The sequence below is a fragment of the Penicillium daleae genome (assembly GCF_028827525.1).
Source record: "Penicillium daleae strain IBT 16125 chromosome Unknown utg000002l_segment0_segment0, whole genome shotgun sequence".
Taxonomy (NCBI): Eukaryota; Fungi; Ascomycota; class Eurotiomycetes; order Eurotiales; family Aspergillaceae; genus Penicillium; species Penicillium daleae.
This window is the reverse complement of record NW_026623150.1, coordinates 63,018-184,104: the sequence shown is the minus strand read 5'-3', so window position 1 is coordinate 184,104 and position 121,087 is coordinate 63,018. Positions and strand designations below refer to the sequence as shown.

The 121,087-nt window shown below is 46.2% G+C and overlaps 23 protein-coding genes across 23 annotated transcripts; 9 read left to right on the top strand and 14 right to left on the bottom strand.

Annotated features, from left to right (window-relative positions):
- Positions 1 to 598: 598 nt before the first annotated feature.
- On the top strand, positions 599 to 883 carry N7458_001086 (uncharacterized protein; the record flags this gene model as incomplete). The annotated part of the gene is made up of 2 exons (XM_056904469.1): positions 599 to 725; positions 768 to 883. 2 exons carry the CDS (start codon positions 599 to 601, stop codon positions 881 to 883), a joined length of 243 nt encoding a protein of 80 aa, XP_056768576.1.
- Positions 884 to 2,852: 1,969 nt separating this feature from the next.
- N7458_001085 (uncharacterized protein) lies at positions 2,853 to 4,646 on the bottom strand (the record flags this gene model as incomplete). The annotated part of the gene is made up of 6 exons (XM_056904468.1): positions 2,853 to 3,012; positions 3,065 to 3,093; positions 3,218 to 3,895; positions 3,950 to 4,245; positions 4,301 to 4,445; positions 4,497 to 4,646. The coding sequence occupies 6 exons, from the start codon at positions 4,644 to 4,646 to the stop codon at positions 2,853 to 2,855; spliced, it is 1,458 nt and encodes a 485-aa protein (XP_056768575.1).
- Positions 4,647 to 6,178: 1,532 nt separating this feature from the next.
- N7458_001084 (uncharacterized protein) lies at positions 6,179 to 7,629 on the top strand (the record flags this gene model as incomplete). The annotated part of the gene is made up of 4 exons (XM_056904467.1): positions 6,179 to 6,586; positions 6,641 to 6,748; positions 6,805 to 7,219; positions 7,283 to 7,629. The coding sequence occupies 4 exons, from the start codon at positions 6,179 to 6,181 to the stop codon at positions 7,627 to 7,629; spliced, it is 1,278 nt and encodes a 425-aa protein (XP_056768574.1).
- Positions 7,630 to 8,921: 1,292 nt separating this feature from the next.
- On the bottom strand, positions 8,922 to 13,281 carry N7458_001083 (uncharacterized protein; the record flags this gene model as incomplete). The annotated part of the gene is given in 11 exon segments (XM_056904466.1): positions 8,922 to 9,535; positions 9,617 to 10,433; positions 10,462 to 10,506; positions 10,523 to 10,813; positions 10,881 to 10,943; positions 10,999 to 11,242; positions 11,304 to 11,371; positions 12,056 to 12,184; positions 12,241 to 12,526; positions 12,577 to 12,873; positions 12,929 to 13,281. 11 exon segments carry the CDS (start codon positions 13,279 to 13,281, stop codon positions 8,922 to 8,924), a joined length of 3,207 nt encoding a protein of 1,068 aa, XP_056768573.1.
- A 491-nt stretch (positions 13,282 to 13,772) lies between these two features.
- N7458_001082 (uncharacterized protein) lies at positions 13,773 to 14,831 on the bottom strand (the record flags this gene model as incomplete). The annotated part of the gene is made up of 4 exons (XM_056904465.1): positions 13,773 to 14,041; positions 14,120 to 14,159; positions 14,225 to 14,335; positions 14,394 to 14,831. The coding sequence occupies 4 exons, from the start codon at positions 14,829 to 14,831 to the stop codon at positions 13,773 to 13,775; spliced, it is 858 nt and encodes a 285-aa protein (XP_056768572.1).
- A 1,037-nt stretch (positions 14,832 to 15,868) lies between these two features.
- Positions 15,869 to 17,528, top strand: N7458_001081 (uncharacterized protein; the record flags this gene model as incomplete). The annotated part of the gene is made up of 5 exons (XM_056904464.1): positions 15,869 to 16,050; positions 16,111 to 16,227; positions 16,290 to 16,848; positions 16,924 to 17,334; positions 17,388 to 17,528. 5 exons carry the CDS (start codon positions 15,869 to 15,871, stop codon positions 17,526 to 17,528), a joined length of 1,410 nt encoding a protein of 469 aa, XP_056768571.1.
- A 431-nt stretch (positions 17,529 to 17,959) lies between these two features.
- Positions 17,960 to 19,043, bottom strand: N7458_001080 (class II fructose-bisphosphate aldolase; the record flags this gene model as incomplete). The annotated part of the gene is made up of 4 exons (XM_056904463.1): positions 17,960 to 18,242; positions 18,318 to 18,441; positions 18,504 to 18,883; positions 18,958 to 19,043. The coding sequence occupies 4 exons, from the start codon at positions 19,041 to 19,043 to the stop codon at positions 17,960 to 17,962; spliced, it is 873 nt and encodes a 290-aa protein (XP_056768570.1).
- Positions 19,044 to 19,973: 930 nt separating this feature from the next.
- N7458_001079 (uncharacterized protein) lies at positions 19,974 to 20,408 on the bottom strand (the record flags this gene model as incomplete). The annotated part of the gene is made up of 1 exon (XM_056904462.1): positions 19,974 to 20,408. The coding sequence occupies one exon, from the start codon at positions 20,406 to 20,408 to the stop codon at positions 19,974 to 19,976; it is 435 nt and encodes a 144-aa protein (XP_056768569.1).
- A 498-nt stretch (positions 20,409 to 20,906) lies between these two features.
- Positions 20,907 to 23,591, top strand: N7458_001078 (uncharacterized protein; the record flags this gene model as incomplete). Its single annotated transcript, XM_056904461.1, has 4 exons — positions 20,907 to 21,008; positions 21,056 to 21,322; positions 21,584 to 23,369; positions 23,440 to 23,591. 4 exons carry the CDS (start codon positions 20,907 to 20,909, stop codon positions 23,589 to 23,591), a joined length of 2,307 nt encoding a protein of 768 aa, XP_056768568.1.
- A 393-nt stretch (positions 23,592 to 23,984) lies between these two features.
- abnA (putative extracellular endo-1,5-alpha-L-arabinase) lies at positions 23,985 to 25,159 on the bottom strand (the record flags this gene model as incomplete). Its single annotated transcript, XM_056904460.1, has 4 exons — positions 23,985 to 24,120; positions 24,178 to 24,263; positions 24,333 to 24,809; positions 24,893 to 25,159. The coding sequence occupies 4 exons, from the start codon at positions 25,157 to 25,159 to the stop codon at positions 23,985 to 23,987; spliced, it is 966 nt and encodes a 321-aa protein (XP_056768567.1).
- Positions 25,160 to 25,896: 737 nt separating this feature from the next.
- Positions 25,897 to 28,079, bottom strand: N7458_001076 (transcription factor domain-containing protein; the record flags this gene model as incomplete). The annotated part of the gene is made up of 2 exons (XM_056904459.1): positions 25,897 to 27,261; positions 27,342 to 28,079. Coding segments are annotated over 2 exons (2,103 nt in total), but the record flags the coding sequence as incomplete, so codon positions are not given.
- Positions 28,080 to 29,071: 992 nt separating this feature from the next.
- N7458_001075 (putative copper amine oxidase) lies at positions 29,072 to 31,242 on the bottom strand (the record flags this gene model as incomplete). The annotated part of the gene is made up of 3 exons (XM_056904458.1): positions 29,072 to 30,178; positions 30,250 to 30,826; positions 30,914 to 31,242. 3 exons carry the CDS (start codon positions 31,240 to 31,242, stop codon positions 29,072 to 29,074), a joined length of 2,013 nt encoding a protein of 670 aa, XP_056768565.1.
- Positions 31,243 to 32,245: 1,003 nt separating this feature from the next.
- Positions 32,246 to 34,109, top strand: N7458_001074 (uncharacterized protein; the record flags this gene model as incomplete). The annotated part of the gene is made up of 5 exons (XM_056904457.1): positions 32,246 to 32,469; positions 32,535 to 32,611; positions 32,734 to 33,012; positions 33,072 to 33,240; positions 33,302 to 34,109. 5 exons carry the CDS (start codon positions 32,246 to 32,248, stop codon positions 34,107 to 34,109), a joined length of 1,557 nt encoding a protein of 518 aa, XP_056768564.1.
- Positions 34,110 to 34,423: 314 nt separating this feature from the next.
- Positions 34,424 to 35,425, top strand: N7458_001073 (alpha/beta fold hydrolase; the record flags this gene model as incomplete). The annotated part of the gene is made up of 3 exons (XM_056904456.1): positions 34,424 to 34,786; positions 34,852 to 35,202; positions 35,252 to 35,425. 3 exons carry the CDS (start codon positions 34,424 to 34,426, stop codon positions 35,423 to 35,425), a joined length of 888 nt encoding a protein of 295 aa, XP_056768563.1.
- Positions 35,426 to 36,676: 1,251 nt separating this feature from the next.
- Positions 36,677 to 38,580, top strand: N7458_001072 (MFS transporter; the record flags this gene model as incomplete). The annotated part of the gene is made up of 5 exons (XM_056904455.1): positions 36,677 to 36,856; positions 36,949 to 37,378; positions 37,463 to 38,241; positions 38,311 to 38,409; positions 38,476 to 38,580. The coding sequence occupies 5 exons, from the start codon at positions 36,677 to 36,679 to the stop codon at positions 38,578 to 38,580; spliced, it is 1,593 nt and encodes a 530-aa protein (XP_056768562.1).
- A 1,286-nt stretch (positions 38,581 to 39,866) lies between these two features.
- On the bottom strand, positions 39,867 to 40,376 carry N7458_001071 (UbiA prenyltransferase family-domain-containing protein; the record flags this gene model as incomplete). Its single annotated transcript, XM_056904454.1, has 1 exon — positions 39,867 to 40,376. The coding sequence occupies one exon, from the start codon at positions 40,374 to 40,376 to the stop codon at positions 39,867 to 39,869; it is 510 nt and encodes a 169-aa protein (XP_056768561.1).
- Positions 40,377 to 51,363: 10,987 nt separating this feature from the next.
- On the top strand, positions 51,364 to 51,927 carry N7458_001070 (uncharacterized protein; the record flags this gene model as incomplete). Its single annotated transcript, XM_056904453.1, has 2 exons — positions 51,364 to 51,403; positions 51,470 to 51,927. 2 exons carry the CDS (start codon positions 51,364 to 51,366, stop codon positions 51,925 to 51,927), a joined length of 498 nt encoding a protein of 165 aa, XP_056768560.1.
- Positions 51,928 to 56,174: 4,247 nt separating this feature from the next.
- N7458_001069 (uncharacterized protein) lies at positions 56,175 to 57,754 on the bottom strand (the record flags this gene model as incomplete). The annotated part of the gene is made up of 2 exons (XM_056904452.1): positions 56,175 to 57,009; positions 57,066 to 57,754. 2 exons carry the CDS (start codon positions 57,752 to 57,754, stop codon positions 56,175 to 56,177), a joined length of 1,524 nt encoding a protein of 507 aa, XP_056768559.1.
- Positions 57,755 to 63,591: 5,837 nt separating this feature from the next.
- Positions 63,592 to 64,685, bottom strand: N7458_001068 (uncharacterized protein; the record flags this gene model as incomplete). Its single annotated transcript, XM_056904451.1, has 2 exons — positions 63,592 to 64,556; positions 64,613 to 64,685. The coding sequence occupies 2 exons, from the start codon at positions 64,683 to 64,685 to the stop codon at positions 63,592 to 63,594; spliced, it is 1,038 nt and encodes a 345-aa protein (XP_056768558.1).
- A 3,918-nt stretch (positions 64,686 to 68,603) lies between these two features.
- N7458_001067 (alpha/beta fold hydrolase) lies at positions 68,604 to 69,116 on the bottom strand (the record flags this gene model as incomplete). The annotated part of the gene is made up of 2 exons (XM_056904450.1): positions 68,604 to 68,959; positions 69,092 to 69,116. The coding sequence occupies 2 exons, from the start codon at positions 69,114 to 69,116 to the stop codon at positions 68,604 to 68,606; spliced, it is 381 nt and encodes a 126-aa protein (XP_056768557.1).
- A 3,027-nt stretch (positions 69,117 to 72,143) lies between these two features.
- N7458_001066 (alginate lyase family protein) lies at positions 72,144 to 72,620 on the bottom strand (the record flags this gene model as incomplete). The annotated part of the gene is made up of 1 exon (XM_056904449.1): positions 72,144 to 72,620. One exon carries the CDS (start codon positions 72,618 to 72,620, stop codon positions 72,144 to 72,146), a length of 477 nt encoding a protein of 158 aa, XP_056768556.1.
- Positions 72,621 to 72,956: 336 nt separating this feature from the next.
- Positions 72,957 to 73,391, bottom strand: N7458_001065 (uncharacterized protein; the record flags this gene model as incomplete). The annotated part of the gene is made up of 1 exon (XM_056904448.1): positions 72,957 to 73,391. One exon carries the CDS (start codon positions 73,389 to 73,391, stop codon positions 72,957 to 72,959), a length of 435 nt encoding a protein of 144 aa, XP_056768555.1.
- An 881-nt stretch (positions 73,392 to 74,272) lies between these two features.
- Positions 74,273 to 75,049, top strand: N7458_001064 (polysaccharide lyase family 7 protein; the record flags this gene model as incomplete). Its single annotated transcript, XM_056904447.1, has 1 exon — positions 74,273 to 75,049. One exon carries the CDS (start codon positions 74,273 to 74,275, stop codon positions 75,047 to 75,049), a length of 777 nt encoding a protein of 258 aa, XP_056768554.1.
- Positions 75,050 to 121,087: the final 46,038 nt, after the last annotated feature.

Sequence of the window (121,087 nt, the reverse complement as noted above, 5' to 3'; positions counted from 1 at the left end):
TTCATTACACCTTCCCTTCAAGGAACTTCCTTCAATCTCTGTCGAGACCATCCATCCTCGAACTCGACTTCAACGACACCCTTGACTTTGTGACTCAATAGCGAGTGAAGCTTAATCCATGCCGGTCGGTCTTGCGAAGCCCCACTCTTTGTCCTCGGGCTTCCTCACAATCTGCGTCCATTATCGTGACGAAGATCCCTCATTATCCTTACTGCTCCGTTCCTCTGTCAGCTTGATCGACCCTCTAACATCACATCTGGCTTCATTCATCTAACACCAAGCAACACCCTCAACCTCCATTTTCCTGATTGCCCGCCCGGAACACACTTTGGCTAAGATCCATCATCAACAGCTATCATATCCGTTTCAATCTTCGGAGCAAGACATTATCACTGTGGAGTTCGTCACCGCCACCCTTGAAGCTTTTGGGATAAGGCTCCTTGATCTCCTACACAATGCCGAAAACAATAATCGATTGACCGAGGCGAAGAACGCCCTGGATACTCAATTTGGGGCTCATTTAAATGCCGTTGTCCAAAACTCTGACGCTTTCGAACTGATGAGACTTTTTGACTCTGGGCTGCATGCACTGGAGATTATGAATGGTATTGACGTGACGAATGCCTCTAATGCTGAAGGCCAAGCCCCCGACGGCATCCCTGACACGTGCTACCTTTCTAAAGAAGAAGAAGGGCCGCTCAGAGACATCTTGTTTGACGACTATGGTAAGGTTATTTCAGTTGAAATCCCCATAATGATGTTCCCAGATAAGAATGGCCGCCCGATGCTACCTTACAAGCGATTTATGGAGCTATGCCCTGACCTTCCGGGGAGCATCGAACGAGACTCTCCAGATCAACGCCTCCACAGACCACGGCCTTGAAGAATGCCTGAGCCACGACCGAAGCATCAGCAGGGCTGATGAGTATGATCGAGCGGGAAGTACGCATCGACAACATCGGCGCCCAAAGACTCAAAGATATCCGCCGCATAGTACTTCGGTCATAATGTCAGTGGACCCTAGGACCCTGGATGCCGTGCGATCTACGACGACGATTGCCCTACTATCAAGACCCATATCTATTCCCGACCTAAGCCCGATTCTCGCAGGAGAGGGTTTCACCTGCCGTCTTCATGCATGTTAATTGGCTGCAAGAAACATAGAAAATTTGCGGCCACCGGAAGTAAGCGAGGCAAAACCCAGGGCCGCATTGCGAATCATAAAGTCCCTTGAAAGTGGCAGGTTTCGGCGCTGCAGACGTATGAGACAGAGTTTCAACCTTCATAACGAGAAGGGATCAGTTTGTCAAGAAGAGGTAGCGAAATGGGTAACGTTAGTTAGGCGGGCCTAGCGAATGACCAATTTGTCACGGAATCGATTCACCGCCCTCCTGGTCTTCCAACATTTAACCACCGTAGCTAGTCTGTTCGCCGTCACCGTGCACGTCTTCCAATTCATCAGTGGTATTCCATAGTTCTTGGAATAGCATGCACTCCATAGGTGTGTGGTTAGCTTCTCTTTATTCTTATCCGGGGCTTACCTCACGATTTTCATTCAGTCCTGATTCACCACACGGTTTGGAAAAGATCACGGTTTGGAAAGCGTGTATTTAACTCTGACCTCGAGTTTGCTGTTGACCTTACTGTTGCATTGTCGAGGTATCTCATTTGGGTATTGCAACCGGTAAATTTTCCTTCATCAATTCAATTTTGAGCGGGTTGGGAAAACCGAGGCCATGTGGAGAAAACCGTGGCCAACTGATCACCGTTTTTCATTTGCAGGTATTAGCGGGATGGAGGTTCTGGTGTGCAAATACTCGTGAAGTTTGGCCGTATTAAAAACCTGCATAAATTTTTATCAGAGAGAAAAAAGGGGATCTCTAGCCTGGGAAGGGCGCTATCTGGCGCAAAACAAACGTCTTAACGCCCCAACCTTATCAAAAAGAGAATGAAGCGTTTTCTACGTCATATTCTGCAGAATTTAAGGTACGTATGGGGATTTCGGAATAGCAACGTGAAGGCTGTAAACGCGTTTCAATCTGAAAACTTGCCATTGGAAATACAGAGTTTCGTACACAGTCTGCTCCATTCTCTACCTCTCCGAGACCTCTCAAGCCTACGTACCACTCATTTTGCCTAAGAAAACATCAAGAAACATCAAGATTAAGATAAATGAACCCTTCAAGGGTGTGAACTAAAGCCATAATGAAGCATAGGAAATTGAGGCCTTAGCCTGAGCTGTTTCAAATGATGTCGCGTTTTTGCTCCATTTAGGAAGCTGTGTAAGCGCGACCGGCAGCGTTGAGGCTTCGGCCATTTAACAGGAAGCCATCGGCGCACATAAAATAGGCATAACGACTCACAGCATCCTGAAAATTAAGCCAAGGAATGACCTTGGCCAAGAAGGCTGCCGAGACAGATGGATCGCCGCCGTTTATACCGCTGGTCAACAATTATGTTGTCCAATCATTCTTTGTTTACTTTTTTATGTCAACCTGCATTCTTGTACTTAAGATAGTCAGCTCGCTTGTTAGTTTACAGGAGAGTCAATCTCCTCATGGAATCGTGCTGTACAGTACACGCTCTGCTTCTCTAATTTTTGACATTTTAAGAATGAGAACGTGAAAATACCTACATACCCTGTCCCATGTTCTATTTAGGCTTTATCAGAGCCCACGTCGGCCCAGGCCTCACCCAGCCCGACCTTCGTGTGTTAAGCTTTAGGCCGATTTTTATAGCCCATAATGGGCCCTGGGCCTCTTGGAAGGACAAATCTGGAAATCTTTGGTATAATTTTTCGTTATTGAGAGGAACCCCTTGGCAAAAACAATAGATTGATTGAACGTCCTGTCTCAGAGACGAGATTTGATATTTGAAGCAGATTGAGACGGCAGGGCTCTCAATTTCTGTCCGTAGAATCTTAGCATAATGACTGGAATAAGTAGCGCGACCACAATCATTGCAAATGTTAACCAGGCATATTCGATTCCAATCTTCTCTGCCAACGGTATACTGCAATATAATAGTCAACATCAATTCGAACCCAGCTCGGAGGTATACTCACGCGTAGAAAGATATTAGACAAGAGAATATCTGTCTAAAAACGTTAAGAATCGTTGAGATTTCTGCAGTCTGAGGTTTGTAGCACTAGTAGAACGCACTGTCAGCAAATTTATTTTCTCGTCCTCAGGATGTACGCAGGATGCACGGAACTCACGTCCGTGGCATAAGTATAAATGGTCGTCGTGGCAATCTGAAGTCCCATATTGGCAATTCCCATCCCAAATGCGCTGCCAACCCAACTGGCAGTTTTACTGTGTGACAGGCATACCCCTTCGATGATCACGCCAACTGGAAGAAGTATGGCCCCGAATATAGCAGTTAGTCTGGCTTCTGGGAGCCGATCTCCATTATTTCTCTGCGCATGTCGATTGGATAGCCAATCCGTTACCCATCCAGCGTTGAGTTCACCAGTTACTCCTCCGATCAAAAGGGGTATGCTGAGCATCAACCCTGTTTGGGCAGTAGAGAACCCATATAGCTCGGTAAATAGCTTAGCGCCCGTGAGAGCGAAAAGAACAGTGCCGTACCCAAAGCAAGCCATGTAAAGGACAGCTGGAAGGAAGACTGATGCCATTTTCAGCATTTCGAACGGCCTGGTAAAATCTCGCACACGCGGTCGGCGGGCTGGAACTTTGCTCTTTTTGAACATTAGGTTTTGGAGGTATGATTGCTCCAGGTAGGTCGTCGAAGCGGAATGAGTTGCAGAATACCGTGTCTCCGGAAGACAGAAAATGGTCATGACAAATGTTCCGAGTTGTATGTACCCAGGGATAAAGAAGCAAGCACGCCAACCGATCGACTGTGCGATGAAACCACCCAACAGGGGAGCAATCTGGAGACGGTTGTTAGATGTATCTTTTGAAGTAACCTGTTTTGATATACCTACATGAGCTCCGCTAGTCAAGGCCAGGGTGTATATTCCCATATAAGTACCCCGTTGATGGACGAAGTACATGTCACAGATAGTAGCTGCGCCCATCGCCATAACAGAGCCTGCACCCAAGCCATTGAAACCCCGGGTGACCATAAGTCCAGTCCAAGTACTACAGTACCCGGCAACAACATTTGTAATTGCTGCGACGAGGTTTCCCAGCAAGTAGATTGGGCGTCGACCGTATTCGTTGCCGAAAGGAATGACGATCAAGGGGCCGATTCCGGCGAAAACAAGAAATATCGTCAGTTCTGTTGAGACGGTGTCAGTAAGTCACCCAAAAGAAATGGAATGTTGCTGATCCACCATAGCTAGCTTCCACGACAGATAAGCCGAAATGATTTCCCATCGGAACAAACGCGGGATTGGCAACGGCGGAGGATAGGGGTCCCAAAAGCGCGAGCCAACTGATTTGAAGGCAGACACTGAGTTTCAAGGTAGGGTTCCAGTTCTACTGAGCTTTAGTGTTTGAATTAGATGGAAAATATAGCGTCCTGAATACCAATGGGTCGTCTTTATGGTCTGTTGGCTGCGGAACCACTGGATATCCATGAGGATCATAGCGGACAGATTGTGGGTTGGCGGCATCAATTTCTAGGTGTATTTCGGGCGCCATGGTCTCCTCACAGCCCTTCAACTTCTCAGGGTCCATGCTGATATAAAACGCTGGTGCTTCGTTACAGACCTGTTGAGTGCCGCGGTTATGGCTATTTATTCAGGGTTGGCGAAACCATTCTGAGCTACCCCGGGTTCCTTTCTTCCTCCTTTTTAAAGCATGTGGGGAAGAATTCACATCCTCTTCTCTTCGTCTATTCGGTCGCACTGTGTCCTGCTCAACCGGGGAGTTAAGCCATGGAGGATTCGGGAATCCGGCCAATGAGACCCAGCAGCTCCCTTAACTCCGAAATGACTAAAATGGCTCGCCCCACTTCAACTGAAGATGCGGGGATGCGCTGTGGAGAACTTTAGCCTATTCCCGACGCACTCTGTGGGATTTTCGCGATACTGAGAAATTGAGAGAGCAGCCCCCCAAGAAACGCCGCAATCGGGTTCAAATCTCGTGTTTCAGTTGTCGGCCACTGAAGACGAAATGTGATGGGGTTCGGCCGGTCTGCGCGACGTGCGCCTATAATGGCCGAAAGTGCGATTTGGCTCAGTGCGGCGTCTCTTCCAGCAGGATGGCCATGGTCAATGAGGAGTTCGGGCTTCTAACCAATCTTGTCATGGCGCATATGAGAACTAAGATGCGAAATTTGCCAGTTACCTGCGTGGATTGGAAACACGCCTCGCTGCGCTTGAAAAGTTGACCACGACTGTTTAACGCCGTAATAGTCCTTGTGTCCCATGTGGCTGTCTTCGAAAACGGCGATGAGCAACCTTTGCTCGTCAAAAGTCGATAAAGCACTTCGGATGACACAATCCATGTCTAGTAATCACTCCGTTGCGCACTGGGCATATTCTTTCCTCCAGAAGATGCTTGTGTATATGCACCAGACTGTGAGGGCCCAGCAGTCAACATCTACTACTTCTGTACCAGATGACAGTGCTTCGGTGGCGGATGTAATGGCATTGCCAGCAACCATGAACACTGAGTTTGATGGTGCCCGGAAGTTACAGGCATTATTTGGATTTGCGCAAGGTATTACCGGCCATTTGGAATCTCAATTCCAATTTCTTGATTCTGGCTTACCCGAGTTATTATAGACATTCCAAGACGATTCATTATTGGATGTGCTGTAGGGAAGAATGTATATATAAACTTGTGGTCAACCAGTTGCACAAACTGAGTCCCATGATAACGGGACCTGTATAGGTATTTAATAGTTTACCCGATCCATGTTGTCGTTTAAACAGGCAGGTTTATATGAAATGCAAAGTCTCAGACACAGACAGCAGAACACGTCGTTTTATTTTGACTAATCCATTCAGAGCGATACTTGGTGTGGGGGCGTTCGGCAATCTTCCATTTAGCCTTTATTGCCGAGAGAACACGGGATATCCTTCAACCGCGACCGGGGAGTTTAGCATATGCGTCTCCACCCTTCAATCTAATTCCGCTTGGTTCACGACGCGGATTGAAACCAACTTTTTGGTTCGGTATATAATTTGCTTAGCTGCTGCTGAGATTTGAGATTTCACCCCTTCGATTCTGAGCCGCCTTCGTTCGTCACCCGCCTGCCAAAGATGTTTCGTATCGCCATAATAGGTGGAGGTATTGGTGGACTTTTTACCGCTCTATCCATCCACAGCCATTGTGAATCAAAAGATGTACAAATCGACATCTATGAACAAGCAACTGAATATAGAGAGATCGGGGCAGGGGTGGGGATCGGCCCAAACGCTGCCAAGCTTATTGAGAAGCTCGGACTGATGGATGAAGCGCTGAAGATTGCTGGTGATCGGAACGGCGTCTGGCTTACATTTCGCCGATATGATACTGGGTCAGAGGTGCTCACCGTCAAGGGCCCTACGCAGGGAAACAGAACCCAGTTGCCGATGCACCGGGCAGAATTCTTGGAGATACTTGTCCAGGCTATCCAGAACCAAGGGGCAGCGACCATGCACACAAATAAGCGATGTCAAAGGATTGAGGTACCTTTGTCTCTTGCCACATCTTTCCGGAATATTCAATTAATTTTGTTACAGGACCGAGAGGACATGATGTTGGTGACATTTGCAGATGGTACGACAGTTTCCCCTCATCTTGTCATTGGAGCCGACGGTATCCATTCGGCCGTTCGTTCGCATTATGTGGTATGTCTTAGGTACATATGTGAGCGGTAATATACCAGTGTTAATCCTGATTATAGCGAGACTCGCCACAATATGGCGGGATGGTCGTTTACCGTGGGCTCTGTGACATATCGAAGATCCGAGATCAATGGACAATTGATACATTTTCGGCAATGTTTATTGCGCCCGGAAAACACTTCCTTACATTTCCAATCAGCAGAAACAAGATATTGAACGTCGTTGGGTTTGTCTCAACGCCATGGGAGAAACTCGGGGATGTAAAGGAGAGTTGGACATTGGCAGGTGATAAGTCTGAAGTCGAGCAAGAATTCAAAGAGTTTGCCCCTGTTGTACAAGCAGTGATCGAGAATATGAACACTAATCCCCTGAAGTGGATTCTGTTTGATAGACAGCCGTCGCCAGAATGGATCTTCTCGAAAGGCAAGGTTGTCCTGCTAGGCGATGCAGCTCATGCAATGTGTCCTCATCAAGGTATTTCTTGGAGAGTCATGTGATCCAGTCGTATTTCCGATTTCGCTAAATGTTCACTTCTAGGAGCTGGAGCTGGTCAGGCTCTAGAGGACGGTTACATTATCGGTCGTGCCCTGCAAGAGTACTTTCATCTGCTCAATTTACCCGGTTCTCGGAGCCTCCAAGAGTGCCTGCAGTTATATCATTCTATTCGGTTTGCGCGCTCGGAGAAAGTGCAAGCCACATCTAGGCAAGCGGGAGATCTGTATGAAATGAAGATCCAGGAAGTGGCTGGGCTCAGCTATGACGACGGCCTTCCCATCGTGAAGGCCCAGATTGAAGATCGGATGCATTGGATTTGGAACGAAGATCTGGACGAAGTTTTTAACAAAGCTCGTTCAGAGTGGCTGGGAACTTCTGCGTCTAGTTAGACCATAGATTCAATATATTGTCTCAGGATTAGAGTAGCAGGTTCATGATGGACATATATATGAGACTCCATAGACGCCAATGAAATTCACATACCGTTTGGTCGAAGTCCACACAGGGCCAGGAGAGACTAAGATTGGAGAGGGATACCTACGACGAGTTAGAGGTAATTTGTCCTTAGGAAACACAATATACCTAGTACAGAGGTCTTCTCTTGTATGTCTTCAATGAGCACAGGAAGGCTGCCCAGATGTCGACTCTTACTCTTGAGGACCTTGGTCTTCGGCCCACCGAGCCGCAGGAGACCACTGAGAAGGATGGTCCACCCAATGCGCTTCTCCTATGATACATTAAGAAGGTCGGGTCTGTCATATCGTTGCCTGCCGCGATGACGTTTCAAATAATGAACTTTATCCCTCTGGATTTCCCCCAAGTTCCTTGCTTTGCCCCAGATCGATCGCCGGCATTTATTAGCTTTGTTTTCCCTCCGGGCTGGATCCCCTCTGCAAACTGGCTTCGAGATTCATGCCTTCCAAAGGGTCTTCTGCTGTCTCTCCCTGAGACCGCATCTTCAATAAGAATGGTTTCCCCCTAATATCGTCAATTCCGTACTTGCTCAGAAGGATTTCGGCTTCCAAGTCCTGCGTCGTCCATTGCCCAAGATTCTTCTCAGAAATAGTCATCCGGTCCGACCATTCTCCAGGCGCTTTCGAGAATCATCTACTGCTTTTTCATAGAGCAATCCGGCTGGCAAATGGTCCATCTTTTCTCTGATGCCGTGAATTGAATTCACAATGGGTCAAGTGGTCCTGAAAGGTGGTATGCCTTTTATTATTGATTTCTGACTCTTATCATGTCCAGTGCGTATTTTACAACAGCTCGAAGCAAGTGGTATACCCTCGTTATTACAGAGTTTCACTTCAATTATTGTCTGCTAGCATTGAAATTCCAAGCATCAACAGCTCCACTATAATAGCCCTCCTACTGGTCTATGATACAGGAAATAAAATGGGATGCTAAGGCACTCCTACCATCGTATTGGCAGTTATAAATTGAATGATAAGCCCTGAACCAATTGGGGAAGTTCGGCTGCACACATGATCTAGGGGGTGGAAACCTATCTGGCTCCCCCGTCGGGTATTTTGGATCTCTGCCAGGCTTGAATGAATAAATTGTCATCGTATCGTAAGGCGCAGTGCCGCGAATTCTCTTCAAGAATAGTAATTATGCGAGTTTCAGCTAGCAAGTACTCCACGTATATCAGTAACATAAACATGCATTCCAAGTATTCGCCTTAGTTAAAACGTTGCAACTGGGAAAGGAATCCCCCTAGCCCTGATCCTATGGCACCGCGATTGGTAAGCATAGTATTGGCCCGGCACAATTGAAGCCGATTCGATACGCGTTGCTGCATTGCCGCGGCCTGTGTGCCGCGGCATGCTGCCAAAGCACGTTCGAAATATTTCTGAGCCAGCTCATATTCCTGGGCAGCAAAATGAAGGTTTCCAAGCATCTCAAGGGAGGTCTGTGTTTCTGGATTATCGAGGCCCCTTCGCTGTTCGACCCATTTCAGGTACCGAACCATCCAGGGGATAGCTTCAGATGGTGGATTGGCCCCAGTGAAGTGCAAAGCTCCTTGAAGTGTATACATCACGCCGATACTTCCAACGATATCCATGGTCAGAGGGTGATCCGGGCCAAGCGCATCCTCCGAAATTGCCAGAGCGCGGCGGAGAGTTTCGGATGCATCCATAGTTCGATGCGCACGCGTCAACCCTCCACCATGCAATGACAGGGCGCGAATCGTGAGAGGATGTTTGTCACCGAGACCAGCTCGGAGCTCCTCGTACACCTGGGGCAAAATATCAAATGCTTGCTGGACTGCGGGGTCAAACACTTTGACCAGTGCTGCAGTTTCCTCCCCGTGATTATAGATTACGTAGTCAAGCGTATCCAGCAGAGCCCAGAAGACACGGACATGGTTCTAACCCAATAGGCGTTTCAGAGTATCCGTGAGCTTTTCGGCGGTCATGATCGCACTTTCTCGGCGATTGAGGGCGTTGTATGCCATACCGAGCCGGCGTCGAGTCTCCAACGTATCTAAATGTTCTTCACCAATATTGATTTGCTGGCGGGCCAACAAGTTAGCACAGATCGACTCCGACTCCTGGTATTTGCCCTTTTGACCGATAATCTCGGCCATGAGACTCTCTGATCGCATGGGAAGGGCGTGGCTGTTCCCAAACACACGGCGAGAGTTATCCGTAACCCATTGGCACCATTCACTGGCCTTCTCCAGGAAGCTCGACTCGAGCTCGATTTCGGCCAAATTATATCCCACCGCAAGAGTGCTGGCATGATCGGGACCCAGCGTCCGGAGATGCTCCTGGAAAATTTCATATTCGACATTCCGGGCCTCATCCCACTTCCCGCGATCTTTCAACTCGGCTGCTCGAATGGATCGTGGGTCGTTATCCAAAGGGGAAAACATTGCACCAACCACCCTCTGAGTGATTTGAGGCGGTTGTCCTGGAGGAGAGTATGGTGCACTGCTGTTGGAGTGCATACGAGGGGGCAGTGGGGGTGGATTGTATCCCGTCGTCGGCTGAGGGGATGGTTGTGGAATGAAGCCTTGTTCGGACAAAAGGGCCTGGTCGACCAGCTGCTTGATATTTCCCTTGATAAGACGGTACATCGGGCCTCGGACGCCGACTTTGCACATTTGCGAATGATCGGCATCGAGCTTCAGCTGTGTCTCACGAAGACCAGACAGACCAAGGACAGCCGATTCTTCGTCGACCACCAACTACTGAAATTAGTATTGATGGAATTACCGCGTCGTCTATGCGATCCTTCTTAACAATGGGGATCATACATGGCTGATAGAAGCTGGACCAGCGCCCCCAAAAAGACCTCCTTGCCTTCGATAAAGCTGACAACGCGGTAGTCTTCGAGCTGATGACGAAAGCGATCTGACATCTGTCGGGTGAAGAGCGAGTTGTGTTCCAAGCAGTCCAGTAGGTCGTTGCTGGCATGACCCTTGGAGACAAATCGAGCAACGCGCACGGCGATTTTACCCAGTTCGACAGCTTTTGCTCCTCGGTGAGGGGTTCCAAAGAAAACCAGACCGGAGGTCGATGTGCGGATAGAATTGTACTTGGGATCTTCCTTTGCATTGAGGAGAGCCTAGTTCAGCGAGGAGTGGGATCGAATCAGTTCAAACCACGAGATACATAGCCGCATGTAGACTGACCTGTTTGATAACCAAGCCTCCGAGACTGTGCCCGATGAAGATGATTTTTGGCGGCAGAGATTGCTGGGTCATTGAATTAGCAAGCTGCCTGATTTCACCTCCGGAGAGTGAAATTTACAAACTGCGGGCTGCGCTCCATGTCAAGCAAGTTCAAAAGGGTGTTCGCATGGTCTTTGATGCTTGCTGTGGACATGGTTTGCGGGTTTGTGATGTTCGAGTTGTACCCATACACAAAAACTCGCGAATACGGGATGTCCTCCGCTAAAAAGTCCCTTGGCCAGAATTTCCCATTGGAATGGGTCCATGTCTCGAATGGGTGGTCATTTCGACCTCGCGGATTCAGACCGTGAACGAACACAAAGCTATTAGTGCGCACGTCAACTGTCAAGAGGGTTCCTGGCATAGCGGGGAGTTCTTGCGTACTCTATCTTATGAGCTTCCCGAGGACTATAGACCTCCTGGAGGAATGGATACTCGTGCTCTGCCGAATCCTGCACGCAATGTGAGATTCCTGCAGCGCAGATTGAGTTAAAGGCCAAGGTCAACGTACCATACTCGACGAGCAGATCTAGGAAACCCAAAGAATGCCAATAAAGTGGAAAGAGAAGTTAGAAGGATTTCTCAACCCAGGCGCGATATCAAGAGATAGCCTCGCTTGGGTTCACCAAATACGACCACGACACCACATGTGACCTGCAGTCAGACGGGTGCTTGGCGCTCGTACTGACAAGGATTATCTCAACCACAGCCAATCATCGGAGATGCTGCCAATCGGTAGCAATTGCCCTGAAACTGCGGCTGGGGCATTTGCAAGTCCTCAATATGTGTATGCTGGAGATACTTGCGGGGCTTGCGGGCGGCCCTTGTGATGACCCTGCATTGTGCCTGGTCCCAATCAAAGTGATAGGGTGTGAATGGGAGAGTGCAGTGATAGTTCAAAATTTTGGAGCCCAAGACCAGAGAATAGATCCACAATATATGTTTCGCCTTCTTCTGCTTCGGAAAATCTTTGAAACTTTCTTTCGAATTGTCCTCCTTGATCGCGATCTGTCGTTCAAATCGTGACTGATAGGATGATTTTGAAAGCTGACCAGGATTCAAACCTATCGGACCCCACGGTATAAATGCGCCATCGTCAATCCCCAATCTCATGCTCGGTGTTGAGCGCCATCAACTTGCCCATCATCTTCTTTCAGGTTCAAGTTCTGAAGACAGGGGGCAAAAAACAGACTGCCGCGCCAGGCACCCACTGCTGTGCGGGACGCAACGAGAGCCCATAGCAACAACACTGCAGTGCTTAAGATCTTCCAATGGCTTCAAATTAGCTTGGAAAAACACGGGGGTATAGAGCCCAACTTACAGTTCCGAAGACCTTGAAAAACATCAAGTCTAGTTCTACTCCCAGTTCCATCGTGTTGGCTGCATAAACACCCAGTGGAAACGTGAATCCCCACCATCCCATGTTAAACGGGAAAGGAGAGCTGTAGAGCACTGTCGCCAATGCAAAAACAAGCCAGATCAACCCGAAACTCCACATGAGCAGGGAGATGAAAATACCCAAGACGTACGCCATGGAGCCTGCAATGGGGTCTAGGACAACAGAGTCTTGTAAAAGCTCCCGGGCCACCTTACCAATATAAATGATGCTGTGAGATGTCAGAGAGCGAAAGTGAATGGAGGCAGGTAAACGCCTTACCCGAAGCCACCAAACCCCAGAGGCCCCAAAGGGAGGAAGCAGCTCACGATGGCCTCTCGCGGAGGAAGTTTGTGAACAGCCAGTCGCTGGTAGTAGATGACCAACACCGCGATTGCTAACGGAGTGCCCATACCCCAAAGAACAAAAGAGACGAGCAAAGTGCCCATCGCATGTTGCTCATTTGGCAAGATATGAGCGACCTTAGCGCCGACTCCAGCCGCAACAATGGTGGCCGCGATGGGTAGAAGTTGGAGGGCAGTAATGCGGTCAAGCGATGTGATGTACCGTTGGGAGATTCTGAGTCTAATCAGCAAGGGTTTTTGCAAGTACCATTTTCTGAACTCGGACTGACAAGATGAATGATAGAGAAAGAGTGACTGAAGCCGCCGCAACAACGTCCGCCATCCATAGCGCCCACGCCACAGACGTGGCCCACGGCCCCCATCGCGGAACACATATGAAGACCCACATCTCGATGAGTGTCGCAAACCCCATGGGGATGGTTGCCAAGAAGAGCGAGTTGGTCGGGTCTTGGATCATCACTCGCCAGATTTCCGGATAGAGAGTGTATCGAAGGATGGAGGTGATCAATGCCAGTGAGAATATCACCACATTGAGCAGAAAGAACACGATCGACAAATAGTAGAGAACCGGAGTTTGAAAAGGCACCGAATTCATGAGTACTGCGACAATTCCTGTGCCCATCGTCGCGGCAAACCAGCTGAACATCCATGCATCGCATGTTGATTAGCGAGGCGTTCATGCCGAGCGGGACCAAGCGAGAGAGACACTCACGAAGGGCTGAAATTTCGGATAACTCGTCTCCAGCCGACATTGTACTTCACAGACATTCTGCCCTGGGTGTCATTTCTCAAATTTCTAGGTCTCGGCATGGTTTCTCTGTACAGTTTCCTCGTGGGAAACGAGCCGACCGCGCTGTTCTTGTGTCGGGAATCCTTGCCAGGGGATTTCTGCCTCAGGCACACTTTTCGCCGGATGTCGCCGATGGCCTGTCAAGAAGAATATTTGAGAAGGGAAGCTTTGCAGGGACAACAGTAAAAGAAAGTTTATTCTTCGTATCATATCAAGCCAACTCAAGCCTCGGCTGTACCTGCCCGGTCTTCCATCTTGTCTAACAAATAATTAAAAAGCGCAAACGCCCGGAATGATGCCCATCCTCTCATATGCAATCTCGTCTACCATGCGCCGACAATACCCGCGATAGGGATGTCAATACCCGTGGTATATGAGCTGGCGTCGCTCATCAAGTACACGTAGGCACCGCCAAGCTCTCGAGGGTCGGCCAGACGAGGCATGCCACCATAGTATTGCATCTTCAGATCCCAGTCCGGAGACTTCTCGACGTAATAGGTCATGGCTGTTCGGACGAAGCCCGGCGAGATACTGTTGACACGGATACCATGTTGGCTCCATTCCATGGCGAGAGTGTGGCACATGTTACGAACTGCAAAGCGAAAAACAAATGATACACTGGTTAGCTGTCCGTCCTTCATCCCAAGGGGTCAATGACGCGTTCACTCACCAGCTGCTTTAGTGGCACCATACGGGGCAGAGGGTGCGGCCTTGCAATGGTTCATCATTAGCTTGCTGAATATAGATCACAGGTAAGAAAAATCCGCAGTCTTACTCGATTGGGTCGATAGGAAGTCATGCTCGAGGTCATCACGATAGATCCCTTGATTCCAAGTTCAATGAACTTGCGAGCAGCAATCTGAGCGCAGAAGTAGGCACCAAAGACCTAGCCGGTGATCGTCAGCCTTTATAGCTTCGCTCACAACAATCCAACTAGGACTCACATTGAGATTGAACAGCTTCTCCAGCTCAGCACGTTCGAACTTCAATGCAGGCTGATGCTTGGTCATGCCAGCATTGGCCACCAAGCCATCAATGCGGCCAGTCTCTTCCACAACCTTGTTGATGGCATTTTCTACACTTTCCTCCGAGGTGACATCGGTCTGAATGTATTTCAAATTGGGGAATCGATTTTGCAGGGCCTCGAACTCTTCTCCAGGCTCCATCAAGTCGAGAGAGTACACCATCTTGGCCGCATTAGCGAGACACACCTCGGCAATGCCCAGGCCAATTCCGCGATTGGCACCAGTAATTGCGATAACCTTTTGCGCCAGAGTAATTTGCCAGCTGAAGTCGTCAGCAGGCATCGTGGTGAGGTAAGGAGTAGGCGTCTCGGTCTTGCTCGCGCTCGACGCGGCACTCTCAGTGGCAGCAGGGGGCATGGTGTGTAAGAAGGAGAATTCAATCGAGACCAGGTCGTGTGGAATGGGAGTATGCAGAGGGAAGGGGGATTTAAAGAACTTATTTGCAGAGGAAGCACAGCTTTAATAAATCTCCAGACCTTGTAGTTCCCCGCATCATCGTCACCATCTTTGATCATTGCCCCTCCACACGGCGCATTTCGCGCGTCGCTTCAAGGGTGTCGCTTTGCATGATGATCTCCCAGGCGGGGCTCGGGTAGAGTCATGAACATCGTGCCGAGCTGACTCGATCCGAGCATGCAACAAACCATGGCGTCAGGATCAGCCCATGGAAGTAAGTAACTTAAACCTATTTGGCGACTTGTCTGGGGTCATGGCGTGCGCCAAACAACCATAGCGGTCATATTCGCCAATCCAACGCCGAGAGAACAGTGCACGAAGAAAGACTAGCAATATCGGAAACTTTGCAAACTTTGCCGCCACGGTCAAGTCTCGCGCGCAAACCCATCGAAAGCCACATATCTGGGATTCGGAGAGCATTGGTAGAAGCCGACCCAAATGCAACAGCCTTGATGGCAACAGGTGTATCATGATCCACGGCAAACATGAGGTTTCTATCATACACATTTTACTAACATTCCAAGTGTTTTGCCACTGTTGGCTTGGGCCAAACTCGCCTCCTCGATAGAGTTTTGAGGACTGTGGATGCCAAGGAGCAACAGCCGTCAAGCGAAGAAAAGCCGAAAACCTTACTTTTGTGTCTCGTAACGAGGCCACCCCCACATCGTGAAACGTAGAGCTGGTGAGCGGTGGAGAAACCACCCAGCAGCCCACGACGGTGTTTCTGGGGGTGGATTACCCCAGTCAAACAGGCTGCCGGCTCCTATCAACCGTGTGGGGTGACCATATGGAGGAGGTAGACTGTCTTGCCGTCATAGCACAAGACACGAGACTGAGCTTCTATACAAAGAGGCATAAATATCCTGTGTGGAAAGCCTGCAAATGAAGCCGTATCCCCGCTGCATCTCCAGCAGATTTTCCTCCTGAAAGCCACAATCATGAATTCCGTCGACATTGAGGGCCAGATCAAGAACGACATATCATCCAAGGAGATTGAGCATGCAAGCATTCATGAGACCTTCTCCCCTGAGGAGGAGAAGGCTCTCGTCAGGAAGATAGACCTGACCTTGCTGCCAACCATCTGGATCATGTACCTGCTTTCTTACTTGGACCGTACCAAGTATGTTATCCCTACAGAAGTGTCATGATGAGACCTCATTGCTGACGAAGATGTTCACAGTATCGGCAATGCGAAGATTTCTGGAATGCAGACAGACCTGAACCTGACCTCTAACCAATATTCCGTCGCCCTGGTGGTGTTCTTTGTAGGATATGTTGTGTTTGAGGTGCCCAGCAAGTAAGTCAATGCTTTATGTTCCCACATGGAGATGGGAAGTATACTAATGTCGGTCGGTGTAGCCTTGTCCTAGGTCGCACACGCCCGTCGATATTCCTCCCCAGTATCATGGTTGTTTGGGGAACCCTGACATGTCTCATGGCGGTCATCAAGGATTTCAAGCACCTCGTGGTACTCCGTGTCTTGATTGGATGTGTTGAAGCTGGCTTCGCCCCCGGTGTGCTTCTTGTGCTGTCATCCTGGTACAAGCGGACTGAACAGTCCAAGAGATTTGGTGTGTACATTTCGGCAGCCATTCTGTCAGGCGCATTCGGTGGTCTGCTAGCCGCTGTGATTGTGAAGCATCTCGAGGGTGTGCATGGGATTCGAGGGTGGAGATGGCTATTCATCGTTGAGGGTGCAGCAACCATTGGTTGGGCGCTGGTCGCCTTGTTCATCCTGCCCGATTTCCCATCGACTTCAAGACGTCTTTCTGAACGCGAGAAGCGTGTCGCGGTCGCTCGACTAGCCACTGAGAATGTCACCGCGATCACTGCGGACGGTGAGCAGTTGAGCAACTGGGGAGCAATCAAGGTCGCTGTTAGTGACCGGCGTACTTGGGCGTTTGTGGTGGGATACATGGTGAGCAGATCCAGTACTTCCATGCTTTTTTAACCAGCCTGGGTACGATTCTGACCTTTGATGTTATTCTACCAGGTCATCGTTGGCTCAAGTACTCTAACCTACTTCTATCCAACCCTCGTCAAAGGCCTCTTCGGCAATGCGTCGACGGAGAAAATCAATTTTTTGACCGTACCGATCTACGGGGTTGCCTTTGTTTGCACAGCCATCACAGCCTACTTCAGTGACAAGATCCCAGGGTGGCGAGGTCTGGTTATCGCTTGCTGGCTGACATTCTCGTTGATCTGCTCCATTATCGTCTGTGCGGTATACAACTTTACCGCTCGATACGTCTTGCTGGTTCTCATGGCTGCTGGTCTATGGGCTACAAACGCCGGTACCTTGGCTTTCGCCTCATCCGCGTTCTCTGGGATGCATCCCCAGGCACGTGGTGTGAGCTTGGCCCTGGTGAACGCGCTTGGAAACTTGGCCCAGATCTATGGATCGGTATGTTCCCCTTTTCGTGATTTATCATTCAAAAGCTGATCAAAGAAACAAAGTATTTGTTCCCCGACTCCGACCACCCCAAGTATATCAAAGGATTCTCTGTCATTTCTGCCATGTTAGTAGTTGGCATAGTCGTTTTCAGTGGGTTGCACATTTGGTTCCGCCGCAACGCAAAGTCTTTGGCCGAGCAGTGATCGGATGTGCCAAGAAGTGTTGCAATTTATTTATATCAATTAAGGATCATGAGATAGTACAATTCATGTAGCCAACATTGTTCTCGAAGATCCGCGCCTCGTAAACACTGAGAGTACCCTTGTCTAAGCATTCCATGCCTTCACTGCCCCTCTCGCAATCAATCCTGGTAATTGGCTCTTGAAATGGTTGCCAACGGCGAATTCAGTTTACTCACATCTGCCTCCGGATTGGTGATGTGAGGTTTCGTCCCATCTACTGGTTTCGTTCGTTCACTTTTGTAAATCAATAGCACCTGGTACGCACATTCCCTGCCGTGGAGCATCCGTGGAGGAATTAACCATGGAAAACCTACTTCCAGTTGAGAATCATACACGTGGATGGCGTTTACACGACTACAAATATTGGTCATCAATGGCGATTTGTTTATTTTTTAGCTAACGTGACTTGAGGCTTTGCCGCTACTTCCCACGATATCCATCCATCGTTCTATCTCCTTCGTCAGAACGTCAATGCCAGTATCCATCAGCTCCGTAAGTGGCCGCATGGCATTCGACCGCAAGTTATCATGCCAGCAATCCAGGACTAGTTTATTCACATTGACCTTGGTCACTCCGGCCTTGACACATGCCTGGGTCAGGCTGGCATCAAAATCGTTGGTTCCATGGAGCACAAGTCGAACACGGCCATTCATGGCTTTGAAAACACCATGCAAACTTGGTATTGCGATAATGAAGTCAGCCTCGTGCCAGATCATCGCGTGCTCAGCTCTTGAATCATTTTACACTCACCGGTCCATATCCAACTGAGGCCCCTTCGGACCATAGTCTCCATGGATATTGCCCACGCTCGGGGCAAGGAAGTCAACTCCAGCTGCGATGAAATCCTCCACATCCTCCGGGTTGGTTAAGATACCTATGATATCGTTAGAAAAGCTAGTTCATAACCGATTCGTTCCGACATGGAGCATTTCATACCTTCAAGATCACCAGTATCCATGATACCATCTTCACCACCTTCGATACGACCAGTTTCCGCCTCCACGGTGATCCCTCGCGCATGGCAATAGTCCCGCAAGGCACGAGTCTTCACCAAATTGTCTTCCTTTTCGTAATGACTCATATCCACCATAATGGAGTCAAAAGGAAGATTGTCGGCCACATACTTGATCTGCTCGTAGTCTTGGGCATGATCAAGGTGGACAGAGATGGGGACCGATGCACTCTTTGCGGCGGCGGCCGCCGCAAAGACCAGGGATGGCGTCTGTTTGAGGGACGAGGGAAAGAGCTGGATGATCAAAGGGGACCGCCTTTGTTCTGCGGCTCGGACGAAAGCCGTGATATGCTCGACATTGTATCTGGCAGTCCAAGATCATGTCAGTTTCCCTCTCCGTCTCTCTCCGGGCCATGATGAAGACCCTACACCACTTACACGATTGCCGCCAGGACTCCGTATCCGCCCTTCTCGGCGGCCGTCAGGATCCGGTGTGTCTGATTGTTGTCTTGCCAGCTCATCATGAGAGTAGGTTTGCAAGTACTTGAATTGCGATTTCGGAACAGAAGAAACGGGATACGTGGCCCAGGTTATTTGAGTTGCTGGGAATTGTGTTTGGTCGAGGAGGCCAATCGAACTCAACTTGAGTCAAGGGTCTTGATTCGAAGAGTAAATAGACACAAGTGGGTTTTGAGTCCCTGCGACTGCACGCGAGTTGACCCAGTGCGTGTGTCTCGATGTTCTGCTTCGCAACGAAGGTTGTGCTCGGGTCTCGTGTCGGGGCACACCCCGAATTCCCCGCCAAAACCCAATCTCGGGCATTTCCCGAGCGCGCATCATCAAAGAAGATATTCGGAGCCATGAAGCGGCCTTGGACCTTTGTAGCCAAAACTCTCCTCTGCCACTACCAACGTCGTTACCGGCCGTGAGAAAGAAGAGACTATCTATCCTCCGATGGGGTGGTGTTGTTGCTTTCGAATGCATCTTTCTTCCTCGCGGGCCGCCCTCGCGATTCGTGCCTCGACCTCTCTGTTCCGATCAGACAGCCCATGACCGAAACCCCCGGTTGAATAGATAACTAATTATCCCATAATCCGATCATTAATCTTTTATGTACAGACGCAATGTTGTAGAGGTCTATCTCCGAACATTCAAAACTGGATTTTCTATGTAAATCAACTTCATATTCAATCACTTGGGAGTTACCGTCTAGCCCCAGTCAACAAGCATCTGATTCTCAATTGTGTCCTTTTCGTACCCACTCATCATTATCTCAATCGCTGCTTGTACAAATTTCTCGACTTTCACGCAAGGCGCCAGGCTGAAGAGTTGATCTCTAAGAGTGCCGGCTTTAGATATCACCAAGGCAGGTCGGATAAAATATGGCTCAAGAACATCGCGGTTTGCTTCCGTATGTCTGAGTAGAGCATTTTCAGCCTCTCCCTAGGATGCCGTTAGTGGAGTGTCATTGAGAATGGGACATCGGAGGTCTCGTTTCGCTTTCGCGGGGCCTTACCCGGCCTCTCTTGATCCCGTTCAACACCGGAGCCGCTAATGTAGACAAACCGGAACTTGTCTCCTGGTGCACGCGAAGCGCTGGAACCCGAAAGGAAGGCATTCTGAAATGCCGCCGCTGCAGCAGCTGTGTAATCGATGGAAATGACACGATCTCTCGGGTTACCCGTTCCTTTTGAAAGTGTGATCCCTAGCGACCAAATATACGCTTTTGCGCCTTTCAGTTTTTCCGTTAACGAAGAGTCCGAGTAGTGAAGAAAATCTTCATCCTTCATGATATACACGTCAAGCTTGCTATTGGTGATGTCAAGTTCGCGGCGGGACAAGGCCACAATGGACGTAATGCTTGGGTTGGCTAGGCATTCTAGAAGCATTTCCCTGCCAAGAAAGCCTGTCACACCGGTTCATAATAAGCTTCATGGTTGATGACTGGTAAGGTTTTGCTGAAGAACTGTTGTAGGGACGATGAGGAGTGGTTCTTCTTTTATCGGTGTCGCGCTTCCCTATATAAAGGGCTAAAGTACTTCTCTTACTTTTTAGTGGGAACAGCCGTCGGGTTGATGACATTTCCTTTTTGGCTACTGTACCAGTCTGTAGATACATACCGGAAAGGGGGCATTTAGTAAGCTTACTGTAGCCACCTCCTCTGGGATAGGATGATGAATGGACTGAAAAGTACTTGACTAACTACTAATAATAGGACTAGCCCGGTCAGGCGGGATTGACGTGAGCGATGGCCCAAACAGAGAACAGCAACAGCGTTGGCTCGATCCGGAAGTTGGACACTGCGGTAGAGAGTACGAGTACTAAGTACGGAGTAGTCTAGTAGGAGTCAGTTACGGAGTACTGCGGTAGTAGTCTTGAGCTTAACGATGTCCGCTCTCTGGTGGGTAACACGGCGTATACATCCGGAGTACACTATCGGATTAATTACTGCCTCTATCAGTATCCAGATGGTCGAACGTCGAACCCCGGTTGGCCTTGACAGCAGCTGCTTTGCCCCTCATGAATACTATTACAGTATGATTCTTGTCCTCTCGCGGCGGCTCCAACTGGACTGGTGCCAGACTTCTACCGACTCCCAGTCCTGCCACTGGTCAGCGTGGCGGATGCAGGCCCACCGGTTGACCCCGCCTCGAGTCGGGACTGTGAGTTTTGGGCCGTGGCTGAGATGAAGAGTCGAGGCCTCGACACGATCCTCTTCTTCTCCTGCACGGGCTTCGCCTCGTGTACTATCTTTCCGTCGCTTTGGCGTCAATGGCAAAAGCACCTGGGCCACGGCCGAAGCGTAAATCCCGGGGCCGGGGCCTCCGCGCGACAACGGGCTGGTGAGTGCGCGATGCGAGGCTATCCAGCTGCTTGCGACCGATCCGATCGCTAATTCCGCCGCAGCGTCATCTGCAAACGACGGCATGTCAAGTGTGACGAGGTACGAGGCGACTTGCATTTCTCTTTTGCCCAGAACTCCGGCCGATCAGCTCCGATCATGTCGTTCATTCGTATGCCACTCATGATAACTAATTGAGATCCTTGATTGCCAATTATCCAGGCTCGGCCCCAGTGTGGTCCTTGTGCAAAGGGACAGCGACCGTGTATCTACGCGCCTCAATGTAGCACCGACGTTGCCAGCACACCCACTCCCATTCCGGCGACTCCGCTCATCTCTGCGGCGCAGCTTCACTCAAGGTCCTCCAGCCGGGATGGGGGGCTGCATCAGGGCAATACAGAGCAACATAGCCCCTTGCAAATTTTGATCGATGCCTGCCACCAGAAGCAGCCGATGCAAGATGAAAGACTACGAGACCAAGGTCATGAGAGAACCGAGGGACATGAAAGATTGGACCTCCATGCGGAGATACGACAACGACAGCACTCACTCCGTCAACCTGCGCCCATCCCACACGTTCCCATCATCCCTTCTGCCAACTCCCCTTACGGCTACGACCCTTCTCCAGGAGCCGAAAGTTCGGCATCTACTCGAGTAGCACCGCTCAGCTGGTTTGAATTGTTGGCCACTGATGCAGCAAATGCGAATGATCGCTTCCTTCTGTCGCCGCCGCAACAATTCCCACGGGCCCATCGAGATCATGGCGACCATGGTGATCACCGCAACCCAGCCGGGGAAGACCCGCGTCATAGTTCAAATCTGCGGCCACGGACACTTCGGGAACGTGAAAGCTTTCATGCAGCGGCCTTTCGATGCGACCCAGAAATCGAGCCGCGATTTGTCACACAGCAGCCCACGGAGGATGGAGATTCGGTGATCTCAGATAGTCCATCCTCGTGGACCACATCGTCTCCGATCCAATTATCCAGTCTAGAACATTGTTTGTTCACCCATTTCGTACGTGTGTCGAGCAAGTGGCTGGATTTCTACGACCCGTTCCAGCATTTCGCCTCGGTAGTTCCTCATTTAGCTCTCCGGAACGTGGGATTAATGAAGGCATTGCTGGCCCTTTCCGCAAGGCATCTGTCCCTTGAAATGGAGCCTCGAGAGGAGAGAGCAGACTCAACATTGACGGATCATGGCGGCACGTCCTTGGCTCCGCGCAGTGACTCTGTTCAGTCTCATGTCATCGACCGTAACCTCGCGGTTCAATACTACTATGAAACCCTGCATTATCTCAACAGAGCCATGCAGCACCCTTCATATGCCCGCAGCCATGAAGTGATTGCGACGTCCCTGCTGATCAGTACATATGAGATGATTGATGGCTCGAATCAGGATTGGGAACGCCACCTCAAGGGCGTCTTCTGGATCCAACGATTTCAAGACAATGACGGAGAATCTGGTGGGCTGCGATCAGCTGTTTGGTGGGCCTGGCTTCGACAAGATGTATGGGTAGCCATGAGAGAGCGGCGGCGCGTTTTCAGCTTCTGGCAGCCAAAACGGCCAGTGTCACTCTTGACAGCACCAGAGCTTGCTACTCGGGCCACCTACCTACTTGGTCAATGTGTGAACTACGCTTCGAAGGAAGAGCAGGAGACTTCGGATCTGTCTCGGCGGCTTGAAAGGGGCAGTGAGCTACTTTTCCTCCTCCAGGAATGGTATGATCATCTACCTTCAGAATACAACCCTCTTCCGATGACCTCTGATACGACTGTGTTCCCACACATCTGGGTTCATCCGCCCAGCTATGCGGCCGCGCTGCAGATCCACAGTCTGGCAAGAGTCTTAGTCATACTTCACCGTCCCTCTTCTGGTGGTTTAGACGACTACCGAGCAGCACAAAAATTGCTGACCTTGTCTGTCAACACGATATGCGGAATTGCACGAACCGTTGATGAGTCAGATCAGGCGGCCAGTATTGTCTCTCTTCACTGTGTATTTGGTGGTATGTCCCTTGGTCACCCTGGTGGGCTCGCTGATGAAACACTGCTAACTCCCTTTACCTCCACCTCCAGCTGGCATGTGTGTGTATACCCCTCACGAACGATTGGCGCTGTTGGATCTCTTGGCTTCTTGCCAGAAGCGGGTGCGATGGCCGTCGAGATCTCTGCGGAAAGAACTTGAGCTGGAATATGGGAAGGACGAATTTGCGAATCTAGCTGGATGATCGCCTCGCCATGGTCCAAGCCCGCAGCAGCTAGTTCTGCTCTACGCCTACGGGGCTCAGTCATGTCCCAGGTTCTCTCTTTTCTCGGACCAGTTCTGGCAGCAATGCGAAGTTGCTCGGCGTCCTTGTCCAGTCTTGGCAAGAGCCTGATCTACAGCAATCAAATGGGATACAGCATGATAGCCAAGGAGACTGAAAAATTGCTCAGGACTGTTGAAAATGGTCTTATTTCAAATGAACATGCAAGCAACAAGTGTTAACACGGAATGGTAAAATTGGCATCATCCTGCGAGCCATCACAATTCGAAAATGATGGAATCGCAAAGCTGCCTGCAAATTCCCTGGATTGCACTCTGTCCAATCCATCGTCCATCGATATGTTGTGAACCACTCTCAGACCACAGGCCAACCAGAGGAGAAATCAATTTGATTCCATCCGAACAGCTTTTCGCTATCTGCGTATCCAACTGTAGTATCGACGTAGTGATAGTAGAGAACGGGGCCGAGGCTAGGGTCGGTGAAGACTCCCCTGGACGGACATTGTTAGCTGGGTTGAAGCTTCCGCCGTACGAGCTCCATAACTTACTGTCCACCTGGGCCGTATACAGTGCCATGACTTTCCAGCACAGCTGTCCCTCCGCTACTCTTGCAGGCTGTGCCATCAGCGTCGACCTGAAGGGAGACCGAGCATTAGTCCCAGGTTCACTCTTTGTTTTTGAAAACATCCAGGTCTTCACTTACAAAGCCGCTTGTCGGTGAGGTCGACCGGCAAACCATGATCTTGTATTCCTCTCCAGCCGCAGGCATGGATGAGTCATAGCCACAGCAAATGCCTGAAGAGAAAAAGAGATAGTAGTAGCTCCCATACTTGTACATGTAGGAGCCCTCCTCGGCATGACTTCCCGTCGCATTATACGCAATGTTGTACGAGGATGAAGCGACCTTTGTTGCAGCAGAATTCATCGGCGCTTGGTAGATGTCGTCCCAGAAAGAACCAAAGTTCATGTAGTATGTACCGTCCACGTCGATCAGGTTTCCGTCAATGGCATTGTATGCTTTGGATGAGGATGAGGCGATTCCTGTACTACCTTGATCGGTCCAAGAACCATATTCCATGGTTGCTGATGTCGCCAGCCCAATGGCAGACGACTGTGATCCAAATGTCGACACGGAATAGTAGACGTAGTAGAGATCATCGACGATATGCGCATCGGGGGCCTGTTGAAGAAAGAATTCGCCATATTGTCAGCTCAAGCGTGCCCCGACGAAAGTCACAAGACCGAGAAGGTCTCAGTTCGTACCCAGAGGTCGGTATTACCCGCAAGATCGATGGAGGACCCAGAAGGCAACATCGAGCCGATTGCGGTCCATGGGCCCTTGATGGAGGACGCACTGGCATAAGAGATTTCATTTCCCGTGGAGAATCGGAAGTAGAGACTATCCGAAGTTCTCTGAATCAACGATGGGTCGTGGACATTGCAAGCGCCCGAGCAACTGCCCGGGTTTGCATATCCCCGGACTAGAGCCGCAAAGAGCGCCACGGGTGTCACGAGCCCTCGTACAACCATTGCAGACAAGATGAAATCAGAACCTGATGCTGGATTTTATGAAGCATTGTATGTTACAGGACATGGCAAAATTTATACTCTGTACTCAAGTCGACATGAACATTGTCGGATGATCACGAGACACCGAGACAAGGACCAATTCGTGGAAGTGGATCTCTCATGGGCCATCCTACGAATCTCTGGTAGGAGAGAATAGGGTTAAATCGCATGTGGGGTACAGGTTGTAAGGACGGAATTCGATTGAGGACACCGGAAGGATCGATGTTTTGAAATAGATCAAGACAGGAACACTGCGCCGACTGGTGGGAATATCGCTACCTCGGGGCGCCACCACACACGAATGCAAGCAGAGATCGGCAGAAGGGCCGGAGCCATGCGGGGGAGATTTTCTTCAGCCTGCTGGGACTGTACTTGACTCGGGGATCAGCGCCGAAATCCAATCGATGTGACATGTAAATTTACCCCGAACTTTGGGTTCGATATCGGAGTTGTTGGTGGACTTACTTTCTGTTCTCTTCGTGAACAGCCAAGACGTGATGTCCGGGACTATCTGCTAATGCGTGATCAGGAGCGCTCTCTTGAAAAGTAAAAATTTCCGGAGTTTCAAGTTAAAAGAACACCACTGTATCCGGTATCATGTATTGGGGGTTCGTTGTGTTAGCCGCGGACGGCGTGAGGCAATAATGGGAGGCCTGATGATAAGCTAAGAAACACTTGGCTAGAAATAAAGTGTATCTTTATAGAAGCCCAGCCATCACCCGTGTCAACGCCTCATCTTCAGCCTGAAACGCATCCAACACATGAGGTACCCGTCCGTAGTCGGACGGAGACATTTCCATTCCCATCCCCACAGCACTTGGCACATGCGCATCCGCACCAGGATCAAAATATAAGCCCCCTGCAATCTCAAAGAAACTGCTGAGATCTTCACAGTCGTTGGATTCGAGATCTATAGCAGTACCTGGCGACAATGGCCACAGTGTTGCAGAAGACGGCTGCGGAGTGCGCCCATCGTCAATTCGGTTCATCTGAGGACGCTGGCTGGGCGGAGAGTCTGTCGTGATAGAGAGTGGTGTATTTTCCAACAAGCTGTGAGTCACTAAGGAGGCCTGTTTTATTGAAGTGGATGGACTCTCGCCCGCGTCGGGGAGCGTCCTTGCAAGAGTTGGTGCGCGGTGATGATGCCGAGCGGGGGATGTGGGGCCTCGGGATTTGTGCCATTGAACATTCAATTGGATGCGCTTGAGGCTGCGAATGATTTTTTGGAGGCGCCGTGAGGTCCGACTTTGGGTCGCCGAGCGGCGCACCATGTCGATGGCAGTGTAGAACTCGGGTCGACAGGTCTGGCTGTACCGGTAGGGTGCATGAAGCACAGCAAGGAACAAGGCGGCCAGAGCAGATATCAAGAAGTAGTTGAATGGCTCTGGTCGCTGGAAATAAATGTTCGACACTCGACTGAAGTAGTCCAGCATATGGACTGTGCTCTTTGCTGTTTCGACAGCGATGGACGCCCCAGCCAGGTCTTCTGCGATGCGCTCGCTACTCAGAAGGTACTGTCGGTAGACAAGAATGCGGAGTTGATTTGCCTGGAGCGCAAGCAGTACCTGGAGCATCATGTTTCTATCCGTGTGCTCAGATCCCGCAGATGATCGTTGGCCCGGGTCGAAGCGAAGCTCCCGTGGAATGGAGCGCACCCATTGTTGCACTTGCGCATCTAACATGGCACATCCTTCTGATGTAGCCGCTCGAGAACGATTGGACCAACCAACAATGAGTCCCCAAATCTTCGAGCTGAGGCGAGCATAAGAAATCATGCAGGTTAGATACGGAGTCGAGTGACCAGGCTCTGGCAGGTTGGTATCCATGTCCGCGTCCTGGATCGCAAATGGTAGACCTGTTCCGCATGACCACTTGCGATCCAAGACATAGACAACCCAGAACAGACGACTCGCCCAAAGCCATTCTAGTGCACCTGGGAATATTCCTCCTGTTCTTTGCCACGTCTCCTGCCGATGTAAGCCCAGCTCCATACTTCCACGAGCCGCCATGCCGATCAGTCGCCATGCAATGACCTCGTCATCGCGGTATGAGTGGAATATAGACTACAGTGTTGAAACAATTAGCTTTTCCTGTTGCATGTTGCTTTGGACGTGAAACAAGGCCACACAGAACAACAACGTACCAATAAAACCAGAATAAGAATTTCCTTCATGTCGACCTGGGCAATCTTCAACCGACTAGCGAAGCGATCCTCAACGCAATCCGCCAGCTGAGCCGCCAGCTCGCTTCTGCCATGAGATTCAACCAAGAGAGCCGTGGCTAGCAGGATATTCAATACCTGTATATCACGCGCATGAAACCAGTCTCTGGCCGAAAGGGTCGCTGGCGTTGGACTGGAGTTGCCTCCAACATGTGAGTAGCGGGAATGATGAGATTCGACGACATACGTTCGAACACTGGCCAGATCAACACAGGGATAAATTGTGGCCACATTATCTTCGTAGACCTGAACTAGACGCAGGGTTTCTTCCAAAGTCAACCCCTTCAGCGGATCTCCATTTGCCAAGGGCTCATTGTCATTGGAAGGCTCAGGGTTGCGAGGTGCGGGTGACAATTCAGGTACATCGTCGTCAGTATGATCCGTGTCTTTCTCGCCATCATTATGAGGCTCTTCATCTGGGAAGCGAGGACGGTCCAGGCCGAATTCGGCGCTCGTGGGACCAACATAGGAGGGTGATTGTGGCGCATTCAGAATTCGATGTATACTCCCCGCTGCGGCGCTGCTTGGCAATGCAGGTGATTTGGGATGGGAAGAGGATTCCACTCCTCTTAGTCTTGTGGAAAGAATTTGTATGTCGCGTTGAAGTGATTCAATTTGCCTGTGGACTGTTTGAAACTGGGCTGCGAACCTGAAGTGCGACTCGCATTAGTGAACGAAATTACTGATTGGCGAGGAAGAGCGACGCCAGGTGGCTGGCCTGGACGGAATCCTCCGTGTCCCAAGTATCGGAACGAGAGAAAGTGAGCAGCGGAACCATTTCCTTACCTGTCGTCCTGGGGACTTTCAGTTGGCGGAGTGGATGCCAACGTTTTGTTGACGATATTGTAAATACACTGGGCACGATCACGCGCACAGCGCGAACAAGTTGTTCCACCACTGCATTTGAGCTTCCTCCGCTTGCATTCGTTACTGATATCATCAGCATGTGCAAGGTTTGCCAAGAGACACGGATTCACACTGACCAGGCAACCTGTGTGTACTTGGCCCTTTTTCGCGGCCGTGATTCGGGTGAATTATTCGTCTCTCCTGCCGGAGTAGAGACCATGACCACAGACCGCTCTCCTGCGCTCGCACTGTTAGTATGATGCGATGAAGAAGAGGGAGAGAGACGTCGGAAACTCGGAAACTGCGAAAAGCGAGGGAGTGGGGATTGGGTGGAGACGCGGCGATAAGGCGAGCAGGTGATAACCCCAGGCCGAAATCACAGCCGTAGTGGCCTCGTCCGAGTTCCGCGAGAATTCCGCGGTTTTGCGTTTGAGTTTCTTGATAAAAGTTTAAAAGAAGACTCCAGGAGTCTTGGATTGCTTCTCGTTTCATGCACCGGGTGATCGAGGTAGAGGCTAGTGATAATCAGGTCACATGTACAGATATGGACATGTATACTTACAGCTACTCAGGCCCTGAAAGAACCCGCTGGAAGCACGCAAGAGAGTTGCACTATATATTCAAAGCCGACAAAACATACTGTATTTATTGGAATTCGAATACAAAGCAAATGATTATTCGAGCGATTCAAATGGTATGATGATGGTGATGATGATGATGATGATGCTATATATGCAATTTGCCCATGATGGTGAAAGTCCTGTATTATACAATTGTCCTGCAATTACCCTCGCCCGGCAAGCAACCTAGATATGCGCCTTCCGGCAACATTCCGAATCCGCTAGCCGTGAAGAGCCATTCTTGTTCGATGGCACATCGATGGATGGATTAGCCACGAAGAAGTCCGCGGGCCGGATCATCAGCTGAAAGATTTCAACAGGCATGACGGGCCAATCCTCAACGCGTGGGTTATGAGTGATGCCAAAGGAGTTCCACACGACCACGTCTGTGTCTGCCACCGCGTCCCCTCGACGGACTGCATCCGCGACACCATCAACTTCATACTGACTTTGAAGGGTGTAGCGTCCACCGGCGTAGAGCTCCCCATCCTGATACTTGGTCACCCAGACATGATGTTGCGCAAACTGGGCGCGACGGGCTTGAACAGACTCGGGATCCGCCAGCAATAGCTGCGTGGGCAAGGGGATGAATTTATACCCGACCGGGTTCCCACTGATGGGGTTGGTCTTGTGAGGGTTGACCATTTTGATGGTGCGGTTATGCTCGGGTGCGGCATCGAGGTAGGTGGCTCGTTCAATGGTCGTCTTGGTGACTTGGTAGAAGTTGCCATGTGGGTTGGTGACGGCATTCATCGGGACGGGATGAGACTCCTCGACCACGACGGAATTGTTTGAGCCGTCCACGGCTGGATCGATGCGTACACAGAAGATGTGCTGGTGATTTTGTGCAAGGACACCACCACTCACAACGTTGCCGTACTCGCTGACCTTGCCGGCATCGATGTTGACCACATTGAGAATACCGGTCGCTCTGGCCTCCACAGTGATGCCACCGGATTGGTCAAACTTGTAGGCAAAGATGTATTCGTAGTTGGCCAGAGTGATGATAAACTGGACCACAAGCTCTCGGTGACGGGTGACCACGGCGCGACCCGTACGCCAATTGGAGTGCTTCCAGCCGATGCCGTTATCTTGCTCATGAAGACAAATGGCATTGGGCAGCTTCTGGGCAGTACCATCTGCTTGCGTGATCACGGCATCAAAGTATTTGATCACGCCCAGGCAGTCACAACCCAGGGAAAGGTTGTTGGCCATGTTTCCACCACCACCGTCGCCGAAATCAAATGCCTGCTTGCGATGGAATGGCGGTCGAGGATCGGCATATGGGACAGTCTGTGAGGGACGGAGAGAAGTTAGTTCATGGTGGACAGAGTCATCAAACGGATGGGAGCAAAGCCACATACCATTTCACTGATCGCCAGGCGATGCATCACACTGCGGCCATCATACCAGACATCATGGATGGTCGCACCTTCGCGAGGATTGAACGCCACACGGAAGCGCCATTTCTGCCACTCCACCAAGGACTCATTCGTCACGCGGAAGGAAGGTCCCTCTGGCTGGACCACATTCAATGGCTTGAGGTCCTTGCGAGTTCCCTCCGGCAGAAGCTCGGGGACGTATTCGGAAGGCTTGCAATGCCCAATGATATCCGCCTTGAAAGTTTGTTCCGTCAGACCGTCACTCTTGCCCCCCGTCGCGGGCCTGTCCACTCGGATGATCTCTTGTGTGTGTGCATCCATGACGGGGATCACGGGCAGAGGGAAGGAGTAAAAGTTCGAGTCTGGGTTGCCCGACCGGGTATCGCGAGCGAAGCAGAGACCCTGGAAGTAGCGGCGATTTTCGTCGGTGTGATCTAGGCCACCATAGGGCCACGGCTCAATCACGACTTCGAATCCCTCTGGCAGCTTGAACTCGGCCAGAGCGGCTTGGAACAAGGGTGAACTCATGCAGCGATCAACCAGAACATCGAATTCGCTCCTGTTTAAAATGTGAGCACGACTGATCTACATGCGAGGGGGGTTTTTTCCCCATTCGATTCCTCGTCACGATGTGCGGACCACTTACAGTGTCAAGCTGGCATGGTGTTGTTTCCCAACCACGGTATGCTTCACGCGGGTTTGGGACACCACGTCGACCACCGATTCATGGAACTGGGGAATTCGGTCGGATCCAATCACGTCGTATTGGCAGAGTGCCAGACGAGGCGGTCGAGGCGTGGTTGGGCTCAGGCGACCAGCATGTTCGAGGGCCAGGAACTCCAGGAGCTGGGCCTTGGGCGGCTCTTGCAAGAAGATCTCCCGGAAATCGATCACTGTGTTCGGGTGTGCCGCCTTGACGACGTCCCGGGCGAGGTTCGTCTCGGCCTCGGAGAGGATGGCGAGCGGATGAATCATGGTGGTATGTGAAATTCTGTCATTCGAGACAAGAGGAGGGGCACGCGGGAATTCTTAAGTACCATGTCGGTTATCGGCTGTGTCGCTGTATCCGCAGTGCGACGCTGCGCTCGTGAGCTTGGGGCCACTCGGTACGTTCCGACCGCATTCCGAGATGCATCTCGACCATCAGTGGAGCTTCACCAACGACCCCAAGTCACGGAGGGAACGGGAACAGGGCGTTACAGGAAACGCCGTGATCCTCCGGTTGACATTAACCGGCAGTATTCCCCGGTGGCCAGTCCAATCTCGTCTCATTTGGGCGGCAAGGCCCTTCCAAGCAGGCGGTCCCAACGGACCGTGACGGCTTTGGTACGGCGTGGGTGATTACGCGGAAGTTCCGGCGCCAATTTGCTATCAAAGAAAGTGGATCCCCCGATAAGCGCGAAAAGGCTCGGCATCAATTGCCTCTTGCTTCCGAGACTCGACTCCATTTTGAGATTACTCCTTGCGACCACCCGCCCAACATGGGGCCATTGGTTATTCCCTGGAAGTTGTGGGCTTTTACCTCAAGTTTCTCGTCAGATCCATGCCCAATAATGAAACCCAAATGGCTGCCATTCCCAGCGACAAGGGATGAACATGGAGAGCGCACCGCGGGTACGTTCCGCGACCCGCGCCGAGCCAAAATGCGGGGAAGATTAGGCTGTGGGGAACCAGGCACTCCAGAACGAGCCCGTGACCCAGTCAACCTCGGCCGCCGGGGCCAAGCAGGCTCGATGATTGGCGATTATGGAAAAGCCAACGTCTTCAATCGCGGAATCTGATATCGCTACCACTGGGCGCACCGGGTCAATCAATCCTGCGTATCGCACCCCTTTTAGCCTACCCGTCCAGTCTTTATAAATTTTCCGCCGACCCTGCTGGAAATGTAATGAGACAGTCTGGGCATTCCTGGCTCATTCTGTGTTCCCAATTAATTTCTCACTCACTCGATCCGAATTGGGCGCCGTGAGTATCCCCCATGACTTCCATCGCCGACCCAGATACCAAGGTGGCCCCGGAGAAGCCCCTCAGCGATGAGGAACAATTGGCCGCCCTGGGCCATGTCCAAGAACTCCGCCGAGAGTTCTCCTTGTGGTCCATCGTGTGTCTTCAAATCTCCTTGATGGCCACCTGGGAGGCACTGTCTTCCGTCGTTGCAACGGCCTTGACCAATGGTGGAGCTCCCTGTTTGTTCTACAACTAGTAAGTGCTGCCAGTCGGGGGGGGGAACCTGTGATAACAAGGATCCTGACAACGTTTGATTAAAGTATCATTGCTCTGGTCGGGACCGTATTTGTTGTCCTCTCGCTAGGTGAGATTGCTTCAATCTACCCGACTGCTGGAGGTATGTCATGCTGTCCTTCCGAAGCCCCCTTTCCCTTTCCTTTCATTGCATTTGCGTTCCTCCAACCATACACTGTCACCCTGCCCACCCGAAGAATGCATGCTCATCGGAAAACCATGTAGGACAATATCACTGGGTCCACTGCCTGACACCAGCCTCGTACCGCGCCACAGCTTCATGGTTCACTGGCTGGATCTCCATTGGAGGCCAACTGGTGCTCGCCGCATCTGCAGCCTTTGCCGCTGGCCTGCAGTTGCAAGCTCTCATCACATTGAACAATCCCGATTCATACATCCCGACTCGATGGCAGGGTATGTTGTTCTACTGGCTGATCATCGCGTACTCGACTGCGATCAATATTTGGGGCTCTAAGATCTTACCCCATTCAAACACTGCCGCTGGTAAGAGGACATCACCTGGGACTGATCTAAGTATGCTCTTACTGAAAATTAACATACAGGTATCCTCCATGTTGTCGGGTTCATTGCTATTGTGGCAGTACTCGGTGCCATGTCGTCGAAACATTCTGCCTCCTACGTCTTCACAGAATTCTCAAACACCAGTGGATGGACCAACGACGGGGTTTCATGGCTGGTGGGATTGCTGAGTACAGTCTATCCTTTTCTCGGGTATGGATCTTGCAACCCCTGACCCAAGACTGGTATCACGGGACTGACGGTTATGTCACAGATATGACGCTGCCTGCCATCTGAGTGAAGAACTCCCCAAGCCTTCTCGAAATGTGCCCTTGGCCATGGTGGGCAGTGTGGCCATCAACGGTCTCATCGGACTTGTTTATGCCATCGTGCTCCTGTTCGCACTGGGCGATCTTGAGAGCTTGCTGACATCCCCAATTGGATTCCCCTTCATGCAGCTCTTCCTCAACGTCACGGGCTCGCCGGCTGGTGCATCCATCTTGACCTTGTGTATCACCCTGATTGCTGTGGCCGCAAATGCTGCTGGAGTGACCTCGACAAGTCGTACAGCATGGGCCTTTGCTCGCGATGACGGGCTACCGGCTTCTGGATTCCTCTCCGCGGTCAATCCGACCGTGAAGGTTCCTGTGCGCATGGTCTTGGTGGTTTCCTTTCTGCAAATGCTGCTGGGGCTGATTTATCTGGGAAGTTCCACGGCCTTCAATGCCGTTCTTTCCATGGCCATTCTCGGCATGTATGCGTCGTATTTCTCACCCATCTTGTTCATGCTAGTCTATGGCCGACGGACCTCCGGTCAGGTGGTTCGCGGTCTGGGACCTGGAATGTTTAACCTCGGCCCCAGGTGGGGTCCGGTGGTAAATGGAATTGCATTGTTATGGTTGTTGTTGGCGATGGTCTTCAGTACCTTCCCGACTGTTGAACCCGTCTCCCCCGACAATATGAATTACTGTATCGTGGTGACGATGGGTTGGATGTTTATCGGTGGGGTCTACTATTACCTGATCGGAGGGAAGAAACGATTCAGAGGCCCCGCAGTGGAATTGCTGGCCGAGGGACTCTGAGAGCGACAACGTCAGGCGTTCCGCAAAAGAGACTCCGAGCTATAGTCATAATGGACATGTACCCGAAACCTTCGAAGATCTCTTTCCTCTAATTAAGATTGCAATCCCATTCTACCTAAAAACTGGGTTTGGTACTTGCGCCTGGAGGGGCCACTGCCCCACCAAAAGCAAGAAGTGCGGGCAGAGGGCCAAGCCAACAAGGAGGGGTTCATCAATAGCCAAGAAGTCGTTCAAATGGGAAGAGATGGATGGGGTATAAGATCTCTTGACACAGAAACAACTGTCCAGGGAAACAAAACTTGAAATCTCGAGAAATGGTAAACACCAAGACCCTCCGCGTGCCCCATCTGGGAGGGATTGATGCAGCATACCAAATGCCTCGCGAGTATGATCCTGCCAAGCCGACCGTCGTCATGATCAATGCCTTTACCATGTCCTCCGAGCTTTACCGCGCCCAGTTTGACGATGCAGAATTGGCCGACCATATGAATTTGGTTGCGATCGAGCTCCTGGGCCATGGACAGACGCGCACGGCTCGGGAACATTGGACCTACTGGGACACTGCGGAGATGAATCTGCAGGTGTTGGAGGCTCTCCAGATTGATCGTGCATTCGTTCTGGGAACCAGCCAGGGTGGCTGGGTCGCGGTGCAAATGGTTTTGCTGCGCCCCGACAAGGTGAGTCCGCCTTTCTGAATGGAAGCTTTGAGGAGATCAGGGCTAACTTTCCTTTTGCTCTTTAGATTTTGGGGATCATCCCGATGGGAACATCCATGGACAGTGAATCGGAACGAACCCGCCAGCTAGACTGCTGGGATGGCCCGGTCATCGTATCCGGGTTTGTGAAACAATGGGCAAGCAGCGAGGTGACGCCGGAATTCGAGCCTGACGATACGTACTGCGATGCGGTGATTGGTATTGGGCTGAACCAACTCGCGCCAGGGGTGCGAGAGTTCTGGCACAGAACGCTCAAGTCCACCTACCATGGAGAGGAGGGTCGCCGACGCATCCGCATGGCGGCCATTAATTTGGCAGAGCGTGGAGGGCTGCATCTCCGACTCTCTGACATCCAGTGTCCCGTTCTATGGCTGCATGTGAGTCGCCCTTGCATCTCTCGCGGAATCTGACCCTAATTTCGAGCAGGGCACCAAAGATGCGGTCTACAGTATTGCCAATGCCAGCGAAGAAATCCAGCTATTCACACGCTCACCATCTGCAACCTTGGTCCCGGTGGAGGGAGGAGCGCACTTCCTGAATGCTTCACACCCACGGGAGGTGAATGCTGCCCTGTTGAAGTTTGTGAATCAGCACCACTGACAGGCCGAGTGTGTTCATGGTTGATGGATCCCGTTGAATTGTGTATGTCGTGGTCTTGATTCGGTCCAGGTCAAATGCAGGAGAGGTGTTGATGTACTCAATGAGGCTGGAATTAAGTGCAGTGAAGGTTATCTCGTATCTGTCTGCAAATGGATATATCTTGTATGGAATTGTATCATGCCATGACAACTGAGTCTTTCGAATGGGCTTGTATGGCATCTCCTGAACGTAGCTTGCCGTCGTATCGACCCATTCATCGCCCCGTCATTTTGGGGCAGTATCCTCGTCACGTACAGAGAAGTGCAACTGTTCGATGCTCGAGGCCAAGAGAATGGACACTCCCTCGGTAGATCAAGGCACCAAGTCAATGAGTGACCGGAAACAGTGCTGGGAAAGAACTTGATTCCGGATGGCATTCCCATAGTCTCGAACTGCAACGTGGCATGTCGGGTATAGCCCGTTGAGAATCTCAACTGACCCGAACGAGAGATGATGCACTCGACCAGCGCGCACGTGGAGGAGGGGGGTGCCTGAAGGACCGGGCCCCTCTAATTCGGAGCCGCACGTGCGAGTGCCGAAGTTCTCGTCGGATTGGCGATGTCCGTTCATGAGTCGTCCAAATAATTGAAAGTGCGACTGGGCCACTCCTCCGTGTATCTGATCTGGCCTGCATGATTATTATTCGTCTTGATTGCCCATTCCCATTCTTCGCATTCTTCTTCTCTGCTGAGGGCCGATTCTTGCCGGATGTGGTTGGTCTCGCACGGACGGGTGCCACCCTCCTCCTCCTCCTGTGGCGGATGGGCCAGTGGCGTTGGATCTTGTTGGGTCTTGTTCCGTGTTGGACGGGCGGATCGTCCTCCTTTCGGTCCACACGTTGCCGGGTCTTTGGACTCTGTTCAATGGATCCCCCGCCAATCAGCAGGCCGCGTGGGGGCACTGGCCTGGCTGGGAGGCTTCCCCGAAGCGTGGACATGCCAAAGAATCATCGTCGCAGGTGTCAAAAGCTCGCCCAGAAGAGCATCGCGCGAAAAGCGACGAATGGAACGATGGAGCTCACAATGGGAAAAAACAGTTCCCCTGGCAAATCTCCGAGGCTTGCACGGAGCTCTCCTCGCGCCATAAAATGCAACCGTCTCTCCCCCTCTGTGCCCCCGCTCGCGTGAGGTCCGAATTTCGTGCAGATCGAGCTCCCTCTCTGAATACTCCAAGAGACGCTCTCTCGCGTACTGCCCCTTCTCGCCCTGCAAGATGGATGTCGAACAATCCGCCGGAATCTTTGGCGCGTCGGACGCTGCCGAGACGGGCAAAAAGAAGCAAAGTGATCGCTCCATTGCCGAGGACCGATCCATCGGCCATGGAGAGAATGACTTGCTCGGCGGAGAGAAAGTCGACGCGGTGCTTGCGGCCAAGATGGTTCTGGTGAACGATGTGAGTCTCATGGGCGAGCCTCCTTCAACCTTCCGTGGTCATCTTATCGGGGCATTTCAAAACTAACTCATGTTCGCTGGCGCCGCATCAAGACCATCGATGAGATCGGATTCACCCCTCATCACTGGAAGTTGTTCTGTCTCAACGGCTTCGGTTACGCCGTCGACTCCTTGATCCTGTTGATTCAGTCCATCATCTCCACGCAAGCCCGGAAGGAGTTCCATCCCGGATACGCGACGGGTCTCACCATTGCTGTCTATGTGGGCATGCTGGTCGGCGCCATCTTCTGGGGCTTCTCGGCGGACATCATTGGCCGCCGCTTCGCCTTCAACGTGTCCCTATTCGTCTCCTCCATCTTCACAGTGGTCGCGGGTGCTTCTCCATCCTGGGTCACTCTGGGTCTGTTTGTCTGTCTGAGCGCCTTTGGGGCGGGAGGAAACCTGGTCCTGGACACGACTGTGTTCCTCGAGTATCTGCCCAGTCGAGATCAGTGGCTGTTGACTTTGATGGCGGCCTGGTGGGGTACGTTATGAACACTTCCATTCATCTTCTTTGCGTTCGAGGGAACCATCAACTGACTGTGATTCTTTGTTTCACTTTCGACAGGTCTGGGCCAGTTGATTGCCGGATTGTTTGCCTGGGGATTTCTCCCGAATTACTCCTGTGAGGATGCCGCCGATTGTACTCGGCACAACAACCAGGGATGGCGCTACATCTGGTACACTTCTGGAGCGTTCGTCTTTGTGCTCTCCATTCTCCGAATCACCATCATCCGCCTCGAGGAGACGCCCAAGTTTCTCCTGACCGAGGGCAGAGATGCCGATGCGCTCCGTGTCCTGCAGAACATTGCGACAAAATACCAACGGCCTTGCAGTCTCACTCTCGAGCGGTTGGAAGCCTGTGGGACGACTCAGACCCGCTCCACCTCCGCGGTTGGCCTCTCCCAGCGTCTCATCTCGCCTAAGGAAGTGTTCCTCCATTTGCAAGGGCTGTATGCAACCCGCCGAATGGGTTGGTCAACGACTCTGGTGTGGTTCTCATGGCTCCTGATCGGCCTGGCATATCCTCTCTACAACGTCTTCCTTCCGACATATCTGGCCACGCGCGGGGCCAGCTTCGGGCAATCCAGCCAATACATCACGTGGCGCAACTATGCCATCAACAACACTTGCTCCATCTTTGGCCCAGTGGTTGCGGGCTTCATGTGTCGCTCTCGCTGGTTTTGGGGTCGACGGGGAACCATGATCATTGGTGCTTTGATCACCATGGTCTTTTTCTTCTGTTACACCCAAGTGCGCACGGCGAGCCAGAATCTTGGGTTCACCTGTGCCATCTCTTTCTGCCTGAACATTTACTATGGCACTCTGTATGCCTACACACCCGAGGTATGCTCCTCCCACTCTCCATGCTTAAACATCCTTTCCCCCATCGAACTGACTCAATCAACCGCGCAGGTCTTCCCTTCTGCACATCGCGGAACCGGGAATGGAGTGGCCATCGGTCTCAACCGAATCATGGGCATTGTCAGTGCGGTGGTTGGAAACGCCGCGAATGTGAGTCTCATATTCTGCTCTAGACTTTCGTTACGAGAACGTTAGACCAACGTTGACGGACAACAGACAAACACACCCGTTCCAATCTTCATTTGTGCCGCACTCTACATTGTGATGGCCATCGTGGCGGCAGCATTCCCGTTCGAGCCATATGGCCGGCGCAGCAGCTGAGCTGACCTAAGCAAGATTCACTCCCGGCTGCCCGGTGTCTCGTGCACTGAGACCTGCTGACGGCTGCACCTGGACGATCGACGGCAAAAATTGCGAGGATGCTGGTCTGCGACATGGACTTTCGGTATTCCACGGGAGCAGGCCCATCTTGCTCTGGTGCTCCTCCCGTGCTCCTCCCTCTGCACATTTTAACTGAGTCGACGTGCTGGCATGCCAATGGAAGGTATTTGACATGGATGATCATTCATATGCTCCTTCCATCACGACTCCTTGATTCAATCGGAGGTTGAACTGACCGTCCACCTCGGTTTCTGGACAGTGCTCTCTTAGCTCTTGGAGATTCAACAACAGACACAAGAGATTCAGGGGCCCAAAATGATTCAAAACTTCTTCCTTTTCCATATTACACTTGTTCTGTATGCCTTGTTCTTCAAAGAACGACGAACTCTTCGCTTGAATGACTTAGAGGTACACCATGTACGAAGAATTATTCACGAGCCGCTAGACATAAGAAATGAAAACCTAGAAACTTAATCCTATGCCTGAGAGTTTATCAACACCGCATAATTTGTTGTGTCGTGTTTGCGCGACTTCTTCTTTAAAGCACAATTTGCGGAATCAAAAAGCTCTATACTACCCTGTGTCAACCTGCGCTTTCGCCACAGTAATCTTTTGGAGTTAGAAGTTTTCTGTCTTCATGTAAGGATTGAAGCATTTCACCATCTTTCACTGAGTAAACAGTCGAGAGTCGATGGTATCGAGTTCATCGCGACTGCTTCAGTTAAAAAATGCGCCAGCCAGTCTAAGGCAGTATTCGGGCCCGAATCCTGTTGCAAACCCAGCACCGACGGTCCAAAATTGATAGCGGAACCAGTTGCCGCAGCTTTCTGGATTACTCAGATCCACGCTATAGATGTAGTATGCCATTGCAACGGCAACGCCCTCGACAGTTCCAATGTAGTAGAAAAGACCAAGTCCAGCCCATGACCCCGCACAGAGCGAGGAGCACTACCTGAAAGGGGGCCAGCACCGACGTCAAGGGCTTGGTGGTGGACTTGAACTTGACGGCCATGCCCTTTACCCCAGCTTTTTCGTCATCATTGATATCCTGGTGGCGTAGATAGTGTCGTAGGTGATGGTCCATAGACATTTGGCCGCAAAGAGGGCTAGCGTGGGTGACAGGTGATGCTGGTCGAAGGGGTCCATGCCCAGGGTGGCAATACAGAAGAAGATAGCCTAGGCAAAGGGGAAGTCGAGGACGACCTGAGGGTAGTAAGTGACACGCTTCATGAGAGCATAGATGAATAAAAGCATGACGGTGATGAACACATGCGGTGTGCAGGGCGCTGGAAAGTAGCTGAGTATTGGGTATTCGGCGAAGAGTAAGAGGCGTGTGCCTGGATAGTGGTGACGGCGCCTCTAGCGACGGGACGATGGCGACAGCGCACAACCTGGCGATCAAACTCCTGGTCAACGTTGTCGTTCCAGGAGCAAGCGACGCCGCGAAGGAGTATATTGAAAGGCATCATGATGGCAGCTAGGGACAGCAGCTTGGTTGGGCTCGGAGTCTGGGGTGCGATGCAGGCGGCGTAGAGGATGCCAATGATGTACAGGAAGTAGAAAGCGTAGAAGCCGCCAGGAAGTTCGAGGCGCATCAGTTGGGCGTAATGGACCCATGAGGAAGGGAGCATGGAAAGAATGCCCGTAGTGGGATCCGTGTAGGGCGGCAGGTGAGGGAAGTATTTGAAGCGGGATTCTGGGAGTTTGGTCGTCAGAATTGATTGTAGAATCAGCATTGAGACACCAAGACGCCTACAAGAGAAAAGGAGCAACTGGAATGCCACTGACTACGCTAAGCTCATTCAGAAAATTGAAGAAGGGCTCGAAGCAAAGACCTATCTCAAGCAGACCCTACGCAAATCGAGTACCAATTCCAGACGCTAATTAGCGTTATTAAATCAGTAATTAGCGTCTCAGCCCTATGAACGAACGAACCTATAGGCGTGGTCAAACCCGGATTTTGATGAAGAATGCAAGGCCGCCGTCACGGAAGTTTAGCACTTATGCCGCAAGCATGCAAAGACGCAAGACCCCTACGAATGAATGCGATACACAAAGTACGCTATAAAAAGGCACTCTCGTCAAAAGAGCATTATCCCCCCGTTAGGAGTACAGTGCCGATGCGAGCGAATACTAGAGCGGTGGCCGACAGCGGATATGCCCGCGTGCATAGAAGAGTAAAAGGACCGCGGGGAATATGAGGAGGCGTAGGTGACGCTCGTTTGAGTTTCCTTTGCTTATTATGCTTACGTAACCGATTTGTCTCGTCGGTATTCTTTTGTTATTCTCTAACGGCCATCCAGAGGTTCCGCTCAGCTATGAACGGCCGTTCAGTGGGCAGGCAACCACTTTGAAGCTATCGGCAGCCTGACAGCTCTCCCGCCTAGCAGCATTATTCCGTGGAATTTAAGCTTAAGGCCTGCTGATATACTAGATATCCTTCTTTAATTCCCGTTCTTCAGGAATATATTATAACACAATTTTATATTTGAGATAATGTTATAATTTATCACATTTACTATGCGTTTTGGAGTTAACTGTTCGCTCGTGTTGACTGCTCGCCCGTAGATAACTAAACGTTAGAATTAGGCTCAAATTAGTCATCATGATCCCTAGCAGCCAACGTACCTAGTTAGTTAACTAGTTAGTTAGTTAGTTAACTGACTGGTTGGTTTAGTAACCACACCAGATTTGGCGAGTCTACGAGCCTATCATAATCAGGAGCTGTAAAAGCATAAACCATTTTCGTTCCGAAAAACCTTTGGTACACGTGCTGAAAGCCGCTTATGTCCGGGTCATGAATCATTGACGTGCAATGTGTGAGCACTATATTATTCAAGTTGGTCGGGGCCTTTGATAACTTATAATAATTACAAGCAGTAGAAGTCCATAATCGCGAAATACGATTTTCATCCCAGGATGACAACCCAATACGAAATCAATACCGGCCTTGCCACTCGGGATAATGCCCGTGTTGCTAATGGTACGCGTCTCGCGGAATTAAACTTCGACCATTGCTTCACAATGACGGCGTATAAAAAGCTGACTATGGAAGTCAATCCAACAGAGAAGCTCGCGCAAAGGAATCCGAGATTTCCAGACCATCCAGCCGTCTTTCTTGGACCCCCCATGATTGTAATATTTGACCTCGTCGTACCATGTATCATCTATTACGCATGGTATGATACACACAAATCACAGTGGGAGCGAGAATGTTTCTACCACACATTTTCAGGTCAAAGGTGCCCATACTTGAAGCCAGAATTTGACCGCCATATCTTGGGATACGCGATCATTTCTTTTGGCATAGGAGAGCTTTATATCCTCATCGTCCGGATTTTTCGACTTCTTCAATATCATGAAGATTCTGCACCTCTTCTCTCCCATTCCAAATGGGAGCTGGATGCTACTTCTTGGGTATATGGGGTCGCATTGATCTGTGCCCTCATCCCATTTCTTATTGGAAGTACCAAAGAGATTCCTAAGCTGTACCTCTATTCGCCAGGGGTACTGATGGCATTTCTTGGTGTTTTAATGTTCATTACACTGATTCCTTTCAACATACCGATCCGTATTGACTCTCAAGTGAAACGAACCCCTATCCGTCCTTTCGTTTATTATGCCTGCGAAGATTTTATTGCAGTTGATGGTCTTCAAGGTCGAGGATTCCGCAGACGCTATAATATTCGGTACGAGACATCTAAATCATTCAGATCCATGATGTTTCACTTGACTCTGTGGTGGTTGCTTGGGGTTTCATTTTATTTAGGAGTCGTGTCATCAGTGATATGGGTACTAGATTTCCCTTATGCATTTGGGTTATCACTTGGCGTTCTTTTCGGATGGATTCTAATCTGGGTGGCGCTATCATACGTCTACTTTCAATTCTCAGTAAAGAGACGGGAACAAAATCAAACTATACTGTGCTAACGACTATTCATTAATTGCTAGAATTGTGAGAGAAACATACTTACCTGAAGTTGCTGGAGTATCGACACATGATTTACTTCGTAGTGATTACTTCACATTTTGGTTTGCACTGGTATCCTTGGGGTTTCACCCGGTTTACGGAAAACCCCTAGATATAAAAAGGATAAGACTAGGATTACTCTCGTAGTAACGATAAACGCTACTAGTTCGGATCGAATGCCTCTCTAGTTAATAGGTACTGTAAAGACGCCTCGCGCTCTACGAAAACTTAATGTCTTATTAACTAGATACGTCTAGAGATAGAATAAGAACGTATAGATACGCGGCGATATTATGTAAGAATGGTTCTACTTGTTCTATAGGTATATTAGCATATAAAGACGATTCGTTCTATTACTCGATAACTTTAGTGCTTATCTCTATATACATGATTATGCGCCGCCGCTATCTGATTGTTATAACTTCTCATTCCATGAAGCCATTCCCATATTGCAGAATTAGAGGAATTCCTAGACCTTCTAGGTGAAAATTTTGACGTCTAAGAACCTGATCTATCTGATATCATTATTGATTTTTAGAAGAAAATGCTAGTGGTGTTAGTGGTGATACGTAGGATAGTGAGGATGACTAGGACGAATATATATTCGGACTATTACTGAAAATCCTACTACGTGTTGAAGCCATTGAATATATGGATAAGGCTCTTTAATTTGCTTAGTACTAAGAGGGTATTACTGAGAGAGATCTACGGGATATAGAGAGGATAGGCCATCTTTTTCTCGGCTATAGATAGATAGGATCATAGGAGGAAATAGAGGAGAGTGGATAACTACTTTGGACTAAAAACAGACTAGTGGGTACCTATTTCGGATTAGCGCAATGTTAGCAAGTATACTTTATTAGACACACTAAGATTCTGTTGTATGGAAGGCCGTGCCGAAAACGGGAGTTTACTGCATACCCTGAGTTGGATTAAAGGTAATATTGGCTTCTATACTCTGCGTAGGCGTGTACTCGAAGATGCCGCTTTTCCTGCTAGGATGATTAGCTATCTTGAAAAGATTATTATGTAAGATATAGATGAATCTATCCTACTCGATTAGATCAAAAATATCGTAGTAATTGAATATGGTATTACACAAGAGTTAATTCCAAGAGCTAGAATTGGATAATCTAATCGTGATTGTTAATATAAATAGAATCGTATATCTTCCGGGTCTATATAGGTATAGTGACCTCTACTTGTCCTAATCTTCTATAGCTGGCTTAGGTACATAGTAATGTAATTTCAATCAAATTAGATTCTAGATAGAGAGGCTCTGAGTGTACGTAATGGGTAAGTGGAATGTCTAATATAGTTATATGGTTGCACTATGCATAGTAGGTATTTATTATCGATATGATAATTCCTATAGGTGATGATGAATTAGGTTAAACTGATAATAAGCCGAGAACTACTAGGTTTGCTTTATCCACCTGTAATAAGGTGATATTAGCTCGTGGCTTGGTCTTAGTGGGGACCGGTATAAATATAAGAAGCTTTAATAGAAGGCTCGTTATGATGATTAGGCAGACTCCGACGTTGTATAAGCTGAAATCTTGAGACTAGTTCATTAACATTTACTCAACATAATCTTAGATGCTCCGGTAGGGTCCGAAGGTAACTAACCTGTGCTATGGGTTAAAGATGGTAATTAGCTAATTTGATATTTTGATGTAAGTGACTGACTCGTAGAAACAAACTAGTAATAAAGGGCACCTTACCCACCGCAGTTAGGTTGTATACCTAATCGGATTGCCGCAGCCCTAAATGAGAAGTATTATGCGGTGATATTCAGGGATCTACTACGTACCCGCCTTATGTATGCTTAGAACGTGCAGCAAGAACCTCTTAGCCCTAATAATAGGATAGGAGTACTAATAAACCGATTTTGAGTTTCCGAGGATCTATGACTTGAGGTACTGTCTGGAGACGCGTGTCAGGGTGGCCACGTAGTGATTGTATTAGAGGTTTTGGTGAGCGGTTTATGAGTTTGATGCCAGTGCATCGAGCACTATAGAGATCACCCTCTCTGAGCCTTCGCGTGCGTCCGATACTCCGACATGGATGGCGGCAGGCTCATCCGTTAGCTGTAATACCGGCCTATACATACATGACCTGTGTGGACAACGCATGGAAATGTGATGGTAAAATGCTTGAGCAGTGAAACGGCAGTACCTGGACCCTGCTTGTTACATGTGCGGTGGGCGCTAGCTGCCAAGGGAATTCTAATCCGTATTACGTTTAACCCTGTTAATACTGGACAGAAGTGGATTCATACTTGGAATATTTTTTTTTTATGCATCACGATCTCAAGGTGTCGATTTTGGGATATTGTAATCGGTAAATTGGAGCGTGGCTTTTGGCCTATAATTCCATCAAACCTTTAAAAAAGCTTGAGATCTTTGCCAACACCCTGACAAAGACTAGAAATTTATTGGTAGATGTAAAACTACAACGACACCAGCAATAAGACGCCATCAGCCGCAGCCACCGACCGACCTGGCTAATTCTCCCATCCGCACACCCTGTTAAACGGGTTCCAGCTCACACGTACCCAAAAAAAGTTCACACGGACCCAAAAAATTTCTGACTAATTTTGGGTACCCATGAGGTACCCGACCTCACACGTACCCAAACTATTTTGGGTCCTGATGAGCTCTTATACTTACTTTTATGCATATGATTAATAATTATGTAGGGGTTCAACTTTAGTTGAACCCCTACCTCACTAAAATATACTATCACTCTATACATCTCTTTACAACTCTATATAGAAGATTATACTATACTCTTAAAGACTCTATCTATTTTTTATTCATAATAATATAAAAGAGGTAGTCTTTCTTCTAGTAAATTACACGTGTTGAAAGAAAAATATAGTTTGTTTGGGGTCATGAATCAAAAGTGTCAACAAAGAAATGAGAGATATATCTTCAACACAAACACAACACCATTTTCTTCTTCTTCTTCCCTCACCACCCACTTTGTTTACCAAAGGTCAGAACACCTGTTTACTCTACTCCCTGACGCGTTTCTCCATATGTTTTGCATATGCTGAACACTTCCAGCTCATCAACATGTCGAATCTTGGACTCTTCCCTGGCCTGGGTCCAACCCGGGCTGAATTTGACAACACCACAGTCTTAAACGCGACCAACCCCGACCCTCTCCTGGGATATGCACATGGTATGTTTCCCAGATGCATATGCTGTTGATATGTTGACCATATGTAGGGCCCATTCCAGACAACAATCGTGGCTGGAAGCCAGCTGCGTATACGGCAGCTCTAGCTGCAGGCGCACGCCACTACGACATCAAGGCAGCTGATATCGCGGCGACCCCGCCTCCAAATCCGGCCGAGGTTCTCAACAAAGAGAACATAGGAGTGTACGTGGTGTCTGAATATACTGAGGGCATGGTTATCGTATGCTGACACTGAGAGGAACAGCTGTGATATTGTCGTCAACCCTCCGTCCCAAATGTGCGGTCTAGTCTTCTCAGAGGGACCTGCTCTGCGTCGACACATCCGCAATGAACATTCCGGAGCTGGCAAGTGTCTATTCGTTGGATATGTTGAACATATGCTAACAATATGACTACGATATAGTCGTCAACCCCAGCCGGCGAGCAAAGACCCAGCTGGAGATTATTGCGGGCCAAAACGCCATCAAGCGTTGGGTCCTGCAGGGTGGCTGGCGGGATGCTAGCTACCTCCATGAGCCTGGACGCGGCCCTGACAATGGATGGATTGGACACTGGGCCTCCGCTCTGGAGCGAATTGCGTAAGTACTCTGGGTACTCTACGTTTTGCACAAGATTGATATACTTGTTACATATGACTCTCATATGTTTAGCGTATGCTAACAATCCGTATAGAGCTACCGATGCACAGTTTGCCGCACAATACGGCACTCGTTTCCACCGCTGGCAGGCCCCAGCAACCCCGAGTTCTGGTCATCGCAGCCGCCGGGTAAGTCCCCTTTTTTTAAGAAATGATATGTTAAGCATATGCTAATAGTATGTAGCGTGGACCTGGCGTCCCTGGGAATCCTATTCCCTTCGCGGGTTTTGGCCCCACTGCCGGTAATGGAGACAATAGTGATGGAGGAGGTGGCCCACCTGCTCCCCATATGCAAGACTCGGAGGAGGAGGAGGAGGTAGAGGAGGAGGAGGTAGAGGAGGAGGAGGTAGAGGAGGAGGAGGTAGAGGAGGAGGAGGTAGAGGAGGAGGAGGAGGAGGAGGAGGAGGAGGAGGAGGAGGAGGAGGAGGAGGAGGAGGAGGTAGAGGTAGAGGTAGAGGTAGAGGACTCATCCTCTGATGCTTTTGAGTCCCTTTAGTTAGGCGTAGGTCTCTTTGTATGAATTTTCTGTTATTTGTCTATACGGAACATATGTTAAACTTATGCTCAAAGTAAATTCAAGATATTCTTAACTTATACCAAAGATTCGCCTGACTCTATACTCCGTAATAATTCCTCCTTCTTCCTTCGAAGGGCTAAGATCCTTTGCTTTCTCTCAAGTTCCGCAACTTCTTGCTGTAGCCGTGCCTCTTCATCATCGAATCCCTGAGTATAGCCTAACTGCTGAGAAATACTATCATGCGGCGCTATTCTAGACGATCCGTCAAGAACTGAACTACCCTGAGGGGTAGATAGCGGTGCAGATATAGATTGACCATATACTGAGCTTATGTCAGTTATCTCTGAAGTAGATATCGAAACTATGTCCGAAATATCTGGAAGCCCAGGTGGTTGCATCGTCGGGTTAAGGTCATCGTAAGGATTGATCACGTTCCAGGGCTGGTATGGTTTATTGATACGACGGTTGGCAGATTTTTTGTAGCGCTTGTCTGATATAAGGTTAGTATATGTGTAACATATGTTGAACATATGGAACAAACCCTTCTTGCGAACTTGTTTGGCAATACGATACACAGGGTTTTGAGATCGCCAAGTTGGGAAGAGACCTAGCTCTTCTGCAAGTTTATTCTTTTGGATCATCTCTTGTACATGTTTTTTGCATCTGTAATAAAGAGATTAGTAATATGCTCTATACATGATAAATCGGGTAATATACCGGAGAATTGCTGTTAACAAAGCTTGCTTTCGGCCTACTGCCTCGTTATCGTGAAAGTGACTACTTTCACTAATTCCAGTATGATGTGATGCATTCGTCCACCATTCAATAGGAATCTTAGATGCCTCTGGGGTTATTCCAGCAAGAATCCAATCAACCTTCTTATTCTGAAACCATTTTTCGGTCTCTGGCCACTTTTCTGCAACTTCATCCATAATTCGAATAACCTCTGCCTTTGAATTTGCATTCCAGATCATATCAATAGACGTAGTAGCTTCGTGACCAGGAAACCTTTTCCGAAAGGCTCGCTTAACGTGCGTTTGGCATAGGATCAATATATTTTGCAGATGTTCTGACCATGTCCAACGAGGATCTAGGCCAGCAAGATAATCTCCAAGCCCTAAATGAAAATAGAAAGTGAGTATAATTCAGGCATATGTTAAGCATATGGGAAGCGTACCAGGTGCTTGCTTCTTACACATGTCAACAGTAACCGTCCGAATTCCCTCACAAGAATCATCCCTTCCAAGCTGATACGCCCATCTAATTGGTTTTCGTCCAACATCCCCAAGAATCTTGAAGATTTTCTCAAAAAGAACCCGATAAGCTACTCGAGTTTCGAGATTCATGAAAGCATAGACATAGGTATTTAACCCTGAGAGTCAGCATATGGTTAGCATATGTTTAGCATATATAGAACACCAGAAAATCTTACTCTTTACCTGTTCATTCCACCCTGAAATTGTGAAAAGCTTGGTTGCTCCCTGAACCATCTTGAAAGCAAGATCCATTTCCAGATGTCGTACACTCTGAAAAAGCTTAGCTTGTTCGTATGTGCAGCATATGATCAGATAATGCTCCCGATTCTCGTCAAAGAAATAGACTTCACGAATCCATTGATCATCCACGTGTTTAGTTAGATCAAACTGGTATTCACGCCATACCCCAGCAAGATTCGTCCCTTCTGGATAATATAGTAGTCTCTGCTTATGAATCAAAGCAGTTACTCTATCCTCAATGTGTAAGCTCTTGTGGATATATCGAAGCGCAGAATCACCATGTTGACGTATAATCTTCGCAAAAGTAGGTGAGACCATCAATTTACGTGCAGTTAATCCTAGGATATCCTGCGTGTTGATTGCGTCAATGATTTCTTGACCAATATCATGTGGTAGCTTTGTAGGCGGTGGCGGCGCATGTGAATGAGATCCTCGACAAACGAGAAGGAAAAAAGGAAAACGATCCCATACGCAGGGGATATAAAGGTCAATCTTCACAGAGCAAACACTATATATCAGCTGACCAACACCATCTGCATGAATTGAGTCTAGGACAGGGTTAGCATATGTTCAGCATATCCAGAGCATATCTAGTGTAAAACATACCACAGTGGCGACGTCTAGCTGAACGATGCTCCACGAAGTAACAGTTCTTGGTTCCATATCCAGTATCTCGTAAGCCATCCTTATCGCAAAGAAGCTTTAGAAACGCGGTGTCTATCCTTGCAGCACTTCGTGGAACGTGCTGACAGTAGTGCCAACGCTGGGATCCGACCTGCGCGTTCGGACACCCAATAAAGGTGAACTACTTATAGTTAACAAATATTTAGTACATGATAATAATATGCACTTACTCCATCTCGAAGCCACACTGTTGGCTTTTGACCTCTGCATGTCCGCTCACTAGGTGCATAAATACATGGCCCTTCTATATCCCACGTCTTGAGAAATCCGAAGTAAAATCTATCTTAAGCGTAAGCTTAATAGAGGTTAAAGCTAGGGAGGGATATATCTTACTCTCTAGTTCGCTCCTGGATTTCCTGCGCAATAGTGTGATACACAGGCTTTGCAGCAAGAGCCTGAAGTTCGCGGAAAAGTGTTGGTTTAACACGGTTATAGCTTTCAGACGGGGTAATAAGATCAGGATGAGCTTGGTGGCAATGTTGAATCCCTGTACATTGAAAGGATCGATGCCATGATCTTGATTCTTTGTCTTTAGAGTCTTTCTGGAGGAGTTTCGTGAAGATTTTCTTGGCCGATTTGAGTTGTTTAATCGAGAATTGAACCTAGGATAATTAGTTATCATATATGCTAAGCATATGCTAGACATATGCTAGGATTATATCGAACATACCGACGACATAAGCTGTGAAGTAGCTTGGTTGACAGCAGTAACGGTGTCTTCCACATTTTCAAGTGGATTTTTGGAGGCATGAATGATATGTAAAATACCATTCTTGTCTGTATCAGGATACTCTGGGAGGATAAGGTGCTCCTGAACTTCGTAGGCGATCACAGCATCTCTAGAGCTAATGCTTACTTGGGTCCCGTCTGTTTCTATACCTGTTTGGTTTCGTTCCGTAAAAGGTGTAGAACATAGAGAGCTAGTATTTTCCTCATTATCCTCACAAGAATCGACATCAGATAACTCATATGTATTAGTGCAATCTTGGTACACTGAAGTTTCAGAGGCCGATCGTTGTCGCTGATATAAAATATAAGATTTATGTATGCTCTTATTTATAAAACGATCACTCACAGATGGAAGATTATAAAGAATTTGATTAATCTCTAATGCAGTACTAGTAGTAGATTGCGTAGAGATAAATATGTCAGAATCGGAATCCTCGAATAGCGATGGCGAGAGTAAAGACGCCGACATCTTGTGGAATTCGATACTTGGTAACAATCTTGAAAAGGGGTAAAATAAGGTGTTTAAAAAATTTTCTGCATTAAAAAATATTATATAATCTAGAGGTTTGGGTACGTGCGAGGTCGGGTACCTCATGGGTACCCAAAATTAGTCAGAATTTTTTGGGTCCGTGTGAACTTTTTTTGGGTACGCGTGAGCTGGGTGCCCCCTGTTAAACTCATAAATGACGTAGAGCGCTTATGTAAGCACATGAAAACTGGATCTATGATCTGCCTGAAGAAGCAAGCACTTTTCCATTTCCCCTCATAGGTAAGTGCAAGAGCCGCCACCACTTCTAGATAGTTCCCTGCCTCTGTATTTTTTTTTTCGTTCGGACACTATATTCCTAAAACGAGCTACTGCTATATCTGTTCTTGATTTATGCGTATAGCTTTAAAACCGACGATTTGGGCAAACTCAGTGGCGAACCGGGCTAATAACTGTTAAAACGCGGAATAGTGGATATAGCATCATAAACAATGGAATTTTAAATACGTTTCTGCTAACTATCCCCTGAAATACCAACCTAGAAGGGGTTAATTACATAAACAAGGGTTAATTACATAAACAAGCACTTCCAAACTGATTAGTGGATAATCCATGGTTCCACATCATCCTAGATTCCGACACAGGCCTTAGTTGTAAAATACCACCTCTCAGCTTGACACCTAATCCTTAACAAGACGCTTTCCAACATAATGGATTCAAATATGCTGCCTAGTTGTTCACACCGGGCCAGATAAAATGACCAGAATTTCCATGTAAGCATTGCCTGTGGTCAGACCCCTGGCACCCACTGTTGCATCCCATATTGCCGGTATTGACGGAGCCGTCGCCACCGACGCCTGCGTTAACATTGGCAAAGGCCCAATTGTGGTCGAAATATGAATCAGTGGTTCCGCCCACGCCACCAGTGCAGTGGGTATGGGTCTGGTAGTTCGCATTGCCGTTGTGGTAGGACATCATAGGCTGATACCAGATTGAATGGCACCCATCTTCTACATTGGTCCACGAGCAGGTGCGGGTATCAGTCAAGGTTAACGCCTCCCCATATGAGAACTGAAAGGTAAACTGGAGGACCTTATAAAAGGTTGCAGCCAGTCCAACAGTCCATGTCTCGGTAACCCCGAAACTGATGGCAATGCCCTCCGTGCAGACGTTACAGTAGAAGCAGTTGCCGACCTGATTCCAGGTCTGGTACCAGTACCCCCAGTTGCTGGTGTCGTACCACTGCTGCAACTCGCTATGGCAAACCGGCGGCGCCGACTCCCGCTTGGTCAGGCTGCTAATGAATTCGGCGGATCGGTTGCGGACCACGTCACCAGGCTTATATTCGACGGTGGTCACGTTGTTCCGCTCTCGGATGGTCTGCAGTTGCTCACGGGTATACATATTCCGTTTGATCTCGATGGTCCCATTAGGGTGCGTAATCTGCGTGATGATATCTGGGCTGGGTTGGCGTACGAGTTGACAGAGCGGGTCCGTAGTTCCCTCAGTACAGGGCATAAAGGTGGCATTTGTCGGGGGCCCATTACCGTCCGATCTTAAAACTAAGGGAATAGAAAGGCTCGCTGTCACTAAGGACAAGATCAGGGTATACTGAAGTATCATGATGACAAACAAGAATAAATAGAAAGTCTTTCCCAAACAATGAAGTTTGTATGAAGAGAAATGAGTTAGGGGGGATCAATGCGATAGTGAGTCCGATGAACAAAAAATATATTAAAGCCGTAGAGATGATGATACCTTTTATGCTGTTTTTCCCCTATGCTAAGCAGGCCAGATGATGTCTCCTTTGCGGAAGCTCATGTGCTAATGACCTTGTTATCCACACCTGTTAGTACTGACGTATCAGAAGCTCTTTAACGTAGTAATTTAGTAATCTATATGAAAATAGGCAGCTCAGATGATTCCTACACTCCAATTTTCACCTTTGATCTTACTACTCATAATCTTATCCTTAATTAGGAAACTCGTGGTATAGTTTGACTTTACCCTCCTAGGCAAGTAATACGGGTAGTCACTTCACCGGCACCCAGCTTGTCAAAGTAGGCAATGTTCTAGCGCTTCGAGGTACTTCTCGCGAATCTTCTAGGTGGCGTCCTGACGTATCAGACGCTCTTTAACGTAGTAATTCAGTAATCTATATAAAAATAGGCAGCTTCGATAATTCCTACACTCTAATCTTCACATTTGATCTTACTACTCGTAATCTTGTCCGTAATTAGGAAACTCGTGGTATAGTTTAACTTTACCCTCCTAGGTAAGTGGTTAAAAGTATAATTCGCGGTTTATACTAGCCTAACCTAAACCTTATCTTCGTTAAGTTACATCTATGAACGCTAAAAAATTCTTGTATCCGTGCCCTTTGGTAACACCCACCGCTTCCGCTTTTGGGTGCACCACGGTTTACCGGAAGTCACCAAACACCGTCTCTTTTTCAAGAAATCATCGAATTAATCAACCAATTAGCTAGTTATCAATAAAAAAAAAATCTCCCTGCTCTCTCGCCTTCTCCTCATTCTCAATTGCCCGTTGAATAGCCTCAGCAGGCCTTTTTGTAGGTTTAAAACCATACGCCTTTTCGAACTGCTTAGCCAGCTTCCTCTCCTCCTTAGCCATCTCTTTCGCCTTCCTGTCACGAATTGATCGATTTGCATCGCGAGGCTTCAATATACCATCTTGACTAAGCGGTTTAACCTGCCGCTTAGTATATTGGCGACGTACTGGCTCTTGTACAGATCTGATTCGCCGAATTGTATCTTGGGTCATGGCAAGCTCTTCAAGCTTCTCTCGCTGGTGGGCGAAGATTTTGGTAAGATCTCGCTGCATCTTCTCTGAAAGAGAATTGAGGTATTTGTAAATCTTCGCCTGGTTCTTCTCTAGTGCTTCAATAGATTTTGGAGGGCTATTTTCAATACTAGAAGACGAGAGATTTAGTGGCGGAGATGGTGTAGAAGTAGGTGTAGCCGTACGCGACCGAAGATTAGGTGCATAGATATCAGAAATTACTAGTTGATTCGTAAGATTTTCAACAATCTTACTACCATCAACCGGCCAGATTCCACGCTCTTTAAAAGAATCGCGAATAATTCGTTGGCTAAAGGTTTTCGATCGAATCGGGCTAATTATAGATAGGAAATCTGCCTTCCCGTACGGCTGGCCACCCCAGAAGGATAGCTCATTATTCATAAGCCGAAATTGCTGCTTATAATTCAAGAAAGGCTTGCCATCAAGTGGTTGACAGAGATGCGTTGAATGAGGTAGGAAGCCGAATGGGATAATCGCATTATCCTCGCATTTCTGTAGGAATTCGAGGGTAAGATGCGCGCTATGGCCATCGAATATAAGATAGCGCTTTTCGCCCCTTTTCACCCGATCGGTAGTAGCAGTAATGAAATAGCCTAGCCAGGATAGGGCTAATTCATCAGAAATCCAGCCGTTTGGTGAGATTGCAGTGCCAGTTTCGCGTGGGAGATCTTCACTACCGTAGAACCAGGCCTCCATAAGATTCTTCCCACTACCTTTGAAGATAAAGAGCGGGTCCATCAGCCAGCCATCTGCACTAATACATTCAACTGCAGTAATAGTCTCGCCCCTCTCTCCTTCGGCTAGGTCAGGGCAAGATGATTTAGAGCCAATAACCTTTCGAGATTGCCCTTGACCGGGTTGGAAGCCGCATTCATCGAAGTTGTATACTAGCCGTGCGGGGACACCATAGAGAAGAGCTGCAAGCTGGTCGTACCAGTGCGCAAGAAGCCCTGCATCTTCAGCTTGGATTCGATTCTTCTCCTTGGTCTTCTGCTTCACTGGGGCTAGATTCAGGTGCTTTGGGAGACGCGCTTCAAAGCGGTACGCCCACATCTTGCTAACCTGCCTATCCCGGCCCGCTCGCTCAAGCGCGCGATTTGCCCACGCCTGGATAACCCCGGCAGTAGGTGGTAGATTCCACTTATACATTTGGACTATCCAATTGGTCAAGGCCTTCTCCTGGTATAGCGAAAGGGCATTTTTCAGTGGTGTAGTGGGTGTAGCAGGCGTTTTGGCCTTTTTGACGCGATCGGCCAGTGTAGTGCGAGACACGTTGAATTCACGCGCAATCTTCGTGATATTCGGTCTCTTTTGGCCCGAAGCCAATCTGCAGGCTTCGGCCATGCGAGATTCGTCAAAATTAGCAGATTTAGTCATGTTGGGTGGTTGAAATAGCTGATTGTAGGTAGGTGTTGAAAAAGAGACGGTGTTTGGTGACTTCCGGTAAACCGTGGTGCACCCAAAAGCGGAAGCGGTGGGTGTTACCAAAGGGCACGGATACCGTACAGGATGGTTCGAAATCAGATTCACCAATTGCACATAGAGGTTCTTTCTCGAACCCTCTCTTGAAACCCACTATCCCATTTAGAGTTAACCTACTCCTGACCCCGCTTCTTGGCAGTATTCCGATACGGTTTTAAATTATAACCTAAAATAGATTCCGTATTAAGCCTGTATAGTCCTAAGGGCTTCTAAAACGTTTATTTACGAGGTAGTTACTGTAGTGATTTGCTAGATATCATGTCCCGAATTATTTTAAGCCTCGAGTTAGTGAGTCTTGGAGCTATGTTGTGGAGAGACGACAGGGGGTTCTGAAAGGCGATGGAGAGAGGTTTTGGCGAGGAAGCAAAGAAGACCGCAGATCGGGGGAATTGGATCTATCCTCCTTAGTCCCCCTCTGCTTAGTGAGCAGGTGAAACGATTTCGAGGCAAAGGTCTGGGGTATGCTGGATATTAGGAAATGCACGTGACTTAGCGATCTGCGAGTTCCTAGGAGCTTCGTGGTCGCTCACAAAGCTATAGGCCGCAAAAAAATAAGGTTAGAAAGTATAAGCACATTATACTCTCCGTTCTCGATTATAGCAATTACAAACTATAATCTAGTGATTATCGGAATATACGCTGGAAATCGTTAGGAAGCATTGGCCTCTAGGTAATAAGGTTAAAGCGTTTAATGAGGACATGTTGGCTGGTTATCGTGGGCCTTACTGGATCTGACAAGTCTGGATCGGGTTGATCGGTTCCCAGGAACGGTGCTAGCCCTACCCACATGATCGCCGGACTACCACTTGGGAAGTCGTGCGTGGGCTGGAATGCACGGATAATTTCCTGGCTTACAGTAGCGCCCTGGGGCCACATGATGATCAGGCCGGGGTTGAGCCCCTCTTTCAGCTCGTGGCTGTCCTACGATGGTTCTTGCCATGAACCACACCCACATGGGCCAATTTATTCCATTCTGACATCGATGTCGTTTTTGGCTTTTTGAACCCTTGAATCTACGCGAACCCGCATATCTTCAATGATATCACTTCTGGCTCAAACCCGGGATGCGCAACCAGTGGGTTTCCGGCAAAGAGTGGGTGGGATCCCGTTACAGGGCTGGGGACACCTAACTTCCCGAAGATGGATGGTAGCGAGCCTGGGCGTGGCTTGATACGTTAAAATGTGATGATCTACATTTTGGTCGAATTCAAGAGTTGATGAGAAGACGATAGTGTGTATACTTGTGCTGCTACGTTCGATAAGTAAGCTGGACTACTTAGAATAATGCTTACGTTGGGATGCCTTCGTGGACTCCTAAATTTAGTATTGCACTGTCTTTGAAGTCAAAATTGCCAATTTCTATATTGATTTATATCATCAGAAAAAGAATGACTAAGAGAAGTAACCAGAAAAGAATGCATCAGAAGAGAATGGCACCATCCAACATCCCCAATACACTTACCAGACCAAACTGGTAACCAAGACACCCATGAGTGTCAGGCTTAGTACCCAGGGTCCGAGTTACACAAGTGCTTAGGACTGTCGAAGCCACCCATATTGGCAGCGTCAATAAAGGCCTTAGTCTTCTGCAAATCACCACTGCAGATCGGTCCACACCAGCAGGGACGGCTGTCATGGCCGTAGGGCTGCAGGATGAACTGCTTGAGTTCGAAGCTTGAGCTGATGGCAGCGCTGACGTCGCAAACAGGGACGGTGAAGATACCCTCCCAAGCGGCGCCATAAGCGCCCGGGATGGCCCAGCCTTTGGTGATGGCGTCCTCGGCGCGGGATTGGGCGGTAGCAGTGGTGTAGTTGTAACCGGCGACGTTGAAGGCGTCGAGGGAGGAGTTGATGATATCCGAAACGTTAAGAGGGATATCGCTGAATTCATTCTGTCCCAGCTGGGACACTCCAGGAGGCGAGATGACCCATCCCCACTGGTGCGAGGTTATCGAGAGGACATCGTCCTCCTGCCAGTAGTACAGGTACCAGGCCTTGCCGTCACGGCAGATTTTAGCGTCCTGGGGACCGGACCCAATACCCTCGTTGTCGTCGCAGGAACCACCCCCCAGGATGAAGACCTTCTGGGCGCGGTACAGCTGGTTAATGGAGGTGCCGACGAGCATGGCGGTCATGGAATCGGTGACGGCGTTCTTGTCGACGCCCTGGAACTCGAGGAAGGCACCGTGTGAGAGGTAGCTGCGGATGTCCTCATTGTTGTATTCCTGGCCGCCCACGAGCTGGTTGTTGGCGGAAGTGAACGACTTGATGGAGTCGACGACGATCTCGCCTAGGATGCCGCCCAGGTCGGCGGATTTCTGGAAGGTGTCGTCCGCGCTGTTTAGGAGAAAGCAGTTAGCATGAGTGTGTAAAGCAGAGACGATATAACATACTGGGGTCCGATCATAATATTAGCCGCAGTGACGCCGCCGCCATAGGCCGCCGCGCCGGCTCCGGCCCATGCACCGGCCACAGCCGAGGTAGCCTCAGACACGCCTAGCAAGGGAAGGCCGACTCCTGCAAAGGAAGCGCCGATTCCAATAATAGTGCCGAGGGCGGCGAGCACCTCCTTGAGGATATTCACACTCCGTTGGTCCGGTGCCTCGTAGAAGGTGGTCGCCCACTGGTCCTTAGAGAGGGCCGCGCCCAAACCGGCGGTATCGAAGGCCTCGCGGACGCCACCGAAGTAGGTGTGCAGACGGTTGACAGACTCAAGCACATAGTATGCCGGGCGGATGTCTTTACCGCGGCTGTTCAGCACGCGGTTGTCACACAGGTTCAGGTCGCAGTCCGTGCTGGAGCCGTCGTCCTGGCATGACCAGTCCGGGTTGCCCATGGCCCACTGACCGAAGGCGCCGGCGAACCCGACGGAGTTGTTGTGCATCAGCGCGGTATTGTTGGTCCACCAGCTGTCCAGCCAGCCCTGCGTATCGTAGGTATCCCAGTCCGCCTGATGCTGGCCGTAGTACTGGGAAATGGCGCCGCAGCGTTTATAGACGCCATGCAAGGAAGCCGAGGATGAAGGGGCTCCATGCACAGCGGGCAGGAGGGCCAGGGCCGTTAGGGCAACGGTAGGAAGCATCGTGAAGCTTGGATGAGATCTATAAGAGAAGATTCAACCTCGTAGAAAGACCAGTCAGTCACTCTGGGCTGGAATAGATATGAAGAGGATCATATCCTGTCGGGAGTATCTCGTTCTATTTATCTTCACCGAGGAGATGTCTTCGACCCCGCAGTTCACGAGATATTCCTCCAACTTACCCCTAGCAGCAAATCCCATCTCACTCACGACGGCTCACGTGGAACTAAATCGAGACACCCATAAGCGGCCTATCAGACACTGGCGTGCGATAAGGGTCCTGCTGGATCGAATCGCCTACCTCATCCGGGGTGTGTTTCGCGGGAATTAGATACTTCATCCGTAGGATGGACAGGGACTTACAATTGTTTCGGCCTAGCGGGCGCTACTACCTCGCATCCAGGGACATTCGGGATCAATGCCATAGTGAGTCCGATGAACTAAAAATATATCAAAGCCGTAGAGGTGATGATACCTTTTATGTTTTTTCCCTATGCTAAATAGGCCAGATGATGTCCTTTGCGGAAGCTTATATGCCCATAGCTTTATTATCCACACTTGTTAGTGCTAACGCATCAGAAGCTCTTTAACGTAGTAATTCAGTAATCTATATAAAAATAGGCAGCTTAGATAATTCCTACACTCCAATTTTCACCTTTGATCTTACTACTCGTAATCTTATCCTTAATTAGGAAACTCGTGGTATAGTTTGACATTCCCCCTTTAGGCAAGTGGTCACATGTGTGATTCGCGGTTTATGCCAGCCTAACCTAAACACTCATCTTGGTTAAGTTACATCTATAAACGCCACAAAATTCTTGTTTTAAGCATCGTACTCCCTACGGCCGTTAGCTTGCTACGGCTGAACCGTATCCGTGCCTTTCTGCCTACATTGTCGAAGAAATGGAGCGGTAACTTACCGCTAGGACAGGATGATTAACAGTGAGTACGCATAAGTTTTTAGACCCCCCGCCCCACACCCCCTATATTACATAATATACTGCCGGAAGCAAAACCTCCGCCAAATTCCATGCACCCTATAGGCCTAGTAAGGCGTATACCACCCTTTTGATTCAATAAATGCTTGCACCCTATTGGGCATAGCCTCAGAAAGGTGTTGTAGTTGCTTCATATCAATATTCTGCCAAGCAATCTGTGCAGTTTCTACCAAAATTTGCTTGGTCTTATTGTTGTTCTTCATTTGCATAAGATCTTACTACGCGTATCTAGTAGGCGGTCGGAATTAGTATGGGCGGTCAGCAAAGTGGGTCCAAGGGGGTCCAAAAACTTATGCGTACTCACTGTACAGATTGACCCTCATTTCCCTACGTTTGTATAGTAATTTGGTATTGTTGAGACCTGGAGCGGTAACTTACACTGAGTGGCCCACTTTTCCTTATGTTTTGTATTGTATTTTGGTATACTTCGCGTTACGGTTGCTGTAACACTGTGTACTGTATCGTATAATACAAAGAGGTAACCAAAATGGTACTGCTACTGATACCAATATGGCAGCCAGCACAGCCAGTGCTCAATCCAACAAGCGCGGAGACACAGTTCGCTTATTCATGACATGATCATCAGCGGGGAATTATTACGTCACATATGGTAGATGCTGGCTGCAATGCGCGTATCATGGTATTCTGAGGATCTCCAATATATAAGCAATTGTTCGCTAGCGTTGAACCCTTACCTGGTCAACAGGCTTCTACGCTGACTAGTAGATTTTATACTTGGTGTATCATGTACAGTATATAATTAAGTTCATCTCAAATACGTACAGAAGGTCATTTTCCACTAGATTAGCTTGATTCGCCGAGCTCGACATTTATTTCATCAGTATGTTCGTGGCGGGGATATCTCCCACCAGTTTCACTCCCGTTGAGACAACGTTGGTCCGATTCTTGGCTCTGACCATGTCTACTAAATACCATTTTCAAACGGATGAGCAGTGGTCGAAGAGTCGCCGCTGATGAAGCAATAAGAGCTACCCCAACCTCACAGTGCGATGTAATAAGGAGACCCATATAGTAAAAGAGATTTTTAGGGTCTATGAGATAATGAACATAAGCGAATCTTGCCAGGGTGGCAATGCTGGCACTTTTGTCCGAGAGTTAGTTTACGAAAATCTGCTCCCTAAGGGTATATTATTGCAGCAACATACCAGGAACCGATCGTCAAAATAATCCCAACATAAACCTTTGTATGAAATTCAACATTAAGGTGACGGACAATGAATATAGGCACGATGACGACTGTCCAATCAGATGCACTAATAATGGCCGAGTGAGCGTAGGTAGCCTTTACTGTCCCAGTTCTGTCGCAATTTCCTTGGAGGTTCCAGAATCCGGACACGGGTTCACACTGGAACAGAGCGAAGAAGAGCAAAAAGACACTGTAGGTGACGAGTATAGCGAGGACGACATAGAGAGGCCAGGTATGTTTGCGTTCGATGGTGAAGCGAAGGAGAAATAGGGTGATGGATAACTTGACCAAACATGTCGCTATTATGTAGGCCATCTCATATATAAAGAGTAGCTGAGGAAATAACTAAGAAAGGTTCAAGGTTGTTCAGGTAATTTAGGAGGTACTTGCCTTCAAGCCCATAACAAGCGTTGGTGGAGAGATACTCATCCACATGTGCCCGAAACTACCCTCTCGAACCCCAACAAGAATGCAGGCAGAACCTAGTCCAAACATTATCTTCCTCCGGGTTATTAGATTATGGGCTGAGCAACATGTGACTTTCGGCTGTAGACATACCAACGAGGCCACTGATAGGGTGTCATCCACTCCAAAACCCCCGGTTAATCTGATCCGCACATAGCACCGTAGAGCAACTGCAGTTATTGCAAGAACAAGCAAGCATATAATAACCGCAACAAGTTGGGAGCCGTGACCGCTCATAAGGGCTGTTAAGATAAACTGATGTTTGACGTGCAGCAGTGAAGATGGGCATGGTTACGTCATTATCACGTGATGTCATGTGCAGTTAGTTAGGATACGATTTTTCAAATTACGGTTTTTACGGCGCCATATAGCCGCACTCCCGCCAATACTTATAATTGGTTATTGAAATGACCGCCTTTGCCACCACTATTACATTCTATGACAGAGTTTGTGTATTTTACTAGTATCTCCCATACTGTATAAACCACACCGCACTTAGCTGAATAGCCTGGCGCTCACCGTCTCATGGGATATTTTTCTCATTACACACTTTCTCAATTGCTTTAATTTTACCCATGAGATAGTCCTACCATCAAAGGCATAGGATTGAATCATATTGTTCCATGTACTGTGAAGAGAAAGACTGGAGAGAAAATTCCGCGACCGCTAATCGATCTTGCTCCTTACAAAGATGAGATCTCCACTCTTTTTCTTCATAATACTCCCCTCAAAGCTATTGGGGACTATTGAACGTAGAGGTACGTAGTGAAGGAGAAAGTGACGAGATGTGTGGAAAGCTAAGTTGGAGACTAGAAGATGAGGTCTAACTAGGCTACGTACAAACCTGGCAAACCTACCAAACAAACAGGGACCACCTCCAGAGCCAGTATAATATTATAGCTCGGCCTAGAACGATCGAACGACGCCTATAGCAGTGAGGAATTCGGTAGCGAACTGTGATTCATAAAGCTATTCGGGCCCGTATTTAGGAGCTCCTCCGCCGAAGTGCAAGCTCTCAACGAACACTACAAATTCTACAGAAAGAAGGCACACCTATCTCTAACCGTACACTATATTCAATTCGGAAGGAGTACGGTATTCAGCTTCGTGTCGACGACCTAGCGTAGCAGTAGCTATAAAGGGATAAGCTTGCTACGATAATTTTACCGACTAAATTCGGTGTTAGAGATATTAAGAGGTACGGCAGGAAGCCCTATATACTTATCTTCGGTTAATAGGTCTCTTTTACCCTCGGTAAGTATATATACGACTTAAATAACTTTATACTAACCCTCTTAGTACTCTAGAGAGCTAGTCTACGATATACCGAGATCTCCGGCCTAATACGATTAAGCGTCGTACGAAAGATACCTAATAGTCCCGCTGGGCTTCTATCTACTATAGTCCGAATTATATCTAGTATATTAATAGATATATAAAGCTAGAGGCCTTCGGGATCGAAATCTACGCTGCTATTGATAGGTACTCCCGGTAGATCCTCTAGGTCTACGTCGGTGTAAGCGCGCGTACAGGCGTAAATATAAACCGCTAGTTCCTAGACTATCTTTCTACACATCTCTACTTGCCGTATAAACTCCGCGCTAATCTTAGATCCGAGACGACGATAATAGCTGATAGTTAGCTAATCCTTCAGAAAGCGTTGGATCCTTACATTAGGCCTTAGGACTGCTTTATTTATAGTAAAAGTTCTGCGAACACGCGAATTAGGTCTTAGTGGGTCTAACTCTCGAGGTCTACCGTCTTCGTCTAGCGGGATTTCTTCTATAGCTTACAGAGCGAAGGCCTCTTCTCCGGTAGTATTCCTGAACAGGTCTTATTACTCGCGGTATATATGCTAATTGTGAAGGAAAAGATAAGGAAGCTTCCTGGCGTGAGCTTATCTCTAAGGGAATCCTTTGATGGGGGCCCATGGAGACCCTGTTCAACTCCTGTACCTTCCGAGCCCGTCTCGAAGGCTTACAGACACGAGCTGCACCTCCGGCATGGAACATGAGCTGTTGCACGTATGATGTAGTCTCCCTGTGGAGCCCTGCACTTCTGAAATATTACTGCTCACCGCAACTATGAATCGGAGAAGACCTGTACCTCCCCGTCGACCATTCTAGGTCCTTTGTGAGGGTGCCCCGTAACGTTTCCTCATAGAGGCCAGACCGATTCTCTTCCTGACTGATTCTCTTCCTTTAGGACCGAAAGACAGTAAGGTCCGGTCCCGGTCCTCAACCTTGGGACCGAGACCGGCCTGTGCAGAGGCCCAGCCTATGCAGAGGCCTTGTTCTGAATCTGACCCTGTTGTTTCTCGCTCCTCTATATCTGCTCCTTCTTACCTAGTTGAACGGACTCTGGTCCAATGTACACGCCTTTATAATACCTCGTTGAATGCACGAGTAGTTTCCGAACTGACCTTTTGGCTTGTAACAATGGTCCGGTTCCGGTTCTTGCCGAGATCTATATCCTATAGCCTTAGGCGGTCTAGGGAAGGCCTAGATACTACGGGAGGGCTCGATACAGGGGCGAGCGCAGAGCTTATCGATCGATAGAGGTCGCGCGAATCATTGAGTTATGCTACGATGATATATGACAGCGAAGAACTAGCCGGTCTCCCCTTAGTATAACTATCCAAGTTCCAAGGTCCGAATATTGAGGTCAAGCACAAGCCGTTTGAGGTTGTCCTGGTTATGCCAAAGCTAGCCTCCGCAGATGCTTGTCCCGCTCGCATTAAGAGACTAGTAGGCAAAAACTTCCAAGTTTTCTCCCCTATAAAAAGTTTCACAATTATAGCTCGTCCTCTCCACTGAAAAACGAATGACGTTGATCAATGGGGGCTCCGAGCCTTACCTGGAGAAGGAATAAAAGGCATTCCGTAAAATTTAATTCATTCCCCAAAGATCGCTCGCATGAAAGACACGTTATACTCAAATCAAAAGAAGCAATCCAGACAATTCCTGTGCCAACTTTCCCACTTTGCATTACCACCGCTGCCTCCTACCCCGTCGAATATCTGTATGGACCCCACAGGAGCCTCATAGCAAGACAAAAGAAATTTGTAGTCGTAGTCGTTTAAACCCTCGCGAGTGACCCTTATTGTCGTGATCCTTGCTGCCCTTGCGGTGGCCATTGTGGTGATCAGGCGAAGTCTCGACAGCTTCCTCTTACTTGCGGTGATCCTTGCCATCGTAGTCCTTGTCATCGTGGTCCTTGTCATCGTGGTCCTTGTCATCGTGGTCCTTGTCATCGTGGTCCTTGTCATCGTGGTCCTTGTCATCGTGGTCCTTGTCATCGTGGTCCTTGTCATCGTGGTCCTTGCCATCGTGGTCCTTGCCATCGTGGTCCTTGTCGCCCTTGTGATGGCGATGGTGGTGCTCAGGCAAAGTCTCGACAGCTTCCGCTCGCTTGTGGTGATCCTTGTCGTCATGATCCTTGCCATCGTGGTCCTTGCCATCGTGGTCCTTGCCATCGTGGTCCTTGCCATCGTGGTCCTTGTCGCCCTTGTGATGGCGATGGTGATGCTCAGGCAAAGTCTCGACAGCTTCCGCTCGCTTGTGGTGATCCTTGTCGTCATGGTCCTTGTCATCGTGATCCTTGTCGTCATGATCCTTGCCATCGTGGTCCTTGTCGCCCTTGTGATGGCGATGGTGGTGCTCAGGCAAAGTCTCGACAGCTTCCGCTCGCTTGTGGTGATCCTTGTCGTCATGATCCTTGTCATCGTGGTCCTTGCCATCGTGGTCCTTGCCATCGTGGTCCTTGCCATCGTGGTCCTTGTCGCCCTTGTGATGGCGATGGTGATGCTCAGGCAAAGTCTCGACAGCTTCCGCTCGCTTGTGGTGATCCTTGTCGTCATGGTCCTTGTCATCGTGGTCCTTGTCGTCATGATCCTTGTCATCGTGGTCCTTGTCGCCCTTGTGATGGCGATGGTGGTGCTCAGGCAAAGTCTCGACAGCTTCCCCTCGCTTGTGGTGGTCCTTGTCATCGTGGTCCTTGTTGTCCTTGTGGGGGTGGATGTCGTGGTACTTAGATGATGGACGAGCCTGGTGTCCGGTAGAGATTTCTTCACTCTGGGAATGTCCGTCACGGTCCTTATGAGTTGGCGGTGAGGAGAGTCCAATGTCATTAGAAACTAAATCCTCGTTAGTACAACTATCTTCAAAGGTAGATAAGAAACGGGATATATACCAAGCTCGGCCATAGGAGCAGCACCTACAAGGCCGGCGACCATCAGAGTCGAGAGAACAATCGAGAACTTCATCTTTGAAGCTATATAGAGGCAAGATACTCGGAAGCTAGCGTATTTAGTTAAAGAGAAGATTTTGGATGAATATTGGTTTCGAACTGGGTCTGATGCCCCTTTTATATTTCTCACTCCTGGGTACTCGCGAGTAAAAGTTGAAGTGTAAAATCTTGTCTCAATCATCATCAGCCCCTTCGCGATATTCTTCTATCCTGCAAACCGGCTCATCAGTATGCACACCCTACAAACAGGCGCGGTTCGCATAATGCTGTCATTCCTGGAGCTCTGAGTAGCTCCTGTAGAAATGACATAGAAGCGTGATCGAACACAATCCAGCGCCCTACGTAGAGGAAGCCAAAAAGCTTGTTACGGAGGTATTTCTAGTCTATAGGTAAAGAGCTAGGGTGATCTGCTTAATCTTTTCCCTGTTACGGAAAATTGTGGCTGAATTTTTTTGTTGCCAGAGGTAAGGGGTCGGAATTTTTCAACACGCACTGCATTCTGACAGCACTCGGACGTGTTAGCATATAGCTATTTGCAGGGAGCGGTATCTAACTTCGTCCTTTGCTTAATTTAATTATCCATTTTTTTCCCTAGGAACCATCGTCTTCAACAACGGGTTATCCAGAGAATGGATGCTTGTAGTCAGGGGCTCGAATCAAGCCTACAAAAGTATAGTTAATAAAAATATCCCGCGTGAATTTCACGAGCCATCATCACCACATTCCACCCAACAAGCATATCGACGTAAAGATACCTATCACATAATATCGGTAAGCCCTAGGGTATATTTTAATTTATACCTGGCCGTTCATTCGGATCACGTAAGGTCGCGTGGAGACTGTCTTAACCTATTTCCGTGACGGGAAGATTGTCAAGGGTCATTACCCCTAGCCGGGACACTATACAAGGTATATGGACAGGGAATAGCGTAGTTATTGAAAATGGGGAGGGATTAAGTGAAGTGTACTACTTTTCAATTAGTAGTAAGGGTTGGAGAAAAACAGTGAATTAGACTTTCTGACGCTTACGACGATGCTTCATTAACCTTTTCCAAAAGTGTGTGTGTGGCCATTCCATACAGTTATAGGAAAATGTCGCAGCTGGATGCCCAATTTAGGATGAGGCTATTGACAGGGACATTAATGGGCTATTGGCGCGATCTTGATCCTGGTCTGCCTGGTCAGCCTAAACGGCCAGTTCGCATTCCAACTGGGCACGGGTGCTGAAGCTCCAGAGAATGGAACAAGCCGAGGGTGTGAAGAAACATAAGGTACGAAAGGGTATGCTAAACACCGAAATTCGCCTTACATGATTGATTTTGGTTCTATCTATCCATGATTCATTCCTGGCCAGGATGATATTGAGGTCATGATCAGATTGAACCTGTCTCGACATTGACAGGATCACTTGACATAATTCCCTTTGCCTTAGGCCTTGCAACTGGTGCCAATCAAATGTCTCTCTGCCTCCTTGTCCGGGTAAATCAGCCGAGCAGATTTGAATAGGCTTAGTCCTCAGCCCTTGCCGCTTTTTCCTCCCTGAGTAGAACTGAGCATGCCCCTGAGGAAAAACACATATCACTAATAGTAATAAAACATAATTGTGACTCTCCGCCTTAGTACTCCGTAGACTTTGCTGCAATCGATCGCGTTATAGTGGATTTCAGTACTTGAGCAGCAAATCGGATTTACATTTGTTGAACACGCTTCTGAGAATATAGGAATATAGCCTGGATTTCATAATCTCGCTTTAGATACTACTGATATCAGCAAAATCGGATGAGTCTGCTCGGAGATTTGTAATTTGCACGGGGAGAGTGACCACCAAAAGGAGATCCTGCGCGATTGACCACAAAGCTACCTCTGTCGCTAATAAGGCTATGCTCCTATGCGTAGTTATCATACGCCGTAGTAACTGTAACTCTTTATCCGCTACCCGAGTTGTAGGCTAGTTTACTTAGTAGTATCAACCCTAGCTATAACGGCGATACTACTGGCTCAGGGAAGGTAACCTAGACAAGGTATTCTGTCAAAGAGCGAAGAGATCGAAATTAAAGAGAAAGTAAAGGAGAGAAGCTATCGTATATATGCGGGAGAGGCCGAGTCTATGTGATTTAAGCCTACAATATCGTCACATTAGCTACGAAGGATTAAGTCAGTCTTTGAACAGGCGGAAGTAACCCCCGAAATCAATTTTGTATCCGTATCGATCAACCCCCCTTCATTATGATCTTGAATCAATAATAACATCGAATAATAAAAGAAATCAAAACAAATTTAGCGGCGCTTCTCTTGCCAAGTCGTCTCCGTGACTTCCTCCAGCTGGCGACATGATATCTTTAGATCTTCCTCCCCTTGGCGAGGCGACTGGTGACGGAATAGGCTTTCAAACGAGATAATAAAAGGATGATGAGTGACATTCTCCAGATCCCCTTGTTTAGTAATCCGAGTGGCCTGGGAGCGATAGATCCTGTTGCTCTGCCTCTCCCACTACTCAAGCCGGATTTCTGGCCGAGACCTATGATCCGGAGTGTTAAGAATATGTTGGCATCCTCATAAACAAGGACCACCCAAAACCGAACATCTAGGTTCAATTTTGAATCCGATCTAGAGAACAAAATTTAGAGACTAACGGAGGGTGAGCTAGTGTCTTCGTCTTGAGGGTTGAAATAGTCTCGATGATCACTTTGCTTGTACGAAAGAGGAGGAATTTGCTTGTCTCATTCGAGGCTGCGAAGCGAGCGGATTTAGATTAGAGGGTGTCAAAGAATTGAAGCTTTCCAAGGTATATGTAACCATTGATTGAAGGGGACAGATCTCTGAGAACGCTACCATCAAGATCAAGGTTGTAGCAGGCTTAGCGCCTCGGCATCTCCGTGATAAGAGATAGGAAAAATAACAGGAAAGATTTTGAGATGTAGAACTTTTCAAAAAGACGATAAACGATTCAAATTATAACTTAGACGAAGTATACGAATACACCGAAGAGGGGAGTGGTCAATTAGAGGAAGGAAAAAGGATCGAAAAAGAGACTGAAGGGTCGCTTTTAGTTATTATCTTTAGGGGCAGAATAAAATTACAAACCACTATTCCAGAATAACCCAGTTAGTCCAAGAGAACATTCTAGTCCACCAGCTACTGGTTCAAGGCAAGATGGTTTCTGGTCTCAAACATTCGGTATTTGAGAGGATCGAGTACCTCAAGAAATAGGGCACGGTGAGAAATGACGGCCATCAAAAAATGGTCGAAAGATACATAGTATTATAGGGAAAGTGCTGCTTCGGGCATAGCGTGAGCGAGTATAGACATGCTTAATCGATACCCCTGATAAATTCACCAGTACGGTATCTATAACATATAATATCTATATTCCCTCATCCAACGCCCAGAATATGCCAATATTTGCACTGACCTGGTCAACACACGTGATAGGAAGCTCATAGCCACAATCAAAGACCTTAAAGGTCGAATACTCTAACCCAATCGCCGCGAGAGCATCGTCATATAATCCATCGGCAAGGATCAAAGGATCTTTCGAACCAGCAAAGATCAACACCTTCGTTTTCCGGAGTCCAGCAGTGATATAACGCCATACTTCCTGTTGAGCAACGCTAGGTGCGTGATGAATGGAAGATATAAACGACGGCACAAAACCAGGGTGCATAGTAAGTTACCAATTAACCGCAGCCGTAGTATTAACGTGCGGGTATCTATCAATCAATGGTTCATCATCCTGACCGCTTGTTTTAAGTAGCTCCTCAAAAGCTGCCTTTAGGGGGTTGAGCATAACCAGGGTTCCTGACTTGGCGTTTTGGACCTCGCGTACATTAGCAGTAGCATTAGCGGGTCTTAGAGTACGTTTGACGAGCCATCTTAGGAGTGCATTTAGCACCAGGCCAGATAAGTACAGCAGCCTCATAATCCAGCTGCGGCGCTAGGCTCGAATTAAGCCAGCAGGGGTGAACAATATTAGACTCCGGACCAAGCCAGGGAAATTTGCGGCGAAGTTTGCGGCGATGCCGCCACCAAGTGAGTAGCCCATGAGATCAAAACCGTGCGGGGGCGCTCCTAAGCCATTCCACGAGACAGGAGAAGAAGCTAACGCGAGGAGAATTTGTGTCGTGAAGAGCCGCGCATCCTGCGGCAGGTCGGTTAGCATATCCGAATAGCCACGGCCCCAAAGGTCAATAAGAAGGACCCGGCAAGAGTGATGATCGACTAGTCTCTTCGCCAATGGGTACAACGCCAACGAAGGTGTCGAGATGCCATAGACAAAAAGCACAAAACGCCCTGTAGTAGGACCCCTAAATTAGAGACGAGGAGTAAGTTGAGTGGTTTGTGGAATAGTGATTAAGTCTCGACGCAATATACATATAGTTGTCCAAGCCCTTTAGCATATATATCGTAGAATTCAAGACTCACCATTCGTAACATCTAAACGTTCCATATAGACTGTTCACATCCCTTGCCCCAGGTAGGGCATCTAGCAGGTACGGCAAATTTGCTTTCTCTTCCTCTGAGAGGGTTTATAACTTGTCCCGCGGAGACCGAACAAGTTTTTCTTCTCTTGCAAAAGTACATATCCCGCTTATAACAAGGAGCGCAATGGCAGCCGTGATGGAGAGATTACAGATAGATAGGGAATATGTCGGAGGCATGATGGTATTATTGTTGTGAAATGAATAATAGCATCCGGCGTTTGCAAGGGCAACGGAATGCTGCTTCTGAAGGCGAGACTTAGAGTAAAGATAGGGGAAATAACTACTGATCCACCACTTATCATAGCTGGTTTTTTCCAAGGATACCGAATAATCGGCTAGCGATCGCGTACCTATAATCAGAATCCTATAGTTTTACCAGACCGCCCAAGCCTGGGATAGCTACTGAGGTACCTTAGTCTCGAATTTGCCTCGGATCATTTCTCACCCTAAGCAGGGGTACAGGGGGGACAGGATAGCCTTTCCTGAAGGGTAGCGATTTATGTACTCTCATAACCATAGTTTTTGAGGTTTGTTTTGGAATTAGGAGCTAACCACTTAGAGATATTTAATACGACACCGATAAAAAACAAACGGAAAGAGAGAGCGAAGGAAAAGCATCCACTAGCGGCTTATTCCAATTTAGGTACTCCCGTTTAGCCTTATGCTGGACATGATTTAGAATTAAATCTTGTACACCATTGAGGTATATATTTCTAATCACCTTTTCGCAGTAAAAGAGCTTCAAAGCTCAATTACTACCTCATCCTCATCACTTCTTCCTCCAGGTGCCTGGCGTGTAAACAGGATAACGCCAACCGTGGCCTAAAACGTCGGCTACAGCTAGCCGACCAGCAAACCCTGGCTCGGCTAGGGAAAAAACAGGTTCTCAAACGGCGGTTTGGATTTTTCTCGATATTCGGGTTTACCATCGCTGAGCTCATTACGTGGGAAACGGTTCTTGTGCTATTCTCCGAGCCGTTTATCAACGGCGGCCCAGCGGGATCGTTCTATAGCTACCTCGTCGCCCTCTCTCAACCTTGTCAGTATTCACGGTCATTTCGGAATTGGCGTCGATGGCACCCATTGCCGAAGGGCAGTACTATTGGGTCTACCAATTAGCGCCGTTACGCTAGAAGAAGCTCGCAAGTTACCTAATCGTATGGCTGAACACTCTCGCGTAGATTACAACCATTGCGACGGAGATGATCTTCCTCGGGACGACCATTAAAGGGTTGATGATATTAGAAACAACAGACTTCACACCCCAGAGATAGCAAGGCACTTTATGATCCTGGGCGGTGGTGGTCGTTGCCTTTTTCGCTGTTAACAATGTTCTGTTGTAGAGGACCTTCCCGGTCACTATGCCGTGTGGGCCACATCGGACGAGGCGAAATTTCTGCATGGACGCTTCACTTGGGCAGCATGGGATGTTGATGAGATATCTTCGGGCAAGATTAGAGAGCGAATTGATGGAGATGCCAACTATCTCAAGGTGGGCGTCACCGGTCTCTGAACATGTCAATATATGTAAAGGCAAGAGATAGGCCTCATACAGATCATTATGGGGAGTTGAGGAAGCATATTCTGCTGAAGTCTAGTCGACGATGGAAAAGCCATGATAGTGGGTGGTGAGCCTTTACAGTGGAGGGACGGAGGTAGCAAGTGTATAGCAGTTTCGTGTTAAATACATTCTTTGAGGTCTCACAGCCGTATTGTATAATTGTAAAGTGTAGCAATGGTTGGAATAGAATGCCCGCTGTGTATCGACCTTCTGCCAATTTAATTGGTTCCCCTTGGTAGACGGGAACCATATACGCATACCACGTCATACCGTTTTAGCTTGCTTAGACAGCCACGTATCTTGGGAATTTGAAGCCACCTAACAACTTTCCAAGAACGGATTGTAGGTTCGCACCGTCACTATCCCCTGGGCTGTCCCGGGAGTCTCAAAACCAAGTTGTATCGTTAGTGTATAATATCAGCCAATCCACGCGTGATGCAGGATCCACCACTATATAATTGGATAATCGGCTACTACACTAGGCCCCACTAGCTCATTTGAAGCTATCAACGCGTTGTTGAGCGCGTCTCTCTATTCTACTAACCTACCTACCTGCCTGCCTACCTGCCTACCTACCTGCCTACCAATACGATATGGCCCCGAAGCGCAAACTTGACGAGATCCTCGCGGAACTACCCTCTCGCGAAGCACTAGACGCGCGAATTCAGCTACTACAGCCATCCTCTCGACCTCCACCGCTCCATCTACCTAGTAGCCTTAATATCGATAGCCCCTATGCGCTGTTTACACTATTCATTAGCGAGGATACTATTCAATACATTAGCCAGTCAACGAATGAATACGCTCAGAGGAAACAAGCATCTGATACTAGCAAATCTAGCCCTGGCCGGCACTGGAAGGATACTACAGTAGTGGATATCAAGATATTTCCTTGGTATTCTAATCTATATGGGTATCCACCGGAGTCCACGTATTGAATCCTACTGGTGCCAGGAGCCTGATGAGCCACTGCATACGCCTCGCCGCTATACCTTAACGAGTTCGTCGAGGGTCATCGTCAGAATGTGCATCCCGCTTGGAAGAGGCCGCGGGATATCTTGGTCAGACTTGCCCGTAGCTTAAGTATCTACCGTTCAGCGTAGAAAACTATTGATTAGGTAAGGAATAAGGGTAGAGGAAGGCAGACTTGGTTCAGAGCAGTATGTCCAGAATACACATGAACTGAATATTACGGATTCAGGAGAAAGGGAAACAGGCTTCCCAGTTTTATGGCTCAGTGTAGATTTGATAAGTCATCTGCGGGGTTCCGAAGGGATATCCTCCGACATTCTCAGCCACGGGATGGACACTGCTTTCTGAAAGGGCAAGGGGCTGTGAAGAACCGTTAAGAATCCCTTACAAAGGAGTCGACCCTGACCCTCCCCTCATGGGTCCAGAGTCTTTCCGAGATCTACCCATAACTCCCCTCCCCTCAAGTGGTATTGATATTGTCCAACTGCTGCGGCGCCGGCCTCAACACAAAGATATCACCGCCAGGAGGGGGCAACAACTTCTTGACCGCCACCTCTGCCGTAAGATCGCCCTCCTGCGCCGCTGCATGGATATTATCCGTTGCTGCATACTGTGTAAACTGCAGCTCCGGATACTCCCAATCACCCGCGCCCCCGGTCGCCGCCGGCACCAGGAAGTTCACCGCCTTGAACAGCGTCTGACCCTGTGGGCCTTTGAATTTGAACAAGTCGACTCCCAGTTTCCGTGCGATTAATGCCCAGCGTAGGTGTGCGGTGAGATCGAAGTTGGAGTAGTGGAAACTCCGCGTACGAGCAAGCTCTTGGGGTTGGGAGCCATTAGATGTCACTTGGTTATTGATAAAGTCCTTTGCGAGTTTCACCTTACTGAGTGCAAGAGAATGGTTGCCGGTGAAGAGGGCAAGGGCGGTGATTTGCATATTTGCAAAAGTGCCATGATTGTTCGTTGCACTCGATTCTTCGACTCCGAATGGCGAATAGGTAAGCCATAGAAGGAATTGTTTGTTCTATTCTTGAAATGCTGCTGCGTCTGTCTTAGTCTATCCGGGGGCACCGGTGTTTAGGATAGCGATAGCGTCGATGACCTTAGTATAGTCCTGGGAGAAGTCGACGATGCTAATCGATCGGCCAGTGTTGGCGCAGGGAATTATCTGCGCATGATCGAGGTTAGGGTTCATGGCCGTCTTTGGGTCGAGGAACTAAGTACGGATGATTTCTGCTGTATAATAAGAATATGTTGGGTTGCCGGTGTAGTATCACGCTAGGGAGAGGGTATATATTGAATTGAACAATTTAATAGAGTTGATCTTGTCTGGGTAGTTGTCAACTTCCGGGTTGCGCATACCGTCCTTTTGAATGTAGGGGCAACTATCTGGAGTATTGGAATTAGGCCACCAGTATGGCGCTTGGGAGGCATAGTCGTGGATCGTGCCATTAGGAGGTGCCTTGGTCTTTGAAGTTACCGTCCAGGGGCCTTGATTAAGCCAACTATCGGCGTGGGCAACGAGACTATCTAAGGAAGATTTGAGACTACGATCGCCTCTATTGAGACGCACCTCTGCATCCACGAGGCGATAGCCGTCAATGACAACAGTGCCCGGAGCCTTCCGGGAATTGGAGTGTTCAGGATCGGGCAAGGCGGCCACAATGTTGGCCGTCAAGAGTAGAAAAGATATGTATAGGACGCGCATAGCGAAAATATTAGGTCATGCAGGACACGTTAAATGAGATTAGGAACCATGTCTAATTTTTTCTAGTTATAACGGATGTCACCAGTACTCTGTGCCCACTTTATAGATCGAGCTCAAGCCACTTCCCCGGATTTTACCCAGTCCCAATTACGGAAAAGTTGTTTTGTCAGCATGGAAATGTTCCACCAATCAAGCACCACATGAAGCGAGGGTTGCACAGTCTCAGGGTCGACTCCGCTACTGTATTAGGACGGTTAGTTGGAGAGCAACTAACTAAATTAGCTAGCAATGGATTTATCAGAGATCGCAAGACGCCCCACTTCAGCAACTACCTAATTTGGAAAAGCGCCACCGTATACTCACCGTAGGTATGGGGCGGGGCGGGTTATGGGTAGGTGCGGGCCATGATGCAGCCTATCCTGGATGGAGAATGTTATTCGTGTAACTTGGAATAATCCACCAATCATGCAGATTAAAAGAAGGACGAAAAACTTAGGTAGATCAGCCCCAGTAAGGCTTATTTCGCCTTCTATTAATAATTACATCAAACCCCTTTTTATGAACCTCTATCCCTCTAACTCGTATTGGTAATAGCTCCGCAGGGCCCCCCGCGACTGAACTAACCTGTGAGGCAAGTGGTCGGTCAAGATTCAAGGAAAAATTGCCCTTGAAACTGAGCGTTACATTGGCCAACAGGAATTTTATCCCGCGAATCCCACTAAGTTTTCTTGTTATAGTTATAGCAGGTACATCATTCTTCAAACATCTGTAGATAGAAGCAGCAGATATATAAGTAGCATCAACATCATCCTCACTGCTATAAATCTTTTCTAATTCAGTTGACTGCCTCTTCATTGCATCCACAAAAGAATTACGGCACAATGCGTCTTATACCTTTCGCTCTTATGTTCTCACTGGCTTCTGCAATTCCAGGCTACACAGTTAGTACTCTCGAGGCTCGGGCTCTCAACCCTCAATGCGCTCCCGGTGGAAATTTCGACTTTTCCAGCTGGGAACTCCAGTTGCCTATTGGGAATCCGGGCAGCCCAACAACGATTTCCAGCTCAGCCCTCGAAGGTTGCTCTGGATACCAAGATCCCGGACATGATTACTTCTTCACGGAGAGTGGAGATGGTGCTTTGGTCTTGAAGGTCCCTGGTGCACCATCTTCCTCTGGATGCGTAACAACCCCAAACACCAAATTCTGTCGGACAGAGCTTCGAGAGCAGAGTCCGTCCAGCTGGGACCCAAGAGCCGCAAAAAACCGACTGAGTGCTACAGTCTCTGTGCCCAAGCCTGATAATAGCAACCACGGCACAGTCGTTGGCCAGATCCACATGGATGCAAGCGTATCAAGCTTTCCAGTGGCAAAACTCTACTATAAATCTAACGGTGACATCTCAATCGGGGTGCATAAATCACAATCAGGCGGCACTGAATACTACACCTCAATTGGAAATATTCCTGTGGGCAAGACGTTCAGCTACGAAATTCGATATGAAAATAGCACCCTATCCCTCAGTATCAATGGTGGTGCTTTGAAGGAAGTGAGTTTGGGCAATTTAAACTCACCCTCGAGTTATTTTAAGGCCGGAAACTACAACCAAGGAGATACTCCGTCAGAAGTGCATTTCTTCGACATTTCTGTGCAGCATTGACTGATCTCCTACGTGGCAGTACATGTCGCGCGTTCTATCGTAACTTCACTTACGCTTTGCTTTTCCCGTCTTTTTTCCTGTCACCCTTCCCGAGTTCTCTATCCTGATTAGTGTTACAAATGGGACGATCGAAGGCGGTAGGATTAGGAAGATGGTCGATGAGTTTGCTTGTTTTGATCTCAGGACTGGCGATGGGAGCAAACATAGCCGGATTGGGATGAGTGGGTTTATCAACAACTTCCCCTACCAGATAGATCTCTCCTTCCTTCTTCCCTCAGTCTTGTTACCTTCGTTAAATGCACAGGTAGTTTTCGAACTTTCCTTCTGGCCCGTAACAATTAGCCGGTTGTCGGGTAGATCTACTATCACTATATACGTGTCGCGTGTTCTGTCACACTTCCCCGGCTTGTTGTGGCCTAGATGGAATATCATCTACTATCGAGATGAGCATTCTGATGTTCCCTTAGATTTCTCACTAGCGATGCACTCCACCCACTTATCTCTCTTGCAATAGCCACAGCCCCTATCGATCGCGTGGCAATAGCAAGCCAGGACTTCATCAGCAGAAACCAATGGAAAACCCTCATGATGGATAGGGTGTTCTGCAAACGGTAACTGGCCTATCAACGGACTAGATGAAGTGATAGAACATCAACATGCGCAACGGACAGAGAACATCGTACTTATAATGTCCAAAGATACTGTACCAAGGTTGTAGGGAATAAAAGTAACCATGTAGATCTTGAAACGAATTTACTGTATTGTATGTGAAGAAGCAACTTAGAGGATGTGCTCTTCGGATATGGTTACATAAAAGGATAGCCAAAGTTCACCTTGGGAACTTTAGTCGTAACTAAGTATTGTCGTCTTCTATCGGTGCAAATATCCTTTTCTATGTATCTAGGCAAGCAACTTATCTACTAGTCATAGTCTGCGGATAGTAACGCTGAATAAATCGGGGCATATTTTCCTTCCACACCTTGTGCCTGCTCGGGGTCCGTTCAACATAATGGACTATGCCGTTAAATATCACGCTTACTGTGAATGCGTGCGTCTTGATTTGGTGATATGGTGCAACAACTCCCAAGTCATCTATGAGTCTCTGTAGGTCCCTGTAATGAAATACTGGAATATATGGTATTTAAGGAAGGGCCAAGACGTAGGTGGCTCCGTGACAAAGCTGCGGCCGATCCTACCAACTATTGAATGCGTGCAGTAACAGACGATCAACTTGTTCCCGGGAACCAAGAAAAGCTTAATTAGGTTCCTAGGAGCTTTTGGGGCGTTATTTCGGATTATCGGAATATAGCAGCGGAGCCCATTTATTTGACTTGTACTCCATCCGCAACATGTTTAGATACCGCAAGCACTACTGTAGGGGATTTTGCACTCTAAGTATGTTTTACTTGAAGTCGCTTGGAGTAATTTTGACGATCCTGTCGTTACTCTTACATCTTCTCCACTGTATCTTTCTCTGCCCTACTCTTCGCTCAGCTGATCTTATTGCGAGAATTAACTTCTTATTATCCATTTCGGTATGCCTACTACTAGCTGCCCGATCAATTCTTATATTGCTAGAGGTTAAAGCACCTGCTGCAGCAATCCTCCTTGCTGCAGCAATCCTCCTTGCTGCAGTTGGCGTCTTTGTGTCCATACAAGGGGTATTGTATTCTCCACCACAAGAACAAAAGAAAGTTTGGTGAGGGGTCTGATCTGGTTCCAGTTTGTTCAAGTCTATGCCCATCTACGACATCCCACCTTCCAACCTCACCAACTGAAGATATTCAGTTTCATGTTTGCTGGTACTTCAACAGCAACAAAGTTAGCTTCCTGCTTTGTTGGGGCCCTCATGTGCTCACCAACCAGGCGTCTGTTCATTTTGGTGATCTCGCTCGACTATATGGGTATCGCTTTGTTCCACTGGTGGCTAGTACGATACACAATCCCTGGTCTCCAGCTGCGGTCGAAAGTCAAGCGTCTGGCATGGTTTCTCTCTGGCATAGCCTCGATCAGTTGCCTGATTACTGTGATAGCTTTTGTGTTCAATTGCTGGCTGTTGCTCGTCGGGCTAAGTTCATCTGACGTTCATTCTTTTTACCCCGACGCTGATTAGGTCAGTTGAAAAGCCCACCAAGCCCGTTGAAATTAGTGGTTGATCAGATTCTTAAGGGCCATGAAATTGCGCTGCATAACACTGCACTACTAGTGAAGGAGAACGCCGATCTACGCGCAGCGAATGAAAAAGAAACGTCAAAAGCGCACTCGATAGACTAGGCAGATTTCACACGAAGGGGGTCTATCGATTGAAGAGGGCCTACAGCTAGCTCAGCAGCCAATTCAGCCAGTAGAAGCTGATGAGGTAGTATCGCATGAAGAAGTCGATCTGCCTAATCAGCCGATTCAACTGGCCAGGAGGGCTCCTCCTACCTGCAGTGGATGTAGAGTAACTGGGCATAGGATTAATCAATGTAGAAATCGCTAGTTTAGGATAAATTGATGCGTTTTGGTCACGATATTCTGTTCTAAAATTTTGCAATGGGGGTGTGTGGCCAGCTCGGCCGTGGATTACGTTATACATAGCGATTTGTACACAGGATACAACACAATATAGAGCAGAGGATAAGTTAGAATCGAAGTATACGGTATGCGGATGCATTCCGTCCTGGTTGGCATTCGCAGCGACAATATTCATTCTGACGAGGAGCAAATCGGCCTCAACGACATTAAGAATTGCTTAACCCGCAAAAACACTCCAGGTCCCCCTTGAAGACCTCTCCATTCCTCGAGCCATCCAAGTCCAGATTCTCCGACGAGCCCTTCTATTTTGGTTGGAGGTATTTCTTTAGGGCATGCATCCTCCCGTCTCGGCTTATTTTCTACTAACTGTTCCCCCGCGGTCTGTCCTTCCCCCACCCCTCCCTCTATCACCACGGTCCCGTCCTTGCTGCACTCACTTTCATCGACGCAAGCACCGAACCATTCACTCTGTCGGTATTGAGACATACAGGGGAATTTGATGATTGCTAATCAGACTTGGTCATTCTGATTGAATCAGCACGATATTAGGAACCAGAAAATCTTTGAACACTTCGTCTATCTGTGCATGGTGATTGTAGTGATAAGAATGTCCCTGTAATATGCCTATAGAGACTTTAATCCTCAAATGAGTGACTGCCATGCGCAGAAAAATTGAACAGCAGCGGTCCTACATTACGTCGGATTCCTTGGACTCGATGTGCCTGAGAGATTATTTCACGCTTGTCTCTGTTGCGGGCAAAATTGAATAATCTGCATTTCGGCATTATGTGTATGCTAATAGGACAAAAATGCACACTGAAGTGGAGGATCTAGCCAGGCTCAGTGGGGTGTGTGTAAATGAGCGGCCAAGAATTAGAGAAAATATAATAGAATCAAGGGTAGGCTTCCTTTCTTTTCTACTTTGCCGCGAAGCTTTCTTTGTTTGCTTAAAAGCACTTTGCTAATAGCAAACAACGCATATAGCGGGAGACCCGCATTCGGATGCCTGATTGGCCACCGGGATATGTATAAGTCTGGTATCAAGAACGCTAGCCAGGGAGTCTTCCAGGTGCGCTAAGAGGAAATCACAATAGGCCTACTCTAAACTGCTGTTAATTCCCCCTTCCCCTTCCGCAAATTTGTACGGAATAACATATATGTCTAATCTGGGCAGAAAATATAGTACTTCCTGTCTCCCCGTATCCTATGCTGTTTTTGATAGCAGTATAATAGAGTTCCATACGAGGCAAATGATAATGTACAGTAGTATTATATCAACAACGCTGCTAATTTTCACGGGGACCACACTGTTTTCTGCTCTCCATTATAGGTATGTTGACAGTATCACACATATTCATTTCGAGGCAGGGTTTGACCGGTGGAAGTAAGAATCACAGCTTCCCAAGAAAATGATCACATTACGGCGCATAGACGACATCATTATCTGGATGATACTATAGATAAGATGCACAAATACGCGTAGTACGGGTTGGGTAAGAAAAATAGTGAAAAATTAGAGGGCCACTCAGAATCTTGTGGTCTTAGCAATTTTGACCGTAAATAATCGTACCGAGCTAGATTCTCTAAATTGTCAATGAATTTTTCTCCCCTGAAACAGGGGTGAGAGGCCCCGAGGCACTGCCATCGTTAAAGAATGACTGCGTATACACAGAGAAGACCTTACGCTGGCTAACCCTTACAGATGAACTCATCTGTGTAAAAGATAGAAGCCAAGTTCGAATATTGCTGTAAACCATAGACGCTGTGATAGAGTATGAATGCATCATTGTATGACCTTTCCAGACAAGCTTATTACAATGTTGACCTAAATGGTTCGTTTGACAACCTGCTGTATATGTTCCCTCCAACCCCGTCCTGGTTGAAAAGAAATGCATAATAGGAGGGAAGCGTTTCATTTAGCCACAAAATTGAGCTCAGACCGTACAAAAGATACGAATTGCGTGATATCTGACCTTTACAAGGGCTCTAGAATAGGAAACTATGATTAAGCACCCTCGGTTTCTTCTAAAATACATAAAGTACGCGTAGACTTCGAGTTTACTTTCCGTCCCAGCCCAGGAGAAACCTATTATATTAATTCCGATCCAATTCCTCGAATTAATACGAACATAAGATTTCAAACATATATAATGACCAATCTTTACTGTCATTGGCAAAGTCAGTAAACGTTGTTTACCCTCCACCCACCGAACTAAAAGTGATAATAGGAAGTGCTAGACACGGACCGATTGCGACTTGCTAGGACTTGGTTCAAGAGTTTGCAAGGAAAGTTACTACGGTTTATGAGATCTCAAAGGCACATATCTTTTCACTTCCTATCGAATTGTTGTACGATATCCTAGACTATCTTTCCGTGGAAGATATGGGCTCCTTCGTATTTTGTCGTTGGGATCTTTTCCTGTCGTCCATGGAATTTCTCAAACGTACAGTTGGACCAACACTCCGAAACCTTGATGGTCTCATAACTTTATTCGCGCGGCATTCTTGGCCTAAGAGCTGGTTGCAGTGCATCGTACAGCATGCAATCAATTCTAAGCTATCGATACTTCGAGATATCGACTCGCTTATAGCAGTCAATTCAAGGACAAAGCTGTCAGAAGATGTCTTTCGAGAGATTATTCGCGGATGTGCAGAGGACAACTAGCTAATATTTCATAGTATGCTAAATTGCCGTAGTTACGAAGCAGCAAATTAATACCTCATACACAGTCCACGTGCAACCTTTGACATAAACAACATAGTAATGACATCTCTACACGTAGCTGTACTGAGGCAGAAATGGAAATTGTGGAAACAATCGATATTGTCCTTCAGGATAAGGAAGAGTCGCAAAAATTGATATACATAGATCAACTTGATGAGCTTGGTAATACGGCACTGTTATATGCAATCTCAACCGTTTCCACGTCTATTATCCGTACGCTCGTCTACGCTAGAGCCGAAGTCAACCGGAGGGACCGCCTTGGGTTTACGCCTCTTATGGATGTATACTATCGAGGAGATGAAAAGGTCATTTCCTGCTTGATTGACTACGGTGCTAATGTTACTATGCGTAATAACTTTGACGTCTCTGCACTAGAGTGTATCATGATAGGAGAGAGTGAAAGCAAAGTTGATATCTTAAGGCGTCTGGCCTGTTTTGCAAACAGACCATAGCTTAACAAATCACTTTCCTATACTTTTAATAGCTTAAAGGAATTCTACCTAATACTTGTGCAGTGTAGTGCGGATCCTGAATATGCTGGTCTGTTGAATAAGGAATCAAAGAAGCCTACGGATATCATTAAAGGACGAGGGAGATTGCAGAGTGAAATAGAGCCTGTTAGTGTTCCCGTTGCATGGTATAGAAGTAACCTAATGAAGAATTACCAGCGACGGATCTACCAAGTTGGCTAATCGGGTCATTACGAGATTAGCAAAGCAAAACAATGGGATCTTTCCGAGCTTGAGAATCTTCCTGAAGTTTCGGGCAGCAAGGAAACAATACTTGACATACCATTGATAAGTCGTGTCGCTCAATACCAGTACAACTTCAATAACATCGAAAAAATCGTTGCTGTGGTCGCACCATATTCTGAAAAGTCGAGCCAGGAATCTCAATCTAGGGAGCCTCTTACGCGACCGACCTATGTTCTGGTCAAGTGGAAAGGTATCCTTCCTGAGCATCTGCAGCATTCTTCTCTAATGGGAGACTGCGAAATCTTTATCCTGAAAAGTAAGTTTTTGCGTGCAGTCCCAAAAAGGGAAAGGGCTGCCTGGAGAGACCGGATTGAAGACTTCTATTGCTAAAACAAAAATGGGTAATCTGAAGCATAGGGTGTCCATAAATAGTTGGTACAGGTTTAAATATATTGGTTTACGGGGTTTCGCTGAAGCTCATAAAATGAGAGAGACTCTAGGCAGGCCAGAGTTATTTAAGATAGATAGTCTCTGTGATTCAGAAAAGGACTCCTTCGTCTTCCGCCGATTCGGTTAAATAGGCTGGAATAGCCTGGGAGGGAGCCATTATGCGCTGGTAGGACAGAGATGAAGCGAGATGAAGCGAGACTTGTCTCTGTCTACTTCATTGGCTTTTCTGCGGCCAACTGCTCTTCCTAGCTGTTCATTGGATACACGGTGGGATTGGCCTTAGAGGGAGGCTTTTCCAGGTGGTATTCGCCTATTGATTATGATGGTGTCATAGACACCAAAACACACAGGAAGAAGGGGAGAACGGAGTCAGATTAGTCTATCTCGGAGAGCAAGAGGACGAAGAAGGAAAAGAAGAAGGGAAAAGGCCTATATAGGCCTACAAGAAGAAAGAAACAAAGGCCTGGGCCTGCAATCAGCAAACCTGCATGGCAAAGGAAGACGAGCGCATGCACTGCCAAACGGGCAAGGTCGAGGTCGAGTCATCACATCCCCCACAGGGCCAAGGCCGAAGAAATCCAATGTGATCAAGGTTGAAAAATCCAAAACAATCTCGTAATAAGCTAATCGTAAATGCAATCTTGGTAACAATAATATGATGTGAAAGAGCTTCAGAAACCACGTTTCCTGGTATATAGCAATAGTAGGAAATAAAGCAGGAAGGTCATGAAAAAGATCAATCTTGTAAGACAGAGTTCGTTATAAATCGCAATTTAGCGAGAAATGCATTTTGAAAATCAGTTTAATAAAATCAGCTTGGAGGTCTTCGCATATGCAATAAATTGTCTCGGTTGTCTTCGAAAACACTAAATGGCTTAGATTTCGTCAGGATATCGGCTAGGTTATCCTTGCTGGAGATGTTGATCAAGGCAATAAGATTTCGTTTGATTAAGTCGCGTACTAAATAGTATCTCGTGCTGATCTATGCGACTTTGGTGCTTAATTTGCTATTAGTAACAATTTTGATAGCGTTGTCTGAATCGCAATATAAAGGTAATAGGTTGTTGAAATCATCCTTGTTTAATAGGGGAGCTAGAGTTAGCTTATTAGCTAACTTAGCAAGTATAAGGCTATCTTTAACTGTACTACTTATAGCATAGTATTTAGCTATTATTAAAGAAGTTGCTATAATATCTTGTCTACGAGATAATGTGAGATATTCGGTGTGAGATATAGGGCAAGATGCCTAAACCGTCATGCAGCATATCAAGCCAGATTCATAAGGCCTATACAAGATGGCTGAATCTCTATAAGCTTTATGCTATACCATCATCACTGCGGTTAATGACATCAAGTAAGACGTATACAACAGTATACGATCTACATCATCACTACGGTCAATGACACGATCTACATCATCACTACAGTCAATGACATCGTACAATCAAGCAACCACCGATCAAACAGCTACTGCATAAGGTCACTATGCATCTAGATCTGTCTGCATGAGATCATCATGCATCATCTAGAACGATCACATGCAAGAGACAAGTTGATTATAAATATGCCCTGCTTTCTCTACCAAGATAATAATTATGTTTAAGACATACAAGCAAGATTCAATACAATCAACCAAGCTTCAGTCCTACTTTACTTTTCTCTCATCTTTATGATTCTAAGCCGAATTGAACTTATCCTTCCTATTCAATCAAGAGGAAGAAAGATCAATCGATCTTATTTTAATCATCTTTAATTTATCTTCCTCTTTACCAACCTGCGCAGCATCGCTTGCTCACATATATATCATTCATGCCTCTAAAAATCTACTTAAAAATATAGAAGACACCGTTACTACTATCAACCAAGCTACTTCACAGCTTATGTCGTCGGTATGTTCGATATAATCCTAGTATATATCTAGTATATGCTTAGTATATATAATAACTAATTATCCTAGGTTTAATTCTCGATTAAACAACTTAAATCGGCCAAGAAAATCTTCACGAAACTCCTCTAGAAAGACTCTAAAGACAAAGAATCAAGATTATAGCATCGATCCTTTTAATATACAGGGATTCAATATTACCACTAAGCTTATCCTGATCTTATTACCCCGTCTAAAAGCTATAACCGTGTTAAACTAATACTTTTCCGCGAACTTCAGGCTCTTGCTGCAAAGCCTGTATATCACACTATTACGCAGGAAATCCAGGAGCGAACTAGAGAGTAAGATATATCCCTCTCTAGCTTTAACCTCTATTAAGCTTATACTTAAGATAGATTTTACTTCGGATTTCTTAAGACGTAGGATATAGAAGGGCTATATATTTATATACCTAGTAAGCGGATATATAGAGGTCAAAAGCCAACAGTATAGCTTCGAGATAGAGTAAGTGTATATTATTATTATATACTAAATATTTATTAACTATAAGTAGTTTACCTTTATTAGGTGTCTGAACGCGTAGGTCGGATCCTAGTATTAGCACTACTATTAGCACGTTCTACGAAGTACTACAAGGATAGACACTGCGTTTCTAAAGCTTCTTTACGATAAGGATAGCTTACGAGATACTAGATATAGAACCAAGAACTATTACTTCGTAGAGTATCGTTTAGCTAGACGTCGCTACTATAGTATATTTTACACTAGATATACTCTAGATATACTAAATATATACTAACCCTGTCCTAGACTTAATTTATATAGATAGCGTTAGTTAGCTAATATATAGTATTTACTCTGTAAAGATTGACCTTTATATCCCCTACGTATAGAATCGTTTTCCTTTTTTCCTTCTTGTTTATCGAGGATCTTATTTATATACGCCGCTACCGCCTACAAAGCTACTATATAATATTAGTCAAGAAATCATTAACGCAATTAATACGCAGGATATCCTAGGATTAACTATACGTAAATTAATAGTCTTACCTACTTTTGCGAAGATTATACGTTAATATAGTGATTCTGTGCTTCGATATATCTATAAGAGCTTATATATTAAGGATAGAGTAACTACTTTAATTTATAAGCAGAGACTACTATATTATCTAGAAGGGACGAATCTTGCTAGGGTATAGCATAAATACTAGTTTGATCTAACTAAACACGTAGATAATTAATAGATTCGTGAAGTCTATTTCTTTAACGAGAATCGGGAGTATTATCTAATTATATACTATATATACGAATAAGCTAAGCTTTTTTAGAGTATACGATATCTAGAAATAGATCTTGCTTTTAAGATAGTTTAGGGAGTAACTAAGCTTTTCACAATTTCAGGGTAGAATAAATAGATAAAGAGTAAGATTTAGTCTAGTATTCTATATATACTAAATATATACTAACTATATACTAACTCTTAGGGTTAAATACCTATATCTATACTTTTATAAATCTCGAAACTCGAGTAGCTTATCGGGTTCTTTTTAAGAAAATCTTCAAGATTCTTAGGGATATTAGACGAAAACTAATTAGATAGGCGTATTAGCTTAGAAGGGATGATTCTTGTAAGGGAATTCGGACGGTTACTATTGATATATATAAGAAGTAAGTACCTAGTACGCTTCCTATATACTTAATATATACCTAAATTATACTCACTTTCTATTTTTATTTAGGGCTTAGAGATTATCTTACTAGCCTAGATCCTCGTTAGATATAGTTAGAATATCTATAAAATATATTAATCCTATACTAAACGCACGTTAAGCGAGCCTTTCGGAAAAGGTTTCCTAGTTACGAAGCTACTACGTCTATTAATATAATCTAGAATATATATTCAAAGGTAGAGGTTATTCGAATTATAGATAAAGTTGCAGAAAAGTAGCTAGAGACCGAAAAATAGTTTTAGAATAAGAAGGTTAATTAGATTCTTGCTAGAATAACCCTAGAGGTATCTAAGATTCCTATTAAATAGTAGACGAATATATTATATTATACTAGAATTAGTAAAAGTAGTTACTTTCACGATAACAAGAGAGTAGGCCGAAAGTAAGCTTTATTAATAGCAATTCTCCGGTATATTACCCGATTTATTATATATAGAGTATATTACTAATCTCTTTATTATAGATATAAAAAATATATATAAGAGATAATCTAAAAGAATAAACTTGCAGAAGAGCTAGGTTTCTTCCTAACTTAGCGATCTTAAAACCCTATATATCGTATTACTAAACAAGTTCGCAAGAAGGGTTTATTCTATATATTTAATATAGTTATATATATACTAACCTTATATCAGATAAGCGCTACAAAAAATCTGCTAACCGTCGTATTAATAAACTATACTAGCCCTAGAACGTGATTAATCCTTACGATAACCTTAACCCGACGATATAACTATCTAGGCTTCTAGATATTTCGGATATAGTTTCGATATCTACTTTAGAGATAACTAATATAAGCTTAGTATATAGTTAATCTATATCTATACTGCTATCTACCTCTTAGGGTAGTTTAGTTCTTAACGGATGGTCTAGAATAGCGCCGTATAATAGTATTTCTTAGTAGTTAGGCTATACTTAGGGATTCGATGATAAAGAGGCACGGCTATAGCAAGAAGTTACGGAACTTGAGAGAAAGTAAAGGATCTTAGCCCTTCGAAGGAAGAAGGAGGAATTATTACGGAGTATAGAGTTAGGCGAATCTTTAGTATAAGTTAAGAATATCTTGAATTTACTTTAAGTATAAGTTTAATATATATTCCGTATAGACAAATAACAGAAAATTTATATAAAGAGACCTACGCCTAACTAAAGGGACTTAAAAGCATTAGAGGATAAGTCCTCTACCTCTATCTCTATCTCTACCTCCTCCTCCTCCTCCTTCTCCTCCTCCTCCTCCCTCCTCCTTCTCCTCCTCCTCCTCCTCCTCCTCCTCCTCCTCCTCCTCCTCTTCCTCCTCTTCCTCCTCTTTCTCCTCTTCCTCCTCCCCTTCCTCCTCCTCCTCTACCTCCTCCTCCTCTACCTCCTCCTCCTCTATCTCCTCCTCCTCTACCTCCTCCTCCTCCTCCGAGTCTTGTATATAGGGAGCAGGTAGGCTACCTTCTCTATCACTATTATCTCTATTACTAGTAGTAGGGCTAAAACCCGCGAAGGGAATAGGATTCCTAGAGACGCTAGGTCTATACTATATACTATTAGTATATACTTAAAATATTATTTCTATATATATAATATAGGGTAATACTGTTCATACCCCCTGGGAAAACTGGCGGTATACCCTGAGGCCTGATTTCGGCCTGATTTCGGCCTGATTTCTGCATTATTGCCTGATTCCTGCTAAGGCTGTCAGAACGGTTTAATACGAATTTAACCACGTATCTCTTCTTATTTACACATAGAATCCCCCCTTCCCTTCTATCTTCTTCCTGCTAGGATACTTATATAACCACGTGACTACCTATCCTCTCCTTCCTAAGGCTATTCATACACAAGAGATCACATGACCCACACAAATCGAATTTAAAATCTATCCTACTAGGCTAATCATATGACCTATCTATACCTTAGGTTTCTGGCCAAATCGCTACTTACTAATCTGCCTTGCCTGTCTCTCCCTATCCTTTTCTGCCAGCACTAATCTCTTTGCCTTGCGACCGCGCGCGCCACGCCCTTGCCTAAGTTTCTTCTCCTAGTTCGAAGGCATTCGCCTTGTCGATATATCGGGCCTCTTTGAAGGCAGTAGTACCACGATTCCTATAGTTTTATCCATAGAAACGTAGGTATTTCTGCTTCTCTTTACCCTAGAGTTCCGACCGGTGATATACTTTCCTCCCTATCTTTGAAAACGCTTAATAGTCTCTAGTAACTTCAGCCGCCTAATCCCTTTTACACGATTCGGTTCTTTAATACGAAGCCCTCTTCCTACCTTCCGATTTGCCTGATTCGCCTAATTTGCCTGATTCGCCTGATTTGCCTGATTTGCCTGATTTGCCTGATTTGCCTGATTTGCCTGATTTGCCTGATTTGCCTGATTCGTCCGAAGATTTGCCTGGTTCGTCCGAAGATTTAGAAGGTATAGCTAGTGTTGTTGGTTAAAGTAAGATTAGAGAAGAGGATTGCTCTTTTCGAAGAGATCTTTAATCATATAATTATATAGGATACTAATTAAGCGCGATTAGTAATTAGTGCAAGGGGGTAGTGCCTTCCCTGTGCGGAGATATTGATCCTAGGCGATTTTGACCTTTCGAATTGCGTTATAAGAGATCTAGCTAAGGAGATCATATAATAATAGGACTTGAAAGGAGACTAGGTATCGATAGATTTAGGATTGGATTAAGTGGAAAGCCTGCTAATTTGTATAGGAAACGACTCGAGAGACTCCCTGCATTACTATAAGAATATCGCCGGTTAAGCTCCGAAGTTCCTTCTTAATCTTTATATAGGCTCCTTCTACGCGCGAGGAAGTAAGCTTATCGTAGTAGGGGATACTATCAAGATAATAGCGCATAAATCGCTTTACCCTCTCTCTAAACTACTACTTATTAATATATTTAACTACTAATTAGTAGATTAGATTGCTAAGATCTTCTAGGAAAGAGGCCTTCCTAGCTTCTATCCTATCTTCTATCCCTTCTAGGACAATCTGCATGAATTTAGCCTTCGTATTTCGCTATGATTAGATAGTTTTCGTCTGAGCTTCCTAATTAGGAAGGCCCTGTAGGAGTAATTCCTTTAAAATCAACGGCCGAACTCGAGTCTTAATATTCTTTATAATATACTAGAGGCAAAGTAGGTCCTGACTATCCTTAAAGACTCGCCTATATGTATTTAAAAGAGAGTCTGCGTCGTCCGAAATAACGATACGAGGGGCTTAAATCTTTGCCTATAAAAGCTGTGTTTAAAGAGTCTAGAGTGTCTAAAAGTAGAACGCTTCTTGCTCATCGCTTATAAAGCAAAGGGTAACGTAGAAGTTCTTTCTAGTAGAGACCTGCCTAATAATATCGACTAATAGCATATTATACCTAATTAATTAATTAGTTAACTAATTAATTAACTAATCAATCTCTCTCTTACCGATTCGTCTTGTATATAGTATCGATCTATAGGATATTCGGATAAATGCGTAGAAACTTAAGGCCTTGTTTTGAGATAAAAAGGATTCTAATCGGCCGCCGCGATTCGTCTAATTCGTATTATATAATCTAATCTAGTAGGCTCTCTATCACGGCTTCGATTGAAGAGCGCCTATGTAGGAAAATCTGTTTTGCCCGGTCGCGGAGGTTTTAGAGATCTTTCAAGCTAAGGAGACTTCCCTTAGACTTTAAAATCAGCTAAATTCCTATAGGTTTTAGGCCCTTTACGAAGTAATCAAGAAGTCGCTCCTCCTTCTTAGCTCTCTCTCTTTACCTTAAGGTCACAAGAAGATTTTGTAGTGTAGACCTATAGTTATATATAGGATTAATAATCCTAATAATGTAGTGGTTCGGTTATACCTTCCTCCTATCCTTCCGAAGGCAGATTTGTATATAGAAAGGGCAATTCGTCCTAATCTTGCTAACCTCTCGCGATTTAGCCTTACTAGCTATAGAGGGACCCCTCTTGGTAGGGTCTAGCTAGAGAGAACAAGATAGGTTAACCTTCCTTTCCTCCGATCTCTTAATTACTAGGGCATAGCTATGTAAAGCGGCAAATTCCTGTAAATCATCATACGCAATCTCACGCGATTAGTAGATCTTACCCTTAGTAGGCGGCGGCGGTAGAGGATCGGTAGGTAGGTTGGTAGGTAGGTTGGTAGGCATGTTGGTAGGTAGGTTGGTAGGTATGTTGGTGGGTAGATTAGTAGATTAGCCTAGTAGGATAGATTTTAAATTCGATTTGTGTGGGTTATGTGATCTCTTGTGTATGAATAGCCTTAGGAAGGAGAGGATAGGTAGTCACGTGGTTATATGAGTATCCTAGCAGGAAGAAGATAGAAGGGAAGGGGGGATTCTATGTGTAAATAAGAAGAGATGCGTGGTTGAATTCGTATTAAACCGTTCTGACGGCCTTAGCAGGAATCAGGCAATAATACAGAAATCAGGCCGAAATCAGGCCGAAATCAGGCCTTAGGGTGTGCCGCCAGTTTTCCCAGGGGGTGTGAACAGCATTACCCATAATATAGACTTACCCGGCGGCTACGATGACTAGAACTCGGGGTTACTAGGGCCTACTAGTAGTAGAAACGAGTACCGTATTATATAGCAAACTATATATCGGTAGCTCTATACGGATTATTAGTATATGCTAAATATATAAGAGTTATATATAATAAGTATATTAATCTTATATAAAACGTAGAGTACCTAGAGTACTTACGCAATTTGCTCTAGAGCGGAGGCCTAGTGTCTAATCTATCTATTATCAGGACCGCGTCTAGGCTTATAGAGGTAGCTAGTATCCTACTAGCTATCCTATAGGACCTAACGCTTAATAGCGTTTTGGCCAGTAATAATCTCTAGCTAGGTCTTTACTCGGCAGCTAGGGTTAACGACTATATCGTAGTTATATTATTAGTATATATTTAATATATCTAACGAATAGATACTTACTAGCTCCGGAATATTCATTACGGATATATCGACGTAGAGCAGGTCCCTCTAAGAAGACTAGACCGTACATTTAGGACGGAGGGTTAACGATAATATTATAGCTATTCCTCTTAGTGTTAGTATACGATAACTATACCCTTAGTGAGATCCCGGGAGCATTTTCTGCCTTAGGCTCCCTTTCAGTGGGCCTGACCCACTGACCCCTTCCGGCCACTTTCGGTCACGTGAGGCCCCATTCTGTCTCTGATCACGTGAGGCCCCGTCCGGCCGCGCATGTGTATACAGTCTCTCCTTTACCATACTTAGAAGGGCATGCCCCTATCTACCCTTAGGATCACATCTGGTAGCAAACCCTCTAAAAGGTGACCTTTTACGGCCACCTACCAGGGGAGTCGATTTATTAATACAATCTAATCCTCTCCTAACGCCACGAACGATCCCTTCTAATCCAAGGGTGCCCAGAAGCGCCCTTTCAATCTATATACGCTACGAAAAGCGAAGAGATCTCGCATACAGAGCTCGCGAAAGCTCTCGGAAAACCTCTGCAAGAAGTGGGAGACAGGTTTGACCCTAAGAAACCGCTATAGCTATACTACGATCTCGGAAGAGGGGAACCTTTCTCTATCACATCTGCACTTCGTGTCTACAGACAGAGATCATCCCGTCTCCTTGGAATCTAATAGGAAGACACCGATCGCCGACTCTCGCAGACTACCGATAAAGCAGTCAGACCCGCGGGGTATCCTTCTAGCTAGAAAGGCCGAGAAACGCGTGTATACGACTACACGTTATCTCCGGTCGGCGGAAGTAAAAATCCAGCAGCGAATAGAAGCGATTAGAAGCTTAAAAGGCCGTCGAAATTCACGATAAGAACAAGCTTCTACTATTCAGCAACTTGTTTTAACTAAGAAGTCGGAAATACGCCTCAATCGCAACAACATATCTCTTTCTAACAACCTCCACTATAGAAAACCAACCAATAGACGAGCAGTCGGAGCCTTTACAAGGACCAGCAGGTCTAAATCCGGATCCTCAGCCTACGCAAGCTCCCCCGCGTGCCATTACGCCCGAGACCGAACGTGCCCTAACTTTCCTGGGACCCCAAGCTAACGAAATGCGCGCGGCTATCCAGTCTGCGACGGAGCCAATTCCGCTTATCTAGATAGTCAAACGACACGCAAGTTCCCTCGCGGAGCAGAACGCGCGAAACCAGCACCAGGAAGTTCTATAGCCGACTAGAATCCTCCATCAGTCGCAGCAGCAGGGTAATATCTCGATACCTCTGAATGTCTAGACCCTATTAACCTCGTTCCCCTCTACGCCCGAAAGTAACCGGACGGCCCAGGGAAGGAAGGATTTCGGGGCTAAATATCTTAGAAGAACCCTTCTAAAGAAAGTCCGAGAGATCCGCGAATACTCTAGCTAAATCAAGGATAATACAGCTCGAGAGTATCTACGCGATTACGAACGATTTTTCAAAGATATCACCAATCTCTCGCTTACGCCCGTAGACGAACGAACCAAGGTCTTATCAGCTCGTAGAGCCCTCGCCGACAAAGCCTAAAGGAAATAGCTTGTATATAAATAGAGAGTATAAGTAGGTAATACAGAACCTATTGAGACCTAGCAGAAGTACTAGAATTAGATTAACTATGAGTTTTCGGAACATTTAGGTAGCGAAAAGCGCTAGGACAAGTTTTTCGAAGCTAAATAGGGTATCTATCAAACCTTTGCGGAGTATACCACGAATCTCCGGTAGGCCGCGATCGACACCGAAACCAAACTTTCCGAAGAAATTCTGATACAACGTCTCCAGAAGGGCGCTAAGGTTAAACTTCAGAAGGAATAGGCGAAGGATCCCCGATAACCTACCACCCTCGACGAAACTATCACACGCTTTATCCAATACGAGCGTAGGGCGATAATCGCCAGGCACGTCGAACGCTAAGCGAAAGACTAAGATAGCGACACGAATATAGACTTAAGTGCTATACCGGGCCAGAAACCTAGCTTCCGAAAGGGCGATAGCCGGCGAGGTAACAATAGAAAAGGTCTAAGGTGCTTCGGATATAGCCGTTTCGGTCATATCCGTAGGGATTGTCACCAGAAGGGTGATAGACGAGGAGATCCGAGAAAGAACAGAAATAATCAGAAGTCAAAAAACAGAGACGGTCGGACGAACTAGATACGCTCGTCGACCGCATAAAGATAGCATTAGAGGTACCACGGTTGCCCGATATTGATCCTCTAGACCCGATGCAAGGGGAACTAAGGGTAATCGAGGCTTCTCTTTGCGCAATAGGAAGCTCGCTGTTGTTCTATAAGCTCTCTATTAGGCATCCGGTCAAGAATATAAACGTTCGGGCCCTCTTAGATTACGGTACCTCCTATACTTTCATTTCTGCTGCTACCGTGAAGAAATTCGAGTCGAAGCTCCTAGCTCCTCGGAAGTCTTCTATTCTCCGTGTTGGAATACTAGACGGACGTACGATCTTCACGAATTCGTCCGTACGGCTACCAATTAGTATTAGAACTTAGAGGGGTTATACGTAAGCCTGGATCCTTAACCTTCCAGAATTCGAATTCGTTCTAGGCAAAGATTTCCTTGCTGCTAAAAACCCCTATATTGACTAGGCAACGTTAGTACTAACCCTGCGAGACCATAACCGCTCGCATCGGGTGGAACCCCTAAGCCTATTAGAAGACAAAGAGCTAGAGGAAGCTCAGGTTAACCTTTTAAGCGGAAGGAATATTCGCCGCGTGCTAAAGAAAAAGGGAGCTTTAGGTTTTTTGTTAGCTATTAGAGAACCTAAGAGCCCTAGATCTAAGCCGGTGGTAGTACTGCCTCACCACGATAATCCAAAGATTCGTGGGATTTTACAACGTTGCAGTGATATTTTCAAGGACGAATTACCCGAAAGCCTCCCTCCGGAGAGAAATATCGAACATGACATCGATACCGGAGACGCTCGTCCCGTCAACGTCAACTCCTACCCCCTTTCGGACGAGAAGCTTCGCGAGCAGATAGTTCAGGTTGATCTTCTCCTCAAGAAAGGCCTGATCCGTCCGTCAGCTAGCCTGTAGGGATTTCCAGTCATTTTTGTCAAGAAGCCGAGTAGGAAGTAGCGAATATACATTGATTATCGCGCGTTGAACTAGTTGACTACCAAGAACGGTTACCCTTTACCGAGGATTCAGGAGCTTCTAGATCATATCGGAGACGCTCGGGTCCTTTCGAAAATCGACCTAGCGTCTAGGTTCTAGCAGGTTCGTGTAAACGAACGCTCGATTCCGAAAACGGCGTTCAACACGATATAGGGCAAGTATAAGTAGCTCGCTATACTATTCGGCCTCTACAATACGCCCGCGACCTTCCAAACGATTATAAACGAGGCCCTAAGACCCTTTCTGGGTAAATTCGTGGTTATTTACCTCGACGATATTCTGATTTTTTCCAAAACCAAGGAGGAGCATTACGATCATCTCCGCCAGGTACTCGAAGTATTAGAAAGAGAAAAACTAATTACACAACCCGACAAATATGTGTTTGCGACGACGGAATTGGACTTCTATAGGCATATTATTAGAAACGGGCAAATCCGCCCGATGCCAGCCAAGGTCGATATTGTCAAGAATTGGCCAAGGCCGAAGAACGTCCACGAGGTACGCCAGTTCGTTAGCCTCGCTATATATTATAGACGGTTCATTCGCGGCTTCTCGAAGATCTGCGTCCCTCTCCATGAACTTTTCAAGGAGTCGGATGTAGACTTACGGAAGCAGAAGTTTCGCCCGATTCGTTAGACGGTGGCTTGCGAGAGCGCTTTTCGCAAGATCAAAGAATTGCTAACGGCCGCTCCGGTACTATTACAACCCGACCGCACTAAGCCATTCGTTATCGAAACGGACGCCTCCGAATAGGTAATTAGCATAGTTCTCCTACAGATTAGCCCTAACGGAAAACTTCACCCCGTTGCGTTTAACAGAAGAAAGCTAACAGGGGCTAAGTTGAATTATCCCGTTCACGAGAAGGAACTTCTAGCGATTAAAGAGGCCTTACGCCTCTAGGATCGCTATATCGAGAACGGAACTCAGACCACAGTCATTACTAATCATGCAAGCTTGCAATACTTACAGACGACAGTGACCTATAGCAAGCGACTTGCTAGATAGGTACATAAATTTCAAGAGTATAACCTGGCTATACAGTATCGGAAGGGATCGGACGCTGTAGTCCCGGATACGCTTAGCCGCAGGCCTGATTTCATTAGAGAAGGCCCTGCGAACGTATCCCCATCCCGGCCGATTTAGGACGTCTCTCTTACCGCAATTCAGGCAGCTTCACCGACTGTTATAAAAGTCCCCGAAAGCGAGTAGTTAGCTACGACTGTTTATTTCCTCGACACCGGGGAGATACTAACCGATAAAACTATTGCGAAGTCCGTCAAGAAGTACGCCGCGAGCTTAAGCTTGCGCGACTAAATTAACGAGGGCGCGATAGACCGGCTACTCGTTTTCACCTACGACGATAGGCTCTCAGCACCATACCTCGAGCCTATTTTTCGTAGAGACCTCGTGAACCGTATACACAAAGATTTTAGCTATTTAGGCTAGCCTAGCCTGAATAGGGTCATTCAACCAAGAGCGTGGTAGCCATAGATGCGAAAGGATATTAAAGGCGCCGTACATACGTGCCCGAATTATCAAGTTTCGTAAGGTTCGAAGAAATCCCTCGAAAGAGAGCCTTCTCAACATATGGTTACTTCCGGACTCCGTCCGTTCCAAAGATAGGGGATCGATTTAATTAGAATCTTACCAACGACCCCGAATGGAAACAGATAGATCATTACGGCGATCGATTATGCTACCGGCTGGCCGGTTGCAAAAGCCGTCCCTAGAGCGACCGAGGAGGAATTAGGTCGTTTCCTGCACGAATAGATCTTCATAAACTATAGAGCACCTATAGAACTTATCTCGGACAATAGCCAAAACCTCCTTTCAGGAGCTATCGACTACTATCTTAAGCTCCTAAAGACGAAACACCGACTTACCACGCCTTACCACCCCCGAACGAACGGAAAGGTAGAAAATCTAAATAGACTATTAGGTCGTATGTTAACGAAATACCTGATAGGTAAGCTAACAAAAGCGTAGGATCTCTACCTCACGCAAGCGATTGTTGCCGTAAGGATCCGAGAATATGCTGCGACTGGCTACAGCCCCTTCTACCTTGTCTACGGAATTCACCCGCGACTACCTAGTAACGACTTATCTAGAGATACTCTGCCCTATACGGAACGGGCTAATAAGCTACAAAATCTTAATGATACACGAACGAAAGCTAACGAATTGCTCCTAGCGCGTACTATCAAGACGAATCGTATCCGTGACAGCCTTATCACGAAAACCAGCTTCAAGGTTGACGACTAGGTACTTGTTCGCAACGAATCGCCGCAAAAGTACGAAAGCAAGTAGTTTGGACCTTTCAGAGTCTTGCAATCCCATCCACTTAGTACTTATGCGCTAGCAGAGCCGAACGGCCGCGTACTCCGCAACCTTGTTAACGGATCTCGGCTTATTAAAGCAAATATAACGGACCCCAAATCCTTATAGGCGTCCCTAGCTATACAGAGCGCCCTTCGGCGGAAGGGTTTGCGGCTAAAGAAGCCAGAAGAGCTCTAGAGAGTCCTCGCTCGGGACGACTCTCCGCCTACTTACCAAGATCTGTCCACATTCACTCGCGAGGAATAGGAAGCTTTCAGGGCAGATCGGGCCGCAGGTACTAGCCTAAAGCAGGTAGGAGAGGGCGCAATTACAGAGAACGTGCTCGATCGTCGCCGAAGGAGAATTGCCGTAAGCAATAAGAAGAAGGGCAAGAAGACGAGGGACTAGCAAGAACTTCCGTCTTCTTCTTCTTCAGAAGCTTCTAGCGACGAGAGCGAGCAGGATAGTGCGATAGAAGACGTTCCTCGCACTATAATTAGTAGGCCTCGGGACGCTGATACTCACGAAAGGACACTATTCGACGGGCTATTAGCCGTCGTAATACCCTAGTAGAGAAGGCTTCTCTACCTACAATTAGAAGAAGGGAAGTCATCACTCATACAGATTAAATTCAACAAAGATCTAACAAAGAAATCTAACTACGAAGCCTGAAAACCACCGATTTCCTTTCCTCCTTACTAGCTTTTGGTTTATACGCAACCGAAAGCTCAATTTCCCTTGCCGAAGACCCCGAAATAGGACGTACACTCCTAGAGAATTTTATTTCTCCTTTATAGCCTTCGCAAAGGATAAAAAAGGGTTCTTTTTAACCGCGGGCTCCTCCTCAGACTCCTTATCCTCCGCGTCAGAATCCTTGATAGCTCCTTAAGCAACGAGAGCCTGCTTCAGGATCTTCTAGTCGTATTCCAGACGGTCCTTGGTCCCCGAAAGGGCTCGGTAGGCCTCGATAGCGGCCGCCGGATCCTCCTCCAGGTTCTGAACATCCGGGTCGTCGAGGGGGGAGCTATACCACTTGTTTTTAAAAGGAGGCAGAAGCTCCTTCTCAGCCGTATCCTTGCCCTTCTTGCTACTCTTAGGAGTAGCGACAGGACCCTTCTTAGCGGCGGTATCTCCCTTCGAAGTGCTCTTCTAGGTAGTATCCCCCTTCGAAGTGCTCTTCTAGGCGGTATCCTTCTTAGGAGTGCCCTTTAGCTTCTTTTAGGCAGGGGTAGGCGAATCCTCGTCCTCCTCACGTGGGCGCTTAGGAGTAGGCGAAGCAGCGCTTCCAGCCCGCTTCTAGAAACCTTTGTTAATAAAAGCCAACTTGAGCAGGGAAAGATATTCACTTACGGCGGCAGGAGTTCCACGGACGAGGGAATAGCTAGGATTCTAGGCTACTAGGATTACCTTTACCCAGAGAGCTAGCCCTTCTTGATCGCCGCCTGGCTGTAGCGAGCAGGCATTGCTTCCGGAATTAAACGAGCAATTTCCACAGGAACCCTAGAAGTAAGGATCTCCTCCAACCACTAAAACCCGACAGGAGGCGAAAGGACCCTTTAGATTCCCGCAGTTCGCACAATCGGCCCCCAAGGGGGCAGCAGTCCCAGCTTATTAGACGTAAGCTACGCGACGTTAAACACCAGTCTTAACGGCCTTAGCCTCGCCCTCTCGCCAGTCTATATAACGGACGCGCTTAGCCGCTAGGATCTTTTTCTTAATAGGAGTAGAGAAAAACTTCAGAATAGGGTCGCCAAACTAATCAAGACCATCTAGAGCTACGGAAGTTAGTATTTATAATAGAAAGGGAGAGAATAGGTCTTACCTTCGTTCGCATAGCGCTTCTATTTAGTATTCGGGTCAAATAGGGCAGGGCTACCTAACTCATCTTCGGAAGACTCCTCCCGGACTAGAGCCTTTTCTTTTCCTTTGCTAATAGGCCGAAAGGGACCAGCAGTGTCCTTGTCTTTCCTCTTGTCAGCCCCAACAACTTCTTCTTCTTCTTCGGAAGAACCTCCTCCACCGTCTCCTCCTATAAAGAAGCTAGAAAGGAACTTCCGCCTCATCAACCGCTTACCCTTTCTTTCGTCGCCGCTAGCTCGGAATTGCTTACGGATATCGCCCTTTAAGTCGTTAGAAAGGAAGGGTCCGTCGGTTCCTGGGCCTCCAAGGAAAGGGGCCTACCGGAAGGGAAAGCCCGAAACCGGGGCGTTTAGGGCCCGGAAGGATGTTTCAGTAGTCGGCAGGATCAGGTTGGAGATATTAGGAGCTTCCTTTTCGCTGCTAGAGGCTACGAAAGAAGACTCCTTGTCGTCGTCGCTTTAGGGGACGAAAAGCGCGCCGTCGGAGCCTTCCATAGAGGAACTCCTCGGCGGATCATCGACCGCCCTATAAGAGCAAAGGCGCACTATCATTCGCGTCAATCCGGTTCCTTTTGCTTCATTTCCGATCTAGAAGCTGGCTTACCTATGCTAAAAGTGATCAAGAGTGATCAAAGGTGATTAGAAGTGGGAAAATTTGCGTGTGCACGCGAATACGAAGAGTGTGTAGGAAGGAGAGTTGTATTGGAGAGGGTAGAAGAAGAAGCGCATATTTGTGTTAACAAGTTCTTTGTTTGTTGATTTCCTTTAAATAATGCCTTTCTGGAGGAAAGAGCCACTTTCGGTTCCTTCCAAATTCGTCCTCGGAAATCCACCTATGGATTTCGACTTTCCTTTGTTTACGGTCATAGGTTCAAACCCCGCATGTCTCCTTTGTTCCATTTTTGCCCTTCTTTGGTTACATATGTGCCCTTTCATGCCTGTATACAATAATCTCGGGTCGAGATCAGATTTAGTGGGGGAGGATGAGATCCCGGGAGCATTTTCTGCCTTAGGCTCCCTTTCAGTGGGCCTGACCCACTGACCCCTTCCGGCCACTTTCGGTCACGTGAGGCCCCATTCTGTCTCTAATCACGTGAGGCCCCGTCCGGCCGCGCATGTGTATACAGTCTCTCCTTTACCATACTTAGAAGGGCATGCCCCTATCTACCCTTAGGATCACATTAGTATATTTAGATACCACGTATACTCCTATATTCTCTTTATTAAGAACCTCGGCCGGATTTAGAGGCAGAGTCGCCGCGATATTAGCTGCCTTAATATCGTAGTAGCGTATACCTATAGCTAGAGCTACCGTATACGTAGCTAGCTTCTAGCCACGATTATTATCTAGAATAGGCCCTATATATAGTTAATATATTAATAGTATATATATCTAGGAAACATACTATATATATATCCTAGGAGAGGGTCGGGGTTAGTCGCGTTTAAGACTATAGTGTTATTAAATTCAGCCCGGGTTAGACCTAGGCCAGGGAAGAGTCTAAGATTCGACATATTAATAAGCTAGAAGTGTTCAGTATATATAAAATATATAGAGAAACGCGTTAGGGAGTAGAGTAAACAGATGTTCTAACCTTTAGTAAACAAAGTAGGTAGTAAGGGAAGAAGAAGAAGAAAATAGTGTTGTGTTTATATTAAAGATATATCTCTTATTTCTTTGTTAACACTTTTGATTCATGACCCTAAATAAACTATATTTTTCTTTTAACACGTGTAATTTACTAGAAGAAAGACTACCTCTTTTATATTATTATGAATAAAAAATAGATAGAGTCTTTAAGAGTATAGTATAATCTTCTATATAGAGTTATAAATATGAAGGGCTGAAGCCGATTTGATTCAATCTAACTAGGCCACGAACTGTTTACAACAATCTTGAGGAGAAAGGAAGGAAAAGGGAGCTGCCGTGTTTACGTATTACTGAATTGGGGCGGAAGGCCACGGTCACGTGGTCATATACGGGCATAGGCCCGTTACATTACTCCCCTCCTCCCTCTGTTAGGGGTGGGAGCCTTAGGAAGCTCGTTCGAACTATCGATTCGCCGTCTCTCGTGTCGTCTTCGCGGACGGGGCTACGCTTTCGCTCGTAATCGTCGAGGGCCGAGACATCCTGAAGCTCGCTTAAGGGTTCCTATAAAGGCTCTGGATATCCCGTCTACTTTATAAGCGCTTCTATTCGTGAACGACGCCTACGGCGGCGTCTCCGTACGTTTAAGATTGCTTCGATCTCAAACTCCCGCTCGCTATCTACCACTACTAGTAGTAGCTCAGAATCATCCATAACCTACGAGGGAAGCGGGTCGGTGGCCGCCGGCCGGACGAGTTCTACATGGAAGACCGAGTGAATACCGATTAGGACATTCAATCGGACGGTATAAGGCGTTGGTACCTCTAAGACCTTATACTTCGTATGTAACTAGTCAAGCTTCTTCGAGGGGCGCTACGTACGTATATTGCGGAGATTTAACTATACCCGATTATATACTTTATAGACTAGAGCTAGCTGTCGGCTCCGATTAGCTTACTCTTGCTAGCGATCCTAGGCTATAGCAATTGCCGATTGTGCCTAATCTGTTGCCTCCTTTAGCCGGTCTATAAAGGCTTGTCTAGCTACCTCCGGGCGTGTAAGTATCGTCTCGCTAGACCCCTCGTCTAATACGATAGGGTTAATATAGTAACTATACGTGAAGAAGAACGGTGATAATCCTGTAGATATAGCATCTCGGTTATTAATAGCCCCGGCTATAATTAGGAGCAAAGGGGCCTAGTTATCTTAGGCGTACGCTACGAAGACGCACAAGATTCGCTCGATTTCCTAATTCGCTCGTTCTATTAAACCGTCCGTTTATAGATAGAAGGCCGTTGATAGTCGCCGTTCGATTAATAGTCTATCGTAGACTATCTTCTAAAATGCGCTTATAAACTACAGCCCATAATCGCTCGTAATTGCTAGTAGGAGACTATAATACATATAGAAGTACGTTAGGAACGCGTTTGCCACCGTTTCTGAGGTAGTCTCGCTTATTCTAATAAGGATAATCCCTTTCGTGAGCCGGTCTGTAATAACAAGATAGTTCGTTGCTCCTATCGGGCCCGACGGAGGGAGATCGGTTATAAAGTCTATCGAGATATCGGCCTAGATTCGTTGAGGGATCGGTAGCGGTTTTAACAACCTATACTTCGTGTCGCGCTAGATCGTGCTTCGTCCGTAGACCGTGTAATTACGTAAAAATCGTCGTATATCCTTTGCTACGCTAGGCTAAAAGAACCGTCTAGATAAGATCGTATACGTTACGTCTCGGCTAGGATAGCCTGTAACGTGTGAATCGTGGACTTGCTAGATAATCCGTGTACATAGGTTCTCACCCTCTAGGATCCACACCCGTTAGCGATAGTAGAGAAGGCCCCGTTCGTCTAGGTAGTATTCGGAGAGGCTTGTCTTAACACCGACTTCGGTTGTAATTCGTCGGTCACCGTTATAAAGGGCAGTTAAGATCGCGTGATAAGCAGGGTCTTGTGCTCGCGATCGTGTCTATTCTTGCTATATATCCGCCTAGTTAAATAGGGGGACCTCTATTTCGAAGTCTAATAGTATATCCTTATCGCTTGCTTCCGTCTCCGTACGACTAGGTTTAATCCTTATACGCTTCAGGAGCGTTCGGAACCGATTCGTGAGTCTCTCGTCTATTATATCTTTTAGGATATCCTGTCCCCTTCTAGAGAGTACGTCGGGCCTTATAGCTAGCTTACTAGGGCGATACTAAAGGTTATAATCGAACTCTAACAAGAGCGCAGACTATCGTATCTACCGTTTAGTCAAGTACTACGCCTTTTAGAAGTACTAAAGGTTCTTATAGTCGGTAATAATCGTGAACTTCGGCACCATTTTTAGCTCAGGTCTCTATTCCTTTAGGGCCCGTACGATCGCAAGTAGTTCCTTATCGTGAATCTCGTAGTTTACCTCTACAGGCGAGAACTTCTACAAGAGGTAGGTATAAGGGGCTAGTTCTCCGTTCGGCTGCTACTATAAGAGTACAGTACCTATAGCCTATCCTAAAGCGTCCGTCTTAACAACCGTCTCTAGATCCTCTTCGAAATATGCGAGGATAGGCGCGTTTATAAAGTATTCCTTAAGATCGTTAAACGCTCGCTCGTACTCGCCGTCCTATTCAAATTCCGCGTCCTTTCGCGTTAGTTTAGTTAGAGGGGCTACTAGGTCCGCGAACCTAGGGATAAACGTCCGGTAGAAATTAGCAAATCCTATAAATCCCCGTACGTCCCTAATCGTTTTCGGCGTCTCCTATACACGGATAGCCTCTACCTTCTTCGGGTCGACGTATACGCCCTTACCCGTACGGACGATAAACCCGAGATACTTAACCGAATCTTGCTCGAATTCTGACTTGTTAATATTATATTAGAGACCCGCGTCTTAAAGTTTCTGTAGTACTTTCGCGACCTTCCGGCGGTGATCCTTACGTGAGCCGTCTAAGTAGATAATAATATCGTCGATATAAGCAGAGACGAAATCATCTAAGAACTCTTAAAGTATACAATTAATAAACCGCTAAAAAGTGGTAGACGCTCCCGTAAGTCCAAAAGGTATTATATTCTATTCGAAAAGACTATATTGTGTACGAAAGGTAGTTTTCTATTCTTCTCCCGGGTTAATTCGGATCTTGTAGAAGGCAGCGATAATATCTAGCTTCGTGAACTAACGGGCGTTTTCTATATTACGAAGGGTCTTACGGATTAGTAGGAGGGAGTAGCGGTCCTTCACGCTTAGCTCGTTTAGGCCGCGATAGTCTACACAAAATCGTACGCCTCCTCCCGGTTTCCGTACTAGTAGGACTAGGGCGGCCGTAGGCGATTAGCTAACTCGTATAAAGTTCTTATCTAATAGGTCCGTTAGGGTCTTCCGGAGGTATAGGAGTTCTTCCTTATTTATACTATAGAGGGGTCTATATAGGGGTGATTCTTTACGCCTGTCCTTATTATATTTTAGGGGTATCCGATGGTTAGTCCCGGGCCGATTTGGTGGTAGTACGTTCGCAAGTTGCCGGCTAAAGGCTTTAGCCCACTTCTAGTAGTGCTTTAGTAGCTTCTCCTTTAGGTCCGTATACTTCTTTATGCGTAATGCCGCTTCAATATCGGCTAGTAAGACCTTTCTAATTTGTAGGCGTTCCGGGTACTCGGCGCTATCTAGAACACTCTTGATCTTTATAGCCGAGGACTTCTACGCGCGTAGCGTCTTGATACTAATTAGACCGATCGTACGGTTAGCCCTGTTCTAGCAGCGTATACGTTCGCGGTCTAGGCTATAAATATCTAGGTACCCCTTCCGCGTAGAGTAGCGTCCGTCTATATGCTTTATCCAGGCATCACCTAGTATTATCTCGTTATCTTGCTGCTCTATAATATACGCGAACACGCGCGATTACTTGTGTCTGTATACGTCTAGGTCGAAATAGGTCGTATACGTGATCGTTCTAAGGTCGTAAATCACGCCGTCTAGCCGCCTAGGTACGTTAAGGCGGATACGCGGGAGATCGAGAGATCTCGCGAGGGAGCCGTTTACCGTAGCGTAGCTAGTACAACTATTATTAACTAGTACTTACGCAAATTTGATTCTATTCACTCTAGCGTCTATATAAAACAGTAGCAATTCCTTCCTTACTAGATCCTTAATACCCTTTTGCTCCTATTCGCGGCTAAGAATAGGAGCTAGTCTTTTTCCGAATTACCCTTAAGGTCAGTATCGCCTTCGGACGGTCTAGATTCGCTCTTGCTAGGTATAGCAGAACGTGACTTCTTTGCTCTAGTAGACGGTTTCGTACTCTTCCGGCCCTTCCCCGTAATAACTATCTTGGCCGCGCGGCTCTTAGAGCCTAATCTAATAGGCGGGAGGAAGGGGCAAGTAGCAACCTAGCAGCCCTCGCGTCTACAACAGAAGCAGAGACCTTCTTCGCGTCGTCGGTCTATCTCGTCCTCGTCGACCTATCTAGCTCGCTTTACTAGGGTATCGCCCGGTCGTGCTCGGTTTACCTTAGTCGTAGGGGTCTAATCTATCTAGTCCGCGACTAGTGATCGCGAACGATTTAGCTGCCTTTCGTATCCGTTCTCCTATTATATTAACTCTATTAATAGGAGGTCGAGATCGGTGTCGATCCGTCGTAGTAATAGGATAAAGTCTGCGAGGTTTCCGGGGCTTTCCCTGTACGATAGGGCTAATCGTATAGATAGGTTTAGGGAACCGGTTAGAATTGATATCTTTATATCTTCCGGCTATATTATAGCTCCTAAATCTGCAAATTCCTTCTCGAAAGCGGGCAAAAACTTAGTAAAGGATTATTTTAGTCCTTATTTTATTTCTCTTAAGCGCTAGGTAGCCCTCTTCTTTAGGTTTAGGTCGCCGTATATATTCTCGAGGTATAGGATTAGATCTTAGGCTTTTCTATCCTATCGTCGATGCTGCATAAAAGCAATAGTGTTCTTACTAGCGTTTCCCTCTAACCGGGAGTAGACGTAAAGTAAACAAGCACGATCGTCCCTAAGGGCTTCCGAATCCACGAGCAATTTGTTCTTAATAGCTATCCGGAATACAGGCTAATTCGAGCGATCCCCTTTAAAGGACGGGGGGTCTAGTAGTCGTAGGCGAGGGCGTCGGACTAGTTCCGATCGTGGTGAATCAGGGAGGGGCGTTCGCGCTACCGTCTCCTGGGTCGTCGTCTTAGACGCCTAGGCGGGCGCGGAAGCGGGCGTAGGGGTAGGCGTATATAATAGTCTGTTCTTAATTACCCGAATACGCGCGTCTATTCGTCTTTCATATTCGTTAAGCTGGTCAACTAGAGCAGCGTTCTGGTTTAGGAGGGAGGCATTCTGCTCTATAATCGCTCGTGCCCAATCGGGCGTTCCATTATTGTTTAAGTCGCCCATTATCGGCAATCGTGGCCGTGCAGACTGCGTAGTCTGTTCGTCGTCGTGTGCTCCGAGTCTTTCGGAGGCTTCCGTGGCCGTTTTACGATAGGGTATCGGAAGATTGTTGTATATAAAGGGCTGAAGCCGATTTAATTCAATCTAACTAGGCCACGAACTGTTTACAACAATCTTGAGGAGAAAGGAAGGAAAAGGGAGCTGCCGTGTTTACGTATTGCTGAATTGGGGCGGAAGGCCACGGTCACGTGGTCATATACGGGCATGGGCCCGTTACAATAAAGAGATATATAGAGTGATAGTATATTTTAGTAAGGTAGGGGTTTAACTAAAGTTGAACCCCTACATAATTATTAATTATATACATAAAAGTAAGTATAAGAGCTCATCAGGACCCAAAATAGTTTAGGTACGTACGAGGTCGGGTACCTTATAGGTACCTAAAATTAGTGTAAAGATAGTCTACTTGCAGGGTAGAAAGCCTGTCAACTAGGTAGGAGAGTAAAGCACTAAGTCCGATTGTAACAGAGACTGTTTCTTGGGGGGCCCTCTTTCCCGTCCCCCTACTGATCTTATATACAGTAAACCCTACCCCGGGAGGGGTAACCACGTTGGCTTGCATGAACTATATACAGATTAGCGGATGACTCTCCTCCGTGGGAATAGCGGTAAGAAGGCAGGGATAGGCCACCCTGAAGGGGTGCTCTATAGTTGATCTCTATAGATAATCTCCCCGGGTGGCCTGAATCCTAAGGCCGAAAAGTGTGAATAGCCTTATAGTGGGAAATATTATAACAATTATCCCCCTCTAATTTCGCTTACCCTAAGCGAAGGAATATAGTATAAATAAAGGTATAACTAAAGATATAAGTAAATAGGTAAACTAGTAGAAAAAGGTAGTGAGATCTAAAGGGCAAACAAGGATTCGCTATAGCGACTAGGGTAAATAAAGAGCACCTTCCTTCTTTGTTAGTATTATCCTTCCTATCTCTTTTCCCTCGTCACCCTTCTTCTTCTTCCTATATCTCCTACTCTTTCGAGCGCGTTTTCTCTATCTATCCTACATCGAAGACTCATCGAAACGCCCTCGATATTATCTCGAAACCCCGCGCTATTCGTCCCTACGTATAGACCGCGAGTTTCCTTACTATTTACCTACCGAAACTACACCGAATACGTCGCGATACCTAGCTGAAGAGCGCCTCGGACTCGGGCGACTTATACAGTTATCTAGAGACTAAAATACTTCTAGTATATACACTATCTACGTACTTCAGTAAGAGTGTTTAAGATAACGAAGGACGACCCCTTTAAAATCGACTGTGTATTAGACGCTAAGGTTTCCGTCGCGTATTACTAGTATTCCTATAGGTCTACGATATATATTCCTGTAGGTTTCGTTAAGTTATACGGTTTCGAGTTCCTGCTAACTCCTTAGTAGGCTACTACGCTAATACTAGAGGACGCCTATAATCTATCGTCGATTATCGCGTAGGTAAATAAGGTTTTCTAGGAGGGGATAGAAGATCCTAAGGACGAGGGCGCCCTATTAGAGTAGCCTTACCCTAAGGTAGTTCGGGAGGAGGTCCTTAAGGCTTTAATAGCTCTTTATAAGTATTTCGATAACGCTAAGTAGGCCTCTTATAAGGAGTACTAGTAGATAGGAAATAAAGGGACGAATAAGGTACGTCTACTCTCCTTATCTTCGGTACCGGTTAACTAGGGATTCGGTAGGAAAACGCCGGCGTCCTTCGTGCGGCTATTATAGCTTACTATACTAACTTAGCCTATATTCTTCTCCCTCGGAGCGGATAGGCTTCGAAGTAGAAGAAGTACCGATCCTAAATACTTTTGCGTTTACTCCCTAGAGACAAGGGTTTTATTACCTAGGCTAGCGGGAAAATCGCCTTTATCGATACTATTTTAGTATATATTCGCGATACCTAGTAGGACCTATTAGATAAGGCTAGGAGTAAGGAGGAGGGTAATTCTAATAACCCTATCCTTATAGATCCTAAGGTATTAGTTTAGCGGACGTTAGCTAACTTCCTAATTATTCCGGAGGAGATCTAATAGGTTAATCTTTCTATCTAGCCTAGTTAGGGTTTCGGCGCCTATTCGTCTTATTTTCGTAGAGGGTTCCTTAACGCCGGTAGTCTGTAACTAATTAAGTTAACCTTCTATTTGCGCTTATAGTTTCTTTTGTTTTAGTTTCGGCGGTTTTCCGTAGGGTATTCGTTGCTTGCTATAGGTACTAATACTTTTCCGGTAGAACCTAGCTAGGTAGCTACCTTTTAGGCTTCGCTTTTATTAAGAATCGTCTTGCTTTTGTTTCCGCTTCGGGGACTTTTTACTATTTTAGTAACCAAAGTTTTTCCCTTTTCGTCGCCTCCGGTAGGCTTAGATAGATTCTATAGCGTTCGCTATATCTTCTTACGGAACCTATTAGTTATATTTAGAGGGCTAATCCTTCTATTTAACTAGAAAATAGGCTTTACTACTAATCTTCCTTTCGTTACGTACTTCCTTAACCTCGTATTCGTTATTTTCTTCGAGATCGGGTAATAGTAGAGATTCGTTATCGTCTTTATTAGGTTTCTACTAGGGTTCGAGGAGAGAAATATAGAAGATATTATAAATTCGGTTATATTACTAAGGTAAGCTTAGGTAGTAAGCTTAGGGGCTAATAGGTTATAATATCCGGAAGGGTCTAATAAAGTAGAGGGCTAGTTTTCTATTTCCTTTTAACTTCAAGTTCTTTATTAATAGTCCTACAAGATCGCCCTGCTTAAAATATATTAGTTTATAGTCTTTATTATAGTATTTCGCTATAGTTTCGTTCGCGGTTCGCTAGTTCTCCTTTAATCTTTAGCGAAGGGCTTCAAGTTTTTTAATTCGTACGGATACTGCTAGGACCTCCCCGAAAGCCGATTCGCCCTCGAATCGGTATTAGAATAATAGTAAATAGCCTAGTAAGGCCTAGAAGGGAGAAGTCTTTGTAGTAGTATTAATTACGTTATTATATATAAATTCCGCTAACCGTAGTAGGTTTAGCTATATTATCTAATCGTCGGTAATAAAGTAGTATAGGTAGTGTTCTAGGACTTAGTTAACCTATTCCGTCTAGCTATCTATCTAGAGGTAAAACGTAGTTAAGAGTCTAAGGCGTATTTTAGAGATATAATAGAGGCTTAACTAGAATTTGCTTATAAATATAGGGCCACGATCGGAGATAATACCGTCCGGTAGCCTAAAACGTAATTCGACTTAGTTATAGAATAGCTCGGTAAGGTCTATAGCTATAATCGTTATAGAAATAGCGAAGAATAGGGACTATTTCGTGAACCTATCGATAATAACCAGGATTACGTCTACTTCTTTATTCTAATAAATTACTAGCGGCAGGCTAGTAACGAAATCTATCAAGAGTTCCGTAAAGGATCGAGAGGGTATAGGTAGTAACTAGAGTTCTCTATATAGTTTATATCTTCTCGTAGTAACTTCCTAGCAGGTCTAGTAATCCTGTACGTATTTAGCAACGTCTCGGTCTAGATTCGGCTAGTAATATTTCCTTTTTATTAGCTTAAGCGTCCTAGATCGGCCGAAATAGCTAGCGAGAGGGTTCTTATAATAAATACTTAGTAATTTAGTTCTAAGGTTACTTCCTATAGGAACATATATACGTTCTTTGAATTTCAAAAGCTCCTCGGGACTTAGACTCTAGCCCTTAAATCTAGGGTTCGTATACTTTATAGCAGTCTTTCGGCGCTAGGTCTCTAGGTCTTCTTCTTGAAGTTACCTAATTAACTCCTTAAGGTCCTTACTCGTCTCTTTAGAGTAGGCCTATTTAGAGGTATAAGCAGGCTACACCTATACTTTAGGGAGGTAGTAACTTCGGCTAAGCTCTTCCTAGTTAACCTTCCTAGTTAATTTATTACTATCTTTATCTTCTTTAAAGTATAGAATTTGCGAGGTAAGCGCTCTTATAGTTAGCGACTAGACTATAATAGAACGGTGATTAGTCGTCTATAATTCGCTAGCTATTCGACGGCTTAATAGCGAAATCAGGTTAACCTCTAGGTTACTCGGTAGCTATCGCCGAGAGGGTCTATCCGCGGGATTCTTTATCCTAGCACGATACTTTATTATAAAATTAAAAGGTATAAGAGATAAACACTATCTAGCTTGCCTACTATTAAGCTTTAGCTACTTTATAAACGTTTATAAGTTCGAATAGTCCGAGAATACTTTAATAGGGTACGTACTTCCTTCTAGGTAGTATTGCTAGTATTTAAATAAGTATACGATAGCGAATAGTTCCTGATCCGGTATCCTATATAGGACCTCTGTACTAGAGAACTTCCGTAACTAGTACGCTACTAGGTACTAAACGTTCTTCTCGTCTAGTTAGGATAGTATACCTACTATCGCGCTATTAGATATATCGGTTTCTAGCCGAATCGGTCTAGATAGGTTAAAGTGTCTTAATAGGGGTACTAATTAGAAGGTAAGGATTAGGCGGTAAAACGCGAGCCTTTCGTGAGGGGTTAGGTTAACCTAGCCTAGCTTATACCCGTTCTTACTTCCTTTTAGCAGCCCTATAAGTAGGAGTACAACCCGAGAGTAGTTTCGGATAAATCTACGGTAGAAATTATAGAATCCTAGGAATACCTAGATATCCTAGTATATCTTAGATATCTCCTACAAAGCGATATCGGAAACCCGCCGAGGGTCTATCGAAATACCCTTCGGGGAGATCACGAAACCAAGAAATTCAACCTAGTCTTAGTAGAATAAGTACTTACTTTGCTTTATATATAGGCCTACCGATCGTAGTCGGCGGAGTACCTAGAGAAGGTAGTCTATATGTGAGCAAGCGATGCTGCGCAGGTTAGGTAGAGAGGAAGTAAGATTAATTGATCTTCTTCCTTTAATTGAATAGGAAGGATAAAATCAATTCGGCTTAGAATCATAAAGATGAGAGAAAAGTAAAGTAGGACTGAAGCTTGGTTGATTGTATTGAATCTTTGCTTGTCTGTTCAACATAATTGTTATCTTGGTAGAGAAAGCAGGGCGTATTTATAATCAACTTGTCTCTTGCATGTGATCGTTCTAGATGATGCATGATGATCTCATGCAGACAGATCTAGATGCATAGTGATCTCATGCAGTAGCTGTTTGATCGGTGGTTGCTTGATTGTACGATGTCATTGACCGTAGTGATGATGTAGATCGTATACTATTGTATACGTCTTACTTGATGTTATTGACCGTAGTGATGATGTAGATCGTATACTGTTGTATACGTCTTACTTGATGTCATTGACCGTAGTAATGATGGTATAGCATAAAGCTTATAGAGATTTAGCTATCTTGTATAGGCCTTATGAATCTGGCTTGATATGCTGCATGACGGTTTAGGCATCTTGCCCTATATCTCACACCAAATATCTCACACCCCCCCGTAATCTTTATACTATAGTGCAGATAGCAGTAGAGTATAGAGATTAGTATAGAGTAGATAGGATCGATATATATATATACTGCTATTAAATAGCTAGATATATATCTTCCTAAATCTCAATCTCACAGGGTTAAGTGGTTCCTTCCGTATTTGCGTATAGAGTATGGAAAAACCTATTTAGGTGAAAACTATACCCGAAGGTATCTATGATATTATATATCAAATTGGATATATATATAGCTAGATCTTATAGAGATTAGCTAGATTCTTCAGGTCTTCAAATATTTCTCTTCTGATATTTTTAGTCAGGAAATCTGCTAATTGCAGTTTAGTAGGGACGTATTAAATATCAACCCTTTTTTGTTTGACCTGATCTCTGATATAGTGATATTGTATATCAATATGCTTCGTCCTTTTGTGAAATTCAGGGTTTTCGGCTAGCTTAATAGCTGCCTTATTATCCACTAAGATAGTAGGTTTGCTAGGCGTATAGCCTAGGCCTAATCTATCGTTTAGATAGTTGAAGAGATTAGCTAGATAGATAGCTTCTCGTATAGCTTCTTTCATAGCTATATATTCCGCCTCGCAGGTAGATAGGGCTACTGATTTTTGTAGTATCGAATTCCAGCTCACTATATTATTAGTAGCTAGATCTCTAGATAGGCTAAATATATAGCTAGTAGTGGATTTTCTACCATCGATATCGCCTAACTAATCAGCATTAGAGTAGCCTTTTATATATAGGTCATTCCCTGTGCAATCGTAGTATAGGCCTAGATTTAGCCGATATTGTAGATATTGCTATATCTTCTTTAATTCAGAGATATGTGATTAGTCAGGATTGCTTATATATCTTAAGCAATAGGTAACTAGATAGGCTATATCAGGCCTAGTCTTTAGGCTAGTATATAGTAATAAGCTAATCTCTTTTTGATAGAGATTAATCGTTTGCTCTGAAGCTTTTGATTGATTTTTTCTTAGGTGGATTCCTGCTTTACCCAGCATTTTCTTTAGCCGTTTGCTAGTAGTAGCAAATTTTGATAAGATCTTTGATATATAATCATTTTAATCGATAGATATCGATTGATCTTGATAATTTAGGCTGATATTATTACCTAGGAAGGTGGCTAATTCGCCTATCTCTTCTAATTGGATATACTGCCTAGCCGTAGTAGCTAGCTTATTTATATAAGCTAGATCTTTATGTATAATGATTATATTATTAATATATGTGATAATAATAGCCTAGGTTTTGCTATTTATATATATTCCCTCGTCGATAGGAACTCTATCGAATCCGAGGTTCGCGATAGCCTTTATAAAGAATTTAGACTAAAGCCTTAGTGCTTGCTTTAGGCTATATAGGGCCTTCTTTAGATAGCAGCACTTATTTTGATAGTCTTTTAGCCTATATAGGCTAGTTAGTAAGATAGTATATATATCACTATCGATATCGGCGTGTACGAATACGTTTTTAACGTCGTATTACCTGATATACCATTTTTTGTTTATCGCGATAATTAATAGTATATACTAGATTTCTGTTCTAGTAGTAGTAGAGAAGGTTTCTAGGAAATCAACACCTAATCGTTGATTAAATCCTTGTATAACCTATCTAGCCTTATAGCGAATCGTTTTGTTCGTATTTGTAATATAATTAGCCTGGATGCCTGAGGTATTCTTTATAGGCTTCTTTTTGAATACCTATCTGCCCCTAATAGGTGTTATACTAGGGGGTATATCAACGATTTCATAGGTTACCTAATCTATTAGACTTTGATTTTCGTCCTGACAGGCCCTATACTACTTATTCCTTTCAGCTGATTGTATAGCTTGGTTAAAGGTAGAGGGTTCTTTATCAGTTACTACCGATAATATATAATCGGTAGGCTGATCGTTGATAATAGTCTTTATAAAATCTCTTAGTAGCGTATCTGATATAGTATATATATCTTCGCTATCTTTAGTAGATTTTAATGATAGGATTTAGATCTCTATCTTATAAGACGGATCCGCTACAATAGCAGCTTCCTTACTAGCTTTTCGCTTAGTAGGCTTACTAGCTGATTTGCTAGTTTCTTTACTAGCTGATTCGCTAGTTTCTTTACTAGCTGATTTGCTAGTAGATAGGCTAGTAGATTTACTAGTAGATTTACTAGTAATCTTCTTTTTGATAGGGTTTACTACTTGTTTAGCAGATCTTATCTTAGTTCCTAGTTCCTGATTAGCTAGATTAGATTGATTCATCAGGAATCTACCTTCTAAGATAGTAGGGTCTCTTAACTAAAACGTCTTCTTCTGCTTTAGGTTATATAGCTTATAGTGCTTCTGTTCACTATAGCTAATAACAATAGCTATAGATTTTCTTAGCGATAGCTTGCTAGGCAGGTTTTTGTTTGTATAATAGTAGGCAATAGATCCCTAGGTCTTTATATGCCTGATAGCAGGTAGGCGCTTATAATATATCTCGTAGGGTGATTTGAACCCTAGAGCACTGTGTGGGGTTATATTATATAGATAGGTAGCAGCTAATAAGGCTTCTCCCTATATATCATCTTTTAATCCTGATTGGATTAATAAACATCTAACCTTATTCATAAGTGTTAGGTTTATGCGCTCAATTAGGCTATTTAGCTCTTTTGTATAGATAGGCGTAGTTCGGTGTATAATACCGTATCTTCCTAATAATATATAGAAGTTATTATTCACGTATTTAGTACTATTATCGGTAAATATCTCTTTAATCTTCTTATTAAGCTAGTTTTTAACCAATTACTTATATAAGGTAAATTTCTTAATAGCTTCGTCTTTTGATCGAAGTAGAGATATATATAGATATCTTGATGCTTTGTCAAGAAACGTGATGTAGTAGCGATAGCTATTATAGGTCTTAGGGCTAATAGGCCCTCTAATATCGCTATGTATTCTTTCGCTAATGCCGTATTTAGTAGTAGAAGTAGAAGATTTATTAATCTTCCTGTTATATTTTGACTATATATATATTTCGCATATATTTTGTATATAATCTCTTATCTTAGTATCAGATAGAGATATATTTGCCTGGCTTAATAGCCTTTGAAGTGGTATTAGGCCTATATAACCTAATCTATTATGCTAAAGCTTTAAACTAGTAATATTACTAGTACTTTAGATAGATTAATCTTGATCGATTATATTAGATAGATCTTTTGATTTTAATTAGCTAGTAACAGATCCTAGTGTATCCGATGAAAAAGGATCCACATAGGACGTTAGGATGGCCAGTCAAGATAGAAGTTCTTCTAGCGAATAGGACCAAGATAAGACGGATGGTCCTTGAGTTCATAAGATCTTCTCTAGGTATGACGGTCAAACGAGATCAATAAGATAGACTGAAAAGTGCATTGAATCTGAACTGCTAAACTAGCGAGCGAACGGGTGTTTAAGTACACGGTTGGGACAGTTTAGGCAGCAGGAAATAGGCCAAATCAATGATCTAATCGATGATTCGATCATATATCGATGATCTGACCAATTGATAGATTAGGAAGGAGCTGGATGTTAGAATCCGTGGTCGATTGGTAGCTAATTAGCCATGGTAAAACTCTCTGTTGAAGAGGTATATGCAGAGGGGTCCTTCTGCGGGAAAAACGATGGTCCGGTCCGGGCCGTTGGCTGGCGGGCCGCTGGTCAACCAACCTCACATAGCCATACACACACATATATAGGCTGACACACCCCCGCAGGTCTTCAGATCGATAGACCTAGTAGATCTAGCTAGATCTTATAGGATCGGATAGGTCCTAGTAGGTCCTAATAGGATCTGATGAGCTAGAGTGGTAAGAATTCTATGCCAATTTGCTTGACGAATATCTTATGTTTCTGGCGGCTAAGCGCTTTAGTCAATCTATCAGCAGGCAGATCGGACGATTTCAACCATTCAATGCGTAGGCGATTAGCCTGAATCTCTTGGCGAATCCATAAGCGATAGATATCCACGTGCCTGAGCTTAGTCTGAAAGGTCGATTTCTCTCTAGTAAGTAGGTCGATCGTCTGCTTATTGTCACATTCAATAACTTCTTGGTGGCCAGGGTCAAATCTGATGAATTCGAATAGGCGTTTCATCCAATAGGACTGTCTAGCCGCGTGGCTAAGCGCCAGTAATTCGGCTTCCGTGGTCGATGTGGTAACAGTCTTCTGCTTAGTAGCCTTCCAATCGATTGGACTACCAAATAGGCGAAAGATAAAGCCTTCAGAGCTCTTTCGGTCAGAATTGTCAGCAAAACTGGCGTCTGAGCAGGCGGTATAGGCGGTTGTTTCCTTCCGCCTATCGAATACGATAGCTAGGTCTTTTGTCCTATACAGATACCGAATTAGGTGATCGGCCGCGTCAAGATGGCGATAGGTGCATTTCGTGAGCGATCGTGCTAGAAATTGATTAGCAAAGGCCGAATCTGGCCTAGTCCAAACGGCAGCAAACAGGGTCGATCCACACTTCTGCTGGTATAGGTTAACTAGCCTAGGATTCGGTAGATCCTCGCTAGGTTGAATTGACGAGAGATCAGATGGTAGGGGGGTAGCCGGCGGCTGCCTGCTGAGACTGCCGCCAAGCAGGTTGAATTTGCTGGCAATCTTCTCAATATATGTACTCTGGCTAAGCCAGGTCTTTCTCGATGGCCTATCTCGTGTGATTCCAATTCCGATAAACTAGCTAAGTTCACCTATATGCTTCACTTCGAATTTGTCCTCGAGCGATTGCCTAATTCGGTAGGCATGGGCAGCTTCAGACGTATGGTAAACAGCCAGGAAATCGTCAACAAACACCATCACAACCACGTGGCCATTAGTATATAGGGCAGGATCCTCTGGGCAAGGGTGGAGACCGACGGCAGTAAGCACCTTTCTGATATTATCTTCCTACTTCTTACCAGCTATTCTTAGGCCATATACTGCTTTCTTAAGCTTTAGGATCCTTCCAGTGGATCCTAGGCCCGGTAGGTAGCGGTAGTAAACTTCTTGGTCTAATTAGCTATTCAAGAAAGCGTTAACTGCATCCATCTGAAAGGTCTCGAGGTCGAATTTGGTCATAAGCGCTATAAGCGTGCGGAAGGTTCTGGCAGCTAGCGTACTGGTCCTCGCGTCTTGAAGATCAGGTGATTGCATATCGCCTCGCACATATAATCTAGCTTTAAATCTAGTCAGATTGCCTAGTTGGTCCGATTTATAATCGAAGACCCAACGCATAGGGATGAACTAGTGTCTAGGGCAATCTCTCTGGCTAGCTGATTAGCTACACTCTTTCAGATGAGCTTGATTGATGAGATGAGCCGATACTAGTTCGAAGGCCTGCATATCTAAAAGCTTCTGAAATTCGACCTGCATAGCCTGTTTGAATTCACGCCGATATAGGTGATTATGCAGATGATAGTAGTCTTCTGGTGGTGGTGGCAGAGATGAAATCGATAGAGGTTTTGGAAGGATCTGATTGGCCGAAAACGCATGGAAATAGGCGGCTAAAGCGTGCTGTCGCTTATTATCGTGGCCATCATCAGACGAATCCTCCCTTTCGTGCTTGCCTAGATTCGATAGGAGATAGGCAGAGTAGTCGAAATCGGAATTATCCACTAGAACAATTGGCGAAGGTAGGCGGTCAGGGACGTTAATATCAGGATCGTCCGATTTAGGAGATTCAACAGCAGATTCGATAGGGGTAGGTAGTAGATCCCCTAGGATTTGGTTATTTTGATCGTTTTCAATAGGAATTGAATTGCCTATATCTCCACCCCCGTGGCCAGATAGGTCCTCTCGCTGTTGATTGGTTGGTTCAGGCACATCTATCTCATCTAGGATCTGTGAGGCAGTTACATCGTCAAGGATTTGGAGCCGTTAGGACGAATCGTCAAAGATTTCTATGCGATGAGGAGGGCTTTCGTCGCTATAGAAACGCGTTTCATCGAATTCAACGTCGCGTGCGCGGACGATTCGGCGCTTCGAGGGTATCCAAATTCGCCATATATTAGATACATCGTAGCTAACTAGATAGCCAATAGCCGCTCGAGGGCTCATCTTCGATAGCCGCGGGATATTAGTGATCCTAACGAAGGCTTTGTATCTAAAGATTCGTATATTAGATAGATCTGGCAATTGCTTTAACCAATGAGGGGCCTTCTGGCTAAGATAGCTAGCTAAAGCTTCAGATGGCGATTTCCAATCTAGTAGGCGGTGTAGGATCCTATTTTGAATATAGATAGCAGTGAGAGAGGCCTCATTCCAAAGATAGGTCGGTAAGCCAGCATCTTGGATCATCTGCCTAGCTATAGCGGTTATAAGCGCTCCGTAGCGCTCCGTATAGGGGTTTTGAGATGGTTGATAAGGCGGAGAAAGCTCCAAATTCAGACCACGAGCCCTAGATTCGGCCGAAAGGCTAGGTAGGAGGGCGGTCTCGCCGTCGGTGTACACTGTCAGGACCTTTAGGTCGAATTAGGTCTCAACGAATTGGATTTGGCCGAAAAGGGAAGTGGCCGAAAGGGTCTTATCGGTAAGATCCTCGCTAATCTGATATCTCGTGACAGGATCCACGCAGTGAGATAGATATCTAGTCCTGGCTAGAGATAGCGTTTGATGGATTAGATCCTAGTAGATAGATTCGAAAGGCCTGGTGGATTCGATCGGACAGCGAGATATCTGCTGTTTGGCCTTAGAAACCTTGCAAACCTTATAGATATCAGCTGATTCGGCAGTTGAATCGATTAAGATATTAGATGAGTGATTAGCCAGATGCAATAGGATCTCTTGATTTACATAACCTAGGCGCCGGTGCCAGAGGTCAATTGATCCTTTTGCTCGATTTAGTGTGTAAGAAGATAGACCGAATTAGCCGAAATCGTCAGTTAGATCTATATCTAACACGCTAGGAATCTTAGAGATCTGATTAGCTGAATTAGTAGGCGATTCGATAGCCATACCATCAGCTGTTGATTGATCCTATTTGATTAGATAGAGACCAGATTTGCTATTTAATCGGCAAATAGGTTAGCTATTCGAATCCTGCAGTAGGCTATCTTTTCCTTGCAGAAATAGACCTCCGTTGGCGGCTTTCTCGGCAGATAGGAGATTCAGATGGAAACTAGGCGCGTATACCACATTAATTAGGGCGATCTTGGTTCTATCTAGGCTATCTGTAGGCCGGAAGCTGGTTTTCCCGAAGCCTAGTATAGCCGTTTCCGTATTTCCCACTCTCACAGAGGAAGCTGCCGGCTGATAATCGGTCAAAAGGTCAAGATTGTTACAGATATGCAAGGTTGATCTAGTGTCAAAGCACCACATATCGTTGGCCGGTTGGTTGGTATGAATCGAATTATATGCACGATTGGCCTGAAGAAGAGACGAAACCTTCTGTTTAGGGACGTACGTGCCAAACGCAGCCCTAGTAGATTCTTCTTCATCTGACTTAGCCGCTGGCTGATTAATCAAATCGGTTGAATTAGGCCGATGCCTAGCAATCGCATATTTATAGGCACTTTTGAATTTAACGCTGCTTTTGTATGCATTCTTGAATCGATCTTCTGCTGCTCGGTCTGGTTTCCAATTAGGTGGCCTGACCGATGGATTAACGTATGCGCATTTATCGAATTTATGATAGCTATCGTTTGGTTGACCTTTATATGGGCAAGGGCGCTTCTGGCCCCTAGATTAGCCGGATTGGCTAGATTGGCCAGGATTGGTAGGCGAATTGCCGCTATTAGTAGCTTCCGTCCCATCAGGATTTCTGCCTAGGAAGGTCGTCCTATAGGCAAACCTACCCTGGTGAATTGGCGGAGACAGCCGAATCGATTCCGAATAGAGGTTGATGAGGGCGGGGAACTCTGGCAATTTGCTAGTTGAATAGACACCGCTTTGCTCATAGATTCGATTCATCTAAATCGTATAGAAACTAGGCGACAGAGGCGCGATAGCCTCTAGGAATTCATAGAGAATTCGCTCAGTATCGTCGAATTCAGATAGGCTAATTTCTTTAGCTTCTGTGTAGCAAACTAGCTACTTTTGGACCCACGAATCGTAATTGGACCTAGGGGGCGCTTGCGTGCGCAGATTGGACCAAGTTTTCGAGATCTGGCGCTTCCGAGACGAATTGGTAGGCGCATACATTAGACGAAATATGTTAATTACGTCACGTAGGTTGGCCTGAGACAGGATCAATCGCTTATTATTAGTAGAAACTGAATTGCGAATTCCCTGTTTCAGACGATCTACCCCTTTCTGGTAGTAACGGAAGCGATTTAGCTGGCGGTTATACTCGCGAGAGATCAGATTATATCTCGTAAGCGCTTCGCCGGCTAGATTAGGAAGGTCCGCTAGGTCGATTTCGGGATAATCGGGTTCTAAAGGGGGCTTCCTAAGGCTTTCAACTGGCACCTCAGGGTTGATATAGTCCCATAGACCCCACGTAACCGCTTGGTCCTTCACGGCTGCATACCACTGAATCCAATCGGCAGAGGTCTTCAGATAAAAGACCAACCAATTAGCTTCTGTAGCCATGATAAAGAGTGAGACGGAAGTAAACGATAGTTCGATGAAAAGTGAAAAAGCAAGGATAATAGACGGATGCGACCGGTCGAGGGCGTAGCCAAGCTGGTTTGGCCGAAAGAAGCCGTCCGGTTAATTCGAAGTCTATTTAGTCAGAGCGATCGGGCTCATAACTAACAGATCCTAGTGTATCCGATGAAAAAGGATCCACATAGGACGTTAGGATGGCCAGTCAAGATAGAAGTTCTTCTAGCGAATAGGACCAAGATAAGACGGATAGTCCTTGAGTTCATAAGATCTTCTCTAGGTATGACGGTCAAACGAGATCAATAAGATAGACTGAAAAGTGCATTGAATCTGAACTGCTAAACTAGCGAGCGAACGGGTGTTTAAGTACACGGTTGGGACAGTTTAGGCAGCAGGAAATAGGCCAAATCAATGATCTAATCGATGATTCGATCATATATCGATGATCTGACCAATTGATAGATTAGGAAGGAGCTGGATGTTAGAATCCGTGGTCGATTGGTAGCTAATTAGCCATGGTAAAACTCTCTGTTGAAGAGGTATATGCAGAGGGGTCCTTCTGCGGGAAAAACGATGGTCCGGTCCGGGCCGTTGGCTGGCGGGCCGCTGGTCAACCAACCTCACATAGCCATACACACACATATATAGGCTGACAGCTAGAATCTTCCTTATGTAGCTTTGTATGTATTATATATAGGGTAGTTCGATATAGATTATCTTGCTTATGCCTAATTAGTATAATATTTCGATATTGATCGAAAATAGTGGCCTTTTCTCTATTAAATAGAGATACTGAATTTTTCAGTATATGTATACTTAATATATTGATTCCTAATTGTGGGACATAGAGTATATTAGTCAATTTATAGACTAGATTAGTATTCGTCTAGAAGATAATATCTCTAGCAAGATCGATAGATAATCTTTGTGCGTTTCCCTATATAACAGTTTTATTAGTTTTATATATACTATTAAATAAATCCAATTTAGATACTATATATATAGTGGTAGCTATATTAATAATAAAAATCACTTTTATAGTAGAAAGATCTGAATTTATTAGATTATATGCACTTTCTATAGTGATATCAGAATTGGTTTCTTGGTTTGTTTTAATAGGTAGATAAATTACCTGATCGGTTTTATGCGAGAACTTATCGTAGAGTAAGAGACTTCTTGGTGTATTCACTATAGATTCATTACTTAGATTTAAGTAGTCTCTCATCAGGTTTTGATTATCAAAGATTAGTAGGCTATACCTAATTAGCTATACCTCTGTTATAGGTATATCATAGTTAATTCGACTAATCGGTGTATAACAGATATCACCGTCAAGATTAATTGGATTATTAGCTAATAGGCTAGTAGGCAGTAGGTTGCTAGCCGAGGTTTCTTGATGTTTAGCTTCTGCGGGGTAATCTGTCACATGACTAGTGACGTAGATTTCTTCCTCGTTAGATTGCTTATTAAGTATTGCTGTGATTATCTTCTTTTGTTGATTAAATCTTTGATTATTTTGATTAGATCTAGGCTAATTTGCCCTAGGTATCTAATTAGCTAGTCTGCTAGAAGGATACAGATACTAGCAATCTGCTACTATATAGCTTCGTATATTATAATGCGTATAGTATTTACTAGAATTTGATAATTTTTTCTATGGTTTTTTGCTAATTCGACGATTTTGATTAGCCTGACGATTTTTTGAATAGTGCTTTACCTGATGATTAGGCTTGCGATAAGCCTAATATTTGTTCTGTCGATTAGGCTGATAGCTATTAGCTATGAAGATTTATTCGCTTGATTGAATATGACCACGCGATTCGTTAATTAGATTAGCGAATAGCGATTTAATTAAATAAGAATCAGAATCTCTACGAAGAGATTGGATAATATTTTGAACAATCGGTGCGTACGATTAGTCGAGATTGTTGAGAACCTATACGAATACGATTTGCTTTGGGAAATCGATTCCTAGGCTTGCTAGTTCGATTAGCAGGCGTCTTATCTTAGTGAGATAATCATGTATGCTATCGAAATCGCCTAACTGACTATTGAATAGGCTTTTTAACACAAGGAATTCGGTAGTGAAGCCTTTAGGTCGATATTAGGTAGCTAAGGTAACCTATGCTTAGTAGGCCGATGTAGTATCTCCTAGCTAAAAGAGTGGGCTATCTTTATATGATAGCTTGATTAATAATAGAGCGTCTCGATTTATCTAATTAATAGTTTTGAATTTATCAGATAGAATAACTAGCTTATTTTAGCCTATCTTAGCAGGGCTAGTAGATCTTGTAGGTCTACTAGATCTTCTTCCTGACTAAATCGCAGTATTTCTATAATCAGGTGATCGTTGATTAGGTAGCAGAGCAATTGCTTTTTTATAAGACTAGTATTGATTAGGAATCTGGCCTTGCTGAATAGCAGGAAGCTTTGTATAATCGTGTTAGATTGTATTAATTAGTCTCTCTTGATCAAGAATCGCCTTGATTCGGATAGACCAGGCAATATAATTTCCTTCTCCTTTGAGAGCATCGATATTATGTTTGTTGATCATCTTGAGTTTTAAAAACTTGATTAAATATTTGAAAAATGATTGTTTTTATCAAGAAAGTCGAGATTTCTTAGTATTTCGTATAGAGAAGTAGACGCGACCGGTAAAAATCGAGTATAAATTTTTGAAAATAAGAAGTCGGAGGAGCTTTTTGTTTCTCTTTAAGAGAGAGAAGTTTCTCTTAAAAGTAAAGGATTCTTCGTTGAAGATAGAAGATTAAAGAAGTGGTATAAGCCGAATTGAAGTAGGATCAATTCGGGCTTATAACCT